Consider the following 137966-nt stretch of genomic DNA (forward strand, 5'->3'; position numbering starts at 1 on the left):
ACGTTTTCTGAACTAGCTCTCATGGGAGAGAAACGAGAGAAATATTTATTTGACAGGAACACATCAATTTATATGCTCAAGTCACGTGCCAATCTTGTAATAGCCTGAGGAGTGAAACGGGCAAAACTAGCCTGGCTAGCTAGTAACGGAGGTCGCTTTCTCAGGCAAATGATTTACATTTATTCATTTAGCAGACGCTTTTATCCAAAGCTGAATGATGAATGAAACAGGCTTGGTTAAATACATCCGAGATTCTGGCTATCTTCAGCAGGCTCGTATATATACCAAAGGCAGTCCTCCGGAGTGACATACAACATTGTGCACACTGCCAGTGAGCGACCCGAGTCTGACTGAGGCTAACGTCAAAACAGTACTGTAACGGGGACGCAGTCTCACTCAGATTGCCAGTTTTACTCAAATCACAAAAATAATCGGACCAGCTGGCTAAAAGCAGAATTCCCATATCTCTTGAAAGCTGCCCTGCTCGACTTTTTTTGATGTAGGACTGACTGTAAAACTGTAAAATGATGAACTTTGTGACATGACATATGGCTGCCGCCTAAAGCCCTATTTATACTTATGTCGCCGACACTTTTGAAATGGTCGCCGACGAAAAAAAAAAAAGTGTCGCTCAGGCTGCTGCATTTATACTTCGGCAAACAGTCGCCTGTGCTCAAGGTTCGCGTGACGTAAACAGAATCATTTTACCGTTACATTCATAGCTATGGTTACAATGTTTACGCTTTGTAGCCTAGGTGATCGATCGAGAAAATGGCTGTAGCTAATTTTGAGAGGCATTATAAAGGTGTGGATATGTTCTAACTTGCTCCGCCAATCTCTCCTTTATTCCTTCCATCTTAAACAGCTGTTGAGTGTTCACTGAAAATTCAAAACAATGAAATCAACGACGCGTGCCGTCTATCTAGCCAATCATACTTGCGCGACACTATGTGACGACATCAGCGCCAGTAGAAATTTCTCCTGGTAGGCGACACTTTCAAGCGACGGTTAAAAGTGTCGACCGAGACGTCATTTCTGTCGGCGACCTTTTCAAAAGTGTCTGCGACCTAAGTATAAATTGGGCTTAACACTATGCGGTCTACCGGGCGACATCACTCAAGTTTTGAGACTTTCGTGCCCCAAATCAAAATTCTGATGTGACAGATCAATGTGGAATCGCTTTCTCTCAGAAAGGCTGTCCTCGACATTTTTGGTATTTTAAAATCGAACTATTTATATAATCCGTGTAATTCTCTAGCCGTTATAAAGGCTATCTTTTCCCGGTTTTCTGCCACCATGCTGCGAGCGCATCCCGAATGTTTCCAAACAAATAATTGGTTCGGATCCGTCTCAGACCGGCGAGGAGGGCAATAAACGGCTGGCATGACTACCCATTAGCCAATCAGAACGCTCGTACTGTCGTAATAATTCATATTAATTATTACACCATTATACCACCATTACATTTTTCCTCTCGCGCACCCCCTAGAGGCAGCTCACGCACCCCCAGGGATGCGCGCACCACACTTTGGCAATCCCTGCTTTAGAGTATTCCAAGGTATACTTTTAAGTACTTTAGGAAGTATACTTTATGAACTGAAAGTGCACTACACAGGCTACTTTAGAGTATTCCAAAGTATACTTTGAAGTACTTTAGGAAGTATACTTGATGAACTGAAAGTGCACTACACAGGCTACTTTAGAGTATTCAAAAGTAAACCTTGAAATACACTATAAGTGTACTTTAAAGTGACCTAAAAAGTGGGCCAATTCAGTTTACTTAGTACAAAAATAGTATATAAATAAGTACAAAAATAGTATATGAATAAGTACACTGCTAGTATACTTTAAGTAACATGATAATAGTATACTTTTTATACTAAGTATACTTACAAAATAAACTTGAAGTATACTTCTTTTTTGTAAGGGTGGCTATCTTCAGCAGGCTAGCATCTACAAAAGGCAGTCCTCCCTGACGTTTATAGTGTAGAATGGAGTGAAATACAACATTGTGCACACTGCCAGTGAGCGACCCGAGTCTGACTGAGGCTAACGACGTCAAAACAGTGTAGGCTAACTGGGACGCAGTCTCACTCAGATCTCGGACCAGCTGGCTAAAAGCAGAATTCCCATATCTCTTGAAAGCTGCCCTGCTCGACTTTTTAGGTGTAGAATTGACTGTAAAACTGTAAAATTATGAACTTTGTGACATGACGTGAAGACATGGCTGCCGCCTAAGACTATGCGGTCTACCGGGCAACATTCTCATTCAAATTTCAAGACTTTCGTAACCCAAATCAAAATTCTGATGTGACAGATCAATGGGGAATCACTTTCTCTCTTAAAGGCTGTCCTCCTCAACCTTTTTGGTCTTTTTAAATCGAACTATTTGTATAATCTGTGTTCTTCTCTAGCCATTATAAAGGCTATCCTTTCCGGTTTTCTGCAGCCACATTGCGCGCGCATCCCGAATGGCACTCTGATACCGATCAACCAATGGAGTTAAGGTGACACCGTGACATACATTGATTGACAGCTTACCTCAATAGCTTAAAGATCCTGTAAAGTAAATTCCATGTTTTGCTTCTAAGTACATTATATATATATGTGTGAAATGAGAGCCTGAAAGCATGTGCAAAGCGCTAAAACTTTTTCGCACTGAAATGTGGAGTTAGACCGACGAACAGTTTTTCTTCCGTTTTCAGATCAGGTTTTAATGGGTGGAGTCAAAAAATGCCCTATATACGTCATTTCGCCCCATCTACGTCAGATCACAGCGCCACTGACCATTTCACGGCGGACAGTTTTAACATGGACCAGAGACAGACGGGGTTCACCAACACACGGCTTCTCTTGCAGTGCGGAGCCATACCGAGCATCGCCCCCCCCCGGCTGTTCATCCTCCGGTCGCACCTGGACCATCCACCGCCGCCAGCAGTTCATCACTCAGTTCTGTGTGCTTGTTATAATTATACTAGATAACTTTTCCAGAGGTATCTCTGCTATAATTAGTGCAAACCGCTAACTTGATATTAGGCTACTCGGTGTAGAATGATGGTATTTTGGTGAAATGGTAGCTAATGTGTGAGAAGTAGCCTAGTTGGAGAGCTCACTGTCTGCTGTCTCTGGTGTCCATTTTTACTTTTACAGCTCAGGGGAACATTTCATTTATATGCATCTGTATGTTTCACTCATTGAACAAATAAATTCTAATTCTATACGGTTTTGTTCGGCTTGACATAGCGTCCATTATCTGGGTCGGAGGTAGGCACTAGGCAGCGAGGGGCGGAGCTTCAGCTCGTTCAGGCGACACGCCCCCCCAGTCTCAAGAAGAGAAGACTGCTGATTTTTTCACGATTTCAAGCCTAATTTAACATACTTGTCGGTGTTATTTTTTCATTCGAATTTGGATGGGTAGTTAATAACACATTATTCTGTGGTGTGGCGAACTTAAAACTCATTTCCAGGTCCACTTTACAGGATCTTTAAGGACAAGGAAATTCAGAAATTTACATTTAGTCATTTAGCAGACGCTCTTATCCTTAAATAAATGAACACAGTAATAAATAAATACAGAAATACATGAGTAAAGAAATAAATGAATACAAAAAAAATACAGAAATAAATGGCCATGTAAATAAATACGTAATTAATATTTTTTCATACATTTATTTATATATATTTGTATTTTTTAATGTATAAATACATTTATTGATACATTTATTTATTCATTTATTTTTAATTATGTCAGGTTTGGTCCTCCATACAGTGCAAGTGTTTTGGCGAAATTAAATTAAATTGGCCAATTTATTTTTTAGATTTAAACCAATTATTCAATGCTTTCTTACTTTTGAATTAGTTATTTAGGTGACTAAAATATAGTCTACTCATGCGGTTCTAAATTACAGTCACTACAGGCTGATTCACCCTGTTTCAAACTTGAATATAGCCTACCACTGTCACAAAAACAGTCCACACAGCAAATGTCTTAAACTTTCCCTATTTACCCTATTTCATGAAATAAATTTCAATGCCATAAGTTATCAAATTCAGCATATGAAGGCTCGGCCTCTCCAAGCGGCGCACCTAGGTCTAGGGAGGGGAGACGGGTATGCCGAATTATGCTTAGAAGCAGCGGAAGGTAGAAGTTTGTCGAAAGTAAAAGTAAAAGTGTCAAGATGCTTGCTCACAAACTGGCAATAAGTCGAGTCACATCATAACATTGGCTACTGACTTATTTCCAGCGAAGCACAACAAAGGTAGTCAAATAATTAATTTGTTTATATAATTTAATAACGTTTAGCCTGTAAAATAGTGTATGGAGCACGTGCTCCGCTTTGCACAGTCCAAGTTGCGGACCGCACAGGAAGCCTCATGTTTTGGCTACGTTAGTGTGTTTGTTTGGGATAGGCTACTCTTAATTTTACCTCGTATTTACAGAGATGCTGTGTGACTGGAGGAGAGTAACATGGCTTGTACTAACCAATCAGCTGAACAATACATACGTAATGCCAGAAGTCGTCTGGTGGGGAAACTCAAAAATGTGTCTGTTATTGTGGAAAACCTGTACCAGCGCGAAGTTCTCATTGAGGAAGATGTCAGTAAGATCAATGCACAATGTGACGACTTTGGCAAAACCCGAGAAATACTGGACCGGGTCACAATTAGAGGAGAGGCAGCATGCTATGAGCTCCTGAAGATTATTGACATTACGAGCAAGAGGACCTTGGAGCGACCATTTGAGCAGACTGGTCCATCTCAGGACAGTGAAGAGTTTGACCTACATTACTGGATCAGCTGCTTCTCATTCAGAGAAGACACAGACCTTCAAACCAACTATTCACTGGGTAAGTTGTTGAGTTGTAATAGTGTTATGTCTGACATATTCAACACATGCTAATATATCCATAGAATAATCAGAATCAGAATCAGAATTCGGTTTATTCGCCATGTATGTTATACAAACACGGAATTTACTGTGGCAGGGAGGTGCAAAACACTAAACCTATACAGATCTTAAATTATGTAAAAGTACACAATTTTAACTATTTCTAAGAACTAAACTATCTAAGAATACAACAATAGAATGAGCAGCGTGAATGGTCAACATAGTGCAATCGGATACTAAGATAAAGTGGCTAATGCATACTGAATTGCCATTAGATGGACTTATAATAGTTAAATAAGTGAATGAATGTCAATGGGAGTCCTTGGCCTTGTTGAAGAGGCCAGTAGCAGATGGAAAGAAACTGTTATTATGGCGTGAGGTTTTGGTCCTGATGGACCGCAGCCTTCTGCCAGAGGGGAGTAGCTGGAACAGGGAGTGACCAGGGTGGGAGGGGTCGGCCACAATCTTCCTCGCACGCCTCAGGGTCCTCGAGGTGTGCAGGTCCTCGAGGGTAGGCAGATTGCAGCCGATCACCTTCTCAGCAGTGCGGATGATACGCTGCAGTCTGCTCTTGTCCTTGGCAGTGTCAGCTGGTTGATGGTATAATAAATGTTTGTATAAATACAACTACGCAGATTTTTAACCCAGTAGCTACAGTATATGGTTGATACAACACAGTATAATCAGTGTAACATTTCATTAGTTAATGACATTTATTATATATGTTGTGTTCTTTTTTTTAAAATTTAATATAGGCTCAAAACCCTGTCACATATATCAGGCACAACTGAAATCAAAAGCTCTGAATATCCAAGAAGAAGCATTAAAAAAGGTGTGTCGCATGCTACCAAATCGAAATAAAGCAGCTCTGTCTTACTACACTCCTCTTGTATTAGACACGCATGAGAATTCAGCTCACTCAAAAATTAAGATGAAAAGCAAAAAAAGCAAGAAAACTCGTCCCAAAAAGCTGAAAACCTACATTCCTGTGGACAATCAGGAAACATCACCAGAGGATCTGCAGAAGACACGTCAGAACAAAATTCTTGTGGTTGGAAAACCTGGAATTGGAAAGACAACTGTCACCCATCAAATGTTAAACCTCTGGACTGAGACAGATTCAAAAGAACTGGATTACATGTTTTACTTTGACATGAGAGAGATGTCACGCATCACAAATCCCATGACTTTGGAAAGTCTTCTCTTTGACCTGTATTGTAAGCCGGAAAAAAATAAGACAGAAGTGTTAGCGGATATTGAGGCGAACTCTGAAAACGTCATCATCATATTTGATGGTCTCACAGATCTGTCTTCTCCCTCAGTGGTAAAGAGACTTGTTGAGAAGCACCTCCTGTGTGACGCTAAGATAGTGATCACATGTCGACCAGAAGTTGAATCAGAAGATGTCCTGTCAGAGTGGTCTACTCTGAGAGTGGAGGTGAAAGGCTTCAGTGATGAGTCCATCCGAATGTACTTGAAAATGATGCTGAGTGCCGAGCCAGAGTCCCTGAGCAGTGTTTTAAGCAACCTGGAGTTGTTCAGTCTCTGCCATGTCCCAATGTATGCGTTTATGGTTGTTACGTGTATTTTTTTCTGCACACAAGTTTTTAAACCTCTGTGCACAGTAACAGAGATGTACATCAACATCCTACGCCACTGCATCCAAAAACATTGTGACAAATCCTTAAGGCACCTGGATAAATGTGTCACTGTGAATAAAGAAAACATAATGTCTTTGGCAGAAATCGCTTTTACAGCAACACAACAGAAGATGGTGACTTTTACAGAACTGGGTTGTGAAGAAAGCAATGTCCAGTTTGCTTTTTTGAGAGCTATCATTGTTAGGGATGCACCCACAGCTATGGAAATCTTTTCGACATTTCTTCACTACACGGTACAGGAATTTTTTGCTGCTCTTTGGCTGTTACAGAATCCAGACAACATCACTGTGGTCCTTCAGGAGTGCCTGACTGAGGAGAGGAAACATATGAAACACATAGTTCCTTTCTTGTGTGGACTTCTGAATGCAAACCACACTAAAATGTTAAAGTGTCTGGTACCAGCTGAAAAAATCATGATGACGGCAGATTGGTTCATTAAGAAACTGGTGGACACATTTGTTCCTCTCCAATCAAACCAAGACCAGGCAAATCATGAAGAGTCATGGCCTGAAAGGGATCTCCAGTTTCTATGCCAGTGTCTGTATGAATCTCAATCCACTGAGGCCTGTCTGCTTCTATTGGACAAGCTGGACTATCAGCTCGACCTGAGTGGAGAGCATCTGGATCCTCATTATTGTTGTACGGTGGCCTATGTGATCAATCAGTGCAGAGAAAGAAAAGTAAGGCTGGATTTGAAAGAGTGCACTGTGTCAGACCAGGGCCATAAGCTGTTACTTGGCTGTCTGCGGAATGTTGAATCTCTTGGGTGAGTCTTTATATTAAATGGTTGGCCGCAGTGTAAAACAAAAAGCATTATTAAACAATAAGAAAAAAGTGTTCACCAAACTATAACTTTCCCTCCTACCCAAAATGCTTCTTTGCTGTGCATAATTTATTGCAGTATAATAGCATAGCATAGTATAATATTGGTTGCCTGAATCCTGAGTGATAAAGTAAAAGTTGGATACCATCAACATTCCTCCATCCATACAACTTCTAACCTTTTAAAATGTGATTATAGGGCTGACCCCTCAATGCTGTGTCACCTCTGGACAACTTTATTGGGCTGTGAGGCCGAAAGGGACTTCATTGGCTTACTGGGTCACTGTAAAAATGAATTGCATCTTCCAGCCGTTGGTAAACAAAGAGTATTTGAGAGAGCTGGAGCTGTTATGAAGCAGAGTCCAGAGAGGGTAAACCTCTGTCTGCACTGGGACCACAGCACTCCTCTCAGTGAAGATCTCATCTGCACCATTTTACAGTGTTTGACTCATATCAACTCTCTCAGGTATGATCATATTTCCACAGCCACTGTGTTATGTCCCCTGTCCTTTTTAGTCATTTGCGTTGCTTGTTTTCTTTGTTCTTTGTTGTTTGTTCAAGGTTATCGGTTTTCCTACTCAATTGGTCTGCCAGCTGCCCACCTTTGCTAGAAATGTCTGTCATGTTGTGCGTAAAGAGTGTGTTGTTTGGCAAAGTGTTTTGTCGATACTTTTTTGTTTAGAGAGAATTCTTAGTTACTTAAAATATTCCATGTGCGTTTTTGTACTGTGCTCTGCCCTGCATATTCCCTTCCCTCTGGCGGAGGGATAGATAAGAATCCCATGGGTGTACATTTCACATGTAGGTAACCCTTTTCCTAAAGTTAGGATGGTTGATACTTATATATTGTTTTGTAGATAGGTCAACAACAGGTTTGGTTTGGGTCAGGCAGGCTACGCAGAAGGGAAGAAAAGGGCCCTTTTTTAGGAATAATTCTATTTGACACTATTTGCATGGTGGGCCGAGTGTCGAGGAGAAGTGCAACAGTCAATTCACGCCCAAACTGGTGTGTGTGTGAGACAGTGAATAATAACAGGGCGGGACAAAGGAAATCAAGGATACCCCAAGCGTGGGAATTTACTGATATTAACTGATAACAACACTACAAGAATGGGGCCACAAAGGGGATGCAAAGTAAGAAACAGGGATTGGAGATGGACCATGCAAACAGGTTAAAATGGTTGGCCGCAGTGTAAAACAAAAAGCATTATTAAACAATAAGAAAAAAGTGTTCACCAAACTATAACTTTCCCTCCTACCCAAAATGCTTCTTTGCTGTGCATAATTTATTGCAGTATAATAGCATAGTATAATATTGGTTGCCTGAATCCTGAGTGATAAAGTAAAAGTTGGATACCATCAACATTCATCCATCCATACAACTTCTAACCTTTTAAAATGTGATTATAGGGCTGACCCCTCAATGCTGTGTCACCTCTGGACAACTTTATTGGGCTGTGAGGCCGAAAGGGACTTCATTGGCTTACTGGGTCACTGTAAAAATGAATTGCATCTTCCAGCCGTTGGTAAACAAAGAGTATTTGAGAGAGCTGGAGCTGTTATGAAGCAGAGTCCAGAGAGGGTAAACCTCTGTCTGCACTGGGACCACAGCACTCCTCTCAGTGAAGATCTCATCTGCACCATTTTACAGTGTTTGACTCATATCAACTCTCTCAGGTATGATCATATTTCCACAGCCACTGTGTTATGTCCCCTGTCCTTTTTAGTCATTTGCGTTGCTTGTTTTCTTTGTTCTTTGTTGTTTGTTCAAGGTTGTCGGTTTTCCTACTCAATTGGTCTGCCAGCTGCCCACCTTTGCTAGAAATGTCTGTCATGTTGTGCGTAAAGAGTGTGTTGTTTGGCGAAGTGTTTTGTCGATACTTTTTTGTTTAGAGAGAATTCTTAGTTACTTAAAATATTCCATGTGCGTTTTTGTACTGTGCTCTGCCCTGCATATTCCCTTCCCTCTGGCGGAGGGATAGATAAGAATCCCATGGGTGTACATTTCACCCTTTTCCTAAAGTTAGGATGGTTGATACTTATATATTGTTTTGTAGATAGGTCAACAACAGGTTTGGTTTGGGTCAGGCAGGCTACGCAGAAGGGAAGAAAAGGGCCCTTTTTTAGGAATAATTCTATTTGACACTATTTGCATGGTGGGCCGAGTGTCGAGGAGAAGTGCAACAGTCAATTCACGCCCAAACTGGTGTGTGTGTGAGACAGTGAATAATAACAGGGCGGGACAAAGGAAATCAAGGATACCCCAAGCGTGGGAATTTACTGATATTAACTGATAACAACACTACAAGAATGGGGCCACAAAGGGGATGCAAAGTAAGAAACAGGGATTGGAGATGGACCATGCAAACAGTGTCAAATAAAATGACTTATACTCCAAAAGTTGAACTTATACTTTCAGTCCATGACATTTTTCTTGTTGCTTTTAACAGTCTTGTTATTTTCAGTTTTACTTCAGGACAGGAGCAATCACCAACATATTTGTTGAGAAAACAGAAGAAACTTCTACTAGATCTGTGCCTAAAAGTGGCACCATATTCAACAGAGATGTTCCAGAGAGCGGTAAACACACTGCTTGCCCTGTTCTCTATTTATCACACCGAGAGATATGACATCCTTCTAGACCTGTACTTACAGGCAAGAAGCGATATGAGTCGGAAAGGTAGAAATATCCTTCAAGCACTTCAACCACTTTACCAGTCAGCTCCTGCAGTCTGGTCCATAGACCTCTCAGAGAGAAAGGCTTCCCTCCTCCGAGAAGTGCTGCAACTCCAACCAGGAAAGAAAACAGTAGAGCTGATGGGCTGGTCAGATGAAGAGAGTGAAGTGAGGAGTTTCCTCCAGTGTCTGCCCTACATCTCACAGATCAGGTTAGTCAGTAGACCTTGTAATCCAAGTAATTTAACAACTTGTCTCAACAATAATAGTTGGTCAACTTTCTTTTCAAACTTTCCCATCTATGTACCATTCTGTGCAGAATTACATTTAGAACATAACTTTGTCATGGAGTGATAATGAGAGTATTGTTCGCTTGTCATTTTCATTTTTGACTGTTTTTACAGATTCACACCATCACAGGATCAGGAAATGTCTCCTGAAGAGTGGAAGAAGAAGAAGAAGACATATCTATTGAATTTATGTCTGCAAGCAGCTCTCCATGAGAGCGAAATCATAGAAACAACAATTAAGGAAATACTGTCACTGACAACTCTATACCACCACCAGAAATCTGACTTCCTGCTGGACCTGTACTCCCATGTGAAGGACTATGAGACTCAAACAGGCAGGAGTGTCCTTCCAGCATTACAGTCAGTTTACCAGTCAGTTGCTCCTGCAGTCTGGTGCATAAACCTCTCAGAGAGAAAAGCCTCCATCCTCCTAGAAGTGCTGAAACTCCAACCAGAGAAGAAACAAGTAGGTCTGAGGGGCTGGTCAGATGAAGAGAGTGAAGTGAGGAATTTCCTCCAGTGTCTGCCCTACATCTCACAGCTCAGGTTAGTGAGTAAACATTGTAATCCAAGTCAGTTAACAACTTGTTTAAGCAATCATAGTGGTGCAATTGTCTTTACAAACTTTCCTTTCTGTGTACCAGTATGTGCAAAATTACATTTAGAACATAACTTTGTCATGATGTGAGAATGAGAGTATTGTTCAATTGTCATTTTCGTTTTGGACTGTTTTGGCAGATTTACACCATCACAAGATCAGGGAATGTCTCATGAAGAGTGGAAGATGAAAGAGAAGACATTTGTACTGAGTTTATGTCTGCAAGCAGCTCTCTATGAGAGAGAGATCATAGAACCAACAATTGGGAGAATACTGTCACTGTCAACTCTATACCACAACCAGAAATCTGACTTCCTGCTGGACCTGTACTCCCATGTGAAGGACTATGAGACTCAAACAGGCAGGAGTGTCCTTGCAGCATTACAGTCAGTTTACCAGTCAGCTGCTCCTGCAGTCTGGTTCATAAACCTCTCAGAGAGAAAAGCCTCCATCCTCCTAGAAGTGCTGAAACTCCAACCAGAGAAGAAACCAGTAGAGCTGAGGAGCTGGTCAGATGAAGAAAGTGAAGTGAGCAGTTTCCTCCAGTGTCTGCCCTACATCTCACAGCTCAGGTTAGTGAGTAAACATTGTAATCCAAGTCAGTTAACAACTTGTTTAAGCAATCATAGTGGTGCAACTCTCTTTACAAACTTTCATTTCTGTGTACCAGTATGTGCAAAATTACATTTAGAACATAACTTTGTCATGATGTGAGAATGAGAGTATTGTTCAATTGTCATTTTCGTTTTGGACTGTTTTGGCAGATTTACACCATCACAAGATCAGGGAATGTCTCATGAAGAGTGGAAGATGAAAGAGAAGACATTTCTACTGAGTTTATGTCTGCAAGCAGCTCTCTATGAGAGAGAGATCATAGAACCAACAATTGGGAGAATACTGTCACTGTCAACTCTATACCACAACCAGAAATCTGACTTCCTGCTGGACCTGTACTCCCATGTGAATGACTATGAGACTCAAACAGGCAGGAGTGTCCTACCAGCATTACAGTCAGTTTACCAGTCAGCTGCTCCTGCAGTCTGGTTCATAGACCTCTCAGAGAGAAAAGCCTCCATCCTCCTAGAAGTGCTGAAACTCCAACCAGAGAAGAAACCAGTAGAGCTGAGGAGCTGGTCAGATGAAGAAAGTGAAGTGAGCAGTTTCCTCCAGTGTCTGCCCTACATCTCACAGCTCAGGTTAGTGAGTAAACATTGTAATCCAAGTCAGTTAACAACTTGTTTAAGCAATCATAGTGGTGCAACTCTCTTTACAAACTTTCATTTCTGTGTACCAGTATGTGCAAAATTACATTTAGAACATAACTTTGTCATGATGTGAGAATGAGAGTATTGTTCAATTGTCATTTTCGTTTTGGACTGTTTTGGCAGATTTACACCATCACAAGATCAGGGAATGTCTCATGAAGAGTGGAAGATGAAAGAGAAGACATTTCTACTGAGTTTATGTCTGCAAGCAGCTCTCTATGAGAGAGAGATCATAGAACCAACAATTGGGAGAATACTGTCACTGTCAACTCTATACCACAACCAGAAATCTGACTTCCTGCTGGACCTGTACTCCCATGTGAATGACTATGAGACTCAAACAGGCAGGAGTGTCCTACCAGCATTACAGTCAGTTTACCAGTCAGCTGCTCCTGCAGTCTGGTTCATAGACCTCTCAGAGAGAAAAGCCTCCATCCTCCTAGAAGTGCTGAAACTCCAACCAGAGAAGAAACCAGTAGAGCTGAGGAGCTGGTCAGATGAAGAAAGTGAAGTGAGCAGTTTCCTCCAGTGTCTGCCATACATCTCACAGCTCAGGTTAGTCAGTAGACCTTATATAACCCAATTTAACAACATAGCCTGATGTTTTTTGGGTTCAAATCTTTGTTCGTTTTTTCTTTCAATGTACCAATCTGTTCAGAATTACTTGTAGTACATAACTTTGTCATGAAGTGATAGCGAGAGTTCCGTCAGGACATTCACATGATTTGATTTGAGACTGTATTGATAACAATAGACATGGAAATAGGTTTGACTTTGGTGGAGTGGATGTATCTGGGGGAAGCACTCCCTGCCTCTAGCATAGCAGGCAACATACATAGAATATGAGGCAGGGAGCAAATAGAGTAATAATCCCCCCTGATGGATATAGTAACATACAGACAACACATGGGGGAGAAGGGGAGAGTGGAGGGTGTCAGCAGCACAGTAATACAACAGCCGAGAGTAGGTGTATGAGTATCTGTGAGGCAAAATAATGCTGCCATATCTGACAAGGGCCAATGGGCTTGAATCAGGTTAACACAGGTGTAGTTCATGAGCATAATGAGGTGCACTGTCTGAGTGCCATGCCTGAACTAGCTTTGCTCATTATGTGTTCACTTGTCATATTTTTTCTTCAAAAGTGTAACTGTTTTTCCAGATTCACACCATTACAGGATCAGAAAATATCTCCTGAAGGGTGGAAGAAGAGGGAGAAGATATTTCTTCTGAATTTATGTGTACAAGCAACTATCCGTGAGAGAGAGATCATAGAGACAAACATTGGGAGAATACTGTCACTATCAATTACATATCACAACCAGAAATCTGACTTCCTGCTGGACCTGTACTCCCATGTGAAGGACTATGAGACTCAAACAGGCAGGAGTGTCCTTCCAGCATTACAGTCAGTTTACCAGTCAGCTGCTCCTGCAGCCTGGTTCATAGACCTCTCAGAGACAAAAGCCTCCATCCTCCTAGAAGTGCTGAAACTCCAACCAGAGAAGAAACCAGTAAAGCTGAGGGGCTGGTCAGATGAAGAGAGTGAAGTGAGGAGTTTACTTCAGTGTCTGCCCTACATCTCACACCTCTGGTGAGTTGGTTTTTATGTTCATATCTGATCATTTTTCATATTCTTTCTCTCACATTTTTCAGGATTCTGTCATAATTTCCAAATAGTATGCTTAACCCCATTGACTAAATTAGAGTTTGTTAATATAGTGCATTTTCATAATATACTTGAATTTGTTTGTGCTGTCCATGTTGCAGTTTTCCTACATACTGGGCTGGACAGGAAAAAGCCATTGAGATCATGGTGGATCTCCTGTCTCAAGCAGCACAGTGGGAGGAGCAGACAGGAGAGAAGACCCTGAAGCTGCTGTCATCAGTGTGCAGTTATGAGACTTTCCCCTTCAGGGACATGGCGGATTATTATGATGATGATGATGATTATTATTATAAATCTACCTTCCTGCTGGACCTGTACTCCAAAGTGAAGGACTATGAGACTCAAACAGGCAGGAGTGTCCTACCAGCATTACAGTCAGTTTACCAGTCAGCTGCTCCTGCAGTCTGGTACATAAACCTCTCAGAGACAAAAGCCTCCCTCCTCCTAGAAGTGCTGAAACTCCAACCAGAGAAGAAACGAGTAGATCTGTGGAACTGGTCAGATGAAGAGAGTGAAGTGAAGAGTTTCCTACAGTGTCTGCCCTACATCTCACAGCTCGGGTGAGTTGGTTTTCATGTCCGATCATTTTTCATATTCTTTCTCTCACCTTTTTCAGGATTCTGTCATAATTTCCTAATAGTATGCTTAACCCCATTGACTAAATTAGAGTTTGTTAATATAGTGCATTTTCATAATATACTTGAATTTGTTTGTGCTGTCCATGTTGCAGTTTTCCTACATACTGGGATGAAAAGGAAAAATCCATTGAGTTCCTGGTGGATCTCCTGTCTCAAGCAGCACAGTGGGAGGAGCAGACAGGAGAGAAGACCCTGAAGCTGCTGTCATCAGTGTGCAGTTATGAGACTTTCCCCTTCAGGGACATGGCGGATTATTATGATGATGATGATGATGATTATGGTAAATCTACCTTCCTGCTGGACCTGTACTCCAAAGTGAAGGACTATGAGACTCAAACAGGCAGGAGTGTCCTACCAGCATTACAGTCAGTTTACCAGTCAGCTGCTCCTGCAGACTGGTTCATAAACCTCTCAGAGAGAAAAGCCTCCATCCTCCTAGAAGTGCTGAAACTCCAACCAGATAAAAAACCAGTCGAGCTGAGGGGCTGGTCAAATGAAGAAAGTGAAGTGAGGAGTTTCCTCCAGTGTTTGCCCTACATCTCACAGCTCAGGTTTGTGTGTTTTCATTATAATGTGTCTGTTTTATCAACATTTGTAATTTCCTGAGAGAATAAAGAAGTGATGATAAGTTTCTAAGCCTGATTCGTGTTTTGAAATGTAAAATTTAAAACACTGAATACAAGTTTCACATATTGTGCTTTAATTCCACTGAAAATGTTGTCCTGTTTCAGCTGTGAAGCTGAATTCTTCCAGCATGTGTGTGAAACCATCCCTGTGAGGTCCAGAGAGGAGGCCCAGAAGCTGGTCCCTCTCGCCCAGGCCTTGAACTTCTCCCTGCTGCTGAGAGGAAAGTTACCCAGACAAACCTGCAGGTCTCTAGGGAGGGTCCTGGGCCTCTGTGCCTCCACAGTGGATCTCACCCTAACCCCGAGCGAGATATCTCTCAAAGGAGCTGGACTTCTCCTCACACACGTAGCACGGTTACACAAGCTCAGGTATGTATGACACAGGATGTAACACTTATTCTCTATACAGGAAGTTGGAGACATTGTTTGTTCTGTGCTTGCAAGCCAAAAATAAGTGTCCAGCATGATCACTCATGGTAAATTATTGTAAATCTTCCAGACTGAATGGGTCCATGGCAGTCCACCTGTCCAGACTGGTGAGGACAGGTATACTTGCTTCTCAAGTGACCATTAAGGAGCTCTCCCTGGTGTTAGACAAAGTATGGCTGTCAGAAGCAGCTCTGTCCATGGCTGTGAACAGTGTGTCGTCCCTGTTGAGACTCTGGTCAGTTCAGTGTTTGGACCTGACTCAGTTCTCCATCCATCCTCACTCTCTCCTCACACTGCTGGACCACCACGGCCCTCTGACTCTCAGGTAACAACACGCAGAGCCATTATTATATAATAATCCCTTATATGGGCGACATCCATCCATTCATTCAAAACAATATTGTAGTTCAACATGTTTCCTGTATGTTGTATGCCCATACAGTATGTCATATATTGTAAACTGAGCCATTTATTCACATTGTATGTTTGATAAGGTACTTTTGCTTTGCTTAGTGTAATGAAAGTCTCCCTTTCCTTCACGTTAGTTTGTTGATGTTCTTGTATTTTTCAGACTGTGTTCCGAAGCTGTGCAGCATCTGGCTGTAGTTGTGTATGAAGCTCAGGACAAGCAGCTGACTCGGTCGTTCCTGGAGAAGCTTGGTAGAGACCTGACCTGCTCTCTGGACTGGGAAGTTCTTCTCTATTTGATGCAAAATTCAACCCAGAACATCAAACTTCAGGTGGACCTTAGGAAGCTCAAGCTCTCAGAGAAGAACACCTCAGATCTTCTATGCATTCTAGACAGGATTGTTATTAAGAGGTAGGGGATATTTGTTGATATTTGAATCAACATCAATATTTTTATGCTTTTTAATGTATAGAAAGAATCCAATGATACCTGTTTTTTCTGTCCCCAGGCCCAGTACCAGCTTTATGTTGTCAACCATCAGACAGATGTATGCAAGTCGTGCCAGTGACCGTGTGTCCAGTTTGTTGTGGTCAGTAAACCATGTTATCAACCTGAACACCAGAGAGCTGAACACTGTGGACTGTGCTGCTCTCTGCTTCACCCTCCAACACAGCCGTGCCAGAGTCAAACTCAAGCTGCTCTGGACCTCCGTACCAACGGGGGCGATAGAAGGAATCCTGCCTCTTCTGGACAGAGTCTCGCATCTCAAGTCAGTAATATGGCACTGCTGGACCAAAATACTCACTACACGTTTATGTTTCAAATCAAATCAGATTTCATGTTTGCAAAAAATAATTTTAATCTCTTTCAATTTATATATATTTTTTCATAACACATTCATTAGAAAATGGTGTTACAGTAAGCTGTTCTAACATGTCTCCTTGTGTGTCTTACAACCTACCAGTGTTGACAGGAGGCTACTGCTGACTTTCCTCTGCTGTAGCGCTGCCTCTCCTGTCCAGCAGGGGGCAGCAGCATCAGCATCTCTGTCAGCAGAACTGCTCAGGACTCTGCAGTTCAGGCTGGATCTGTCCTGCTCCTCTGTGGATCTGTCTGAACAGGAGGGAGGAGACCCTCTGTGTGTGAGTGTTGGGGACTGCAGGAACCTCTCCGCCGTCCTGAGAGACAGCTACCCCTCCCTCCCAACACACACCCAGCCTCAGCTCATCCTGAAAGACTGTGAGGTGGAGGACGCAGCCCTGAGGGAGCTGCTTCCCATTCTGAGAATGACCAAGCTCAGGTGAGAGAAACAGACTGAGGTGTTATTACCCGTCAAGGTGTTGAAACGCTACACAGAACTTCACCTCCATGATATGTCCAATTCATTTAAAAACATGTTTAATCTACATCTCTGTATGGGCCAAGCTACCTCATTAACATTTTGGACTGTATTTCAGTGATGTTTAACCAAATGTTTCACAGTAGTATTTTTAATTCCTTTGACTACACAGACAGGTTCTACGTTGATGTATCTCTGTGTTCCCTCTCCTCAGTACCAGTAAAGCCTTGTTGCTCCGGCTAATGGAGGAGTGTGTCACAGGGGCGTCATCCCCACGCTATGCTGATTCCCTCTGTGGTGCCCTGGGTAGGGAGCTGGACCTCAGTGAGACCAGGCTGGACCAGAGGGCCTGTGGGTCTCTGGCCCTGGTTCTGGAACATTCTGAGGGCTTGTCTGAACTGGACTTGAGTCACTGCCAACTTACAGACCAGCACCTGGAGCTCCTGCTTCCACACCTGCACAAAGCACAAGTCCTGGAGTGAGTGTTCTGGAGTGGGTGTGTGTATGTGTTTGGTCATGTCTTTCATGCTTCATATCAAGACTGTTCCGTCTCTCTCTCTCTTCCTCTCCACCCCCCCCCCCCCCCCCCCCACCCCTCTGTATTTTAGCCTGAGTCACAATGACATTACTGATGCTCTATCAGACAGAATAATCCAACTGGTCTCCATCAACAGCTCCATTAGTGCTGTGCGGTGAGCATTTTTACATTTGTGTGTTTTTGTGTTCTCATTTTAACATAGCTGCATTGGGGATATCATAACTTATTATTTTCTTCATTCGAAAGGAAAAAGGCATCTGTTCTCAAATTCTGAATACTGCACCTTGCTCCACAGGCTCTTCAATAACAGGATTCTGGACAAAGAGCCCTTCCTGACAGACAAGAGGTTTGAGATCTGATGATCCAACTAGAATCAGGTTGTTTATACTGAAGAACCGCCGGGAAAATATCTCTTTGCGTACTCCCTTACCCCAAACCCTTATTAAAGGGATAGTAGGGGAACTAGGGGGCACTGTGGAACTCTTAAGACGATAGTTGCACCTTTGTGACTATTTGGGAAATATATTTAATTCCCTTTCATAAAAATTGTAGTTGCGTCCTCTTTCAAAAGGTGTCAAATGTGAGGTGCTACAAAAAAGACAAGAAACTACTTGAAACAATAATTATTTTGTGCAATGTATAATACCTATATTAGGTGAATACTGAAAAAGTATAACCACCAGCATAACATATTTATATGGTTTATTAGTCACAATGTAACTTTAATCACTGTAAAAACATTGTTAATTCCCTTAGTTGCTTATAATGATATGAATATGTGTCACAACAGTAAGTTTCAGGGAGTTTTCCTTTAGGGTTTTAAGATTTACATTTACATTTACATTTAGCAGACGCTCTTATCCAGAGCGACTTACAGTAAGTACAGGGACATTCCCCCGAGGCAAGTAGGGTGAAGTGCCTTGCCCAAGGACACAACGTCAGTTGGCATGACCGGGAATCGAACTGGCAACCTTCGGATTACTAACCCGATTCCCTCACCGCTCAGCCACCTGATGGTTAAAAACCCTTACAAAAAGGTTTGCGAGAATCTATGGGCATCTGTAAAGCCTTCTGTGACATTGCTTGTAAAAATGGTTAAAATAAAAATAATTTTACTTGATGACGTTTCATGGTTTTATGTGTTTGGGGGAAGGAAACAAAATATTGTTAAAGCATTTAAAAGAATGCACACTAGGGGGAAGGACTGTTAAGTGAAAGTAAGGCATAGTAAAGAAAATAAAAAAAGTAGCCTTGCTACCAGCTAGTTTTTCTTTTGTTCTTCATGGAGGCTTCAGTTTGGTCTTCAGACATTCATGGAAAGCAAGAGGAACTGGGGGAACCAAATGAAAAACATAATGTTAACTACACATCATAGTAGTAGTAATTATAAAAAATGTAATTGCATAGATATGCATTTTAACTACACTTGCTTAGCATATCATATTATAATCATAGTAAGACAATATTATTCAAATATATGTATACTGTATATATTCCATATATATTATATTTATATATTCTATAATCCAATCTATATTATGTGTAATTACAAATGATTGTGTGTATGTTTCTACCTGTAGCATGTTCATGTTCACTACGCCCTCCTTATTTTTGTCCAGTGCCTGGAACACTCCTGATAGAGGACAAATACAGACAGGTCAAGTGGGTCCAACAGGAATTTCGTTTTTTTTAAATGGAAAAGGTCTGCACATTCAACAAAGCTACATACTTCTGATAGTGTAAAAAAGATGATCATTGAAAAGAATGACTATTATTCAAGATTGTAATGGATGAATCCAGGGTAGGATATCATAACTCCTAAATGCCACACAGGTCAACGTACTGAACATGTTCTCCAGACGGACGATGCTGGTCAGGTAGTCGTCAAAGTCGATGTCGTACTTGTCGTCTGCGAACCTCAGACCCAGCTGCTGCAATAGTTTGGAGTTCAGCTGCATGCCTGCTATTGTAGTAAATTGCTAAGTTTTCTATCCATGCGATTGTGTAAATCAGTACGGTAAGTCACTGAGTGCGCTCGGATGACAAAGCTTTGTTCTGTCTTGAGGTTGGACATAAACATTCCAGTTGTCTGACATAGTAGCTTAGACCGTAACCTTAAACGACATGAGGAGAGTTCTCACCTGCAGCTTTGAGGGCGATGCGGAGCTCATATGAAGACATCTTTCCTGAACGATCTGTGTCGTAGGACAGGAAGAGCATCTGAAATAACACAACATCACCTCTGTGCCACATTCAATTGTTGTTAAAACTATTGGCAGAACAATGCATATGAGTACAAGACATTGGCCGGGCCCAGATTCGTTAAGAAGCTCTTAACGCTAAGAGCTTCTTAACGAATCTGGGAAACCCGGCCACTGTCTTGTTCATACAATCCATTTCTTCATCTTTTCCCAGAAGATTTTAAACTCTTGGAACTCCAGCTGTCCTGTATTATCTGCCTGGATGTCTCCATCAAGGCAAATGCATTAGAAAGGTACATACAGGTTCACACATTGCACACATTTTCAAATTGGGTCTTAACAGCGTCTTGTTCTTTTTCAGTTTTACTTCAGGACAGGAGCTATCACCAACATATTTGTTGAGAAAACAGAAGAAACTTCTACTAGATCTGTGCCTAAAAGTGGCACCATATTCAACAGAGATGTTCCAGAGAGCGGTAAACACACTGCTTGCCCTGTTCTCTATTTATCACACCGAGAGATATGACATCCTTCTAGACCTGTACTTACAGGCTAGAAGCGATATGAGTCGGAAAGGTAGAAATATCCTTCAAGCACTTAAACCACTTTATCAGTCAGCTCCTGCAGTCTGGTCCATAGACCTCTCAGAGAGAAAGACCTCCCTCCTCCGAGAAGTGCTGCAACTCCAACCAGGAAATAAAATATTAGAGCTGAGGGGCTGGTCAGATGAAGAGAGTGAGTTGAGGAGTTTCCTCCAGTGTCTGCCCTACATCTCAAAGATCAGGTTAGTCAGTAGACCTCGTAATCCAAGTAATTGATCAACTTGTCTTAACAATAATAGTTGGTCAAATCTCTTTATAAACTTTCCCATCTATGTACCAGTCTTTGCAGAATTACATTTAGAACATAACTTTGTCATAAAGTAATAATGAGAGATGTGTTTGCGTGTCATTTTCACTGTTGACTGTTTTTGCAGATTCACACCATTACAGGATCAGGAAATGTCTCATGAAGAGTTGAAGAATAAGGAGAAGACATTTCTACTGAGTTTAAGCCTGCAAGCAGCTCTCTATGAGAGGGAAATCATAGAAACAACAATTTTGAGAATACTGTCATTGTCAACTCTATACCAACACCATCAATCTGACTTCCTGCTGGACCTGTACTCCCATGTGAAGGACTATGAGACTCAAACAGGCAGGAGTGTCCTTCCAGCATTACAGTCAGTTTACCAGTCAGCTGCTCCTGCAGTCTGGTTCATAGACCTCTCAGAGAGAAAAGCCTCCATCCTCCTAGAAGTTCTGAAACTCCAACCAGAGAAGAAACCAGTAAAGCTGAGGGGCTGGTCAGATGAAGAGAGTGAAGTGAGGAGTTTCCTCCAGTGTCTGCCCTACATCTCACAGCTCAGGTGAGTTGGTTTTCATGTTTATGTCTGATCATTTTTCATATTCTTTCTATTACATTATTTCAGGATTCTGTCATCATTTCCAAATAGTGTGCATAACCCCATTGACTAATTTAGAGTTTGCTAATATGGTGCATTTTCATACGATAACTGAGTTTGTTTGTGCTGTTCATCTAGCAGTTTTTCTACATACTGGTATGAAAAGAAAAAAAACACCAGGTTCCTGGTGGATCTCTTGTCTCAAGCAGCACAGTGGGAGGAGCAGACAGGAGAGAAGACCCTGAAGCTGCTGTCATCAGTGTGCAGCTACAAGACTTTCCCCTTCAGTGACAGGGATGATGATGAATATCATGAATATAAACAATGTGACTTCCTGCTGGACCTCTACTCCCATGTGAAAGACTATGAGACTAACAGGCAGGAGTGTCTTTCCAGCATTACAGTCATTTTACCAGTCAGCTGCTCCTGCAGTCTGGTCCATAGACCTCTCAGAGAGAAAGACCTCCCTCCTCCTAAAAGTGCTGAAACTCCAACCAAAGAAGAAACCAGTAGAGCTGAGGGGCTGGTCAGATGAAGAGAGTGAATTGAGGAGTTTCCTCCAGTGTCTGCCCTACATCTCACAGCTCAGGTTAGCTAATATACTTTATAATCCAATTAATTTAACAACATCTTAACAATATTATTTGTTTAAATCTTTGTACATTATTGATTTCTACATACCAATCTGTGCATAATTGTATGTAGTACATAACTTTGTCATGAAGTGATAACGAGAGTTCAGTCAAGACACTCACGTGATTTGATTTGAGCATTTATTGATAACCATAGACATGGAAATAGGTTTGACTTTGGCAGAGTGGATGTATCTAGGGGAAGCACTACCTGCCTCTAGTATAGCAGGCAACATAGATAGAACATGAGGCAGGGAGCAAATAGAGTAATAATCCCCCCTGATGGATAGTAATATACAGTCAACATGGGAGATATGTGGAGAGTGGAGGGTGGCAGCAGCCCATTAATACAACAACCGGTAATGAGTGTATGATAATCCGTGAGGCAAAATAATGCTGCCTTATCAGACGAGGCCCAATGGGCTTGAATTAGGCTAACACAGGTGTAGTTCATGAGCAGAATGAGGTGCACTGTCCGAGTGCCATCCCTTAAACATCTTCGCTCATTATGTGTTCACTTGTCATTTTAATTTTTAACTGTTTAACTGTTTTTGCAGATTCAAACCATCACAGGATATGGGAAGGTCTCCTGAAGAATGGAAGAAGAGGGAGAAGACATTTCTATTTAGTTTATGTCTTCAAGCATCTCTCCGTAAGAGGGAAATCATAGAAACAACCATTCGGAGAATACTGTCACTGTCAACTCTATACCACAACCAGGAATCTGAATTTCTGCTGGACCTGTACTCCCATGTGAAGGATTATGAGACTCGAACAGGCAGGAGTGTCCTTCCAGGATTACAGTCACTTTACCAGTCAGCTGCTCCTGCAGTCTGGTCTATAGACCTCTCAGAGAGAAAGACCTCCCTCCTCCTAAAAGTGCTGAAACTCCAACCAAAGAAAAAACCAGTAGAGCTGAGGGGCTGGTCAGATGAAGAGAGTGAAGTGAGGAGTTTCCTCCAGTGTCTGCCCTACATCTCACAGCTCAGGTTAGTGTGTTGTCCTTATAATGTCTGCCTGTTTATCAACATTTGTAATTTCCTGAGAGATTAAAGAAGTGAGGATAGGTTTCTAAGCCTGATTCGTGTTTGGAAATTGTTTAAAACACTGAAAACAAGTTTCACATATTGTGTTATAATTCCACTGAAAATGTTGTCCTGTTTCAGTTGTGAAGCTGGGTTCTTCCAGCATGTGTGTGAAACCATCCCTGTGAGGTCCAGAGATGAGGCCCAGCAGCTGGTCCTTCTCGTCCAGGCCTTGAACTTCTCCCTGGTGCTGAGAGGAAGGTTACCCAGTCAAACCTGCAGGTCTCTAGGGAGGGTCCTGGGCCTCTGTGCCTCCACAGTGGATCTAACCCTAACCCCGAGCGAGATATCTCTCAAAGGAGCTGGACTTCTCCTCACACACGTAGCACGGTTACACAAGCTCAAGTATGTATGACACAGGATGTAACACTTATTCTCTATACAGGAAGTTGGAGACATTGTTTGTTCTGTGCTTGCAAGCCAAAAATAAGTGTCCAGCATGATCACTCATGGTAAATTATTGTAAATCTTCCAGACTGAATGGGTCCATGGCAGTCCACCTGTCCAGACTGGTGAGGACAGGTATACTTGCTTCTCAAGTGACCATTAAGGAGCTCTCCCTGGTGTTAGACAAAGTATGGCTGTCAGAAGCAGCTCTGTCCATGGCTGTGAACAGTGTGTCGTCCCTGTTGAGACTCTGGTCAGTTCAGTGTTTGGACCTGACTCAGTTCTCCATCCATCCTCACTCTCTCCTCACACTGCTGGACCACCACGGCCCTCTGACTCTCAGGTAACAACACGCAGAGCCATTATTATATAATAATCCCTTATATGGGCGACATCCATCCATTCATTCAAAACAATATTGTAGTTCAACATGTTTCCTGTATGTTGTATGCCCATACAGTATGTCATATATTGTAAACTGAGCCATTTATTCACATTGTATGTTTGATAAGGTACTTTTGCTTTGCTTAGTGTAATGAAAGTCTCCCTTTCCTTCACGTTAGTTTGTTGATGTTCTTGTATTTTTCAGACTGTGTTCCGAAGCTGTGCAGCAGCTGGCTGTAGTTGTGTATGAAGCTCAGGACAAGCAGCTGACTCGGTCGTTCCTGGAGAAGCTTGGTAGAGACCTGACCTGCTCTCTGGACTGGGAAGTTCTTCTCTATTTGATGCAAAATTCAATCCAGAACATCAAACTTCAGGTGGACCTTAGGAAGCTCAAGCTCTCAGAGAAGAACACCTCAGATCTTCTATGCTTTCTAGACAGGATTGTTATTAAGAGGTAGGGATGATTTGTTGACATTTGAATCAACATCAATATGTTTATGCTTTTTGATGTATAAAACTGTAGGTAGGAGGATCGTAAGAACAGAGACGCTTGGTGTTTGTCCCCAGCTTGGGAAACCCAATTCAATTCTGGTTAGATGTTCAGGGAGATAATCGTTAATATCTGACTCCAATTTTAGAAATGTGCACAAGTGCGTTACCTGTAACCTTGAGCACTAAACAGTTAATGACATGAAACTCTGGCGTAGGTAAAAATCGTCTGCTTGATCAGAGCATCGACCCTAAAGTATGCGTGTTCACTAATCAGTCGTTTATCATTACTATAATATGGATTTAACCATAGTAGACCTAGTATGTAAACCAATCACTCAGAGGCTCTGGTAAATTCCTTTGGAGCGTGGAGATCCACCGTAAGTGACTCAGAGGCCTTAAGTTAAAACCTACTTCAAAAGTCTATGTTTATAATCAGTATTAGCCGCATCAACCAGACTAGATCAAAGTTTTCACCGCCGTAGCGTGATAGATACGTTTCAAGGAGAACAAGTAACTTAAAATGCACAATAATAGTTTATTATCTAAATAGTAAGATAATCAATATAATGAAATATCATCAAATACAAAACATACCTTCAGAGCAATGGTTAACAAAAGTATTCACAATGAAGACTAGGCACCTAACGCACTGGAGCTGTATCGTAAACAGAACTCAAAGTGATTGGTAAAAACTTCTTCCTATATACACCCAAACCTGACTAAAATGGGGACACCGGTCATATGACTGAAAAGTTGTCTAACGCATACAAATTCAAATTGGATCATTAATCAAGGCTGTAGTAGACCAAGTGGTGCCCTTGCAAGACAAGGGAACATGTTAAACACATGTTGGTCTGCTGCAAGCACAAAACTCTGTAAACCCTGTACATGTTCCAGCATTAAAATTATGACTAGAATGTAATACGTAAAATAAGAAACAAAATCATATCAAACATGACATTAAAAGCTGTTTAGAACTATATTTAAAAGAACACAACTTTTAATGATAATTTCAGAGTCTTCCTCGGTCCACCTTCCTCTTCAACTGTTGAGACCACCTTTCCAGAGGTGTGTCATTAAGGTGTGATTGTCATTTTAGCATTCATGCAAATCAACGACTGTCCCAGACGAGTGTCTGGGTGACCAGTGACAAAGGGGCTGCCAAAACAGCCCTACAAAACGAATCCAATGATACCTGCTTTTTCTGTCCCCAGGCCCAGTACCAGCTTTATGTTGTCAACCATCAGAGAGATGTATGCAAGTCGTGCCAGTGACCATGTGTCCAGTTTGTTGTGGTCAGTAAACCATGTTATCAACCTGAACACCAGTAAGCTGAACACTGTGGACTGTGCTGCTCTCTGCTTCACCCTCCAACACAGCCGTGCCAGTCAAACTCTGGCTGCTGTGGACTTCCACACCACCGGGGGCGATAGAAGGAATCCTGCCTCTTCTGGACAGAGTCTCGCATCTCAAGTCAGTAACATGGCACTGCTGGACCAAAAGACTCACTACACGTTTATGTTTAAAATCAAATCAGATTTCATGTTTGCAAACAAGTATTTGTATCTCTATTTCAATTGATAAACCATTCTTTTCATATCACATGCATAAGAAAATGTTGCTACAGTAAGCTGTTCTAACATGTCTCCTTGTGTGTCTTCCAACCTACCAGTGTCGACAGGAGGCTACTGCTGACTTTCCTCCGCTGTAGCGCTGCCTCTCCTGTCCAACGGGGGTCATCAGCATCTCTCTCAGCAGAACTGCTCAGGACTCTGCAGTTCAGGCTGGATCTGTCTGAACAGGAGGGAGGAGACCCTCTGTGTGTGAGTGTTGGGCACTGCAGGAACCTCTCCGCCGTCCTGAGAGACAGCTACCCCTCCCTCCCAACACACACCCAGCCTCAGCTCATCCTGAAAGACTGTGAGGTGGAGGACGCAGCCCTGAGGCATCTGCTTCCCATTCTGAGAATGATCAAGTTCAGGTGAGAGACTGTGGTGTTGTTGCCCATTAGGGTTTTGAAACACAAACCGGAACTTCACTCCCATAATGTCCCATTTATTTAAATACATATTTTATCAAATATATTCATGGACCACTTTACCTCAGTGAAATGTTTTACTGTATTTCGGTAAAGTTTAACCGAATGTTTCACAGTAGTGTTTTTAATTCCTTTGACTTTACAGACAGGTTTTACGTTGATGTATCTCTGTCTTCTCTCCCCTCAGTACCAGTAAAGCCTTGTTGCTCCGGCTAATGGAGGAGTGTGTCACAGGCGCGTCGGCCCCACGCTATGCTGATTCCCTCTGTGGTGCCCTGGGTATGGAGCTGGACCTCAGTGAGACCAGGCTGGACCAGAGGGCCTGTGGGTCTCTGGCCCTGGTTCTGGAACATTCTGAGGGCTTGTCTGAACTGGACTTGAGTCACTGCCAACTTACAGACCAGCACCTGGAGCTCCTGCTTACACACTTGCACAAAGCACAAGTCCTGGAGTGAGTGTTCTGGAGTGGGTGTGTGTATGTGTGTATTTGGTCATGTGTTTCATGTAGTGCAGTCAGTTAAACGCGTTATTAACGGCGTTAACGCAAACACGAATTAACTGCGACAATTTTTTTATCGCACGATTAGCGTTCTTTTAGGCCTAGCAAACTTTGTCGTTTTTTTCACATGCTGTTGCAACAACTACTGACGTTAGAAAAACTACAACACCACACCGGATCTAGCTAGACCGGAAACAAAACAACAGGCACGCCACACACACTTCTTTGGGCTTGCGAGGCTAAAGAGTAGTAGGCTAACGTTACGTTTTGAGTGGATGGCGAGCGCGAGACGCCGAAATGGATGCCAATAAGATTCTGAATGGAAAGTTTACTTTTAAAAAGTTGCCAAATGGTTCCATTGACAAGACCAAAGTGATCTGTGTGTTTTGTCGTTGTGAACTGAGCTATCATCGCAGCACGTCCAGTCTGAAATACCACTTGATGGCCAAGCACACAGCTGATGCAAAATCTCCGCACTCTCTTCAAAGCCAGGCGATTGCAATGTTGTTTTCAATAACAAAAACATTTGCACTAAGCAATCCGATCCACTTTTCCATGTTGATAAGAGCATTAAAATGAGAAAAAAACGGGACAAAAATAAATCAAGGGACATTTAGAATAGCTAAAAATGTGTGATTAATTGCGATTAATCGGGAGTTAACTATGACATTAATGCGATTAATCGCGATGAAATATTTTAATCGTTTGACAGCACTAGTTTCATGCTTTATATCAAGACTGTTCCGTATCTCTCTCTCTTCTTCTCTCTCTCCCCCCCCCGTGGATTTTAGCCTGAGTCACAATGACATCACGGATGCTCTATCAGACAGAATAATCCAACTGGTCTCCATCAACAGCTCCATTAGTGCTGTCCGGTGAGCGTGTTTACATTTGTGTGTTTTTGTGTTCTCATTTTAACATAGCTGCATTGAGGATATCATAACTTATTATTTTCTTCATTCAAAAAAAAAGAAAGGCATCTGTTCTCATATTCTGTACCTTGCTCCACAGGCTCTTCAATAACATGATTCTGGACAAAGAGCCCTTCCAGACAGACAAGAGGTTTGAGATTTGGTGATCCAACTAGCATCAGGCAGTTTATACTGAAGAACTGCCGGGAAAACATCTCTTCGCGTATTTTCATAACTCCCTTACCCCAAACCCTCATTAAAGGGATAGTAGGGGAACTAGGGGCCACTGTGGAACTCTTAAGACAATAGTTGCACCATTGTGAATATTTGCGGAACAATGTGGAAATATATTGAATTCCCTTTCATAACAATTGAAGTTGCGTCCTCTTTCAAAAGGTTTCAAATGTGAGGTGCTACAAAAAAGTCAAGAAACTACTTGAAACAATAATTATTTTGTGCAATGTATAATACATTTATTGGATGAATACTGAAAAAGTACAACCACCAGCATAACATTTTTTATAGTTTATTAGTCATAATGTAACTTTAATCACTGTAAAAACATTGTTAATTCCCTTATTTGCTTATAATGATATGAATATGTGTCACAACAGTAAGTTTCAGGGAGTTTTCCTTTAGGGTTTTAAGATGGTTAAAAACCCTTACAAAAAGGTTCGCGAGAATCTATGGGCATCTGTAAAGCCTTCTGTGACATTGCTTGTAAAAATAAAAATAATTTTACTTGATGACGTTTTATGGTTTTATGTGTTTGGGGGAAGGAAACAAAATAGTGTTAAAGAATTGAAAAGAATGCACACTAGGGGGAATGACTGTTAAGTGAAAGTAAGGCCTAGTAAAGTCAAAAAAGTAGCCTTGCTACCAGCTAGTTTTTCTTTTGTTCTTCATGGAGGCTTCAGTTTCGTCTTCAGACATTCATGGAAAGCAAGAGGAACTGGGGGAACCAAATGAAAACCATCATGTTAACTACACATCATAGTCGTAGTAATTATATTAATATATTAATTGTAATAATTGCATAGATATGCATTCTAACTACACTTGCTTAGCATATCATCATATTATAATCATAGTAACACAATATTATTCAAATATATGTATACTGTATATATTCCATATATATTATATTTATATATTCTATAATACAATCTATATTATGTGTAATTACAAATGATTGTGTGTATGTTTCTACCTGTAGCATGTTCATGTTCACTACGCCCTCCTTATTTTTGTCCAGTGCCTGGAACACTCCTGATAGAGGACAAATACAAACAGGTCAGGTGGGTCCAACAGGAATTTAGTTTTTTTTTCAATGGAAAAACTCTGCACATGCAACAAAGCTACATACTTCTGAGAGTGTAAAAATATGCTCATTAGGCCTAGATGATCATTATCCATTCACTACAAAAATAATTGCTTAATTATTCAATATTGTAATGGATGAATCCAGGGTAGGATATCATAACTCCTAAATGCCACGCAGGTCAACGTACTGAACATGTTCTCCAGACGGACGATGCAGGTCAGGTAGTCGTCAAAGTCGATGTCGTAATTGTCGTCTGCGAACCTCAGACCCAGCAGCTGCAATAGTTTGGAGTTCAACTGCATGCCTGAAATTGTAGTAAATTGTTAAGCTTTATATCCATGGGATTCCATGCGATTATGTAAATTGGTATCTAAAATAAATCACTGAATGCGCTCGGAGGTCAAAGCTTTGTTCTGTCTTGCGGTTGGACGTAAACATTCCAGTTGTCTGACATAGTAGCTTGGACCGTAACCCTTAACGACATGAGGAGAGTTCTCACCTGCAGCTTTGAGGGCGATGCGGAGCTCATACGAAGACATCTTTCCTGAACGATCTGTGTCATAGGACAGGAAAAGCATCTGAAATAACACAACATCACCTCTGCGTTACATTCAATTGTTTTTGTTAAAACAATTAGAGGCAGAACAATGCATATGAGTACAAGACATCGTCTTGTGCTTACAATCCATTTCTTCATCTTTTCCCAGAAGATTTTAAACTCTTGGAACTCCAGCTGTCCTGTATTATCTACCTGGATGTCTCCATCAAGGCAAATGCATTAGAAAGGTACATAGGTTCACACATTGCACACACTTAAGATAAGATAAGACAAGTTTAGGAATTGGGTCGTAATACACCCCAACACGTTATTAAGACTGTATATGATTTAGCCAGGAAGGCTGGATTTTTCGGACTGAGCAGAACATTTAGGTTAACAGTTGACTAAAGGATACATCCATCAGGTTGATGATGCTGTGGCAGGTGCTGAGACTCAAGCCGTCAAACTTGATTTCTTTTCCTGGGGGAGATCATTAAAAAAGAAACACAATGAATCCTCTCATCATGACATCTATCTAGATAACCATTTATCTGAGATCTGTTATTAATGTCTTAGAGAGGGAATCGTACTCCTGCTCAGCACCCCATTCAACACCTGCTGGAGCTCCATGGCAGAGATGGCCTGGTCCTGAAGACAAAACACATTGGAATAAGGTTCATATCGTCACCACCAGGTGGCGCACAACACCTCTGATGTACAGGATTTGTATATCTGGAATTTGTCATGCTGAAAAGTCCTCCTTGATGCTTGATGATCTGGATAAGTGACTGCAAGTTTTCAAACCTACTGCTTTCACCCATCCAACCTTCTGAAGATCTGAGGTCTCTTCAGAAACAAGGATGGACAGGACACATGATTTGATTGATTGTGTTCTTACTGAGCCGGCAATCATCTCAAACAGCTTCCTTAGTCCCTTCTCCTCATCTGACTCGTCCTCTGGTAGGCTGGGCATGGGCGGCTGAAACACAAACACGCCATGAGCACTTAGAAATAGCATCTCAGCAGTGTTCAGGGTCTATCATTCTGCAGGTCTACTCACGTCTGGTAGGTCAGCCTTGATGGTGCTCCCCATCTCCCTGTTGATAGAACAGGTGGGAGTTTTCAGTTGGCATTATAGTTACAGAGCAGCAACAAGGAGTGTAGGTCTATGTGATTAAATTAATAGCTGTCTGTCTCCTTGGATCACAAAAACATGGTATGATGAAAAGGAGGACCTTGAAGGAAGTTCCTACTTCATTCAGGCCCCAAGAACCTCCACAGACAGTGTAAGCTTCATCTCTTTTATTATCGAGGATCATTGGCGAATCTCAGATGAGAAGATTCATGGATGTTCACTTACAGGGCTTGGGCTTTTTTCTCTGAGTAGATCCGGATGAGGAAGTCGGCTTCGTGGTGGGGCTGGAAGGTGGTGGGCACCAGTAGGTAGTTCCCTGGGGGAAGAGTGAAGCGCTCGGACACCTCCCTCATGTTGATGTAGGTCCTGCTGCGGGCCTTGGAGCCGTTGTAACGGAAAAAGTCCTTGCCCAGATGGTCGACGTCATCTGGAGCCTGAGGGAGGATAAGTAGGGTTAACTGTTGTAGAAATCTCAGTGATACTTTTCATAGTTCTGTTCTAAGGTACTGTATGTCTTGTGTGTATTCATACACCCGAACTGTGAAATATTGGGCACCCCTAAATGTATACATTTGTTTTCTAGTAGTCCCTAACTTGTTACAGATTTCTAATCACGCTAGACATTTTTAAAAGACAGCTTAAAACCTACCTTTTTACCGAAGCATTTAAGTAATTTAATCTCAGAAGGGTTTAACTACTTTTATTAGTTATATTATTGTTTTTATAGATTTGCTATTTTATCATTACTTTTATCACTTGTATTATTGTTTTTATTGATTTTATGTAAAGCACCTTGAACTACAATTCTTGTATGAAATGTGCTATATAAATAAAGTCTTACTTACTTACTTACTTACTAAAGTCTATCTAATTCTGTGGCATCTCCCTTTCCCATGTGAAGCTGGGTCAGGGCCAAGCGTGTAACGATCTGGCGACCAAAGCAGCTGCCAGGCGGGTCTAACCTGATACAAGGCAAAGCCGATCGTCTCCATGTCCAGGCCCTCTTTTCTCAGCTTGCGCCGGTTCTTCTGCATCAGGGCGATGACCACGCTGCACAGGTCGTCATCGTCATCATCGGTGTCCTCCAGGGTCAGCTTGAACTGGGGGTTGGTCCAAAATGTATCTAGGGGAAAAATTGATTATAAGAGATAGATTTGTTTTTCATCCTTAGCAATTAGAAGACTACGTCACAAAATGATTCCTTAGACAAAGAAAATCCTTAAAAGTACACAATTGTGGCTGTAAATGGTCAAACCATTTACACTGATAATAATGTTGCCGGTCTATTATAAACATGGCTTGCCGTTAGGGAAAATAGTTAGCTTGATTACATATGTAGACTAGGGACTTGGCACAAACATCTGTTAGATGTCTTCAAAGGAGCCCCAAATGGATCACCAGGGTCTTCTACTGACCTATGAAGTTCCTGCATCCACCAGCAGTGGAGCCTCGGATCCAGTTGCCCTCGAATATGTTGACGGCCCACTTGTGCTTGGTGTCTTCGGTCAGCGAGTCCGGGCTCAGGTTGCAGATCTCCACCTTGTCGTAGTTGGCCTTAAAGTCATTGAACTCCATCCTGGATTAACCAAGAACTTCACGTCATGTCTCAATACGGGGCTTGTGTCTACATCTTTTGTAAATTTTAATCTTAAAAAGGACCAACAAGTCTATAGTGTTTCTGTTTTGTCCAATCTCCATCAGAATCCCTACTGATACCTACCAGAATTCTCCGTCCTCTAGGGAATTCTGTAGGATACGATTTTTCTCAGCTTTATCAACCAGATTCCACTCTCTTGAACTATAAAACAGAAAGTAGATTAAAATGTGCATCCAAACTTGTTGAAAATTAAAGTTCTTCTACAAACATCTGCAGAGCACTGTACTGCACACATCTGACTTTCTTCATCTCATACCACAGTGTTATACTGAAATCAATTGAGCATAACAAATACTGACAACATTCCTAAATTAGATTATGTAATTCTAAAGGCACTGAATAGTAGAAACCAGTCGAAATGAAGGGGGTGGTATTTTGAGAGCTGTTGGCCCTCTATTGCCTACTTGTCACTCCAGGGGCCGTTCCATTCCACCTGCCCCCACGGGTTCCTCACTCGGATCAACTGGACCTTCCCTCCTCTGTAATTCACCTACGAGAGAAGAAAAATGTCCATATCATGACCAGTCCAGCTCAATAATACGGGTTCAGATCTAGGGACAAGGGGAGGAAGCCCCGATATACATTTGCTGAGCCACCCGGGAAGCGTTCTCCTACCTCCTCAAGTTCCGTAACGGAGTAGGCGTGCCCCTTCACCAGTCCACTGTCTGTCTGGGCCTCGGACTCGGCAGAGCTGGTGATCTGGAAGAGAGGAGAAAACCAAACTGTTACGACTCACCAAGACGATGGCAGACTTGGTCTTCACTGACTCCCATGTATGCTGGCTTTTGCTACCATCAGCTCTTTCAAAATTCCAATGTATCCTGGGTATCTGTGCAATAACATTGTTGTTGAACAAAAACTCCCATGTGTACTGGTGAAGTCTCAAATTTGTTCTGTATATCCCCAGTTTAGGCGAGTGTCCGGGGTCCTTACGTCGATGGAGCAGCCCAGCATGGAGCCTCTTTCGTGGGCCTTTTTGAGGATGTTGAAGAGGTCTGCTGGAGCTGTCTTGGTCTCGAACATCTCCCCCACGCCTCCTGTGAAGTCCTCCATGGCCTCCAGGGTCGTGCCTCCCTTCAGGGACTCATAGCTCCCATTCATCCTGAAGGAACAAGGGAAAGGACACAAAAGGGTGAAGTTAGTCTCAGACAATGCACAATTTGTGTCAGAAAAATACCCTTTTTGTGAATACAGGTAAATTAAATTTAAACCTAGATTGTTGTGTCCTCAACAGAAAAGTTAAAAAAAACTGTGGACTGAGTATATCTTACAGAAAGCAAATCTTTCAAAAGTATTGCAAAAATAACACTTCATGCATAGTAAATCCAATGTAAACCTCTTGATTGACAACATTACTGCCAATTCTACACAGAGAACCTAGAGAGAACCGGTCACTCACTTGGCATAGGCCTTCTCCAGTAGAGCACTCCAGAACTCGTCATTGGAGACAGAATGGACCATCACCAGGCGGTTCCTCACGGCCGGCAGCCTGTCATCCACCACCACATCCAGCCACTGGTTGTGCTGCCAGAACTAAAGACGAGACAAACCTTTCTCACATATTCAAATCGCCTAAGACTGAACTTTATGGATACATTTTTCAGATTGTCTTTATCCATGTTGGCTAAAATCTTTCATGAAGTCCCTGAATGTGATGGTCTACAAATACATTTCTAAATTCCACAAAACTCTTTTGTAGTGCTCTTTTAACAAGCAATGTCACAAAGAAATGTATATACATCAGTTATTAGTCCATCTATGAGCTGGTAACAGCTGGGAACCTATAGTCAATGGTATTTGGGGCCTGTGGCTGGAGAAGGCTTTCTGATAGGTTGAGCCAGACTGAAACGTAATAGCTGTCTTCTCTGTGATTGAGAGTTTACCCAATTCTGTATAACACTGGTTGATCTGGTCTACTCATAATTATTGAATCATATTCCTTTTCTGACTCTTTCCACTCAGATAACATAAATGCGTATAAACTCCAGAACCTTGACAGAAGCCACATTTTGGTGAAGACGGATCTTCTTCCACAACGTGCTAGCTAGAGAATATGTGTGCGGTTGTATACCTGGAAGTGAAAGATGCCAGCGTATGTGGGCCCAAAGTCCTGGTCGTGGGGCACTACCCTGGCCAACGTCTGCTCATGGAGGGTCAGTGAGGCGATGGCCGCTAGTAGCCAGCAGTCCCCTATGGTGGAACAAGGAGAGGGACAATGAGATGTGTTTTTTCCTGGTCATGGGACTTAAACAGGAAAAACTCTGGTATTAGGGTTCATGTTTTTACCTTGTTTGGTTTAGTGGTTTACCTTGTTAGGATCATGGTTCAGGTGTTTATTGAAATTGTTCTCTTTAATAGTTACATTTAATAAATCAAAACTAAATGTAATCGATATAATTAAAATATTTCCTGAGTTGTATACTTGTGAAGAGATCACAAACCTAGTTGTCCTTGGCAAATGTCTGTCCTTGATGCCCCATCAACGATGAACTTAGGGTCACTGCAGAGTTCCTATGGATGGAATTAGGATAGTTGAAAAGGTGTGAGACAGTTGGTGACAGAACTGGTTTAGATGGGGAGGGTGGAGTGAAACGAATGCCAATGATAGGTGTGTGCACATTCCGGTTGTCTCAATGAGACAGAGTCCCAAGTTCCATGTACAGGAGTTGTAGTACAGTGGAGTGCACAAAAATGCACACTGAGACATTCACCGTAAAGGAACGCCCAAGACAGATATGTGCATTGGTCATAAATACTTTGAATGGAGTTTTTACAACTGGGCCTTTTATTATGTGTAGGTTACTACAACCATAGTCAGAGGTACAAGCCATGTGGAGCCATATGTTTCAGAAGGCAGAACATCCCAATTCTCAATATAGAATTTGTTGTTGTTGTCATTTAGCAGACGCTCTTATCCAGAGCGACTTACAGTAAGTACAGGGACATTCCCCCCGAGCTATTACGTAGGGTGAAATGCCTTGCCCATGGACACGCCATTTGGCCCTCCGGGAATCAAACCCACAACCTTCTGGTTAATAGCCTGACTCCCTAACCGCTCAGCCATCTGACCCCCTGATTTATAATCATTGAATAAAGACCAGGTCTAAGATCTAAGAACAGTTTGTCAGGTACCACTCCTACCTGAGTCAACACAGAAAATAATCATTCACTGTGTGCCTTGCTACAATCCTCTCCTGTCATTGGAAGAAAATGCAAAAATGCAACCACATCGTAAGTCTATCTTGTATGGCATGGCATGCAAGTAAAAAAACAACTGAAAGAGTTACTTGTCATCTGTTTACACTCTTGACAAAAACGTTTCGACTGTCATTCATGAGTCTTGCAGAGCCATTTTTAAAGTGACCCAAGTCGTCCAGGAAGGTTTTTCAAATACATACCCCTGGTCTTTTCCATTCAAAGTTGATGGGAACGCGTTCGCTGTAAAACAGAGATGCCTCGCAGGCAGGAAAATCGGGGTCCTCAAACAACTTCTTCTTCTGCAGACATTCTTGCCTCAGCTGCTGAAAGGTCTTTCCGTCCGACTGCGTTGAGACGGCCTGGACGGCGTTCGCACCTCCACTGGACACTGAATACGGCATATCTACAGCTCGAGACTAGGAAGACTCAAAGCTCAGACTGATATATGAAGTGTGTGTAATCGTGCTCCTCGGATGAGCTTTGACAGGGAGTGAGGTGCCTGTGTGTTGAATGTGTGACTTCAGGAAAGTCCTGACAGCTAGGTAGGAGTGGTAGGAGTACACACCCTCCAGACAGAAACAGGTTTGTCTTCCCCTATAATGCACCTATTCCCTGACCTCGCCCCTATTCCCTACCCAACAAGTTTCCTCTCACTTGAGCGGGCGTGTGGGCGAGGAGGAATTCACTTCACCTGATGGAATGTAAGGTCTATGGACCTGTAAACTCGCTTTGTATGTTACACACCTACATACTACACATTCATTAAAATGGGAAACCTACTCTCAAATTTGATAGAAACATGAATTGTTCTTTGTAGGAAGTTCTTTTGGCATCGAAAATGTTAACAAGGATGACAAGTGTTTAAATAACAACTTTTAATACTAATCTATAAACAGACAAATGTTTTTTGCAAAGAAAGGGATCAGAATTTCTTTCGAACCTTTATCAATCAGGAAATGTCGAGAGAACAGGAAACGTGCATCATCCTGTGCACCAGGATGTAAAACAAACAAAACCAGTAATCAGCTATTACAAAAGTAGTCCGATATTCCAAAATATATATTTACAATTAATATATACAAAAATGCCACTAGTTGAATAGTATGAAATAATGATGTTGTATGCTTTGACAAGCCATGCAAATTAGTGCCAACCACCTAACTTTGTCCCACCGTTAGAACAAACGTTAATATTGGACAGTATTTGCATACCACGGTTCACTTACAGAAGTTTATTTACAACTACAAATTCTCTTTGAAAATTCCAAGGATTATGGGTGGTTTAGTAACCCCTTACATTCTAAGCATTTTCTTTTAATCAAGCTTGTGTCTGTGGTGTAAACTGTTGTTGACCATCAAGGCACTAAATGCATTAAGTTATCATTCATTGCTCTGATCGTCGCAAATTATACAATGAACGCTTCCATGACAAACTTAAATGAAAAATAACACCTGGGGAAATTAGAAAGTTATGAATTTTCAAAACAACTGAACAGAACATAGTTTTGATCATGAGAGGAAATAGCATATTGTTTTGTACTGCATGAACTTAAGTCTAACAAACAATGTTGGAGTTACATAAGATGATCGTTAGGCTACATTAAGAAAAAGATGATCTGAAAGCCATTTCATGTCAAAAGCATTAGAACAATACATTTCTAACAGACTGGTGACCGGCACATTATTTGGCAAGACCTTTTAACCTTGAACTGATCTCTTATCAGGTTGGCTCTGGGAAGACCACAAAAGGAGATGTACGTATGGTTATCTTTTTAAATGGAATTTCACAAAATGTAATTGTTGTTTTACACAAAATAATAAGCTTATTATTTCAATGACATTGTTACACCTGTGCCATAGCTCATTGTTTGGTGGCACTAGACACAACATCTCCATGATGACCATGTGTGAAGCAAACTCAGCCAAAACAATCCCCCTTCGTAAACATCAAACAAACCCAGCAGAACGACTCATAAGAAAAACAAAACCCCACAGACGGCGCTACGGTTCCTGTTTCTCCTGCGCGGTCCCAGTCACCATGAGGAGATTGCAGGCCATGAACTGGACGTTGAGCACGTTGCTGGTGTGGCCCGTGTAGAGCCCCACCATCTCGCCGGACGAGCCGTCGGACGGCGCCCCCCCGCCGTGCGAGCTGCGGATGTCCCACACCCTGACCGAGTTGTCCGTGGAGGAGGACGCCACCAGGCTGCTGTCGGGGCTGAAGGACAGGCTGGTCACGCTGTCCGAGTGCCCTCGCAGGTCCTTGTACAGGGCCCCCGAGGCCAAATCCCACAGCTTCACCCTCTGGTCCTCGCCGGCCGACGCCAGGTACTTCCCGTTGGGAGAGAAGGCCAGTGCCAACACCGGGCCGCGGTGGCCGGTGAAGAGGCGCACCGACGCCCCCTGCTGGGTGCTCCACAGGCGGACGGTCTTGTCGGTGGAGCCTGTGGCCAGGTAGTTGGAGTTGGGGTGGAACTTGACGCAGTCCACGTCGGCCAAGTGGCCGGCGTACAGCCGCAGGGGGTAGGTGCGCGAGAAGGTCCAGAGGCGCGCAGTCCGGTCGTGGGAGCCGCTGGCAAAGTACAGGCTGCAGGGGCTGACGTCCAGGTCCCACACGGGGTAGGCGTGGCCCTGGTAGAGTACCGTGTTGGTGAAGCTGCCGAGGTCCCAGTAGCGGATGGACGTGTCCTCGGAGCAGGTCAGCAGGCCCGAGCTGTCCGTGAGGAAGGCTGTGCGGAACACGGGGCCGCTGTGGCCTCGCAGGGTCTTGATCTCGCTTCCCGAGCCGTCCTCCTCATCCGCCTGTTGAGAAAAATGTTTTGCATTTAAACGACTTTTCAGTCTGTGTGTCTGAAAAACAACAAAATGTCCACGGAAAAATGCTAACAATACGGTCACTTCAAACAATATAACTGCGCCTTAGAAAGCCATAAAATAACAAAAACAAGTTCGACCCTCTCAAATCCTCTCACCTCCTCCTCCAGCATGTCGCAGGCCAGACGGACGTGCGACACGTCGACCCGGTGCGGCTTGGCCTTCAGCTTCCGGGCCCTCAGGCTCCACAGCTTGACGGCCGAGGTGTCGAAGCCGCCGGCAAGCAGCCTGCTGTCGGCCGACACCTCCGCCGCGTTCAGCAGCTGCTCCGTGTGGTGGAAGGCGTAGAAGCACACAGTGGTGAGCGACGGCGGCCCCTCGCGCACCTTCTTAATGCAGTCCTGCAGCGCCTCCAGAGCCGCTTCGCTCTGCGGGATCCCTGCAGGCACCTCCACGCCCTCCCCTCCCTCCGCCCCGTCCACGCCCGCCCAGGACGAGGTGGAGTTGGGGGCCGTGGCTGCCCCGCCGCCCGTCCCGTAGAGCTGGTAGTCTGTGCGCGGCGAGGTAGTGACCTCCACCTGCAGGTGAGTGCTCAGGGCCCTGCAGAGGGCGCTGTTGTCCTCGCTCTGCAGGTAGCGCAGCAGGTAGCTGTAGGCCGGCTCCGTCAGGTGCACCACGTACTTGTGGTCGAGGAAGGCGCAGAGCTTGGGGTTGGCCGACACGTCCTGCGAGGTGAGCACGTGGCGGAGCTGCTCGACGGTGGCGCGCTGCTCGGCGTCCTGGAGGAACATGCCGTGGAAGCGGCTGTAAAAGCTGTCTACCGTCCCCTTCAGGCCGCAGCGCACCATGTCCAGGTGGAGGTAGACGAAGAGCGGGTAGAGGACGCAGCTCACCTCCTTACCCCAAGATACCTCTGCTTCTGGAGGAATGACAGAACAAAGAGTGAATATTCTTGTTCATGTCACGAGCATGTACAGTTATATTCACGACGGGCCTTTAAAAATTATACATTGATGTTATTATATTTCCAATTCTTATGTAAGTCATTACTGATACCTGAGAGAAAGTTCCGTAGTCTAGAGAACTGAACCTCGTACTGTTGGGGGTCCGACTGACAAGGGGCGGCAGACACAATGTTGGCACATCCTGACTCTGTCTGTACTGCTCAAAGAAAAAGTTACGATGTCAAGATTACAGTTCTCGGAGTAGAAATTCACAGTTCAAGAACATTGATTTTTGTTTTATTCATAATAAGTCTCAAAACCTTCCATTGAGTCTGGGGACTAGCTTCGTTAACCTAGACGTCCCCATCTGCCCTGCCCAACCTCTGTTGATTTTACTGTAACCTCCCTCCAGTGATAACGACCCTCACCTGTCAGGTTGGCAGCCATCTCTTCAGCAGATTGGGACAGTTTCGCCCCCTTCAGGGCACCCTCAGTGTCCACATACTGCCTCCGCTTCAGGTACTGAGCCACGGTGTACTGGATCTGCTCAGTTCGAACCCGCTTCATTGCCTGAATGAAAACGCAACCAATACGTTTGTTAAACAAATGGTCATCCTTACAGTCAACTTGGGTATTTGTGTCCACATAAAATTACACTACCAGTAACGTTCATCTTCCAAGCCTCCAATGGTTACAATTTAGCTTGTTTTTTCTTATTTGTGACAATTTAACTGATGATGCTGATGCTGCCGGGTCAGTAACAACCTAGCAAGCTAGCTAGAGCTACTCCAATACCGTCAAATATCAGTAGTCAAGAGCAGCACTTATACACATGGCATTCATTAGTGCTTATAGAGTTAAGGTATTTCTTTAACATCAATTAGCTACCATTCATAGCTGCAAGTTAACGTTCGCCAAGTTGCATGGAAGCAAATGGTTAACCTTGCTGGAAGCTAGCATCGAGCTAAGGAGGGCCCTGTCGGAAGTTTTAGCGGGATTAGCGCACGCATTCTGTCACATTTTAAAATAACATGAGAACACTCACTGCATATCGCGCTGATCTCCTTCGTCGTCAAGTACTATAAGTATAACGATAATTGTGTCCAGTTTCAGTTGATTTCATGGAACACAACCGCTGCCTTTCGTAGTAACTCCATCGTGCATTAGCTACCCACTGTCTAGCTAGCTAACGGGGCTTGGTGTTTTCATCGTTCGATCGGCTAGTTATGTCTGACTGTCAAGCAAAGGCCTAACACACCCCACTCAGGACTATCTCTACATTGCTCTAATAAAAAACAATTGATATGTCATGCCAAGCTCAAGATACAGAAGCTGTTAAATACAAATGCAGTAAAATGTCAAATAATCGGAGAACGCGATTGCGGGGATCCTAAAGCAAGACAAATGAAGTGCTGCTAGGAAGTGTTTTTTATAAGAGCTAGACACAGTTGCATGCCTCACCCCCTAGCGGTAACAATGTTGCAGTCGCATGGCTGTGTACCTGTGTGGTGCCTGTTGCTATATCAACCGGTGACTGCGTCCCGGAAGACCAATCCCAGAGACTTCATGGTGTAAAATTCACGGTATAGTAAGTATTCTATTAGTAGTTGTACCTGTTTGTACCTTATACGCAGTGTTTGTTTATTGTAATAATGTAGTAAGCTCTATATTCCTATTTTCTAACACAAAACAAACATAGGATCATTCTTCCGTGTGGTCTCCGTATTGATAACCTAACGTGTGTCTCTTGCATTGTAGATGGAGACATCTACCCGGAGGCAAGCCGGTGGAGGACTGTGGAACTGTCCTAAACAGACACAATACAGCAGGGAGACTCAAGACATGATCAAATGTCGGTTTATTATTTATGCATTGTATGGTACCAGCTCATTTGTCCAGAAAGTATAAAAAATAAGGATTTAATTTAGCAGAGCTTTTCTTCTTTGATCACACAGTGATGATGCAAGAGTCAAGGCTCACTAACTTCCAGCAGAGACAGATTAACGAACGTCTCAAAAGTGAGTATCTGATTCACACTGGCACTCGGAGTGGCCTACAAATGTGCTGTCTCATGGAATGAAACAGGTTAATTGGCTCAAGCAGTTGGGCCTTAGCCTGTATGGCCTTAAAATGGTTTGTTCATTGTAAAATAATGTGTGTTACTGGTATGAACATTTTTCATGTGACATCTCCGACAGAGGGAGCAGCATTGCCGTTGACCTGTAACCCCACGTCCTCGGCCCCACCCCCTCCACCCCCTCCCAAAATCATCAAACCTGGGCCAGAACGTCTATCAGCCAAGCCTCAGAGGCGCAGCGCTGATAAGTGTAGTTCAGGGGACAACTACACCAGAGATAGGTTCCGCCCCAGTGCCCCACGTACGTATGTTACCCCTCTACCTTAAATCTGAGATTATGGACATTACAGAAACAGCCTGTCTTCTGATAACTGATCTATTTCCAATTAGCAGGTCAGACACCAAGTGTATCATCTATATTTCTTTCTTTCTATTTCTCTGAATATCTTCAGATATCTCTATTTCAGTCTTTTAAGGTTGTAGGTTGGTTTATGTGCAGTTCTATGGTTGTGAAGCCCTCTGTGACATTGGATTTAAAAAGCTTATACAAATTAAATTTGTTGATTGATCTGGACTCAACCTGTACTTGTGTTACTGCTGTGTTCATGCTCCAACAATTACTGAAAGACTTCTTCTCTCCCTCTTCTCTTTCTCCTCTTCCTACTTCTTCTTTACCTCCTATTCCTTTTCTTTCTCCTCCTTCTCTTTCGTAGGGGATCTGGAGAAGGAGAAGCGAAGGCTTCAGAACATCCTGGCCACGGGGCAGGAGGAGCCCAGCCGGCCCAGGAAGGTACCACAGCTCCAGGGCCCGGAGGTGGGGGAGGAGCGGGACCGGTTCCAGGAGGGTGAGACCCTCCCTCCACTCTTTTCCCCCCCATTATCCAATGGTCTGCTCCAGAGAGATCTACTGCTCTGACCATGAGGAAACTCAAGTGTTCTTCTAGACCCTGCCAGTACTCGTACATATCCGCTCATCAATCTGCCACCAGCTTGAATACACAATCAAAATCTCAAGACTATTCAACTTAGTTGAACTTGAGTTTAAAGTCCATTCAATGAAGTTTGATGTGTTTGTGTCCAAGTTCTGGATGAGATTGAGGAAAGGAAGCAGTTTCTGGAGGAGATGACCACTCTGGGGAAGGGCAAGAACTACTATAACATTATCAACACTGAGATATCCCAGGTACACTCTATTCACCTCTACAGTGGTGCTACTGTCTATATTTGACAACAATGTTAGGGTTGAATGCAGGCATAATTGATAATATTATATGGGGCCATATTATATTATTAGGATTCTACAATAATAATAATATCTTATAGTTATCGAGTTTATTTTATGGTTGTTATTATGAACCTTGATTGTTAGAATTTTGTCAGAAATTGTCAGAAAAGTCAGAATTGAATTGTTGGGTAAACATAATATTTAGATAAACTGTCTAATGGTAAACTAACATTTACTCTTTGGTCATGTTTACACTGACTATACTGTCCTTTGCGTCTACAATTTGCTTACAGAAAATCAGAGAGCTGGAGATGATTGACAAGGCGCGCAGTACAGAGCTGAGGACCCTGACAATGTCAGAAAAGAAGGCGGAGTCTACTGGAGAGGAGCCAGGAAGCCAAGTCTGACAGACAGGAGGATGCTGCCATCTACTTAATACCTTGGATTGTAGTCTTTCCTTCTGTTTAACGCATTCTCGAATGCTGTGATGTACCTAATGTTATGATACTGTATGCATCTGAAAGGGAAAACTTTTGTGTAAACTGGATTGTAGTGGAATATGTGGTCTTACCTATGAAGACACATTGTGTCTATATGTGATTGTGTGGGAACCAAAACACTGCCAATGAAGAAAGGTAGATGTTATAAAACTGTGAAACATCCCTGACAATAAATGACCGAAACACTTCATTAGTTGCATTAATGTTTTATTTCTCTCGTCTCCCATATTTCTAAGCAATCATGTTTGAATATTTAACATTATTGCTGTAGCTCTTCAGAAGCCCTTGGTTTGAACAGGAAGTCAGGCACAAACCCACAGGAAGTAACATGACACTAACACAGAAATGGTGACACGGACAAACAAACAAAACTGAGAGCAAGTTAGTACAGAGACAGAGGAAGACGACCAGATCATACCCAACGACAGTCACGAACATACACAACTTAGGACAGACGGCTCCTCAAATACAATTAAATAACGACATGGCACTCAGGAACAAGGAATCTCAGCGTATCAACTTTTAAAGTTTGATTCCAACTTTTAAGGCAAACACAATGAAAGTCCGACAGACAAAACACGGAAAGGCATTGTCAAATATAAATTAAAAGATTGCATATTTTGCAGCATCTCCCCCTAACAGTTTTAACTGTTTCTATGGTGTTTTGGATAATGGCTAGCTACAGTGTAGTTCAATTCTAGGTTTTCAACGTTTCCTTATTGCATTTTATAGCCTCTAACGCTCTAAAATTAACATTTAGAATGGAAGCGAAATAAATTTAATACATCTAGTACTGTATTTAAGTACGCTCTTTTCTAATCTTTAATACATAAATCTGTCTTCCTATCCAGACCAACTATATAACCATGATTCTCCAACCCATGAAATTGTCAGACATGATATATACATTTCAGTTACGTTACTACAGCACAGTTACAACGTTACTGTAACTCGTCTGTAACATATTGCAGATCGTAGTATCACTGTAATGAACATGGGCTTTAAAATATCCCTCATCCACCATAAACATTCAGGTCAGCTTTTGCCCTGACTAATCAGGACCCTTAAAACATACAACCAAAATATCCTTGAAGAAGAAAAAAAGAGAAAGAAACATCTGCATTATAAGATTAAACCCGATGCAGCGCTCATCAATATAACTTAAAATCCATCTACTTTCCATCCATACCGTTTAGACATTCAGGGAGTGTTCATAAGCATATTATGAAACGATAAGACACAAAAAAAAACATCTAGCCAGAGTTGAAATCTTCTGTTAAAAAGACAAGGCCTAAGGGAGGAAAGGTGCAATGTAAAAATGATTTACAGGGGCGTTAAGACGTTTCATGCTCGGCTCACTGCTTTTTCCGAGGGAGCTCTCAACCACTTGTCCTGCTCACCCTATTTGTTTTCGTGTCCAAAGCCAGAAGGCAACTTAAAAAATTGATATGAACAGAAACACACTGGAGAGGCTACTGCGGGTTGGTTGTGGGAAGAGCGTCGGATTTGATGGGAGCGACTTGCCCAGGTTGAAGGTTGCGCGAGTCTTTGATAAAGCCTTGTACGAGTAAAGCTGGAGTTAGTTCTGGAGTTCAGTGTTTCAATATCTTTTTTTTTTTTTCCTATCTTCATCTGTCTCTCTTTTTTTTGTGACAAAGATACATGTCCTTGCTCGGGGGGTGGGAAGGTTGGTTTGGTGGGGGCAAGGCACCCTCTTCCTTTCCTATACCTATCCGTACTCCTTTCTTCGTTAAGTCATCTCTCTTTCAGTTCTCCTTGCGGGGGCTGGGGCCCTTGCCGGGCTCCCCCTTGTGACTCAGCCTCTTGAGGACCTTCATGGGTTTAAACTTCCCCCCTTTCTTCTTCTGCTCTACTTCCGGATCCTTCTGGAAGTCTGGGAAGGAGGAGGGGAGTTAGAACAAGCTAACATGAGGCTAAACGGAACTGAGTAAATCATTGGATTCATTAGTGAGAGTGTACAAAGAGAGAGACACACAAAGATCTCACAGAAAGAGAGAAAAGAGTGCTTAGGTCCTCCCCTACCTTTTTTCTTCAACATGGCCGCCAGAAGTTTATCCTCTTCCTCTTCCCTGTTTAAAACGCGTGATTACAATTACCGTTAGCTTAAGGGCCTGATTGTCGGCTATCCATTATTACAGCCTGGGCCACACTGTCCAGCACTGTCCATGCATACAACGTCAACGGACGGTAGTTGATTACCTCTGCCTGTCCTGATCCATGTTGTTGATGATTTGGTTCCGTTGTTCGATGATGGTGACTAGCTCGCCCATCAGCTCCTGCTCCCGCCCCTTGTCCTCCTCGCTCCAGTCCTTCTCTGTGGGATGGATGGATGAACAAGAAGATAAGGATGGAGGGTGTGAATGAATGAGAAAGTGCAGAGCGATATCCGTTTTCCGGCTGGTTCCATTTTCCCTTGGTAGCCTATTCCCCTGGCCCGAACCAACCCCTAGTATACTTTGCAGCTTTAGTATGTCTTTTTGGTTTGGAACGAGGGCTCCTGGGGCGAGAGGAAGTGAGGTCCTGCGTGTACACACACCTGGCTTGTTCAGGAGACACCTGAGCTCATACTCCACATCTGCTTGTCTCTCCTCCAGGTTCTGCTGCTTGTCCCTGTAGAGAGAGAGACACACATTATTACACCCACCTTTACCACAGAATGTATTATATTTTGACACGCACATTCACAGGGTACAAACACATAAAGCAGCACACACACACACAAACTGCTTTACTATACTACGCTCCAGACATGGTTATACTGTCACACACATGCACACGCACAAACACACATGTTCACACACCCACACGTGTACACACAAACACGTACGTGTAGACCAGCTCGGCCTCCCTCCTCACAAGCAGGTGTTTGTCGTGGATGAGGGTGAACCAGTCGACCAGCAGGTGTTCCTCCTCCTCGTCTGCAGACAGACAGGGAGAGTGCCGTGAGGAACCGGACTCACAGGACATTCATTAAGAGGGTGTCTGCAGCCAGGGCCAGTATCTTGTAGAACAGTGGTCTTCCAACCCTGGTCCTCAGGGACCCCCTGTCCTGCATGGTTAAGATGTTTCCCTGCTCCAGCACAGCTGATTCTAATTAATGGGTCATTCTGAAGCTCAGCAGAAGCCTGTTAACGACCCATTCATTTGAATCAGGTGTGCTGGAGCAGGGAAACATCTTAAACATGCAGGACAGTGGACCCCGGGGACCAGGGTTGAACACTCCTGATCTGGAACATGCAGGACAGTGGGTCCTGAGGACCAGGGTTGAAGACCACTGTTCTAGACAAAACAATAGAACCACAGCCCTGGAGCACCACTATGTTTCATGATATAGAATGCGGTGTGTGTAGAGAGCTTGGGTGGGGGTCTGAATGTATTTATGTGTGTGTGTTAGGGAGCGAGCAGGCGTGTGTGTGTATTATGGAGCAAGCGGGTGTGTGTGAGAGTGAGGGAGTGTGTGTGTGTGTGTTAGAAAAGTTAGACGTAACTCTTTATCCTGTATAAGAATGATACCGTGTTCAGCATTCCTTGTGTGCAAAGAGAGGCCTACCCCCAAATCTGAACTCAGGGTAAACATACAAGACCCTTATCTTGGGGCTGAGGACTAAGAAGAGTCAGGGGTTGTTTGTTTGTTTAAAGGAGATACTGTTTGACAGAGCTAGAAGGAAGACTGAGGTCTGGTGACCATTAGCTTGTCACCTAGTGGTGGTAGGGTTGATGTTGTAAATGTCCATTGCAAGGGACGCACGCACGCAAACACGCACGCAAATATGCGCGCCAGGTCTATGCAAGGGAGCCAATGAAAGAAGAGCCATGGGACATTTGCATGCCTTTGTTTTAGCTAATGACTGAAGACTGGTTTCTGTTTAAATAGGTTGCTAGCACAACATGCTAGCGGACAAACTTTGTATCACGATGGCGTGTGATGTTTTTTGTCTTCTTGTGGGCCGGCCGCAAGCAATAGAGCTTTCTTTTCTCACCGACTGACTGTGCAATGCTTGGTAAAGATGAATATTTCTGACAGTGTGTGTCAGGGAGTGTGTGTGTGTGTCAGGGAGTGTGTGTCCCCTCACCGTTGGGGTTGTCTCGGAGCTTGCTCTCCAGCTCGACTCCTCTCTGCTCCAGCTCATCCAGCTGCTTCTCCAGCTCCCCCATCTCTCCATGGATGTCCTCCACTTTGATGTACTGGTCTGACTGCACCTGGGGTGGGAAGACACACACACACACACACACGGTTGGACAGCACAGTTATTTAGATGCAGTTCCCTCCCGAAGAAATCCCCTTATAGGGTATAGCTCAGTGGCACTTGGCTGCAAATCAAGAGGTCGAAGGTTCAAACCCCCCTCCCCATGTTGTAAGTCGCTTTGGATAAAAGCGTCTCCTAAATGGAATTCATGAATACACCTGGAGAGTGTTTTCGCTGTAAATTCCAGGACATTTGAGATGAATGTCCTCAATAGGACTCCAACATTTGTTATGGTTCACCGTAGCTCTGCTAAGGCCACAGACGACGCCACCAGTAGGAGGGGGGTTTAGCTGTGGGGCCCCACCTTGCGTTTGATGAGGGGGAAGCCGTGTCCGGGGGCGGGGGGTCTGGCCGGCCGTGGCCCTCGGGGGGGCCTGCTTTTCGGGGTGGATGCTGAGGGGGAGGCCTTCCTGTTGAAGGGGTTCTCCTTGCAGGGTCGCTGTGGGGGAAGGGGTGTGTGGGGGGGGGGGCAGAATGAGTCAAGCAAAATGTCCTAAATCGATACCATGTGGATGACAGTCATATGGAAATGTTCGTAATGATGGCTCAAGATGATCATCTATGGTGAGGTATCAAGGTATCAAGCTACTATGGCGGTGTTTTAGGAATATTCCCGTGTAGGGAAACTATAGCTGTTCCGTACCTTGCTACGAGGGGGCGGGACCGCGGGACTCCCTGATGCAGCCAGGGGACTGGCCGTGCCGGGGGGCCTCGGGGGCGGCGGCCTGGCTGCTCTGGCCCCTGCGCTCCGATTGGTTTGCGGGGTGGCGGGGGCCGAGCTGGTGTTGGCTGGAAGGGAGGGAGGGGTGGAGAGGTGCGGGGCCAGGCGTTCGGAAGAGGAGGCGGAGGCGGGAGGGGCGGAGTCACAGGGCCCGGAGATGGAGGGCTCAGAGACACTCTTGGTGAAGGGGTGGTCCTCGCCGGCCCTGACCCCACCCTTCAGGGGAGGGTGGGAGGAGCTGTGGTCGGAGGCAGAGGATAAGCTCTCGACGCTAATAGCTGGGGAGGGGGAGGAAGAGGAGGGCTGAGAGTGAGAAAGAGCTGGGGGAGAGGACAGGGCGAAGTGCGGGCAAAACAGAAATTGATAAGAGTAGAATTTTGAAAAGGAAATTGAGAAGGAGTTGGATATGGGTAGAAAATGGAGAAAAAGACAACAAAAAAATAACACAATGAACATCCAACACAAAACACTGTTTCACACATTACATATTAACAATCGCACACATCATGCCTGAAGTGGTTTTCCACAGTTGATGGACTGAATATGAAATATTAACAGCTGCTTTTTCAGATCCAATCCAAACAATCTAACGTTCTCTGTACGGTGTTTAGTCAAACGTTTCAATCAGTTCAGTACTAGTGAGTTTCCATGAGATATGCTCAACCGGTTTCACTTTCAAGGGCCTTTATATTGATGATAATATTTATTTATAATAATAATAATAATAATTGGTAACACCGGCACTAGGAGTTCAAGTTCCGTCCACTGACCTGTGTTTGAGTTAGGGGGCTGAGGGGGTCGTGGCGCTGGGCCCTTCCTAACCCTGGACCCCCCGGGACTGGCTGAGCGGGAGGAGCTACCTCCGCTAGGGGGCGTGTCCTCCCCCGTTGTCTCCGCCCCCTGCGTGATGCTGTACCACGGGTGGATCGCCGCAATGGTGGGTGGCACCACCCCTCCCCCCGCCTCTTCCTCCCCTTCCAGACCCTCCTCCTCGTCATCCTCGAAGGGGTTGGCGGGCACCGGGGGCGTGGCCGGCCTGGAGCCCGCCCCTTTGAGAGAGGAGAGAGAGCCTTGGTGTGGGGGCGTGGCTGTACCCGGGGGAGGGGGCGGGGCCGGCTTCTTCTTGGGTTCAGATTGGACGAGGGCTAACCAGGGTGGGTCTTTAGGTTTGGGGGTGTCGTTGGAAAGACTAGAGCTGGGGTAGAGTGAGGGGGGGGGGGGGACAGAGAGACGGAGGAGAGACGACAACAACGCAGACAGATGAGTTTACAGAAACAAACACACACACACACACACACACACACACTGACAACCCACATGAAGAACACACACAAACAATCCTGCTGCTTCACAGATGGATGGAATGACCCAAGCAGCTAACCAACGAGGCCGGGGGGGGGGGGGGGGCAATGCGTTCTCCACAATCCAGAGAATTCTACTATCCAGAAACCTATATACAGTTAGGTCCATAAGTATTTGGACATTGACACAATTTTCATCATTTTGGCTCTGTATACCACCACAATGGATTTGAAATGAAACAATCAAGATGTGCTTTAAGTGCAGACTTTCAGCTTTAATTTCAGGGTATTTACATCCAAATCAGGTGAACGGTGTAGAAATTACAACACATTTTATATGTGGCCCCCCCCTTTTTAAGGGACCAAAAATTGGACAAACTAACATAATCATAAATCTAATTGTCACTTTTAATACTTGGTTGCAAATCCTTTGCAGTCAATGACAGCCTGAAGTCTGGAACCCATAGACATCACCAGACGCTGGGTTTCGTCCCTGGTGATGCTCTGCCAGGCCTCTACTGCAACTGTCTTCAGTTCCTGCTTGTTCTTGGGGCATTTTCCCTTCAGTTTTGTCTTTAGCAAGTGAAATGCATGCTCAATTGGATTTAGGTCAGGTGATTGACTTGGCCATTGCAGAACATTCCACTTCTTTGCCTTAAAAAACTCTTTGGTTGCTTTCGCAGTATGCTTCGGGTCATTGTCCATCTGCACTGTGAAGCGCCGTCCTATGAGTTCTGAAGCATTTGGCTTAATCTGAGCAGATAATATTGCCCGAAACACTTCAGAATTCATCCTACTGCTTTTGTCAGCAGTCACATCATCGATAAATACAAGGGAACCAGTTCCATTGGCAGCCATACATGCCCACGCCATAACACTACCTCCACCATGCTTCACTGATGAGGTGGTATGCTTTGGATCATGAGCAGTTCCTTCCCTTCTCCATACTCTTCTCTTCCCATCATTCTGGTACAAGTTGATCTTGGTCTCATCTGTCCATAGGATGTTGTTCCAGAACTGTACAGGCTCTTTTAGATGTTTTTTGGCAAACTCTAATCTGGTCTTCCTGTTTTTGAGACTCACCAATGGTTTACATCTTGTGGTGAACCCTCTGTATTTACTCTGGTGAAGTCTTCCGGGTCTTTTGGTGTTGCTGAGCTCACCAGTGCGATCTTTCTTTTTAAGAATGTACCAAACAGTTGATTTGGCCACACCTAATGTTTTTGCTATCTCTCTGATAGGTTTGTTTGATTTTTCAGCCTAACGATGGCTTGCTTCACTGATGGTGAGAGCTCTTTGGACTTCATATTGAGAGTTGACAGCAACAGATTCCAAACACAAATACCATACTTGAAATGAACTCTAGACCTTTTATCTGCTCCTTGTCAATGAAATAACGAACTCCCTTTATGAGGGAATAACATACACCTGGCCATGGAACGGCTGAGCAGCCAATTGTCCAATTACTTTTGGTCCCTTAAAAAGGGGGGGGCCACATATAAAATGTATTGTAATTCCTACACCGTTCACCTGATTTGGATGTAAATACCCTGAAATTAAAGCTGAAAGTCTGCACTTAAAGCACATCTTGATTGTTTCATTTCAAATCCATTGTGGTGGTATACAGAGCCAAAATGATGAAAATTGTGTCAATGTCCAAATACTTATGGACCTAACTGTAATTCTACTATCCAGAGACTTTCAGCTCCCCACCGTAGGCCCTGACAGCTGTGGCCCTGCTAGACTCTGAATACAGATGACTTACCGTCCAGGGGAGTGGGATCTGTCGCGAGGTCTGGGAGCCGGGACAGATCTCCTGTGTTCACCTGTCAATCAAAAACAAGAAAAGAAAATACACAAAAGGTGAGGATAAGGAAAAGTTGGAAGTAGGCTCCATTCAACAGGCATTGGTCATCTCGGCTGTCAATCATTTGCTCGGCTGTTTACCGTTGACTGCCAGGCTGTCCATCACCCGCGGTGGGAGGACCCTGGGGGCTGGCCGAGGAGGGGGGGCCACCTCCGAAACACGTCGAGGGGCGGGCACTGGCCGACCGGCCCCTCCCACATGACTAACGGGCGATGCCGGGAGGCTGCCATTGGCTGTTTCGTTGGCCGGTGTTTGAGACTCCTCCTTCCCCGTTCCTTCTTCTTCGTCGCTCTCGTCGAAAGGATTGGGAGGAGAGGAGGGCGGAGAGGAGGGCGGAGAGGAGGGCAGAGAGGAGGGCGGAGGGGCGGCCTCGCTTTCTCCGCTCCCCTCGCTCTCCTTTGAGTTTGTGAGGACAGTTGGAGGAGGAGGAGACAGTGTGGTGGAGTCATCGGCTGGTGTGGAGTGGTCTTTGGAGACATCTTCATGCGGAGGAACCTTTATCTGGTCTCTCTCGGAGGGTGGAGTTTGAGGTGGAGTGCGTGGACCAACCCGGGCCGACTCGACCACCACCGGCTTCTTGCTGAGGTCCGGTCGGCCGTTCTGATTGGTCAAGACCGCCCTGCCAAAGTGATGCGTGCAGACCAGAGATCCTGACTCATTTCCTGATTTGTAGGAGCCAGGAAGTAGGGTGCTGCTACATTCCCTACACCTGAGGGAGAGAACAGAGAGAGAGAGAAAAAGGGAGAGGGGGCAGACAGAAATAAAAGTCAAACGGATTATAGTAACTGCAGTAACTACAGTGCATCGAGCAATAGACTCCCCTCTACTTGATACAACACAAATTCAAGTCAAAGCTGACAGTGGTTTTCTTTTTGGAAATTAAGGACATGCAGTGACCAGTTCCTTTGCCATGACGCACGGCTCGCTGGCCGGATGACGGGGCACGGCGGTGGGGGGTCACCTGAAACAGTTGCGGTGGTAGAGCCTGCCGTCGACCAGGAATCTCTGCACCAGGTGGACGTGCTTGCGGCACGCGGCGCAGGTGCTGCTGAGCGTGACGCGCTGGGCCTCCGCCGCCCCGGCCTCCTCTCCCGCCACCTTCTGCCCGGGTTCTGGGTTTGGCTAGCGGGCGTGGGTTTGCGTGGTGGTGTGGGTGGGTGGTGGTGGCGAGGGGAGATGGAGAGGATAAGGGCGGGGGGAGGATGGGGATGGAGAGGAGGGGGGAAGGGTTTGGGGAGATCAAACACGGAAGTCAGGAAAGAAAGGATCGTCGAGGATTCATTGGGCTCAGGCTGCCTAGTCTAACCCAGTCTGCGCTTCATCATCATCATCATCACCAGATCATCTCTCTCTGATCCAGTCTTTGTTATTGCATTTCGTTTCATAGTTTTATTGGTGTAGAAAAAAAAAAGAACAATTAAGAGTGTAGAGAGGAAAATTAAGATTGTGTTCATTTCAAATCGAGTAGGCCGTGGTAGTAAAGATAAGCAGTAAGTAAAATCTCTCAATGATTTTTTTTGGGGGGGGTTAGGGGGCGAACTGTAGAAATGGTTAGCAACAAGGGATTCCCCAAACTTGGCACACACACGGTAAAGAAGTAGAAAAAGGTGTGTTTGGTCATATAAATAGTTGCGTTTTGGACCCCTGCCCCTTAACACCACCCACTCAAACCGACCCCCCCCCCCTCCCTGTCCTATTGCCTAGGCCCTGGACAGGAGAGAGGAGGGGAGATCAGAGGCGAGGAAGAAGAGGAGGATGAGGGAGAGGAGTGAACTTCCGGCTAACGTGATGGGAGGAAGAGGAAGACGATACGTGGGGGACGGGAGGAGAGAGTTGTAGAGAGCATGCGAGCGAAAAGGGGAGAGAGAGAGAGACACAGGATACAGAGGCTATCTTTATAGACTTGTCCCCTGTGTACCGACAGATCTCCCATAGAGTTTGGAAATGCTTATTTACTTGAGCTGTGCACCTTAAGAATGTAAAGTGCTGTCATGTGTACACAACACAGGAGAGCCTCAATTATCTAGAGCTAAATGTGTCATGTTGGAGGGGGCCCATTTTTCATTTAAACATTTGATTTAGAATGTAAGTGTGCAGAAGCACATTTTCTTTTAATGTTCTGCTTTGGAAAGACTGTTTTAACATTGTGAAACATGGAATTTCATGAAGAATTGCGGAGGAGAGATGAGTATTAACAATTCACATTTAAACTGCAAAAATGTTTTCGATATCAACTTTGACAGGGTCTTCCAATTCTCAGCAATTGCTATAATTTAGTTTTGCTCCAATCTGACCAATTGCAGCAAAGTTGTGGGCCGAAGATTGTCAGGTACACAGGTCAAGTAAACTGGTTCCCCCACTCTAAGACCCGTCACCACATGCAGTAACAGAAACATGCCTTAAAATCAAATTCAACATGATTGTAGATATTAGGAGTTCTATAGAAAGAGCTTGCTCATGCAGTCATGTGCTTCCAAATACACTGGCAATAAGACAATACAACAGCACTTGTTTCAAACAAATAAAATAATTAAATATACAAGTCACGTTTTTATCTCAAATAAAAAACGTTTTGTAGTTTTCCGCCCTACTCACGACTATTCCTGCACCCATACCAATTCCGCTCATTTTCTAATTCAAAGTCACTTTTCTTGAGTGTCTGTCTAGATCCAATCCCAGTTATTTACCAACTCTTAACTTAAAGGGGTCATTGATTGCAAAACCGAGTTTACCTTTTCATAGTTGAATAACGACAGTTCGGTGGGTAAAATTGACATACAGTGAACTTCAAGTCCCATTGACACCTCTTTCCTATGCAAATCTCACAATTTGAAACTGCCGCTGTAAAACGGTTGGTTTCCAAAAAGCCACCGAATTGTTGTCAGTTCGGTGGCTCCACCTTTTTTGGCTCTGGTCTGTACCTTTGTCACGCCCTAAAATCTTCATACACATCCGACCGTATGCTTATCACAACTGCAAGCTGTAAGTATGATTTTGTCGCTAACAGTTATTAGCAATGCTAACGTATCCTGTATCTAGCATAGGTACAATGTGTGATTTAGTTTATTGGCAATGGGGCTAACATCATTTCATTTTCCTTACTGTGTTTCATTCTAATAAATAACCTGTTTTGTCATGTAAATATACAATTCACGATGCATGTTTGGCTATGTTGCGTCTTTGCTCCGCAGCTTTTAGAAGTACGCATGAACTGCATGTTGCGATTCCTGAATGCTCCTTATGTGTTTCTGCTACCGGTTTCTTACCTCAGACTCTACCATTTTGTCCTCCAGGGGGGCCGTGGGCTTCTTTTGGGCTGGCTCAATGTGGCCTGTACCACTTGGCCTCTTCATGCTGGGGGGGTTGGCTACACAAATGAAATAGGGATAGAAATAGAAAACAAAATAAATAGTTCAGTCAATTTCTGTTATATTTGTGACATGATAGAAAGCAAGCTTTTACATGCGGCTATAAATGGCACATGGGTCTTATATAAAGCCTGTTTATAGTTATATAAAGTCAGTTTATAGTTCACACACTCAAAGCTCAGACTGCCTTGAGTTAGTCTGGCCCCAAATACGTACTGTGGAAGAAATTGAGATTTCCTGTATGCTTACATTAATCACTAATCAATAGAACTAGTCATTGGATACTAGTTAGTACGTTTATCATGTAAGCTTGCTATTAATAACAGTATATTGTGTCTATGTGTCAGGTTAATAGATGTTTGGGGTCAGGAGAAAGTACTGGCTAAACGGTCCTTGTCATGACTACAAGGAGAGCTCCAACTATGAACTCTCTAGTGTGAGAGTTGTCATGTGTTGGGAGCAGTGAATCTCTTTCTCTGAGACTGTTGTAACGTCATTCCTGCCTGACTGTCACAATCTATGTTTACATTCTTGTGCCCTATTAAAGATGGTCCTTCGGCTTTCGGAGCTGAGAGAGACCTGGTTGAGACCTAAGCTTGGTGTTGTGTTGTCATTTATGGTCAGAAGACTGGTTTTCTCTCCCAATCTGCAGATTGATAAATACTTATTAAAATCCAGAACTCAACTGAACTTAGTCACTCCGTTTATGAAGAGACGGACAAAACACTTTCCTCATCAGTACACAATGCTTCACCAAACAGAGGAAGTGATACAGATATGAGACCGTGCAGGTATTCTGTATATTTAAACTAACCCCTGAGGCATTACCACAATGTCCTTCAGAACATTTAAGGGACATTTGACAGGCCATATTAGCAATGAGGCGACATATGCAACGATCTCTCTGACTGTCGGATTGTGATCCGTATGGATCCAGTATGGTTTTACCTGTCAGGGGAGTGGGGCAGATCACTTAGGGAGTAGGACAGATCACTTGAGTAGGGCAGATCACTTGGGGAGTAGGACAGATCACTTGGGGAGTATGGCAGATCACTTGGGGAGTAGGACAGATCACTTGGGGAGTAGGACAGATCACTTGGGGAGTAGGACAGATCACTTAGGGAGTAGGACAGATCACTTGGGGAGTAGGACAGATCACTTAGGGAGTAGGGAGTGAATATGACACAGGTCATCACCTGGTTCAAATGATTGCGTATTTTTACTGCTCTGTCTTCAGAGAGAGGGATGCTCCCAATTATTAAGCTACATACGGATAGGCTACTGTGAAGAAGTTGTGCAACATCCGTTTCCAATATACACATCTGGACGGACACAAAAGTCTCGTCTTTACAGACCTGTAAAACTCGCCCACGCCCAATTTAGAAAATGGACAAGCACAGTTGTACATAGGGATTACGTTGCATCGAAAAAGTGACAGTCCTTAGAAAAACGAAACCATGTAATCCAAGTTCGACCCTGACCCAGATCTAGAGCCAGACCGAGACCCTAGGTGAGTTGGCACCCACCGTGGGACTTGTTGGTGAAGAAGTTGTAGTACTGGGAGACATAGGTGATGATGCTCAGCCTGTCGGGCACTTTCATGGACACCATGTCCTCCGGGTCCAACAGGGCTGGGATTCCCAGCTCCGTCTCAGCCACCTCGAACGCCTGAAGGAAGGACGGAGGATGAGAGAGCAAGATGAGTAGACCAAGTGAGTGGGAAAAAAAGTGGACCTACTTGAAAATAGGCAGGGCATTGATGTACTCTGTGTGAGTGCACTTGTGTGTCAGTCCAAATGTGAGTAGTGTGTCGTGTCGGCACGTCAGCGGAAACTCAATGTCCCCGCTTCCGAAACATGAGCGAGCGTAGAGCTATATTTGTCAAAACGGCTTCCAATGTTGAAACTTGACGACATAGCTCGGAGGATATCCATCTGTCTAATTACAATTTCCTCGAAGGAAATGGATGCATTAGTTGTGTTTTGCCTCAAGCAGGTTCTGTTACAAAAGACTGAGGATACAATCAGATGGAAGTAAATCAACACACTGTAATCCACAGTCCACATGGTTGCTACCAGTGACAGAGATTTGTTATTGTGTTGCTGACAGGAAAAAGGCTTTCTATTTATCAGGAAACAGCTTGGGGAGAGGATTATGGGAAGTGTACATGTTTATTAATTGTTGACTAAAGTCTTGTTATCAGATTAAAATATATCCTCAATGAAGCCTTCATTCTATCTAGACGTGAAATGTTGGCTTACTTCTTCAATTAAGGGTTGTAAACAGATATTTATCATTGAATCAAAACAGCAGTTCTCACAGTAATTCAACTACCAGCCAGTCCAAAAACTTGAACAAGTAAGACCCTTGAACTCACAGAAAAGGTTTTAGAGAGAAACAATTAACAGAACTGAAATCTGCTGGTCATGATGTGAAGTTAATAACCCAGCCAGCCCCGGTGCTAGCTTAGCATGCTACGTGGTCCGCCTCAGGATTTGCATGAGCTCATGCGCAGTGAAACGCTCCCACTGTTTAGAGAGAAAGTTGAAAAGCGGCCAGATGAGGTGGTTTGGACCACCAGCTGCTTTGGCCTCTCTCCGAAAGCTCCTACGCTCGTCGAAATGTAAATAGTCGAGCCGAGCTGCCAAAAAAAACTGGGTGCCTTTGAGAGTTGCTCTGAGATATGTCAATTTTGTGAACATCCCATCTTGTGATATTGCACAGAATGGGTCAAATACCAGCAACCAATGGAGTTGAAAACTTTTTGTTGTCCATGCCATGACTGTTTTAGTGTAGTTTGTTCACACAACATGAAACCATTCAATTTCATGTTGCGCTCATTCCTTTTTGTTTAGTTTCAACTGCTTCTTTCCCTCCGTGTCAAAGTCAGGTTTTCTGCAGTGCAGGCACCTACGAGAGTCTTATCGTCTCTCTCAAACACACACATACACCCAACGCATAACGCTTCGCTGACTAACTTCAGACAACACTGTCACACCCATGTGAGGAAAAGGTCAATTAAGCTGTGCATTTTAAAATAACACCCTGCGACTCTCACAAGATACAAGCCCCCAGGACCAGAGTTCCGTTTGAACCTCATGTAACCAAGTTCACACACCATTAACTAAGAATGGAAGGGGAACCACCGAGACTTCACCTAATTACAGTATTTGACAACATGGAGTCAGCGTTAGTCTGACGCCTAAGTGTTAGTGCTCTCCAACCCGAGTTGCTCTGACTCACCAGGCGGTTGTTTTCGTAGACATTCTCTTTGGAGAGGGAGTTAAAGTCTCTGAAACAACAGAAAAGACAGCAGATACACACATTAAAAAACAATACAGATAGCACAAAAAAATTTGAATAACTGCATTCAAAACGACAAAGGCAAACATGGGCAGTCCAAGACATTCTCAGCAATGTGGTGGAGGTTTGCCAAAGCGTTTTGCCGTGGTAAGACAATTTGTAATGGTCAGTGCTTTGATGATGAAAACCATGATGAGCTCCACAGAATGACAGACTATTGGTGTCTGGCCAGACTCAACCACTTCAACATGATCCCACTCAACTGGCCCCGAAGACACGTAAACAGCGTTTCACAAGATAGCCCACTGGGATGAAAGGACCGAAGCTGGGCTGAACGGCAGCATGGGGCTGATAATAACTACGCAGGGTGTTAACAAGGGCCCCAGAGCAAGGAACCAAACCTGCAGTCCCACCAGTAAACATCCTGCAGTAAAGATGGAAAATGTCAAAGCCATTTTTGGGATGAATGTGCATGCATGCATGCGTGCCGCATGTGCTGGAAATGCTGAGGGAGGCAAAATAACCCCAGCCTAGGAGAGCTTTATCCCTGTTGAGTTCCCTGAAACCAATCCACCCTAAAAACCACTGCCCAGAAACACAAAGCCAGTTCTGTACTTTTTAATCTGGCTCCCATGGCCACACATGCACTTAGCTTACCCGAGGACTACGTCACAAACACCCTGCTCCCTCTAAGTGAGGGCTCCCACCTTCACGGAATGCTCCGGGTTGCTCGAGCGCCGACGCTAAAGCTGGTGAGGCTAAAACTTGCCGTGACTGAAAAGTAGTTGCGCAATCTCCCGCTTCGCCGCGGCTTCTACCCTCACAGGCTAGACCCCCTGGTGTGTCTTTGACAGCGCCGCACGACACTGTGACTAAGGCGTCAGCATGAACTTCATCTGCTGTGACTCTGCGACTTTCGCACACGTGTTTATTCTGGGCCGGGGCGGGCGGGCAGGGTCTGCCAACGGTCAGTGTGTCTGGTGTCTAACTACCAACCAAATGACCTGACAGGGGATTTTTTGGACTTGACTGGCGGTGTTGCTGCTGCAGCCACAAGACCGGCTGCTTATGGAAACATGAAGTTGGCACGGTGTGCTCAGGGGTTTCTTAGTGCTACCTTCCATCTCATGGACCGTGCAGAACCATGCAGTGACCAGAATAGAGTTGGAGCATACAGGAATGGATAAAAGATGGCGCCGACGATGGCTGCCTCGGTCGTTAGGTGCGCCCTTTTTTGTCTTGTTTTGTCTGTTAATTCAGTGTTCTGCCAAGATTTCCGGGGTTCTCTAACTAGAGAAGTACTTCTAAACATCAGGACTACAACTCCTGTGGATTTATTTCCCACTTTTCTGCTTCCAGCGGCGGAATTAGTGGGAATTATAGTCAAAGCCACCCTCGGCTTTGTCCTAGCAGCGAAGCGCCGTAGGAGAGGCAAACGAGCCGGTGCTCTGGTGCGACTCCGTCGGCGTGGGGCACGCACAGCGTTACCGGGGATATTTCTCTCCAACGTGCGTTCACTGAGCAACAAACTGGATGAACTTCAGCTACTGGTGTGGAAAAACAGAGACTTTCATTCATCTTCCGTTTTGTGCTTTACGGAGACATGGCTGAGTGAACTGATCCCAGACTCTGCGCTACAGCTAGCAGGTTTCAAACTGCTGAGAGCGGATCGTAACCCTGTGCTCTCTGGCAAAACGAAAGGCGGTGGTATTTGTTTTTACATTAACAGTGGCTGGTGTGAAGATGTGACAGTGATTCTGCAGCACTGTTCTCCTGATCTGGAATCATTTTTTATTAACTGTAGATCTTTTTACTCGCCACGAGAGTTTGCATCATTCATTCTGGTTGGCGTCTACATGCCTCCGCAGGCTAGCGTTAACGAGGCTCAACGTGTGCTCGCCAGCCAGATACTGAGTGTGGAGCATGAAAATCCGGATTCCTTGGTTATTGTGCTAGGCGACTTTAACAAAGGCAATCTCACTCAAGAACTCCCAAAATATAGACAATTCATCAAATGCCCTACCAGAGAAGGAAACACCCTGGATCACTGCTACTCTACAATCAGCAAAGCATACCATGCGGTCCCCCGAGCAGCACTGGGTCACTCTGACCACGCCATGGTCCACCTGATTCCTGCATACAGGCAGAAGCTAAAGCGCTGTAAGCCTGCTGTGAGGACATCAAAACAGTGGACCAGTGAAGCTATGGAGGATCTGCGGGCGTGCTTGGACTGCACTGACTGGGACATGTTCACGACTGCTACCAATAGTCTGGATGAGCTCACAGAGGCTGTGACATCATACATCAGCTTCTGTGAGGACTGCTGTATACCAACACGCACCAGGGTAAGCTACAACAACGACAAACCCTGGTTTACAGCTAAACTCAGAAGGTTGAGGTCAGAGAAAGAGGCCGCGTTTAGGAGTGGGGACAAAGACAGTTTCAAGGAGTCAAAGAACAGGTTTAGCAAGGCGGTGAGGGAGGCTAAACGACTGTACTCAGAGAGGCTAAAACACCAATTCTCTGCAAACGACTCTGCTTCTGTCTGGAGAGGGCTCAGGCAAATTACCAACTACAAGCCCAGAGCCCCCCACTCCACTAACGACTCCCGCCTGGCCAACGACCTGAATGAGTTCTACTGCAGATTTGAAAGACAATTGGACAGTCTTGAACTACCCCTTCCCACCCAGGAGGCCTCCCACCTCCCCCCCTCTACAGTGACGACTCTCTCCATTCAGGAGGGTGAAGTTAACAGACTTTTCAAGAGGCAGAACCCCCGCAAAGCAGCTGGGCCGGACTCTGTCTCTCCAGCCACCCTCAAGCACTGCGCTGACCAGCTGTCTCCGGTGTTTACCCACATCTTTAACACCTCCCTTGAGACATGCCATGTGCCAGCCTGTCTCAAGTCCTCCACCATCATCCCTGTGCCCAAAAAGCCAAGGCCAACAGGACATAATGACTACAGACCCGTCGCCCTGACCTCTGTGGTAATGAAGTCTTTCGAGCGCCTGGTGCTGGCACACCTTAAATCCATCACTGACCCTCTACTGGACCCCCTGCAGTTTGCCTACAGAGCCAACAGGTCTGTGGACGATGCAGTTAACATGGCCCTCCACTTCACCCTACAGCACCTGGACTCCCCAGCATCCTATGCCAGGATCCTGTTTGTGGACTTCAGCTCTGCCTTCAACACCATCATCCCCGCCCTGCTTCAGGACAAGCTCTCCCAGCTGAACGTGCCTGATTCCACCTGCAGGTGGATCACAGACTTCCTGTCTGACAGGAAGCAGTGCGTTAAGCTGGGAACACAAGTCTCTGACTCCCGGTCCATCAGCACCGGATCACCTCAGGGCTGCGTCCTTTCTCCTCTACTCTTCTCCCTGTACACCAACAGTTGCACCTCCAGTCATCCGTCCGTCAAACTCCTGAAGTTTGCGGACGACACCACCCTTATTGGGCTCATCTCTGGTGGAGACGAGTCTGATTATAGGTGGGAAGCGGCCAACCTGGTGACCTGGTGCAGCCAGAACAACTTAGAGCTCAATGCTCTTAAGACAGTGGAGATGGTTGTGGACTTCAGGAGGAACACAGCCCCACTCACCCCCATCACCCTGTGTGACTCCCCAGTCAACACTGTGGAGTCCTTCCGCTTCCTGGGCACTATCCTCTCCCAGGACCTCAAGTGGGAACAGAACATCAGCTCCCTCATCAAGAAAGCACAACAGAGGATGTACTTCCTTCGGCAGCTGAAGAAGTTCAACCTGCCAAAGACAATGATGGTGCACTTCTACTCAGCCATCATTGAGTCCATCCTCACCTCCTCCATCACCGTCTGGTACGCTGCTGCCACTGCCAAGGACAAGAGCAGACTGCAGCGTATCATCCGTATTGCTGAGAAGGTGATTGGCTGCAATCTGCCTACCCTCGAGGACCTGCACACCTCGAGGACCCTGAGGCGAGCGAGGAAGATTGTGGCCGACTCCTCCCACCCTGGACACTCCCTGTTTCAGTCACTCCCCTCCGGCAGAAGGCTGCGGTCTATCAGGACCAATACCTCACGCCACAAAAACAGTTTCTTCCCTTCCGCTGTTGGCCTCTTCAACAAGGCCAAGGGACCACACTGACTCAAATGACTTATTGCTTAAAACACACTGCTTTTGCACTGCACCACAACATGGTATCTTGTACATTTGTATTTTTTGTAATATTTGTATTTTTGTATTTTTATATTGTAATTTACGGCAACTTATATTTATCCCACTTAGTACTGCTAGTTTATGTACCCTTAGTATAGTTAGTCCACATATTTAAATTTTAGGTATATGTTTATTGTATGCACCTTCCTGCCAAAGCAAATTCCTTGTCTGTGCAAACTTTCATGGCGAATAAATCCCTTTCTGATTCTGATTCTGATTCTGAAAGAATCGGACATGAGGAGGTGAATGAGCACGCGTGGAAAAGGGAACTGAGAGCGAGGCAGGGAAGGAAGGCAACACAGGTCCCCAATGTCACGTGTACAAGGAGAGAACGACAGACGAAACGGGAAGGACTCGATGACACGTCCCATGGCCTCGGCATATGGCATCCGAAACAGGATGACACGGCAGTGATTAACGGTCCCATCGGTTTGACATTCAGGCCTTTCTGTGTGGGCAGCCATGACTGCACAATAAACCTCCACATAAACCCGAGAACCGCGCGACTCAAGCATGTGGCCTGTATCTCCCATCCTTCAGAGAACCCTCTAGACAAAGGCCCACTTCAGTAATAAGTGGAACTGTTGCAGCCTCGATCCTCCTGAATGACATTAGTAAGCTCCAGCGTTGTCAAGCGAGGCCTGCGCTGCGGTAATGTCATGGTGAGTTGCAGAGCGGTGGCGCTGCCTTCCGAGGACTAGTGCGGCATTAGAGCTAAATCCGGGATGACAGGCGGAGGCCCTGGCCGCAGATTAGCCTGACGGACTGTCTGTCTGGATCAGACTGAGGACAGGACAGGGGGGCCCGGCCCGGATTGGCCAGGCTCCAAGTACTGGCTGCTGAGCTTCCCGGAGAGCCAGCACATACACACAAACACAATTAAAGTTTCTTTCCACTCACTTTCAATTTGGCCCTCATACCCACTGTACATCAGCGCAGTGCAAGAAGCCGCCGTTTGTACGGCTCCACTTCCTTTTCTCACATTTGTCGACGTGTGCTAACACGGTGAAGGTGCACTCACTCTTGGTGTTCGTCCCTGCACTTTGTCCCCTACAACTGAGCAGCTTCCCCTTGAACCTGGTGCAGAATGCAGAAGACATGGCAAAGCCGCGCCTACGATGACTGCTTCCCTCATGCACTGTCTGCACGAGAGGGGTTTTGCCTCATGCACAAGACTGGGCTCGCATGCCCGTCCCACACCCACTAAGGGCAACATTTCCCGCATGGCATGCAACTCTGCTTACAGTGGCATGTATACGAACACCGTGTGAGAGATCAGGCCATCTTTCATGACCGAACGTAGGCTGCTGTATGCAGCGAAAACCATTGGACCACGGACGATGCACCTTTCACCCTGCGATGTCAGGGTCGAGTTATCCATCCTCTTCTGCCTCAGTGAAACCCATCACTGTGATCACATTGATGCAGTGAGTTGCTCTGAACATGTCCGAACTGTGGTGTGTGTGCGTGTTAGAGAGTGCAATGTACTGTACACAGGGGTGTGTTGTTACAGACAGGGCCAGGCCTGTCACCCCACATTAGTGGCAGAACATTTGTTTCTCCACTCTCTAGTCTAGTTTTACAACTTCAATAAGGACCTAGAGATCATTGGCCAAGCACCAAAATTGATTGTGGATTTAGATGATCACTGTGACAATGCACTCAGCTGTGTTCACGTCACTTATCTATATTGGCACATCAGTGGTTTGATTATAGAGAATAAAAATAAACATACAATAGCACAAACTCCAATGCACACCTCTATATTTAGGTCGTACTGCATGTTATTCCCCCTTGTTTAGCCTTAGTGGAATTCAAAGAAAAGGGACCAAGTTTGGATCACAAACGACGTAATCTTTGATAGCTGTTCTGTTTAGGTTAAATCGTAGTTTGCGATTTCGCGGAATTATCTTGAGGCGAGATCAGTTCACTTTGCGAGACCAACAAAGTGTGTTCTCGTACGTCCTGGCATAAATGAAGTAATCGTTCCCTTTCATGTTACTTTGTAACGGCAATAATGCTTTCCCAAAATGTGGTATTGGGGTTAGTTTACTGCTGGCTGTGATGAGTGCGATGCGTTGTCAAGTAAAGCCTGGTCGTAGAATAAGAATCCATTGTAAATGCATGGAATCAAATGATTAAGTGAGTTTTATTTGAGCATAATCATTCACTCCATTTCGTTTACTGACGTCTACGCTTATTATATTAATAGAAATTCTAATAAACGAAAACAATTTCATACTTACATAAGATCCGGTCTATATCGATGGATAATGGCACAAAATGCCAAGCCATCTCGAAAAGACGTCGACATGTTCTTTATTTCCACATCGTTGTAATTTTCGCATTGTATCCGACACCATTCTTGAAGAGCTTTCAATGAACCCATATTTGGAAATCGCCTAATTTGAAACCTTCCTATCTTTCCCAGTGACTGACTTCCCTAACCCCCACGTGTGTAGTCTAATGATGACAGTGTCTGAATGAAGAAAAGTACTTAAATTCTTAATGCTACTTAAATTAGACCAATATTTTTTTGTGGTAAGGACAACACCCAAAATGACATAACTGGTTGACTAGCTTGTCAGGGTTGAGGTCGGTGGCTTGCTAACAAACAGCCCAACTTTGCCATCTCTCTCACGAACATCTTTACCTTGACTGCTTAACCCTTACAAGAAATGTGCTCCAAATTACTCAGTTAATCGTCACGAACCCAATACAACAAATGAAACAAAAAATTGGAGAATCCAATGTACCTCAGCAATATCGCAACCTGGATTAGCTTGGAAACCACAGTCCAAATTTAGCACACTCTCAACTCAATAGCCTAACCCCCAATCGTAGCTAGCTAATTTAGCTAGCTAGCTACTTCTAGCCAGCTGGCCAAGTCTAGCTAGCCATGTTTTGCCTCAACATTCGGTTCAATCTTGGATGGTTATATCGACCGTATACGTTCAACGGTTCAGTTCATGTCACAGTATCCTCCTTGAAACAGAGAGTTGAACTTCTTCTGTTGCGATGTTCATCCAAACTTGAATCGTCAACGCCTTGGCTTTTTCTTGGCTGCAATATTGTCCCATCAACCGGCCAGAGCAGCCACCCAAAACAAAGTGCGTTCCCCCTCCTCGTATGCTCACTTGATTCCGCCAAACTGCAGTAGCTACAAATGTAGCCAACTATAACGCAGTTGTCTATTTACAGGATGCATGATGATAAATCTACCATGGTAAATTAATGGTGATATGAGCAGTCGCCTATCCTTCCAAGCCTTTATTGGCCGTTTGCCTGCCTTTGAATGTCAAGTTGTTGCTCCTTCTGCCCGACAGAGGGACTAAAAGCTATTTTGGCAGCTCCTTACAATACACTTATTGAACGAACCCACATTTCCAGATTGTTATAATAATATTACTTACAATCTTACTTAGGGAACTGAATTGTATTTTCCCGTTTCATTAACACATTGCATGACTACAATCAGTTTCAAAAGACGTGATAGCAGGTTGTCTTTTAGTATCCTTTAAGGAGAAAACAACTGAAAAACATGCAACAAGAAGGGAACATATTCTATGTGTAATGTATGATGCAAGTCATTTTTTTGGTTGAGAGCCTCCCACACCCACGTAAACTTAGCGAGCGTGGGACACGTACTAGAATAACGCGATAGTTTCTTTTTTTTGTCAATTGCGCCGAAAGATGGCGGCGCCTCCAGATGAAGAGAGCTTGGAGTCTCGCATCAGTGAGTCATACGGTGCTTTTATTGTCATTATGATACATTTTTAGATCGACATGAGCTGAAATAGGGTAATGGGATAGAGAGGGTTGCTACGAGAGAGCGAATCCTCCGAACATCACTGAACCGTGGTCCCACTTTGATGAGAATGTTGGTTAGCCTTGTTAGCAAACCAAGTCAGTGCAGTGCAACCCATGATCGACTCCGACGAGCTTGTGCGGAACAAAAACAGACATTAACCTGATAATAATAATGCGTTGACAACCACGAACAACCGTTCTTTGTTGTGTTAGTAGAGTGATCTTTGGTGTATTTGTTGCAACGTGTTTGAAAAGCTGCTCAAGACAGACAGGTTAGCTGGCGAGCTAGTCTCAAATTCATGACAGCTTGTCAGAATGGGGAGGAGTCAATGTCTTCAATGTTGTGTTGGCAATTTGGGCAAAATATTCATATTTGTAGCATATTGTGGGCGTTAAAATATACGTTTTATGATGTCGACCAGTCATTTTACGAAAATGTGCATCCATTTCCGCAGATAAAGCTACCAACCCACTAAACAGGGATACGGACTGGGAGAGTATCCAGGGCTTCTGCCAACAGCTGAGCAATGAACCTGAGGGGTGAGGAGAGCTTTCTGTCTTAACTGACTGCCAGATGATATGCCTATACCGCAGTATATAATGTCTTTGGACAGTGACATCTTTTTTTGGGTTCTATTGTCAATCATGTTGTCAATCACATGATAAGGATGTTTAGTGAATAGTAGGTTGTTGTAATCCATATCATAGGAACCATTGAAAAAGGATAGCACCTTTTCTAGTACATAGCTCCCCATTTTATGGTTCAAATATTAGTCCAATGGGTCCACAACTGTGCCTCATTAGGTGTGAGCCTCCTTGTGTCATTGGCGTATGCTGAACAGAGCTGCCGGTGTCTAGTCTTTGTTCTACGCTTTGCATCTGGAGGATGTTATCACAGTGCGACAAACATGAGAAACACAGCAAGCACTGATACAAATTCAGCTGGCAGTAATAAGACACAAAATGTGAAATTGATAAGGAATCTTGCAAGAAACCTTGCTCTAAACAACAGTCCGGCTCTTTGTTAACCAAAAAGATAAACAGTAAGCTAAGCTTGTATAGTGGATGACAGAAGTACACATTCTATTGTGTTTCACTGTGTTTTGTAGAGATTAGTATCATTGAGTTACTGCTTAGCATTGAGTTATCAGTGGCATTTTCAGTGACATTTTCTTTTTCTACAAGACCCCAGCTGGCTGCCAGGTTACTGGCTCACAAGATCCAGTCGCCTCAGGAATGGGAGGCCATGCAAGCCCTCGCGGTGAGAGTCCAGTCCATACACCATGAGAAGTCCAGTCAACCTTTACTCATACCCCACTTCTAAAAACAACAGAAGTTGAGCCAAAGTGCTTTTACAGATCGAACACACAAAATCTATAAGAACAGACTGGTTAAAAACATATATATAAAACATAAAATAAATGAAAACATTTTAATATGACATACGTATTTATCCACTTCAACCTATTCAATGATATATTCAAAAACCACAGAATAAAAATGGCAAAGGGTCAATCATAAGGTCTATTTAGTCCTGAGCTAGAATCAGCTAGAATGCAGAATCTGAGACTGTAGAGTACAGTAAACATTGGGTGAACGTGCACAATGTGATTTGAGAACTTAGGATAAGAAAACACTTATTTGATCCTCTCGCAAAGATAGGCGTTTCAGCAGCAGAGACATTACATCTACATTTAGTCATTTAGCAGACGCTCTTATCCAGAGCGACTTACAGTAAGTACAGGGACATTCTCCCCGAGGCAAGTAGGGTGAAGTGCCTTGCCCAAGCACACAACGTAATTTTTGGCACAGCCAGGAATCGAACCTACAACCTTCTGATTAATAGCCCGACTCCCTAACCGCTCAGCCATCTGACCCCCGGGCGAAAGATAGTGGCAATACTGTAACGAATACAAATTAAAAGATTGAAATACAATGGACAAATAAGATGTACAATTATTAACGCTAACTTGAACTGAACTTGAATTCTCCCTCAGGTCCTGGAGACGTGCATGAAGAACAGTGGGAAGCGTTTCCACAACGAAGTGGGCAAGTTCCGCTTCCTCAACGAGCTCATCAAGGTGGTGTCACCCAAGGTATATCACCAACGGAGGAAGGGCCATACGACTACTGCTTTTTAGTGGAAGAACAATTTAACATCCGTTAAGTTAACACAACGCTTTTGTAGAACACGATACCGCCGATGCTAGCTGATGTCTTTACCTGTTTCGTATGTCTTACTCTTCCTGCAATCTCCTCTGCAGTACCTGGGTACCAGGGCACCAGAAGCGGTGAAGAAGAAGGTTCTGGAGATGATGTACAGCTGGACGGTGGGGCTACCTGACGAGTCAAAGATAGCAGACGCCTACCAGATGCTCAAGAAACAGGGTGAGACAAGCACACTCGTAGAGGAAACTAGGTCAAATCCAAATTTGGAGGCTGTAGTTAAACAGCTGTGCAATGTCAGGATCACAATGAGTATAGTGTGAAAGACGGCGCAATTACATTATAGGGCATACCATATCATATCGTGTTCAAAATAAGCCGTTTAGTAACCATTCACAACATAATTTGTGTTGAATAACAACAGTTCCAAAGTTCGTTGTGTGTATGTTAGTCTTCTCTTTTTCAGTGGCATTATGCATTAACCCGTGACAAAAATCCAGTTGAAAGTCGATGAGTCATTACTAGGTAATTCATGAATGACTTTACGGCCTGACCCTACTTAGACGAGTAGCTATGTAGCCCTTTAGCAAGTCCCATCATATGGTTAACTCTTCATGGCTCCAGCAATGTTATTGTAGATATGTGACCTAGATGGAGGGTGGTACATGGGACGTGTTGTTGACGGACTGTTTACTCATGTGAAGTGGACGGGGTCTCTTCCAGGTATTGTGAAGCAGGACCCAGTCCTTCCTGACGACAATCCCCTCCCACCGCCTCCAGCCCGACCCAAGAACGCCATCTTTGAGGATGAGGAGAAGTCTAAGGTAAAGATGCTGAAAATTCCAGAAGGTTTCTTTTTTTTCTTCTCTTTTTATTTTTACGAAATGCTAAGTTGATCTTTTTTTATAACCCTTATCATTCGTATTTCAACTCACTGTACCTTTTAATCAATGGCCAATACGCCTCCCTCCTTTCCATTACACACTCCATCTCTTTCTCCACCTCCCTTCCTTCCCCCTTTCCTGTCTGTGCAGACGCTGTCTCGCCTCCTAAACAGCACCCACCCAGAAGATCTAAGAGCAGCAAACAAACTCATTAAGGAAATGGTTCAGGAGGTGAGTCATGTTCTGTGTATGTGTTTTAGTTGTGTTTGTTTAAATGTGTTCCTTTGTGACTGGTGCCATACTCTACTGCTGTCATATCTCCACAATATCCTCACGGTCCCAATTAATCCGCCATCTTCAAAATCTGACCCTCAAATCGTCATCATCCGTTTGCAATCCCACTATCTTGACAGTAAAGTCATCTTCCCTTTATTTCTGTTCTAACCCTAACCCCCCCCCCAGTTGAGTTATATCCACAGTCCCCCTTCAAGGATATCAACCATTCGCAATCCTGTTCCGTTAACAGTTATCTGTCTCCCTTCAACCCCCACACACCTCCCTCCTCCACAGGACCAGAAGCGCATGGAGAAGGTATCAAAGCGCGTCAACGCCATCCAGGAGGTGAAGGAGAGCGTGGGCCTCCTCAACCAGCTGCTGGGGGACTACAGCAGGGAGAGCAGCTCCCAGAGCAACGATGAGCTCCTCAAGGTCAGCCGGCGCCGCCACCGCCGCTAGGGGCCTTACGCGGCACGCCGTATAGCGTTTAGGGATACGAGCGGTTGCATCGCGCGCGTGCAGCAGGGCACGGCTATCTGTGTGGCGTCGCACGGGGCGAACATGCGCACCCACCGCCGCCAGCTGCGGGTCCATGTTCAGTCGAAGCTGTTTGGGGGGTGGGTTTGATTTACATTACATTTATTCATTTAGCAGACGCTTTTATCCAAAGCGACTTCCAAGAGAGAGCTTTACAAAGTGCATAGGTCACAGATCATAACAACAAGATAGTCAAAAAACATCGCGAGTAGCCAAAACATGAAGCACACATTGTGAACAACCAAAGTAAGTGCCAAAGGGAAGAACCAAGTCCTGCGACGTTTGATACGTCGCAGGACTTGACCCAGTGAAGGTCCCGCGAACACGGGGAACTTGTTTTGAGTTGGGTTGGTGTGATGGCTGATTGGTTGCTGACGAATGATCGCCTGACCCCCCCCCCCCCCCTGCAGGACCTGTACCAGCGCTGTGAAAAGATGCGGCCCACGTTGTTCCGACTGGCCAGCGACACGGAGGACAACGACGAGGCCTTGGGTGAGGCGCGCTCTCAGAAACGCCTCCCCACCGCAGGGGGGGGCCTCCAGAGAAACACACACACAATACTCAAAGCACTGAACACTGAGCTGTCGTGTTTCATGGTGGAGTAATATATCTTGGCGTACCGAGCTCCATGGGTGAACTAGGGTCTGTGACAGTACAACGACAGCGTAACACAGTGGAGTTGTGTTAAGTAGTAACATAACATTTCTAAATGTTATTCAATTGGCAAACACTTTTATCCAAAGCAGCAAACAGTATAAACAGCACATGCATATAGTAAGTACAGCAGATTGATCAATTCCCCAGAAGTGCATTGTTGTATTTGGTAGCAGTGTTACATCAGCACGCCTAGAGTTCCTAAGTGCTTTTGTCTCGCGGTCAACACAGCGGATATACTGCAGGCCAACGACAGCCTCACGCAGGTCATAAACCTGTACCGGCAGCTGGTGAAGGGGGAGGAGGTGAACGGAGACGGAACAGCCACGCCCACCCTACCAGGTGAGAAAGGGGGCGGGGAAAGACATGTGGCTATTTCATCGTTTCGGATCAAACCCCTAAAAACGTATCGACATGGCGTCCAGTTGATGTTTGACGTTTAGTGGCTAGTTTCAGTATTTGTCGATCACTCGTGATTTGAGGTTGACCGATAGAATTTAGATAAAAATTTTATTTTTTATCCCCTTTCAGGAAGCAGTAGCACGGCCCTCCTAGACCTGACGGGATTGGACACCTCACCCGCCGGGTTTCCCTCCTACCCCGGCACTCCGTCTCTGCAGACGCCATCGCAGGAGGCGGGCCATAACCTGCTCGACGATGAGCTCATGTCGCTAGGTAAACACGCTTTTATCTCCTGAAATAAATGATGACATAATGGCTCAGTTTCCCAGACATGGATTAAGCCTACTCCTAGACTAAACACGTTTTCAGTGGAGATATTCATTTAAATGTTCTGTTATTTTAAGACGAGGCTAAATCCATGTCTGGAAAACTGGGCCATAATGTCTAAATTTGTTTCTCATCAGATGTTTACTACATTTACTTTTAAAATAAATAATCTTATGATGGTGTCTTAGGTCTGAACGATGTCACGCCCAACTTCAACCCGACCCCTCAAGCAGGAGATTGGAACTCTTTTCAGGTGAGATTTCATCATTTCGCCTTCCGGAAGCTTAGCCTTTGTGTGGTGTTCTGTCTCATCTTGGACCCCTACACACACACACACACGCACAATCTCTTACTCCTATACCCCCTTTGCCCAACCAGTCGTCCGACAGCATCGAGCCCACAGTGCCAGCGGTGCCCAAGGCCATGCTACTACCCTCGGTGACCCTGACCCCCCACACTCCAGCGTTGGGGGCCCAGGCCACTCCCGCCAAGCCCATGGATGAGCTCGATCTGCTGGGCAAGACCCTGCTGCAGCAGTCCCTACCTCCAGGGAGCCAGCAGGTCAAATGGTAGGATGGGAAACACATTTACCACTAGGATGAAATCTGGGTTATTTCTAACATTCTTGTAGGAGAGGATTGCTGACCGATGGTAAGCGGTTGTAATGAAATGCTGACTATGCCAGAAAATATGTTCACTGAAGTCAAAAGCCATGAATTTTATTTGGAAGATTAACAATGTACAACTGTATTATAAAATACGAACAAAATAGTACTGAAAGTTAATAAAGAGCGCTCTCTCCTTCTTGCCCAACTAGGGACAAGCACCAACCTCAGTCCAGACCCACCTTGCGAGACCTCCAGACCCAGTCAAGCTCCAGCCCCAGCTCTGTCCCAAGCACCACCATGCCAAGCCCCATCCTGGCCTTCTCCTCAGAGCAGCCTGGGGCTCTCCTAAACTCCCAGCCCGGCCATGGGGTTCCCGCTCCAGGCACGGCTGCACCAGCTCCGCCCCCCGAGGACGACATCTCCCTGGCTAACGTGACAGTGCCTCTGGAATCCATAAAACCTAGTAAGCTCATGGTCTGATAGTTTGGCCCTACAATACGACATACAACAACATGACATCGAATTTAAGAATCCTACAAGCATAATATATATCAACCAGCAATAACTATAGCCTTTAGGGATCATTAATTACACGTATATTAACGTATAACATGCTCTTAAAACAACGTGAATGTCATGTTCTCTCCCTCCTCTAGGCAGCCTGTTGCCCGTGACCGTGTTCGACAAGCACAGCCTGAGGGTGCTCTTCCATTTTGCGCGGGACTGCCCTCCGTCGCGGCCCGACGTCCTCGTGGTCATCATCTCCATGCTGTCCTCGGCCCCCGCACCCGCCACCAGCATCCGCTTCCAGTCCGCTGTCCCCAAGGTAAGATTGCCGTCCCCTGCCGCCACCGCCGCCGACGACCTCTTTACCTCTCTTTCTTTTCTTTGTGTTTCTTTCTCTACCCTTCCTGGCTTGCGCTCTACCTCCCAGATATCAAATCTGAATCAGGTTTTATTGCCAAGGAGGTTTACACATAATAAGGAATTTGCTATGGTAGGTTGGTGCCTCACAATAAACATAGTACATCGAAAGATAAAGTAAGTACTGTAGTAAAAGGCATACGTATACAATAAGGTTGCGCATTTATAATAAAGAATATTATCAAATGTGTACAGTATGACTGTTACTTTAATAAATGAAGAGCCGTGCAGGGATGTGCAAAACTTCACAGGATTACTCTCACGTTCCCGTTCTCCGGGTCCTCTTCTCTAGAACTTTCTATTCTACTCGCTTTCCCTCACCCATTGCCCATTCTCACTTCATCCATCAATGTGTGACCGCGTGACCCTGAGAAACATGCGTGGTGTGACTCTGTAACGCCGTCCGCCTGACGTCTCCAGGTGATGAAGGTGAAGCTGCAGCCCCCGTCGGGCACCGAGCTGCCGGCCTTCAACCCCCTCCTGCCCCCCGCCGCCCTCACACAGGTGCTGCTGCTGGCCAACCCCCACAAGGTTAGGACCGCCACCACGCCCTCGTCTCACTCTCTCTCTCTCACTTTGTCTCTCTCTCACTTTGTCTCTCTCATGTCATTCTCTCTCTCACTTTGTCTCTCTCATGTCATTCTCTCTTTCTCTCACTTTGTCTCTCTCTCCTCATGTCCTTCTCCCTCTCTTTCTCCATCTCTCTTTCTCTCCTCGTATATCTCACTAGGGCACAAAGCTCCCCTACCTCGTTAAGTCCATCTCGTTGGCAGTCCTGCATGTAATTGCTGACGTTTCAGTCAAATAAAAATGGGGACGCTTTGTGTTTGCTTCCAGGAGAAGGTGCGGTTGAGATACAAGCTGACGTTCGACCTGGGGGAGGAATCGCACGACGAATCGGGGGACGTCGAGCAGTTCCCCCCTCCCGACACCTGGGGGAACCTTTAGTGGGGGCCCCCCGAGAACTTCCTGTCACATGATCCGCTGCTTCCTTCGTGGGTGTAGACGGATGGACGTTTCTCTCCCCCCCCCCCCCCCTCTCAATCGTTGTTCCCGAGGAGTGAGACGTTGTTAACGGTGACGGATCAGGCTTTGGGGAAAGGAGCTGGGATCCTGAGCGGTCTGGGAGGTGTAGGGTTCCACCTCGTGCCTCTTCCCCGTGTCCTGTCCAGTCCTCCTTTCGTCATCCCCCTTTTCTGTGGCCTCATCTCAGCGTCATCTTACTCCTCCTCCTTCGGGTTTGGGTTTCCTTCATTCCAACAACCCTACTCCAATCGAAAAGCCGCAAAAGCACTACCGCGTTGGAAGATGACGGTCAGTAGGGTCACGTCATCGCAGTGACTTTTGAGACGACGGGTCGAGCCTTTTAACCGGAATGTTTGTGTGTCTGGATAAGTGGGAGTGGGTGCACAAAACGACAAATGGACTAAGTACCGTCTTGCGTGTTTTGTTTTATATGGTGTTGAGGTAAAGTTCGGTATGCGAGTTTATGACGATTATGACAGGTGGGTATATCCAATGCTGTGACAAGATGACACTTTTCAATATTCTCTGAAGGAAATGAAATCTCTCTTGCGTTGTGACTGTAGAAAATGAGCATATCATTTTGATGTTTCGATTTGACTCATAAAACACTCATTTTGTCAACATTCCAAAACATGGTACACTAGCCCCCCCACCAATCCCAAACACTTTAACTGTATTTATTTGATTCATGCAGAAGAGATTTCTACAACTCATGCATTCTTTAGAAATTTTGCACAAATGTATTTCTCCCCTTTTGTTTTTTTTCTGCCTTTTACCTGTCCCACCTTTCCAAAGCGAGTTGCGTTGAGATCGTACTGACACCCAGTCTGAATCTGCCGTTCGTGCCTAAGCCGAAAGTTTATTCTTCATGTTTGTTTTCGTTTGCTGTCATGTACATAAGAATGAGTATTTTTCGTTCCATGGAAATTTGTCTTTCGAAGAAATCCATCGATGCTTCCTCAAGTGTGAAACGAAAGGGAACATCAAACCAATCATCGGCGATATGCGTTCGGTTAGCTTTGCTCTTTTCCTTGTGCTGATCAGAACTGCGAGGGGGGCAAAGCTGACCCCAGATCTGTTCTGAATGGGGGACTCCATCCCGTGTAGCAGCATCCTCTCTTCTGTCACTTCGTAGCTTCCTTTCCACATTCCAACATCCCTCTCCTATCCCAGGTCTGCTCTGACTCTGTAAATAAGGATACCGGTTCAGCATTTATGTAAATTTGCCAAAAACTAAAAAAAAGAGGCAAAGAGCAATTCTATATGAGGGTGAATGTAGTGCAAATATGTATTTAAGGGAAATAAAGTTATTCTTTTTCTTGGGGGTTTAAATCGGAGTGTCTGTTGTTGATTATCTTGACTGCTGCTCCTCAGCAAAGGAGAGGAAAAATGATGTATTGGAAATGAAAGATGGCAGAAACATTTTCAATGGTTACAAAAACTTTAATGCTGTGGAATGAATCAGCTTAAGAAACAACCACTTTCTATGTACAGACAGACTGTACTGGTCTCTAGGCAAGAGACTTCCGATATGCTCATTTGGTTACTAATCTAAGATAGACAGATTTTTGCATCTGTAATGTCCAGATACAGTAAGACTGTTTTTCTATGAAGTGGGTGTAGCCATACAGATATTTCAAACTCAGAATCACAGTTAAAGGCAACTGCAACTACAGATTTGCATTCATATTTCAAGATGGTTGCAGATTTGTAGGAAAGTAGAAAACCGGAGAGCACAGAACACCCGAGTTACGGACAAAAAAATAACAAGTAGTTCTACAGAGTGATAAACACAATTGAAAACAAAAGAGTAGAGACAATACATTTCACATATACAGGGCAATCTAATCTACAAAAAAAAGTAAGCAATCTAAACTACAAAACAACAACATTATAATATATTAGCCCTTACCTGCCCACTCCTATACCCCTCAGGGAAGGACACAAGCTACATTAGCTTCACACTTAATGGGATTTCAAGGGTGGCGTTCTACTTCCTGGGTGCTGCGGCGGGGGGAGTAGGTGGGGGAACAAAGGGGAACGGTGGCTTCCCTATGAAGCTCATGAGGGGGGACTGAGGCGGGGCAAACTGCTGGGCCATGAGTGGCTGGGGCCCTCCAGACGGAGGCGGCCCAAACTGACCCTGGGACTGACCCGACTGGTCCTGCCTCCCGCCGTTCACACCCGAGGAACCGCCCGACTGGCCCCCGCTCCGGCTGAAGCTCTGGTATTGGTCGGTTCCCGAGCCGTAGCCGCTCCTCCCCTCCCTGCTCCGGTCCCGATAGGAGGACGAGGAGGACCTGTCTCCGTCGCGGCTCCGCCCGTCGCGGCTGAAGCTGCTGCGGCTCTCCTTATTGGCTCCACTGGCAGTGCGTATGCGGCGCTCACACTCGTCCTGGTACATCATGTTGGGATTGTTGTCATCGGAGCCGCTGGGCCGGTAACGCAGCCGGCCACCTAGAGAAAAGAATGTGGGGAAAATCGACCACGTTGTAGTCAACAACATGACGAATATGACGAGTGCTTGAGAAGAGCGGGTCTCTGTACTGTGGTGTTATCTACATCTTGTGTATTTAGTGACTACACAGGTATGGAGTGCTTCTGGATATCTTTATTTAATAGACACAATATAGGATATGTGACCTGCTCTAAACATCGCTCAGATAAGAGACCCCCTACCACTTCCTGACCTCACCCTTATATACCGGATCATTTGCATATGACCAGAATACCATTAGCCCCATTAGGCTACAGTACATCTACTACAACCGTCGAGGAAAAGGACGGTGCGTGTTTTGAACCCGAGCAAACTCACCCCCTCCCCCGCGTCCAGAGTCGACCAGCTGCAGCAGCTTGGGGTTGATGGCCTGTCGGGCCTCCTCCAGGACTCGGACCAGGTCCCGGGCCTGCCGCAGGTTCCCCGGGGTGAAGAAGGTGTAGGCCGTGCCCTTGTTGGTGCTGCGCGCCGTGCGCCCGATGCGGTGGACGTAGTCCTCCGAGGAGTTGGGGTAGTCGTAGTTGATGACGAACTTGACGTCCTCCACGTCTGAGCGGGGTAAAGGAGGATCAGTTTGTTTCACAGAGTCAGAGAGAGAGGAGAGGGATGAAGTGTTGATTAAGGTTCTCCAGAATGTGGACTGATGACTAACTGTCTTTTGCGTTACTTACCGTCAATTTCAAAAAGTAGTTTCAAAGCATTCTGGTATAAGATATGTCATAAAACTTCAACTTTGGATGTTACAAGACAGAGAAGCCGATTTTTGAATATGGACCCTCGCCACATGGTTTCTGGTGCCATAGAAAGGTGCTATAGGTAATTTTCCATACTGTATTTTTAAGTCTTCTTTTGGCCAAATTGATTCTTACAGGGGGGAATAAACAATGTTTCTCCAAACACTAGACTAATAAAAGGACAGAGAAGTCTGTTTCTCATTACAGAAAACATGGGGCTCTGACAACACTGCTGGAATCCATAAACATGTCTCCTTTTACCTGCCCAAGGTAACCGACGAGCGGCCACTGTGAGACTTCCTTAACTTGCCAAACAACATCCGAATGTCCCCAAAGAGAACAGGTGAAGTACAAAATGGTGGAATTACAATTCATGAACACGTATGCTGTCACAAAACATTTCACAACCACCCCTATGTCTTATGGTTTCGGGAGTCAAAAGGATGGAACGACCTGAATGAGAGGTTGAGAGCTCGTGGATTGAGAAATAGGGGGTGCTGAGGTACTTACCCCTTTCAAGTTGCTTTACAAGGGTAGTCACCCCCTGATCAGTCCTGGCTCGTTGGGAGGAGCTTGGGGGGGGAGGAAGAAGGGAGGGAGGGTTGGTAGGCTATGTCACTCCCCCTCCCTTGCACACTTTCCTCCTCACCCTTTAGCACGCACCGGCAACCTCGGACGGGAGCAGAACCGTAAATGCACCGGACGGTTCTGTTGCTCTCTCGCCGAGTTGCAGGACCTCCGCACAGAACCGGGTCAGGACTGGATCCAGACGAGCTCCTACAACTCTCTCCCTGTCTGTCTGCCTTCGGACGGATGGGCAGACGGACAGACAGGCACCTCAGGCTGGGCCCAAGGCGAGCTCGCTGGAATGACACGCGCTAACACTACGGGGAGCTGTGGTACAAGAGGTGGGTGAAGGGGGCCTGCATCCTTGTTACAAGTAGCCGTTAGCATTTAGCATGTGACCTAGCTTTTAGCATAGCCTGACTGGGGGCAACACCAGTTCTGACTCCAGCACTGACTGCTTGAGCAGCCATGTGCTGGCAAACCCTGAAGGGGGGGAGGGGAGGAGAAAAAGAAGAACAAGGAGACAGTCATAGGTAGGCTTGGCAAAATCCAACATGTAAACGTCCCCTTCACACTTCCAGGTTTGAACTAAGGGAGCTTGACTAAAGAGCTACTGGGTGGACGGACATTATCTTTTAAAAACACATGGTGGGCTACCCTGTACCTAAAATATATGCCATAGCAATAACCAGCCTCAGAAAAATGTTACAGTCAAAATAAAAATAAACTGTACATTCACACCACAGAGGAGACATGATGATGATAAAGGGATAAAGCCCCCCCACCCCCCTTTCACAACCCTCCTGTTCAGGCAGCGTGCCAGAGCACCCTGGGTCGAGGGAGGCTTTGAACTGCAGTAACAAGAAACAGACTGTAAAACCACAGGAGAGCTAGAGGCCAATGGGGAGCCAACTGACACTGTTGTTTGTTGATGTTGCAGCTTCACAGCTACACTACAGTAGCTTTGGGGCTTGCTTTACAACCTCGAATGGGGTTATTTGTGTGGAGGCAGCCACAGAAATGGTACATGGCAGAAATATAGTCGAGTTGGACATTTTCAAGAGCAATGTACCAGCACTTCATTCACAGAAAGTGTACAGGAACATTGCACATACTGTAAGTAGACATACTGCAATGTCCATGTGTTAAACCTGAAAATGGGATGGAAAATTAAGCAACGAATCACATTACATTGTCTTGTGTGTCCTCCACTAAAACACAGATTTAAATATGTACTGTATACACTACAAACAAACAAAACGATTCGTTATTTGTATTGAAAAGTGAAAGTTGTGTAATACTGTGTGTGTGTGTGTAATACTGTGTGTGTGTGTGTGTGTTGAGAGGACATACCCAGACCACGAGAGGCCACGTCAGTAGCAATGAGGATTGGGGCTTTCCCACTGCGGAACTCTGCATTCAGAAAAGGCAGCAAGAAAATGTAAACAAAAGTGGCCGAATCTACATATTTCACTGCATCTCTCGAGTCAAGGAGGAAAGAGATGAGTCATCTTAAGATGCGTAGGCAGATTGAATTGTGACTCACCTATCAGAACCCAGTCTCTTTCAGGCTGGCTCTTGTCTCCATGGATACACATGGCTGGCCACCTGAGGACACCCCACTCACCATTAAAGAATTTGAATTTGTAGATACAATGTTTTAATCCCTCCCTCCGTCCCTCGGTTCCTCTCACCCGTCTCGTCTCATCCTCCTGGTGAGCTCGTCACAACGCTTCTTGGTCTCCACAAAGATAATAGTTTTGTTCTCCTTCTCAGCCATGATCTCCTCCATTAACTGGATCAACCTGAGGAAAAGAGGAAAACGTTAGTACGTATCGCCCCAACTACTTGTAAACAAAAGCATGTTCCTTCTTACACACCACAATAGCCTCCTTCACTTGCTCAAGGTATTTTTGCTGCTAATATTTTTTGCTGCCATTGTTTTAAATGAGTATTTCTTTTTTGTTGGCCTCTACGTAGCTGTTTGCAGGCCATGCCATAAATATGTCATTGTCCAGAATGACCGGTGTTCTGTGCACATGATGAATAAACCACTTTATAAAACTCATTTCAACTTGATTTACATTTACATTTTTGTCATTTAGCAGACGCTCTTATCCAGAGCGACTTACAGTACACGTACAGGGACATTCCCCCGAGGCAAGTAGGGTGAAGTGCCTTGCCCAAGAACACTACGTCATTTCGCACGGCCGAGAATCAAACCGGCAACCTTCTGATTACTAGCCTGATTCCCTAACCGCTCAGCCACCTGACTCCCTAGCCTACCTACCTAGCCAGAAATAGAATTAGGACAGGTGGCTATTGAAGACCATGGATACCACCATCCAATCACAGAAACAATCTCCGGCAGCCTCACTTGTTGTCCTTCTCGTTCTCCATGCAGACGTCGACGATCTGCAGGATGTTGTGGTTGGCGCTGAGCTCCAGGGCGCCCACGTTGATCTGGACGTAGTCCCGCAGGAAGTCCTCTGCCAGCTGGCGCACATCCTTGGGCCAGGTGGCGCTCCACATCAGGGTCTGGCGGTCAGGCTGGGGGTGGAGATAGAGAGAACGAGGGGGCAAACGGGGAGAGAGTGAAAGAGAGAGGAGGGAAGGGAGTCAATCAAAGAGTCAATTCTGTATCGCAAAACCCATCAAGATGTCCGGTAGAGTTTATTCAATAGAATGATGACATCATTTCATAACTATCTATCTAACTTCAATTCCAAGAAGACATTCCAACTATCAGCACCTGTTCATGAACCATGTTCCTATCCCCCCTACCCTGATCTGGTCCACAATCTTTCGGATTTGGGGTTCAAATCCCATGTCCAGCATGCGGTCGGCCTCGTCCAGCACCAGGTATGTGCAGCGTCGCAGGTTGGTTTTCCCCGATTCCAGGAAGTCGATGAGACGACCAGGTGTGGCGATGCAGATCTCCACACCTGGGCGGGGAGGGGGGTAACACAATCAACACAATCAACACTTTCCTACAACTTTTCTTTCTTTTTAATGATTATAGAATATGAGCACAGTCCTCTCAGAGGGAAAATGCATCAGCCCCATCTGGAAGGCAGCACGCTTCAAACACAGCCGCTCTGCAGACACGACAGCTGAGCAGCCAAACTGTGCTTCTCCATCAAGAATGTTATTATTTAAAAAAAAAGAGCCAGATTTACCACTAAGTACATAATAAACATTGCCTTTGCAAAGGAATTCTGAAATACAAAGGGAGGACTTTTCAATATATTTGCAACGTTCAAATATCAAATTCCCCCTTGTACTGTACATCCAAAAATATTTTTCCCTGTTATACTGAAGATGTTAATGTGGTCACCTCTCTCCAGGTCTCTTATCTGAGGCCCCTTGGGGGCGCCGCCGTAGACGCAGGTGCTCTTGAGGCGTGACAACTTGCCGTAGTCGTTGGCGACCTGCTGCACCTGCTGGGCCAGCTCTCTGGTGGGGGCCAAGACCAGGCACTGGTGGGAGGGAAAGGTGGGTGAGTGGGAGGAGGGGGGGAGGGAGGGAGGGAGGGAGAGAAAGTGACCGAAAAGAGTCAGGATGGGTAGAAAGAGTTTGTGAAAATGAGGGAGGTAGAGGGAGATGGTGGGAGGAAGGGGTGGATGTAAAGACGAATAAAGGAGAGAGGGATGAGCGGAGAAAGTGGTAGCTGAGGACGAGGGCCGGGGGAGAGAGCAACACATGATTAACAGATCAAAGTACAGCGCTTAAGTGACTACGGTGCTGATGGGAATTCTTCCAAGGATACTGGCCATAGATATGTAAAACAGCACACAATGTGTTACTGATGTGGGACCAGCCATATCACATGAAGTGCTTCAATACACTAAAAGTAAAAAACGAGTAAAACAAGTAAAAGTTTGTATTTTTCAGCAGCTCAGTCATACGTGATGTGGATATGGCAACTCCTCAAATAGAGCCATCTACTCTGTATTCACACACAGTACGAGGCAGCAGCAGCAGCCCAATGTTGTGTACTCACAATAGGCCCATCTCCTCTCTCCAAGTACGGCTGATGGTTAATGTGGACAATAGCAGGGAGGAGATACTACAAAAGATGAAAGAGATTGGAAAGAAGATCAGTTCAGTCTTGGATCCCTAATGGTGCAGAATAATAGGGGTTGTGCCTGATTATGATGTTGGGAGGTTGCAGCTGCCTGTCTGTCTGTGTTCCTCTGAGTGTGTGTGTGTCTGTGCGCCATCACTTCTTTCTGCAGTTGTTCACCGTCGTAAAACAACGTTTATGTGTGTCTATTACTCCGACGAGACAGATATTGACAGCTGTGTATATGTGTGTGCGTCAGTGTGTGTGTGTAGGAACAGCAAGTATGAAAGTGTCACGAAAGGTTATACACAGTACATACTATTATACTTCTAGACTATACTTTCATATGAATACAGTATCCAAGCCTCACCGCCAGGGTTTTGCCGGAGCCTGTCTGAGCTATTCCCACCATGTCCCTCCCACTCAGGGCCAGTGGGAAGCCTTGAGCCTGGATAGCCGTGGGCTCCTTGAAGTTCTGCTGCAGAAGCACGTCCATCACGTACTCTGACAAAAGAGAGAGATAAACTGTTCAAACAAACTGTTCCTTGGCTCTAACCACTGAAATACTATTAGAGCTGTGCCTTTCTGATTCTTGATATTATCCTATGCCATTTGCTGTACTTACTATATGCACTATTTGTATGGAACTTTAGATACAGTTGAGTTTTAATACTTTCATAAAATGTAAATTCATGTTAACGGTTACACATGGCGTTTCTGACAAGACGAACTCTATAGCCTAAATTCATTTCAAGTTTTTATCAGTTTGTAAAAAAAAGATAAACAAAAGACATTTCAACTTCAAATGAAGGTCCTGGTCCTCTGCAACCGGTATTTAAATGTGGTCCTCCTGAAGGCTCCTACTTACGGGGGAAATTAGCCTGTTGAAAACCGGTGACGGCCTTGGGACAGCCAGTGCCCCTAATAGTGATCTCCTTCTTCCTGCGAAACTCATCAATATCATACTGGAGGACAGAAATCCGAATGCAACAGGTTAGAATTAGAAAATAAGTACTGATGCAGCATACATCGTATCACTGTCATTGGTTGAGTTATGCAGGGGCGGACTTAGTTAGGGCGGGGCCAATCTGCCGGGGGCGGCACAGGAGAGGGGGGTTTGCCCAGAGAGCCACACAAGCTAAGGCCGCGAATGTGCAAGTTTATACCTGACTCATACGCTGGAGCTCCGAATGTTCGTTGTAGAAGTTCTTCTCGAACTTCGGCAACTCGTCCAAGTTCCACTTCTTCTTGCGCAGGCGGTCTCCAGGATTCCCAAACTTCATGGGGGGAGGTCCGCCCCTGCTGCCGCCGTAGCTACTAGAACCAAACCGAGCCCTTATATGCGCATGGAAAGTAGAAATGTAGGGTATTGTGTCTCATGATAAAAAGTATTAAAGCCTACTATACTACTCTGTTGATACATAGTAGGCTACTCTACCTGAGAGTTGTATGATAATTTTATTATGCACATGTAGCCTATAAAAAATACAGCAAGTTAGCAATTCTATGTAGCCTATCAGTCGCCACAAAAGCCCTGTAGAGGTAACGCAACTGCAACGATTTCCACTCTAGATATAACTGAGTAGCCTAACAATTAGGCCTATTGTATTTAGTTAATTTTATTAGTTCACTTATAGTTACTCCTACCCAGAAAATGTATTGCTTGTTTCCAAACACAAGCAAATAATCAAAGTATGCATGTGCATTTACATTTAGTCATTTAGCAGACGCTCTTATCCAGAGCGACTTACACGTAGAACAACGTAGGCTACAGGCTATCTACATAAAAATGTGACACTTAAAATATTATTTCTTACCCACGGCCTCGTCCACGGTCCCGATCTCTGTCCCCATAGGAACTCCCTCTCATGTTTTCGATTTTTTTCCGTCCAAATATTTGCAGCTTACTTGCACGTACTAGAAAACCGCTTCTTTCACGGACAAATTAAAATCCTAATGTCAAAGTCGAAACTTTGTTAGGCAGTTGTCGACGGAATGCGTACCCGAATATTTAGAGGTTCCTGAAACATTCAAACAAAATATTTTTTGTTTTGTTGTTGCTTCAAATGGTCACGTAAACTTCCAGTGCCTCCCTCTTTAAAGACGTAAAACAAGTATTGGCCTATCTACCGTGACTGCTTACAAAATAGCAGCGAAAAATGCGTAGCGTGATTGGGAATAGCCGTAGCCCATCTATTTTTGTGTCTGACTGTGTGTTGTACTTATGTTGTACAGTTGATGGCAGTACTGTACACGTTTTCTGAAGAAGAAGACATACCAGGAAATGCAAGCAGCTAACGTTAGATAGCTAATTTACTTTTAATGTGTCTTTTGTCATACTAGTTGTATGTATTGGGTCTGTTATTATGACATTAGAATAGGTTCAAATTGCAGAAAGAAATGCCACTGTTAATACAAAATAGACGAATCGAACGACCAAGTTCGACAGATGAACTTTTCACGAAATATCCACATTTGCAGGTTAGTATTCTTACTGTACAACTAGCTAGGTTTTCCGCTTTCAGTGTTAAGATGTCCTTGTTAAAATGAATGATTATTTAACCTATATCCCGTGACCTAAGCCGCATACACATGCTAATAGTTAGCTACAATGCAATTGGTTTGTTGTCAACATTTGCAGACAAACGCCAGCGAATTTCGTTCCAAAGCGTTTGTGGATGTAGACTCGAAGTGCCTTCTTTACGTTCAGCAAAGAGAGTTTGCAGCAACAACGCCAGCAGACAGTGAGTGCTTAAACCAGTCCACAAACATGAGTTATTGCTTTACCTGAAATGTATATTATGGTGTCATCTAATTGACAGTTACTGTGGGAACTAAATGTCATTGTACAGGGACATGCATTAACACATTACAATGACTGTCGTAATATTACGTTTAAGTGTTCAGCCTGCGGGTAGCCAAAACATGAAGCACATATTGTTAACAACCAAAATAAGTGCCAAAGGGAAGAACCACAAGAGAATGTAGTTAAACAAGTTACAATTAAACAACATGAATCGCTATAAGTGCAAGTGTACCTGTAGAAAAGCAAGCAACAGTAAAAAATATTTTACAGCGAGTACAACAATTTAAATCAGTTACCACTAACAACAAGACTCTAAGCAAGAGTTATTGTGATCCTTGAGGAAACTAACATTGGGTCCAGAAACCATTCCTAAGTACTGTTGTACTCCCGGAACAAGTGCGTTAGTAGTTACTTTTATTACACTGAAATGGGTGGAAATGTCCAGAACATGCTATTATCCCAAAAAAAAGTAATAAATATGAACCGAATCAAATGAAACCTAGCAGTCTTAACTTTGACCTAATTGTGTTGTGTCCAAATAAAAGTACAAGAGAATAGATCCTAAATAAACTGTCACTTTTCCAAGAATTGCTGCCCACTGAATGTTTTTTCTGTAAATAACTTTCAAACGTGAACATGTCTTCCTCTATTCATCCAGACTCTGTAGCTGTCATCGGCTCTGACGATGCCACCACCTGCCACCTCGTTCTGGTGCGACACACAGGTAACGGGGCCTTCCTAGAATGGACAATTGACAGCTGTCATGGTAACCAGCGACAGGAGTCCCTCATGTTTAAGGGGTGTGCCTCTGCCTCATTTCCCAGGAAGTGGAGCCACCTGCCTTGCCCATTGTGACGGCTCCAGTACGTGGAGCGAAGTTCCTCTTATCGTGAAAGCGGTGACATCACTTGGCGGCCCTGTCAAGGAAGGCAGGTGAGAAAGAAGAAGAATCAGAATCAGAATGGGATTTATTCGCCATGAAAGTTTGCACAGACAAGGAATTTGCTTTGGCAGAAAGACACAAGTACGCGCACACGCACACACCACACACAGAGCGAAGTTCTTCTTTATCGTAGTTGCAGTGACATCACTCAGTCAAGGAAGGCAAATGACAAAGACAGACACATACGATGGAGAGTCATTCTATGCATGGTGGAGACATCCATATCCTTTACTGCTTGTTTGGTGTATGCATCGTGACATAGCAGAGGTGGTTTAAAACAAAGCTTGTGTGACAAATGCCTGGCCTGCCACCTGAAAACCCCCCAAACGTCCTCCTCTGGATGTTTCGGAGATGTTTGGGTTCCTACGCTAATCAAAACACCAGCAGTTTGATACACACTTCCACACACTGTCAGCCTGTCTTTACTCATCTTACAGACTGGAGCTCCATCTTGTCGGGGGATTTGACGACGAGTCAAAGACGTCCGAAAAATTAAGCCTTAACCTCCTGGGTAAATATCCCGTTCTTCTGTCTTCACCTATTGCCGTAGACACTTGCAAATAGCAACAGAGTATTGTCTGCATAATGACAAGACCTCATTGTGTGTGCGCTGGTGTTCCGCAGCGGCCTTTCACAAACAGAAGGAGGATATTCACCTAGAAACGTGCTGCATCACAGGTAATTCATGTTGAATTGTTGTGTTCGTTCATTCAGTACTTTTCCATCTGCAGTGAACCACTGGGTGTTGTATCAGAATCAGAATCAGAAATGGTTTTAATGTATGGTTACATACATGACAATAAGATAACTTGAAAGCGCGTGTTTATAAAAACGCTCAATTTTTTTCCGTAGAGATGAATGATGTCATAGTTGACGGAACACACAGACCGGTGGTTTATGGGATAGGTAAGTAGTCATTGCACCGTGCATTGTAAGAGTGCTCCCACCAACGTTTTTGAGGAGTGTGGAATAGTACACAGTATCTAATGTATTGACTGTGTGTGTGTGTGTGTCGCCCATCTGCAGGCGTGAACGTGAAGACAGGGGAGGTGTTCCCTGCCTCGTTCCCTTATAAAGGCCCTGCAGAGGAGCTCCGCTCAGCGAGGACCTTCACTGGAGGACAGGTAGAGACACCACTGTTGTTTCTACACTCACAGGCATCCTCTCTAGTTCTGCACCTTGGGAGGATCACTGATCTGACATGACTGGATTGGTGGCAGCTGATGTAGGAATGACCCTGCTTTCACCCTTTCCAAACCTCTGAGATCGGTGATTACATGAAACTGAGGAGAAACCAAGTTTGATGTGAAAGCCTGTAGGAAAATGTTAAGACATTGAAGATTTCGATGCAGTGTTACATGACCTGTCTATGTGAACGTGTATTCTATATAGATGGCTGACATCTACGACTCAAGCAAAGGACTAGTGAAAATAGGCCCCTGCAAGTGGTCCCCTAATCTGGATATTGCCTTCTGGCTGTCGCAAAAGGATGACACCATCTTAAAGGTAAGAACTGAGGGACCGTTTTTGTGTGGATTTTTTGGAATTGTTATAGAACGTGTCAATCTTTCTTTTGGATCTCATTGACCTTACACCCTGTTGCCCACTAACACCTGAATAGATATCTGGTTCTTTTTCCACATTAGAAAGGTTTGAGAAAAGAGGGATATTATTCAATGAGGTGATATGTTCTGACATCAGCTTCAGTTTGCATGTATTCAATTAAATCTAAAGCCTGCATTGCATGGACAACAGTTGTGTTTGATTCTGTGTGATTCTGCTGCAAACCCAATTTCTATCATGAAGGATAGTAAAGTTATTACCACGGTTAGTCACGGTAATCATGGTATTGTGTTTGCATACTGTATGTGTGGCTGTCCAGGGTTTCCCGCAGAAAATGAGTTGGGGGGGACAGGGACAGGCCTGCTTCGTTGTACGAAGAAGCCCGCAATTTTCGGTTGTCTTTTTCTGTCCTTTTGGCTGTGTAAAGTGCGAGAGAAAATCACGTGTAGACACCACCAGATGCCGCTGTTCGGACGCATTACACGATTCGGAGGCTTATCACATATTTCAAGGTTGTAAAAACTGATTATCTAGAGAAGGGAGACTGGCGTTCGTCACGGTTTGGAATATTTAAAAAAATATATATATACAAAAAGTTAGTTAAGGCGGCAGGCGTGTGTTGTTAAGGCGGCCGCCATAACTGGAAGGTGCTGCGGGAAACCCTGCTGTATATGTTAAACCTTTGTCCTCCATTCTCTCTCTCCCCCCCTCCCCCTCAGTACCTATCCACCTCCCCCATGGCCGAGCCTCCACACTTCATCCAGCACATCAAGTCCACCATCCAGTTCCTCCTCCAGCACCCCAGCCCAGACAGCCTGTTCCCTGGAGGCCAGCCCCAGCTCTACCGCAGGACAGAGCAGGGGGACTGGGAGAGGGTTCCCCAGCCATAGCCCTCCCTCCCTCCGGTCCCAGCGCTCCACACCTTCACATGACTGGGCTGGAACTGGTCTGTCCTGGCTCCCTGACTCCTGAAAGGGGTGCTGTGACTCCCCTGCACTTCTTCCTGATGCCAAACATGGCTGGTTATCTGTTTGTCTGTGTGTGGAGGGTAGCCAGGATTAATGGCAGTCCTACATGTATTGACTGGGTCACATGCTTCCTGCTCACCTGGTAAACTGGCTGGCACCGGTACAGACAGGAGACGTTTGGCTACAGGCCATTTTTGTGTCTTGGGTTTTTTCTTTTCTTTTGGTGTCTGTGAGGGGACACGTTACTGGATTGCAAATGCATGTCTTCTCCTGAGTCTTAATATGATAATCTGGTGTCCTCCTCTTTCTTGTTGGTGTAGATACGAAGCATTACTGTACAAAAGAGATTTTACATAAAATGTATGACTCGTTCTGAAAACTATTTCTCACAGAAGCCACAAACAGGATGGCCAAGCATAAGGCAGGGAAGGTAATGTTGTTGAGAAGCACTTTTTGTCATGTTTGCTGAAATAAACTTCACGTCTGATAGCATCTGAATAAAAACGACCGGACGTATGGCTGCAGCCTGGAGCCTCTTGTGTCATGCCCTCCCGTCTCATGCCCTCCCCAAGCTTCTACTTTTCAAAGTAAAAGTGTCTCTGAATCTGAATCAGAATTGGTTTTATCGCTATGTAGGTTTACACAAACACGGAATTTACAAATGAATAAAATACTAAATATCTGTCTATAATATAAATGCAGACTATCATGCTAATGAATAAAATACATAAATAAATATAAATTCAAATTTATTTGTATAGCACTTTTTACACGCAAGCATGTCACAGAGGGCTTCACATACGCCCATAGAACTGCCCCTCAACCAACCTAAACCCTCAAGGAAAAACTCCCAGAAAAACTCAACAGGAGAAAAAATGGAAGAAACCTTGGGAGGAGCAATTCAGAGAGGGATCCCCTCCTCCAGAGACGGTTGGTGAGAGAGAAGAGCAGAACACTAAACATAGTCATACAGTGTCAATGGGTTTTGAAACACCAAAATCCATTGTTCAACTTTATAGATGTAGGACAGGACCGGGAGACTCGCGACCAGGTCCAGCGTTGGCGGACCGATGACCAGGCAGGTGCTGACAGCTCAAACCCCCCACACCACAAGGGATGTGTGTGTGGGGGGGGGGGGGGCAGAGAGAGGAGAGCAGGGAATATATGTAATATGTCAAAAATATATGTCCCCCTATACAATAAATGCAGACTATAGACAAACTAAAAATCCATTCTATGGCTGCAGCCTTGAGCCTCCCTCTCATGCCCTCACCTTGCTGATAAGCAATTGTATTTGCAGCAATTTCCCAGTGAAGTGTGAAAACAATATAGATAGACTATAAAAATAAAATGGAAAGAGTGTAACGTATTTATTTTTGTATTCTTGTGTGTGCAGATCCTCGTTAGCTCCTCAAGATTTTTTTTGTAAATACACTGATGTGTACCTTAAGGAAAATCACAGAAAGAAACCATCAAAGTATGCAACCATAAATTGCTCTAGGTAACGTTGGCAATTTTTGACCCTCTGAACTTACCGTTGGTTACGCCTGGGCAGAGAATAGGTGCGTTCGACATGGACTGACTTCATGCAGCGCTGCAGCCGGCTGCAGGCGGCTGACTTGAAACGGTGAATTCTGGTTAGACTTTTTGTCCGACTTGAGACGGCGCCGAGGCACGGTCACTGTGACGTAGCCATCAAAGTACCGTGAGATCGATTCGAGAACTGCCGGCTGTGTAGCCGAGCGCATTTTCTCAAGAGCAACTGCAAGGGTTCTAATGACGACACAGCTATTTCATGATTAACCAGACACGTGTTTTGTAATTATTCTGACACCTTCAGTTTCGCCAACGCTCAAATCCGGACCAAACAGTTTAATTGAATTAAAAATGTGTTGAACAAAGGGTTTTAGTCCGCCTATTCACTAACGGAAAGACTAAGTTTAATTATAAATAAAGTAAAGTAAGCAAACAGCGCTTGATCGGCCATGACTGACGTCAACGCAGCAAACCACGAGAAGCTGGAATGTCCGACTTTACAGAGCCGTTTTCAACTCCTCCCCGACTGCAAGCGGCTACTCTCGCCGGTCGTTTCATGCAGCCGCAGTCCATGTCGAACGCACCTAATGTCTGGGCATGAGACGGGAGGGCATGAGACAGGAGGCTGCAGACTATGCCGTAGTTGCGGTAAATGTTGACACAAACACAACTATTAGCATGTGTAGCATATGCAGCTTAGGTCACGGGATATAGGTTAAACAACATTTTAACAAGGACATCTTTTTAACACTGAATGCGGAAAAGCTAGCTAGTTGTACAGTAAGAATAGCCTGGGAGGAGCCAATATGAAGCCAGGTGTGTCAGGTAGGACACGGAAATAAGGTGCACTAGTAGGCTACCTGCGCAAGTGATTTGGCCACTTGATGGGAGGCGCGGGTAATTGCAGACCATATACGCTGAGCCTGAATGCGTGACAAAGTTGCTTGCCGATTGATGTCGAGGGTGAGTGCTTTTTAAACTTCGTGTTTAGGGTAGCCCCATGAAATATAACCAGAGCCCGTCTACGGAGAGCCTGTCGATAGGGATGGGAAAGCGATGCCTTATGAAGCTTTGGTGGTTTCTTCCGGATTGTGCCGAACCAAAGAGCCGAACTATTGGCGCATTGAAATTGGAGAGCACAGTGACATCTAGTGGTCAGCTAAAATCATAGCAGCCATCTCAACTGAATGAGATGTACCAGTAGTTTCTGACGGTACTTCGCCTGTTAATTATTCAATGTCTTCATTTTTGTAAGGCTACGTGGTGGTCTAATATTCGTGTTCATTCATTAAAACCATACATGTGTATTTGAGAACTGTGTAATTTTCATACAATAAATATGTTTTACTGTGATGTTCAACTAGTCTACACCACACTTTGTAATGTTCAGCAAACAGTATAAGGGCGGTAGAATGCTTAAGTGTATGGAAGTATTAAATGACCGCTGATACAGAGTAGTAGCCTACACGACCACTCTGCTTATATAGCTGTCTCTTTCCTTACATTTGTGATATGTATTGTGAATCAGGGGAATACTTGTGGGGACAGTGGGGATGTGCTTGTGCAATATGAAAAGGCAGTGTACCATAACGGGGTTCGGGGGAATGTGTTTGTGCAACAGTCTGATTTGAGAACATTTATAAGTTCTTATTCAGGAACAGGATTTGTTCGACTGTACTGGGTTTCAGGCGGCTTCTCCTCTGGCTCACAATTTCTCCAGCCTTGGAGAAGATCCTCTCACAAGGCACTGAGGATGCTGGTGTGCACAGAAACTGCATGGCCACTTTAAATAACTGAGGGTAAAGGGCCTTGCGTGTGACCCAGTAGTCCAGAGGGTCCTCCGTCCTGGCCACATTTGGGGGATAACATATCAAAATGTTCCCATACTCTTGATCGTTTTCTTCCTCCGGTAGCATCCATATCGTCTTCTACTTTCTGCTCTTCTGCTAATATAACCTACTTCTCTTCTGCTGATGAACTATACTATTCTGCTAATGTAACCTACTTCTCGTCTGCTAATGATAATTCTCTAATCGTCTTCTAATAATAACTATGTACTCTACTAATGACTGTTTGCGCTTCTGCCAATGTAGTGTTCGCCTCCTATTAAGACGACAAGCACTGGTTTCTTTCCCTCTTTTAAGGTTTAGAAGTGCGCCACAACTTTGAACCAGTTCGTGACGTCTGAAGCATTGAACGTCATCAATCACGTGGCATCGTCATTTGACACAAGCTCCAAACCACTTTTTCGAAACTGTGCGTATTGTTTTTGCGACACAAGCATCGATGCGCCATATGTCCCATCCCTACCTGTCGACTCCCTATTAACCCCCATTGTACCGAATTTGGTTGCATTTAAACCAGAGTTCAACTGGGGGTGATCGCGGGCGAGTGCACAATGAATGGGACTAGGCCGTAAGGTGAACCCTATTATCGTTTCATCCCGCTCCACAGTCTGGCATCTACACAATCTTTAGCTCATAAAAAAGAACGAGTCGTGCTTAGCTACCTAAAAAGGTTCGTGCTAACATTCCAGTCGATTGTCGATGCGTGTATGTTTTATGCAAAACTAGTTTCTTCAGAGCGCATTAGGATTTTGGTGGCACGGTTCGACACGTGATCGTTCTACACCAAGGTAGCTGCTTTTTGTCCACATGGATGGATATGGTTGAGGATGGGACCTTGCACGTCACCTGGATGACCAGAAATTCGGCCCCTGACAGTGTTTTGCATGTGATACTACGGCTGCAAAAGTGCCTGTGAGACAGGCAGATGTTCCTGTTTTTCGCTAGGACTGTGTTGCACAGACGTATGTCGTTGTTGTAACATTCAATTCACTTGGGAACCCCAAGTTGCTCCCCATGGGCAGGCCGGCGCCTTGCATGGTAGCTCGCTGCCGTCGGTATGTATGATTGAGAGTATGAATGGGTGAATGAGAGGCAAAACATTGTAAAGCGCTTTGAGTGCCGCTAAGGTAGAAAAGCGATATATAAATGCAGTCCATTTACCATTCACTGGTGTGTATTTTTTTTGCCTCCCCTTTCGAATTCAGAATTCAAATTACTAGGCCGTTAGCGCCCTCATATGGAACTAGAATGGAACTGCAACCAGTTCAGAAGCCGGAAGTTTCACGAGAGTGGCAGTTCTCCCCTTATTAGACATTCTCTGATATAACTTTGTTTTGGATGGTTTAGTTATGTTTTATTTTTTCTGTGTTTGCAGGCTGCTATTGCAAGCCACAGCTTTTGTCTCGCCCTTTAGATATTTGATATGAACTGAAAGCACTGGTGCACTTTGTCGCGCGACATTTATGGACTATGTAAATAGATAAATGCTTTTTTCTATCTACATCATAGATGATGACAGGTATACCTCCTGTCTGAACTGTGCCTTAACAAAGGTCCATCACCTACGTAACTGTGTTACAATATTAGACAAGATAAAATGGCGTCACTTTTTAAGAAAAGTTATGTTGAGGTGTAGGCAAGAGAAGAGCTTGCAAAAGAACAAAAACTATTTAGTAGGTCCTATAGGCTATTATCCTATCGTTTCAGAAGTGATTAGGAACATGAGTGAGCCAACTGCAATCGACCCGTCTCCTGTACCTGGGACAAGACCTTGGGTCAGGAAGAGAAAGGGCAGCTACGAGCTCCTTCCCCCCAACAGTGAGTACGCTTCAGGAACACAATTAATTTAAATAATTTGATTGAAAGTGTAAATAGTACCCGTATTCAACAAGTTCTGCTATGAATACTAACTAAATGTCTTACCTGCTTCTACTGAAAACAACTAAATGAATGTCTGTGTGCAGCCATGTGAAATCAAACAGTCCTGTACAGTGCAACATTTCTAACTTTTTGATGTTGTGGATTGAAGTGAGTGAAGATCCAGGGAATAAACTGTCACGGCTAAAAGCTGAGCTGTTCCAAAAGATTGACCTGGAGGACTTCAGCAAGAAGTTAGGCCTCTTCAGAGCAGATATGGACAGAAACATCGACAAACATATGGTTAGGCACAGACTTGAGGACCTGAGATCTGAGCTGAATCGTATGATCCAAAACCAACATGCGCTGAAAGCACAACTTGATAGTGTGATGGCAGTCATTGAGACATTCAAACAGGAAACAAATGAGTTTTTCGATGAACAGAAGAGAGCACAAGACAACATGAAGGTAGAACTACACAAAAAACAGGCACAGCTTGATTTAGCTATTCACAAGATCAGCAGAACTAGCATAATTTCCTTGTTTTGTATAATAGCAACTGGTGTACTCATTATGTTTATATTGGAAGGAGGCTCCGTTATTCCGTTACATGTAAGTGAGGGAATTACAGTTGTCATTATATGTGCTGCTCTTGTGCTTGTTGGATACATCCTGGGCAGGTTTACCAGAAAAACTATTGGCCAGATATTGAGTTGAATAGGGAGGGAGTCAGGTGGCTGAGCGGTTAGGGACTCGGTCTAGTAATCTGAAGGTTGCCAGTTCGATTCCCGGCTGTGCCAAATGACGTTGTGTCCTTGGGCAAGGCACTTCACCCTACTTGCCTCAGGGGAATGTCCCTGTACTTACTGTAAGTCGCTCTGGATAAGAGCGTCTGCTAAATGTAAAATGTAAATAGAATACAACTTAATCTGTAGATATGGATCCAGTACTCCCCTTGATTTCTTAGTATGTTTCTAAGTGTTGTGTCTGTTGTTTGTTGTATTTGTTTGGTTATTTATGTCACATACTCTATGTAAGTTCATTTAACTCTTGAATGTTCATTCTAATTGTTACTATTATTGTACATTTTGTGACAAAGTGCATGCTCACGTTACATTTCTTGGGCATCTTTTTAAGTATCTCAAATGTGAATTAAGAGCGAATCATTTTAAATCAGAATTTGGTTTCACCACGAAAGTTTACACAAACAAGGAATTTACTGTGGCAGGTAAAATGTTCAACATGTACAGTATTACATCCACCAGGGAGCACTGTGAACATGCATATATACTGTACATTTTAAAACATTGTACTTTTTTTTTTCAATATAAAGGTGTGAAACCAATTATGTGTTATTTGCATCCTTACGTTTCCCAGACTTTTGTTTTTGAAAAGGCATTAGCTGATGAGTGGGTGATTTTCATCCCCATTGACAGTGGAAATCACTTGCAAAGTCATACTAGATCCAAGGCCATTTAACTATGACTATCTCCCTGCAACATTCAACAATACTAGTAGCTTTGCTGTTCTGCCAATAAAGCATGTCAAATATGATACATGTATTATTTATGATTGTAGAAACTTAACATAAATGTAATACAACACTGAATAGCCTATTTTCCAGTTGTGTTAATATCTGAAATATGAACCTCTCAGGAGTTCTGTGTAGATCATTTTTATAATTTCTCCAGATAAAGATGTAAGGCCAGGGACTCTTGGGATTGCTCATGCATGACTGGAAGACTTATATGACGGCAGTGAATCAACTCATATGACTTTGAAATGTCTATTTACTGTTACCTGTAATCTCGAGTGCAAAACAGTTAATTACATTTCTCCGACATAGGTGAGAATCATTTTAATGCTCGATGAAGTCACCAAGCTCAATGCAAGAGTCATCACTAAACAGTTTCTTAACCGATACTAAGGCTATGGAATTAACCACAAACAAAGTACACAAAACAGATGTGAAGAGTCTTTTGGAACAATTGCTTCCGCATGGAAGGAGGGAATCCTTCCACTTTTGTTTGCAAATGCAAGATGTGTTTGCCCAATTTTACCCAATACAAAAACAAATAAAAATAATTATATTTTAACCGTTGCAATGTGGGGGGTCTGAGACAGCCCAACGGTTAAAAGAAAATGCTTCACTTTGTTTTTGTATGCGGTAAATATGTCGTAATACGACGGTCACAATGACTGATGGGTCAGAATGACCCGAAGATAACACAAGGGTTAAGTCCCCAAATTGAACCCTACAAAGGTGTAGCTAATTTTCCTTGAAGCATGGCACGTCTGATCAGGTGACCTCTGGGTTCATTGTAATTGGATTTTCTTTGATGTGATGGTAGTAGATCTGCAAAACCCCTGTTTAAGACTGGATGATTGTCCGCTGCCGATACTGTAACCTGCAAATATCAGCAAACAGTCAGATGTGCAAGGTGTAGATATATCTCATATATGAGTATGAGAAGGCGTTGATTATAACATTTTAGGTGCGGATAAATCACTATGTACATTCTACCAATGTCTTCATAGAGCATGTTACCTCCTAAACAAAGATGTATCTGCTCAAGCAAATTGTGGAAACACTACCTGAATACAGTACAATAATACAATTACTCAAGAAAATGTATGTTTATTTATTCAAGGTAACTCAGGAATGTGTGCATATGAAGGAGTGTCTTAAGGAACGTCAAAGCAAGACTGGCTGATCCAGATCAGGAGATTTACTTTGACACCTCTATAGTCCTGAAAAAAGACATGACACAACCAAACTCTTTCCCTGCATTTTACAATACTAATTGTTCCACTGTTCTGCAATTATAAAGATCCTTGTTTCATAGAGAAAAGATGTACTGTGCATGTTAAAACAAAATGTCTGGACTGTCGTTAGAGAAGAAATACTCTAAAGTAATTTTCAGTTGTCATACTTCCTTATCAATTGTGAACTTGAACCCTGTCCCAGGTAAGTCATGTGAATACTTCAAGTCAGTTCCATGTTCCAGGAAACTGCTTCCATGGACACACCTCTTTAAACATGATTGCGGTATACAGAAGTCGCCTGCAGTAGCTTGAAAAATAAGGTAAATTATGTCGTTTGTAAGTTTTAAAATTGATGACTACTTTGAAATAGATTTAATTGCAATATATGATTCATTTCAGTGTTTTATGCCTTGTACTAATCTGGTAGAGATGTGCAATAGTCCATGGTGTGTAACTTGTAATTTTAGTCCGCCTGGCTAATGAACACATGGTAACTGGTTTAAAGTGTTTTTTTAGTCTTTGTGGGGTTGTAGAGTACACTTTTTATTGTACTATTGTGTACAATTTAGTATGCTATAGCATTCATATTTGCTTCTCAAATTACAATTATTCTTGATATGAAAAACCAGGAATCTTTGAGCTGAGCGGACTATAAAATATAATGAACTATTATCAGGTGATATTGGACACCTCGTCGGGCATTATCCCTTACGTAACGTCCACAGTATGATGAAATCCAATGACGCTTTGACTCACTTATGTGAAATATGATAAATTAGGCCTATTTGTAATTGTTTATAACAGTGATTGACTTGTACGAGGATAGCATTGCTAATTTGAAGATTACTTTGTTTTTTATTTTAAGATGAGACTTTGGACTTCTCCCAGGTTGTAAACAAAACTCCCCACCTGAACAATGGCGGCTGACATCTCAAGAAAGTTTTCTGGTATGCTAACCCACCTGCTTCTACAAATTTGTATCCCCTTTTATCCACTTTTAGTCAATTAATTCTTTAAACATTGTTGTACAATTGTTTATTTATTTGTGTTTGTGAAGTAGTTAAATCCTTTTCTGTTTTTTCTCCCCCCTCAGGTGATCTTTCTCCTCAGTCAGATCTTCGAATCGTTTTGCTGGGGAAAGTTGGGGCAGGGAAGAGTGTGGTTGCCGGACACATCCTGGGCCAAGGGAACTGGAAAGACAAAGACATGTGTGTGAAGACGGAAGGAGAAGTAGCTGGAAGAACAGTGACTGTAGTGGAAACACCCGGCTGGGACAAAATGTCTGTGAAATGCACGTCCAGCCGAATCAAAAAGGAAATAGTGAACAGTGTGACTCTGTCACCCCCAGGACCCCACGCTCTCCTGCTTGTGGTGCCCTTAGGGGAAAAGATTTCAGACGATGAGAAAAAGTCTGTTCAGGACCACATGGAGCTTTTGTCAGAGAGGGTTTGGAAACACACTATGCTCGTGTTTGTTAGTGAGACTGATGAAGAGGATAAAGTCACTCCTTTTGAGCAGGTTAAAGAGAGTACAAGAGACCTTTTGGAGAAATGTGGAGGCAGATATCATGTTCTTTGTGGACCTACAAGTAATCGTATGCAGGTGACTGAGCTCCTGCAGAAGATTGAGGGGATGGTGAAGGTTGATGATTTCTTCTTACCCAAAGGGTACTATGAACTGTTTGAGCGAACGAGAACAACATATGAAGACCGGGAGAAGAAACTAAAACAGAGTTACGAACTCCAGCTAACACAGACTAAAGCAAACACAGAGTTGAGGAAGAGGAGGAATAGCATGGATGTTTCATCTGAGTGTAAGCATAATCCATTTGTAAAATCGTAACAAAACTGTGTGGAATGTATGAAACATTCAGATTCAACTGCAGGACACGTCTGACATGTAAATACCCAATGATTATATTCTGATTTGAACCTTTTGTTTTTATGTGTGTTCTTTGTAGTCAGCACAGAGGAGCAGAAGACTAAGGATGATCATGGCTGTCAGAAAGTGGACCAAGAGACAGTCAAAGATGGTTACAAGGAGGTTGGGATGCCTGTACCGATATACAATTTCAATATAATATCACTGATCTTCCTTGCAATTATTGTAGGATTCTTTGGGGCAATTGCAGGGGCACAGTATGGACCACTGGGCTCATGTGTTGGAATTGTATTCGGCATTGCTGCTGGTGTTCTTGTGAGCTTTGGTATTCGTGCGGCAGTCAGTAAAACAACAGACATCTCGCCCAAAAGCCAAATTCCTGGTATGAGGTGACGACTCAAATAAATCTGCAGCTTTATATGTTGCGTGAAAGGCTGTCCATTATGCCTGTGTATATTGTTAAATAGAATACTTTTTTCTGCATTTTTCACCTCCCTTTTTATATACGTGTTTTGATGCTGGATTAGACGGCCTTGTGTGTATTATTTTTTACAAGTTGAGCTGTCGGTCATGTTACACTCAGCACTGTATACAGACAGAACAACACATTGTTATTTTATTTTGTACTTTATCAATGTGTTGATATCAATGCATGACTCACTGATTAATAGGGTTTCCAATACATCTGATATCGATGGCATCCAGACAATGGGATATTATTTTGGAAACTGAAACTGATATCCATATTAAGGATAATATATGTTTTCTATATGTTGTTTTATAGCATGCCCCTTCTCAGTGACTGTGTTTTAAGTAACTATATGGTCTGTGTTAGCTTCTAATTCATGTACCATATGACTGGGCTCAAAAACTGAAGGAGCAACCTGTGGTATTACAGCCAGGGGACTGTAACATTTTCTACGCAAGTTTTTACATCTCTAAGAGAGAGAAGAGAGTACAAAGACAAGTATTGCTAAACTGAAATGCAAAGAATGTCACAGCTGGTTTTGTGTGTGAATCTTCTCATCTAAGATTATACAACTGGGATTTCTGTAATATTTCCATCTTTTACTTGACTATTTGTGATCTGTAATGGTGTAATGGCTGATAATTCCATATACTAAAGCAACATTACGCATGTAACACTAAGCCTTTACACTAAGCAGGAGTTATTCAAATAATGTAATATAATGAAACTGAATAAATATATGGATTCTGTGTTGCTGAAAATATAAAGATAGGAATGGTTAGAAAGGTGGGGTGCACGTACAGGGGTTCCATGTTCAAGATCATGTTATATTGTGCATTGTGAATGCTATATTGGATTTGCAAAAATTGTATAGTCGTCAAAATAGTTTAGCTTATCATTTATTAAAATGTTTCCATCCACTAAATCTGTTTTATTCAGCTAAAAGATAATATATATGATATGTAATTGAGTTAGTTGTCTCACTGTGTAATGCTGTAATGCACCTCTTCAGGCACTACTACAGTATACCACTGGGTGCATCCCAGTACCCATACTACTGTTTATTATCCCAGACAAAGATTTAGTACGTCACGGTTTGTCAACAGCAGTTGGTTTCCCTCCGACAGTCTATGCACCTCTCCAGTCAACTGCAAGCCTAAACGCCGAAATATACTTCATGCTAAGTATGTGTAGGCCTATGCATACACACAATGGCTGCCAAATATATCCTGATTTGTATGGTGCGTAGTCTCCCTAGGCCTTCAAAGTATTTACATTTAGTCATTTAGCAGACGCTCTTATCCAGAGCGACTTACAGTACAGTAAGTACAGAGACATTCCCCCGAAGCAAGTAGGGTGAAGTGCCTTGCCCAAGGACACAACGTCATTTGGTTTGCACAGCCGGGAATCGAACCAGCAACCTTCTGATTACTAGCCCGATTCCCTAACCGCTCAGCCATCTGACTCCCAGGAGTAGTATGCATACAAACAGAAATTGTGGGTCAGTAGTATACCAAAGATCCTCTGACATAATGCAAGATAAAAATAGGAAACGGCAAAGAAGTACTACATTTTGAAGAGCAAATATCTGAGCTTGTTCGCAAGTACGGTTCAAAAAAGACCAAAAGTGAGTTGAAAATGACAATCACACTAATATATTTAAGAAACTTGGGTTCATCAAATATCAATATTTATTAACCAAGTAGTAACTAGCTTGCTGTGTGTCTTCTACTTAATAATCTGCTGTGTAGTTCCAGATATACTGTAAGTAGACCTATAGATTACAAGTAAAAAAGCTAGTCGTTGCTGGTTCAGGTGGATTTTAAGCATTGAGTTGAGAATGAAAAGCAGCAGGTAGTGTTTTATTATAGCCAATAGAACAAATTCTATAAATATTATATTGGATGCTTTTTCAACAATGGATGGACATAGTTTGAAACCGTATGCTTCTAAAGGTTGCTTTCAAAGGAGTTTCAACAATCTACATGAATAAGTCACCTGATAGCAAGCAGCCATAAAACAAATTGTACCTTGGATAAAAAAGAATAGTGTTAGGGTAAGCTTTGACTTAATTGCTGAAATAGGGAGTCAGCCATCATAAATACAAAAACAAAAAAAACAATTGAACTCTGTAGTCATACATGTTGCTACTGGAACACTTACAAGTGAATGTGCACTGTATGTGAGTGTGTGTGTTTAAGGAATTAGATAGAGCCTAACTGAGGTTTGGGATGAGAAGACCATACCTCCTCCACTTCTTCACTAATTTTCACTGCATAGATAAACCTCAAGTTGACCTGTTATTGTATTCTCATGTTCTTGCCAAACCCTCCCACAATTTTTTTTTGTTAATAGGGCCAATATTCTTTTTGTATTTTTCATGCTTTATTGGACAGATAGTTAAGTGTGACAGGAAACCCAGGAAGTCAGCGAGGGAAAGACATGCAGCAAAGGCCTCTGCGATAAGGCCTCATGGTATGAGTGAGATGCTGGAGTGCCCCCCCCACACACACACACACACCTTCCCCAGCTCTCAAGTGCTATCTCCTATCCAGGCACCCCGGGGGATCTGCCCGTGCTTCCTGTTAAGACGTGACCCTGAGGAGTCGAGGACTCATCCGCCACAATCGGAGTCTCATGCCTGGTAACTGTTAAACCACCTATCCTACAGTATTCTTATGTTCATTCGTTGATACTGTGATGCTCCAGTGTGTCTACACAGTGCTAAAGGTTTGGCTTTGCTACCAGCCTCACCCTACAGCAGGCTTGGCTCTGCTACCGACATTTGCATTTGTGGTGCAGACTTTGAACTTGTGAAGTGTGTGTCCGTCATTTTGTCTTTGAAGTGAATAAATATTCAGGAGACAAATTCCACTGGCTGAAATCAGAGCAGTATAATGACATGAAGCTGGAAGATCTTATCCAGAAGTTTGACCTTGCAACAGTTTATGTATACGGAATGATCGACCAACCAAAACAGCAAAACAGCCATGATCACTTTGTTAATTTTAACTGCTGCTATCACTGGTTGCATACACTTCCCACTTATATAAAGGATGAAACCCAATGTGTTGGAGTAATTATCAATGCTTGTGTTTCTCTCATTTGAATGTAATGAAAGATCATTTCAAAAAAGACTCAGCAATTCATTCCTCCATCAGGCTATCCGTCTGTACAATGAGTCAAATGGCTGAGGACACATCAGTATTATCTACAGTATGTGATGTTCTTGTGACTTAATGGTTGGTACTTGTACGTGTATATTATCTTTATATTATCTTCATATTGAGTCTGCCCATATCTATGTATCTATGTACTTGTGAATTTAGTTTATCCCTGTTCGATTTGAATATGTACTGTAGTAATCTGTGTAAAATCAACACAATTCAGTGGTACATGCTCGACACATTGTGCACTGCGAGTTGATTCTCAATAAAAATTGAATTGAAAAAACTGAAATTATATATGTATTTTACTAAGGGTCAAATTAAACACAGTGCTACTTAATCTAAAGATGTGAGTCCAATATGCTTCCCTATCATGCAATGGAACAATTGTCACATTGTAGCCTACTGAAAAAAATTCCAAAAGATAAAATTATATGTTGACAATAAACTGTGAATGAATTCTGTAAGAATTCCCCCCTCGATTGTTCTGTAATGTCTCTCATTACAGTAATGGTGTGTTCCATTTCCTTGAACCTATGGTAATCTTGTACTACTAGTTTACTTCAGGTCACGTATAGAGGGTAGGTTGTGGCAAATGATTCCCAGTTGGATTTGCTGGTCGATGTGAGCGAGGCAACGTCGACTGCACTCATTAGTTATTCGCAAAAAAAGCTTCTAGAAATCGAACAGGTTTCAGATCATTTTTACTCCCATGTAAATAACGGTACAATCACGTAAGTAAATACGTTGGTGCAGTATAATTTATAAATAATTGATTGTTTAGATGTTCGGTCATATATTTATAGTATACAGTAAATATTATACAAACATACATTTATCGACTAATAGTGTAGACTAACATTCATCTCTTGCTGAATGTTGCTATTTTCCAATTAATTACCAAATTATATAGACTGTTTAACTACTTCTGTTAAATGTTTCCTGTGGTGCTGTTCATATAAGGCTTACATAAACAAACTTGAAAGCGAAAGTGTAACTTGAGCACTTCGTCTGTCAGGAATACACATAAGACTCCATGATAGTTTTTAGGCTGAACACTGCTACATTTTGATTTTCTCTGTCAGGCGATACTTTTCTTCGAGAGTCATGACATTTTTGTTGAACTGAAAGAAACTATTACAGGTTCAATTTAACACGAGTGTTCTCGTTCTGTGTGACTATTAACCATGAAATAGCAAGTTATCTGTTCACAGTCCTTTACTGTACGTCATGTATGATGAATTTCTGTTGGGTTTTTTCTTCAGTTGATTTATAGAGAACAGCATTGTATGATATGTGCCTCTATAGAGGGCAGTGGGCCATATTTAACAAGTGATTTACTGTAGGCTATCTGTGTTGCAGACAACCATGTCCACCAGGTGACAGGACTACCAGGTGACAGGGCTAGGCTTGCGTTGACTCACCTGTAAAATGGCAGCTGAGCACTCAACAAAAGGTTCTGGTACGTTAACCATATTTTCTGAAATCTTTTCATTTTGTCTGTAAAGTGGATTAGGTGGATGGGTATACAGCTCAGTGGTAGAGCAATCTGACTGCAGGTGAAGTGGTTGCAGGTTCAAGTGCCCCCTGTATGTCTTTTTGGGATAAAAGTGTCTGCTTCTGTTTTTGTTTTCCTCAGGGGGTCTTATTCCCCAGTCAGATCTTCGACTCGTGCTGCTGGGTAAAGTTGGAGCTGGGAAGAGTGTATTTGCTAGAAATATTCTTGGACAAGAGAACTGGAAAGACCGAGGCATGTGTGTGAAGAAGCAAGGAGAAGTGTCTGGAAGAACAGTGACTGTGGTGGACACACCGGGATGGGACCCCATGTCCTTGAAGAGCACGTCCCACCAAATCAAAAAAGAAATTGAAAAAAGTGTGACTCTGTTACCCCCAGGACCCCACGCTCTCCTGCTAGTGGTACCGTTAAGAGAAGAACTCTCAGGTAATGAGAGAAAGTCAATCCAGCACCACATGGAGCTTTTGTCAGAGAGGGTTTGGAAGCACACCATGGTCCTGTTTGTTAGTGAGACTGAGAAGAACAAATATGCCCACTCAAATGTTATCGAGAGTGCAAGAGGCCTTTTGGAGAAATGTGAAGGCAGATATCATGTAGTTTGTGGACCTACAAGTAAACCTATGCAGGTGTCTGAGTTCCTGCAGAAGATTGACAAAATGGTGGAGAGAAACTCTGACGAGGTCTTCTTACCTCGAGTGTACTATGAACTGTTTGAGAAGAAGAGAAGAACTTATGAAGACCGGGTTGAGAAACTGAAACATGAGAACATGAGATATGAAAACCGTCTAAAAGAGTTGGAGCAGGAGATTGATTGGTATAAAACGGAAAGAATGCATAAAGAGGGGATGAGGAGGAGGAAAAGTATGGAAAGGCTTCCTAGCTGTAAGTAAACTAAATCTGTGTTGACCCAATGCACTGCGCTCAGTTTTAGCCTAACACAAGTATTACACTAGCCTGTGATGGTAGGAAGCTATTTGGTTTTAACCTTCTGTGTATTTGTTCGTTATTTTTAGTGAACGCAGATCCCACACTACAAGGAGATGAAGAACAAGCAATGTCGTCTGAATAGGAACTTCAAGACACTCAAAGAGGGTTGAAAGGAGATGGACAAGGTTTCAATGAACGATTACTATAGAAGCCATTTCACTTTTTCACAGTTTTGTTTGATTGTTTTGTGCACTAGGGGCGCACCTCTGTCAGAAAATGAAAGGTTGGTAATTGGGGTAAAGACATACAGCTGGCTTGAAATATATTGTTTTTATCAGAACAAGATAAAGTCAGAGCCAGTAGAGAGTTACATGGATTGAACTCTACTCTGCTTTTTTGTTCTATAGTTTGTTCTATCAATGGATTAAGTCTACCCAAAAGATGAATCCATTAAGACAATTCACTTTTTCCCCCTGCGCACAGCCAATCTTTGAAGCTGCATCAGTGGCGTTTATGGAAGTGGAAATTTGATTTCAGTCTACAAAACCAAACAGGAAATTTGTAAACGTGTGACTGTTTGAAGAACCACAACTTTGCATTATACAATGTCTTATAAGACATCTTATCTCTCTGGAGGAGCTTCAAAGGGTTAATACGAGACCATCTGTCTCCCTCCCCCGAGGGTTGGGGGGGAAAGTATATTTCCCTTTTATACTGTGTTGATTTAATTTGATGTTTTAATGTAACTTCCTTTCATGTTACATTATGATGAGTCAGACAACCTTGGTATCCAACTTATTGTAATCTACTAACAAAACCATTTATCAATGTTGTGTATCAATATAAAGTATATGCAAGGTGGGAACATTTGAAGGCCACAATCCTTACATTCCATTCACACCTCTCTGTGAATCAGCTTGGATAACACCCAAGCCGAGGAATTGACCAATGAACTATCTCACTTACACAAACTGACTGAGAAAACCAAACTCAGTCACCGGATTGAAAGGAATACTTCGACAAAAGGACATTTGATCGAACTCTTAAACAGAGCCTGCTTTGACCCACTAATCAACATACCGACAAAAGTAAATGCGACTATATTTCTTGTGACATTGGCATGAAGTGATTTATATTGTGTTTGATTGGACTACAAGTAAAGCTAACTATTGTTAGTGTTACTGCTAGACTTACCAGACAACAGTTACCAGACAAGGCCTGATCCTTTCACCCCTCTTCCCACTCTTTTCACCATTTCATTGTTCCAATTGTTCATTTTGTTATCCAACATGTTTCTATCCAACTCTTCTCAAACAATAACATATGCAGTACTGTTCATTGTATTTCCATTTACTTCAATAAATCATTGTATAGCATTTTAACTTGTGTAGCCTAATTAGTGCCCTCATGTTATATGATCTGCTCTACTCATAGAACAAATTAATTCCTTCAGAATACTGATTATTACATATTAACTATAGGTTTCCTTGGTCTCTCTAAAACAGATATCAAGGTGGTGCCCCAATAACTCAATACTTATGGCGCTACATCAAGCCATTATTTATGATAATTACTACAATCGTGGCAGCATTCTTTGGTGCGATTGCAGGAGCCCAACATGGACCACTGGGCTCATGTGTTGGGATTGTAGTTGGCATTATTGTCAGTGTTGTGTTGTGCTATGCTGTCCGGGAAGCAGCTAGAGCAGCAAGAGAATTTCTTCAACCTCAGTCCAAACAAAACACCTCCTTTTATAGTATTTTGGACTTGTGTATATTGTATATTGGTTATGTTTGGTGTTTGGTGATTTTAGCATTTTAGGATAACTTGTAACATGATCTAATGACATTATCTAATGACAGGATAATTAGATTAGCTAAGATTAAACTTTATTGTAATTGCGTGGGTATAAAGCCAATGAAATACTGTTAGCATCTAACCAGAAGTGCAAAATAATAGCATTCATGTACAGCAGTGTGAATATACTGTAAGTACCATAATATGGATGCACTGTATTTTAATGTTTGTTCATACAAAATTGATTTTAGTGAAAAGAGACATGAATATAGGTCAATGCAAAGATGAAAACATGTTACCCTTTTCAAGAAAGTTGCAATTGTGTTATTAATAAAATATATATTTATTTTACTAAAACCATTTTGTCCAAGAAAATCCTAAAGATACAGGAGTAGTCCAGTCGGAGCCCAACATAAATCAATGTAGATACACATATTTAATATGTACAAATCGAGGTGTATAAATTGTATTTCATGCTTTATGATGTCTAAGCTCCTTTTTTTAAATGTAGACTTTCTGATGTGCTGCAGGATGCATTTGTGTTGTATTTGTGGGACACACATAATTAATTAAATGGTTAATATTTCAGACTGGTTTTGGCAAAAATGTAAATTAATTTATGTCTACAATCACACCTGAGTCATACAGGGTTATGTAGACGCGTTTGTTTTAAGCAACGCGTAAGCACGTTTACATTTATTAATTACTGCACAATGCCAAAGACAGTGGAATGAATACATGATGTTGAAATCCATTTCCGAGAAAACAGCCAGTTACAGCATCTGAAAATAGTACTGGCTTTTTTCCCCTTTTGTGGGCAGTATTGCACAGAGTATTGCATCTTTTATTAAACGCTGTAAATCAGTGTGACGTAAACAAGCAGCAGTGCTAAACGTGAAGACAGGGGAGGTGTTCCCTGCCTCGTTCCCCTATAAAGGTCCTGCAGAGGAGCTCCGCTCAGCGAGGAACTTCACTGGAGGACAGGTAGAGACACCACTGTTGTTTCTATACTCACAATGGGATTCTATACTCACTGAAATTATATAAAAGTGTGGTTGGAGTTGTAGAGAATACCGACCAACCAATTTGTTAACCAACCTTGTAAAGTTCATTCAATTTTCATGTAATTGCTACTAATAAACAGTCCCTGATCAGAAGCCTTACAAGCCTTTTTGCAAAGGCTTGTAACACAGACTGGAAACTCTCAGGACTTCTCCCTCTCCAGAATTCCTCACAGCTGGTCACAGCACAGAGGACTTGATTGAGACCAAGGTGAGCACATTTAAAAAGGTTATCAAGGGTGCCATGATCAGTGATCATCCCTGCATTTGTGACAGGCAGCAGTCTTTAGGTCAACTGCAGGAGCAGAATACGGATGACTGGGCTTCTGTAGTGGGATTCTCTTTGGCATAGTTGCCAACGTCGTTGTGAGGTAAACTGTTAAAAATGTCAGATTAAATTAACTTTTGTAAAGGAATGTAGAGAGGTAACTGACAGATAACCACTGACAACTTCATAACACCCGAATATAACATGAGTCAGACACATTTTAAAGGATACCATAAAAGCTGAGTCATGAATTCCCAGACTCATATTAACCCCTGCCCATCATGGTCTCACATACAACAAATGTCAAACCAAGCAAATAAAAAGCAGTCTCATGTAGTAGGAATCGCCAAAGGGATTGCGGGGCACAAATTGAACACTTTTTTCCACATAAGAGAATCCTCTTAATAACTTCCATCTAGAGGCTTTACTAAGAACTGCAAATGGAGTTGAATAAAGATATCTTTGGTTGATGTTAATAGATGAAAATTGCAACTGTCAAATAGCCAAATGAAATACAATTAATTATTAATTAATGTTTCCTTTGTGTTACGCACAGTAGTTACAGACAGTCCGACCCTTTTTGAGTTTCTCTTAATCGTACCACAGATGCGCCCTCAGCTGATTAGCACCTCTTCTACCGCTCTCCCAAGTTGAGGACTCATCCCAGCACAGACAAAAACATTTGTACACACATGCACACACCTTCAAACACATTTTGAAAACTGAGTAGAACTTATGTTTCTCTTAATCGTACTAAAGATGCGCCCTCAGCTGATTAGCACCTCTTCCCTCTGCATAGAAACTCAGTGTCTGTACAGCACAGGAGCTATTGAAAGAAACAAACCTTGTGCAATCCTCATGGCCAGACTTATGACTAGTTTCGGTCAAATGGACCCATTTGTCCCCACTCAGCATGACTGGAATGTGAAAACCGATTCTCATCAGTCAAATTTACAGTAGTACATATGCCCTTCAACCACTTACAATGCCCTGTGCCCATATGCTATTGTATGTGTGCACTGCTACACTGTTTAGTGCTTGAAAAATGAATTGGATAGTGCTCCTATGTGTTTTACAAAATGCAAGGTGCAGTCTGGGAATCCATGGTCCAGTGACTTAAGTCCCCCAATTAAACCCTACAAAGGTGTAGCTAATTTTCCTTGAAGTATGGCACGCCTGTTCAGGTGACCTCTGGGTTCATGTGATTGGGTTTTCTTTGATGCGACGGTAGTAGATCTGCAGAATCCCTGTTTAAAACTGGAGGATTGTCCACTGCCGATACTGTAACCTGCGAACATCAGCAAACAGTCAGTTGTGCAAGGTGTAAATATATCTCATGTACTGTATGAGTATGAGAACGGGTTGATAATAAAATTTTAAGTGCGGTTAAATCACTATATGCATCATACCAATGTCTTCATAGAGCATGTTACATCTTAAACAAAGATGTATCTGCTCAAGCAAATTGTGGAAACACTACCTGAATACAGTACAATAATACAATTAAAGAAAATATATGTTTACTTTATTCAAGGTAACTCAGGAATGTGTTCCTCATATGATTTTACTTCAGGTCAAAGAAGCTGGAAGGAGTGTCTTAAGGAACATCAAAGCAAGACTGGCTGATCAGATCAGCCAGTCAGGACATCAGGAGATTTACTTTGACACACCTCTATAGTCCTGAAAAAAGACATGACAATTACACAACCAGACTCTTTCCCTGCATTTTACAATACTAATAGTTCCACTGTTCTGCAATAATAAAGATCCATGTTTCATAGAGCAAAGATGTACTGTGCATGTTAAAACAAAATATATGTGAATGTCTGAACTCCCTTTTGTTAGAGAAAAAATACTTTAAAGTCATGTTCAGTTGTCATACTTCCTTATCAATTGTGAACTTGAACCCTGTCCCAGGTAAATCATGTGAATACTTCAAGTCAGTTCCAGGAAACTGCTTCCATGGACACACCTCTTTAAACATGATTGCGGCATACAGAAGTCGCCTGCAGTAGCTTGATAAATAAGGTAAGTTATGTTGTTTGTAAGTTTTAAAATTGATGACTACTTTGACTCAATCTGCCTTGAAATAGATTTAATTGCAATATATGATTCATTTCAGTGTTATATGCCTTGTACCTTCTCTGGTAGAGATGTGCAATAGTCCATAGTGTGTAACTTGTAATTTTAGTCCGCCTGGCTAATGAACACATGGTAACTGGTTTAAAGTGTTTTTTAGTCTTTGTGGGGTTGTAGAGTACACTTTTTATTGTACTAGTGCGTACAATTTAGTATGCTATAGCATTCATATTTGCTTCTCAAATTACAATTATTCTTGATATGAAAACCAGGAAAGGAACAAAATGATGTAACGTCCACAGTATGATGAAATCCAATGATGCTTTTACTCAGTTATGTGAAATATTATAAATGAGGCCTATTTGTAATTGTTTATATACAAACAGCGATTGACTTATACGAGGATAGCGTTGCTAATTTGAAGATTACTTTGTTTTTCATTTTAAGATGAGACTTTAGACTTCTCCCAGGTTGTAAACAAAACTCCCCACCTGGACAATGGCGGCTGACATCTCAAGAAAGTTTTCTGGTATGCTAACCCACCTGCTTCTACAAATGTGTATCCCCTTTTATCCACTTTTAGTCAATTAACTCTTCAAACATTGTTGTACAATTGTTTATTTATTTGTGTTTGTGAAGTAGTTAAATCCTTTTCTGTTTTTTCTCCCCCATCAGGCGATCTTTCTCCTCAGTCAGATCTTCGAATCGTTTTGCTGGGGAAAGTTGGGGCCGGGAAGAGTGTGGTTGCCGGACACATCCTGGGAGAAGGGAACTGGAAAGACAGAGGCATGTGTGTGAAGAAGCAAGGAGAAGTGTCTGGAAGAACAGTGACTGTGGTGGAAACACCGGGCTGGGACAGAGTGTCTGTGAAACGCACGTCCAGCCGAATCAAAAAGGAAATAGTAAACAGTGTGACTCTGTTACCCCCAGGACCCCATGCTCTCCTGCTTGTGGTGCCCTTAGGGGAAGAGATTTCAGGCAATGAGAAAAAGTCCAACCAGCACCACATGGAGCTTTTGTCAGAGAGGGTTTGGAAACACACTATGCTCCTGTTTGTTAGTGAAGAAGAGGATACATTGACTCTCTCCAAACAGGTTATGGAGAGTACAAAAACACTTTTGGAGAAATGTGGAGGCAGATATCATGTTCTTTGTGGACCTTCAAGTAATCGTACGCAGGTGACTGAGCTCCTGCAGAAGATTGAGGTGATGGTGGAGGACAACGCTGATGAGTTCTTCTTACCCCAAGTGTACTATGATCTGTTTGAGAGGAAGATGCCAAGAGAGGTGTCAGAGACGAGAAGGATGTATGAGGAAAGAATGAAACAAAGTCTGGCAAAACAGAAACAAAGATACGAATGGCAGCTGAAAAATATGGAGGATTTGTATAAAACAGAAATGAAGGCAAAAGAGGGGTTGAGGAAGCGGAGGAGTAGTCTTGACATTCCACTTACCTGTAAGCATACATTTTTGAAGAGTAGAACAAAATATTTTCCAAGAATAGAATAGAAACCAAATCTGTTGATTCAAAATCTTGAAATGTGCACTATAAAATGTGAACAGCACAAGTTTTGTAACCAATATATCACAAAACTAACTACAGATTGTAACAAGCTGTTTTGTTTGTTTGTTCTTTCTAGTCAGTGGCGAAGAGCAGGAGACAAAGGATGATCTTGGCCATCAGAAAGTTGACCTGGAGGTAGTTAGAGATGGTTACAAGGAGGCGGGTATGGCTGTAATGAAGCACTACATCAAGCCATTATTTATGATAATTACTACAATCGTGGCAGCATTCTTTGGGGCGATTGCAGGAGCCCAATATGGACCACTGGGCTCATGTCTTGGGATTGTAGTTGGTATTGGTGTCAGTGTTGTGGTGTGCTATGCTGTCCGGGAAGCAGCTACAGCAGCAAGAGACATTCCATGCTCAACCCCAGTCCAAACAAAACACCTCCTTTTATAGTATTTTGGACTTGTATATATTGTATATTATGTACAGCCAGTGTTTCCCCTAGGTTTACAGTTTTGGGGGGGTAGGGCGGCAGCGGGGGCGACGACCATGTAGAGACAGAAATGAAATGCCGTTGTGTAAATAAGATAAATAACATAGGCCATTTAGTTTGTTTAATAAAAAAGCAAGCTATAAGCTATAATAAAATAATAAAATAAAAGTTTGAATATACTGTAAGTACCACAATATGGAGGCACTGTCATGCAGTGTATTCTAATGTTTGTTCATACAAAATTGATTTTAGTGGAAACATGCAAAGCACAAAAGGGTCAAAAATATCAATGCTGAGACCAAACGAAATACTAATATGAGGCTTTATTATTTCCTGGCGTATTTAGTAGTTTACCGTGTCAGACTACTGACACAGCTCTCTTTCTGCAAGTCAAGATTCACGAAGTGTTTCTGACTGCCACTTCAGCCAATTAAATTACATTATCTTGTCTCGCAGGCTCGAGGGCGCATTGGATAACTTGAAAATGTATTTTCCACTTTTCTGGACGACGAACAATAATACTAATGAGTTTTGCAAATATATTGTGCAAAATATTTTTTCTGAATCGATCCAAATTACAGCACAAAGGAGTTCGCTAAAATATTGGTGGGGACAATTTTGTCATCTTAAAATATTGGTGGGGACTAGTACCTAGCGTCCCCCCCTAAATCTACGCCCATGGGAGTAGTCCAGTCAGAGCCCAACATAAATCAATGTAGATATATATTTAATATGTACAAATCAAGGTGTAAAAAATAGATTTTATGCTTTATGATGTCTAAGTTCCTTTTTTTAATGTAGACTTTCTGATGTGCTGCAGGATGCATTTGTGTTGTATTTGTGGGACACACATAATTCATTAAATGGTTAATATTTCAGACTGGTAAATTCATTTTGGCAATAATGTAAATTAATTCATGTCTACAATCACACCTGAGTCATACAGGGTTATGTAGACACGTTTGGTTTAAGCAACACGTAAGCATGTTTACATTTATTAATTACTGCATAATGCCAAATACAGTGGAATGAATACATGATGTTGAAATCCATTTCCAAGAAAACAGCCAGTTACAGCTGCTGAAAATAGTGCTGGCTTTTTCCCCCATTTGTGGGCAGTATTGCACACAGTATTGTATTTTTTATTAAGCTGTGCTAAACATGAAGACAGGGGAGGTGTTCCCTGACTCGTTCCCCTATAAAGGTCCTGCAGAGGAGCTCCGCTCAGCGAGGACCTTCACTGGAGGACAGGTAGGGACACCACTGTTGTTTCTACACTCACAATGGGATATAAGTGTGGTTGGAGTTGTAGAAAATACAGACAAAGGCCAAGGGAAATGTTAAAACAAGAGACTCCAGTTTTTGTTAACCAACCTTGTAAAGTTTATTCAATTTACATCTAATTGCTACTAATAAACAGTCCCTGATCAGAAGCCTTACAAGCCTTTTTGCAAAGGCTTTTAACACAGACTGGAAACTCTCAGGACTTCTCCCTCTCCAGAATTCCTCGCAGCCGGTCACAGCACAGAGGACTTGATTGAGACCAAGGTGAGCACATTTTAAAAAGTTATCAAGAGTGCCATGATCAGTGATCATCCCTGCACTGCAAGAGCAGAATATGGATGACTGGGCTTATGTAGTGGGATTCTCTTTGGCATCGTAACACCCAAATATAACATGAGTCAGACACATTTTTAACGATACCATACAAGCTGAGTCATGAATTCCCATACTCCCCTGCCCATGGGCCCACATACAACTAATGTTAAACGAAGCAAATAAAAAGCAGTCTCATCATGCAGTAGGAATCGCCAAAGGGATTGTGGGGCACTTCGACAAATCAAACACTTTTTTTCCCATAAGAGAATCCTCTGAATCACTGTAATAACTATGCCATCTAGAGGCTTTACTAAGAACTGCAGTTCACTGCGCAAATTGAGTTTAATTAAGATGATTTTGAATCAGATTAGATTTAGTCATTTAGCAGACGCTCTTATGCAGAGCGACTTACAGTAAGTACAGGGACATTCTCCCCGAGGCAAGTAGGGTGAAGTGCCTTGCCCAAGGACACAACGTCATTTTGCACTGCCGGGAATCGAACTGGCAACCTTCAGATTACTAGCCCGCAGCCCTAACCGCTCAGCCACCTGACTCCTCATTTAGACATTTAGCAGACGCTCTTATCCAGAGCGATTTACAGTAAGTACAGGGACATTCTCCCGAGGCAAGTAGGGTGAAGTGCCTTGCCCAAAGACACAACGTCAGTTTGCATGACCGGGAATCAAACTGGCAACCTTCGGATTACTAGCCCAATTCCCTCACCGCTCAGCCACCCGACTCCCCGAATCAGTATCAGAATGGGATTTATTCGCCATGAAAGTTTGCACAGACAAGGAATTTGCTTTGGCAGGAAGGTGCATACAATAAACATATAGGGACCTAAAATTTAAATATGTGGACTATCTATACTAAGGGTACATAAACTAGCAGTACTAAGTGGGATTAGAATTGAATTAAATATACAACAAAATAAAATAAAATATAAGTTGCCGTAAATTACAATATAAAAATACAAAAATACAAATATTACAAAAAATACAAATGTACAAGATACAATTTTGTAATGCAGTGCAAAAAGCAGTGCGTTTTAAGCAGGAAGTCATTAGAGTCAGTGTGGTCCCTTGGCCTTGTTGAAGAGGCCAATGTTATGTTTGTTCCTTATTATAAACCGGGCGCAGCAGCATGTTTAGTTCTGGTACTCTTTACTCAATAACAGTGTTATAACTCTTTATTCAATAACCATCTTAACACATGTGGTCACTCATCTCCGGTCTACAGGTCTACCCCTTAGACTCTCCTATGTCACTTGTCACGTGACCTATCAGATCCAATCAACACATCTCCCTTCCTTTAGAAGTTAAGCATTTTCTATCTAAACAAATGCATTCAAAACAAGTAACTGCATTACCACATAACAAATAAACCACATTTGTTTATGTTATACTTTAGCTTAAACACAAGCATCAAACTTTGTTTTCTCAGTATAAAATATTCAAAACCAAACTATAAATTATACTGCCATAACCACAGCTATAAACATTCACTTATTGACTTTTCCCCCTCTTATTATTTTTTAAACATCTTTTTCTCCCCCCATAGTCCATAACTCCTTCAGCAGGATTCTATCAGTCTCTCAGGTGGTTTAACCATCCTGCTGGGTCTGTTTTTCACAGCTGGTGAACTGGGTACGGTTTGACCAGAGTCAGTAGTGTTCAGGGAACTCGGACAGTCTTTGTTGCCCGTAGTGGTGTTTATCACCTCCGGTGGCTCTGTGACAGTCTCTGAGCTGTTGGTTTGTAGACGGATGTCCACTCGATTTCTCCTCAGGGCTGATCCACGATCTGTCTGGATGAGGTAAGAACGAGGTGCAACCTCCTGTTGTACAAGTCCCTGCGGTGTCCACATTCCTGTCGAGTAGTCCAGAAGGCGGACTCTGTCCCCTGGCTTCAGGTAAGGCAGCTGTTTTGCACTTTTGTCATGCCTTTTCTTCTGCTTCACCTTCTCCTCTTCTTTGGCTTGCCTGACCTTTACTGCTCCCTTTGGTTTTAGCAGGTTGTCGTGCATAGGCAGATTAGTGCGAAGGCGACGTCCCATCAACATCTGGGCTGGTGACAGGCCATTTTGCAGTGGCGCGCTCCTGTAGATCAACAAACTTTTGTGAAAATCCTCATTTCCATCGTGTGCTTTCTTCATTATTCCTTTGATGATCTTAACTGAGCTTTCTGCAAGTCCATTTGATCTTGGGTAGTTTGGGCTTGATGTGTGGTGGTTAAAACCCCGCTCTTTAGCGAATGCTTCAAATTCGCAGCTTGAAAACTGTGGTCCATTATCTGAAAACAGTTCCTTTGGGACTCCGTGTCTCGCAAAAACAGTCTTCAGAAAAGCAATGACGGCTCTGCTGGTTGTGGACTGTAATGTTGCAACTTCTGGATAGTTAGAGTAGTAGTCTGTAACCACGATACGATTTTTTCCGTTGCAATCAAACAAGTCAGCTCCAACCTTGCAGTATGGGTATTTGGGCACTGGGTGTGGCATCAGCGGCTCTGCCTGCTGTTTGGGTCTGTATGTGAGACATACTTCACAAGAAGCCGTAGTATGGCTGATATCTGTGTTCAATCTTGGCCAATACATAACTTCTCTTGCCCTCCGCTTGCATTTTTCTTCTCCCAAATGTCCTTCATGTATCTTTTGTAACATTTCCTTTCGCATTCTTGGTGGAATGACAAACTTGTTTCCTTTGTATATGATGCCATCCACAACAGTGAGTTATTTTCGACACATCCAGTAGTCCTGTATTGCAGCTGGACATGTTTGTCTTTGTTCAGGCCATCCTTTCAGTATTGTCTCTTTTAGTGTTTAGTGTGTTCTTTCTCTGTCTCTTTTCTGATCTGCTCTCTTCTCTCTTCAGAAACCGGTAGAGATGACACTATCATGTCCACATAAGCCTTTATTTGTGCTGTTCCCATTTCATCTGTCCTTTCATTTTTGTCAACTGCGCGTGAAAGAGTGTCAGCGGCGAACATGTACTTGCCTGGTGTGTAGTTCATAGTCACGTCGTATTTTTGCAGCCGTATCATCATGCGCTGTATCCTCATAGGACAGTCATTGAGTGGCTTTGACATGATTGACACCAGTGGCTTATGGTCAGTTTCCACTTCAAAAGCTTGTCCATATACATACTGATGGAATCGCTCACATCCATAGGTGCTGCCCAGTAGCTCCTTCTCGATCTGTGCATATCTAGTTTCAGCTGATGTCAACGCTCTGGACGCATAGGCAACAGGTTGCCAGTCTTTGTCATGCAGCTGTAGCAGTACTGCCCCTAGTCCGTACTGTGACGCGTCAGCTGTAATCCGTGTGCTTTTCTCCGGGTCATAGAACTTGAGCACAGGCTCGTTGGTGAGTATTCTCTTCAAGTTTTTAAAGCAGTCTTCCTGTTCATGTGACCATGTCCATTAATTTTATTCCTCCAGGAGACACCTGAGTGGCGCTGACTTTGTTGACAGCTGAGGTATGAACTTTGCAAGGTAAGTTACCATACCTAGAAACCTTCTGACGTCATCCTTGTTTTCAGGACGTTCCATGTTCTCGATGGCTGACGTTTTCCTTGGGTCTGGACTAATCCCTGCCTCAGAGACTACATCCCGCACAAATGTCAATGACTTAACTCCAAACAGGCACTTTTCTTTGTTAAGTTTTAAGTTTACTTGCCATGTCAGGTCGAGCACCTGTCTCAGTCGCTCATCGTGTTCTTCTCGGCTGGACACCCACACGATGATGTCATCCATCATGGTATCGACTCCTGGGATGTGTTCAAAGATCATGTGTATTTTCTTGTGGTATACTTCTGGTGCTGACAGGATCCCATATGGCAGACGTAAGAACCTGTACCTTCCCTCTGGCGTGTTGAAAGTACAAAGCTTGGAGCTTTCCTCGTCTAGCTTCATTTGCCAGAACCCTGACGACGCGTCCAGTTTACTGAACCACTTGGCCCCTGCAAACTGTGCCATGATCTCTTCCCTTGTCGGCAACTTAAAGTGTTCACGTTTGATTGCTTTGTTAAGATCCCTTGGATCCAAACACGTTCTCAGCTTTCCATTGGGCTTTTCCACAGCGACCAGGGAGCTGACCCATGATGTAGGTTCATCTATTTTCTTTATCACTCCTAGTTTCTCCATTCTAGTTAACTCCTCTGTGAGTTTTCCTCTCAGCTTGAATGGTATCTTTCTGCATGGATGAACTACTGGAGGCACCAGTAGTTTTCATCAACTTGTATTTTGTATTCCCCCGGTAAACATCCAAGTCCCTCAAAACAGTCACTGCATTCCTCCATGAGTGAGTCATGGTCATTAGAAGGTTTAGATGAGACTACGAAGACTCTCTTCACAAGGTTTAGTCGTTGGCATGCTTGTAATCCCAATATTGGCTTGACACTCATATCAACAATCAACAGCAGTGCTTTTATTTGCTTACCGCGGTGTTCGAATGTTGCGATGCAGCCTCCTTTGACCGGCACTTTTTCTCCCGTGTATCCACTCACTTTTGTTTTCACAGGGAATATTTTGCTTTTCACAGTGAGTTTCTCATACTCATTCACAGATATGAGGTTGACTACACAGGTTACTCTAAAGTCACCTGTGTAGTGCACTTTCAGTTCATGAAGTATACTTCCTAAAGTACCTCAACGTATACTATGCAATACTTTCAAGTGCGCTTTCAATTAATGTAAATACTACAAGAAGTATACTTTAAAATGTCTATTTACTATGATTTACTCATTTATTTAAATGTTTAGGGGCCCCTCAATCGCCGCTGATCTTGCGTTACTTTCTGAGAACGGGGCCCTACCCAAGGGACACTGTAGATTCTTAACTGGAAGTAGCTATTTACTGCGTAAACAGTAAAGACATTATAATCCAGCTCTTCTTATGATACGTAACAGTCATTTAACTCATGGTTACAATGGTAAACCAGCACAACAATGACAATTACCATGCAACAAATCACTACATTCTAAGCAGACACATTTAAAAAACTAAATTCATGAAGCTACATTTGTATTTCGAACAAACGGCAAAGTTATCAGCAACATTTACCGCCTTGCATCATGGGAATTGACCAGCCAATGAGCCACGACATCTTCATTTTTTCGTTCTTCAGTCAGTTTGACAGTATAACCTTCAAATGCACAATGCAACCCTTCTGTCTGCTTCTTTCTCAAGTAGCTTTTTCGTTTTTTCCATTAATACTCCAATTGATAATTATTAGTATAAGAGTACTATAGGGCTTCAAAATGTTTTGGCAGTATTTGGGTGTGCTTTGCCTTCGGCAAGGGCACAACCTTTGTTCTCTCACATATATATTATTATTATTATTTTATTTTATTTTTTTGCCCCCCTAAAACTCAGTCAATATTTGGCCTACATAGACAACGTAGGTGTCAAAAGTTTCGTCTTGGTAGCGATTGAGTTGCTTCTATTGGAATTTACGTTCCGTTGCATGGTTTAGGCTTAAGTTAAGTTTTTGTGGCGAAAAGTGAAGCTAACGGTGGCTAATTTGCTAGCCACAGTCACTGACGTTACTAACGTCACTGCGTCACCAACGTCACGAAAACACGCGTGACTACCTTTGGCAGAACATTCGTTTCGCATCTGTTAACTTGGGGGATAGCTAGGCTAACTATAGCTTTACTGCAAGGCAGCTGCAGAAACGCCACAAGAAAAGAGGCCAGGGTGATAACTATTTACTAATTTTACTTTGTGATATGACACACAATTGTGATGTGTAATGTACAATATAAGCTGATATTATTAAGGAAGTACATCTACTTTCGGAAACAGTAGTCTACTATTTCACTGAAGTATTAGCATCATGACATTAGCCTGTGTTGCCCGGGCAACACATACTACAGTGGTCTATGATGTATCTGTTTTCAATCGTTAAAATAAACATTCCTCACATATACATTTTCGTTGTATGATTTATTCTGACATTAGTAAACGATTTGTTGGTGAAATTACCATTACCTGTGGTTTCAAACCAGTGTAGCTCACTGCAACGCTGTAGCTTACACGAGACACACTACAAAAACATCTACACTACACAGCTGTTTAGGAAGTCAAACGGCGACAGAACATGTTCGGCACTCCCCTTACTTAAATCAAAAGTCTATCTAACTACTAACCTGAACTTCATTGCCACAGCCTAAACGTTGTCAATCTGTTCATGAAAATAATTAATTTCAGCTTAAACCGTACAACGGAACGTTAAATCCAATTCAACCAACGCAATCGCTACCAAGACGAACACAGCAGTAGTCTAGTACTGTACCGTAGTAGTACAATTTACCGGGGCAGATTCTCCACACAGGGCTATATCGCATTTTGCGTTCTTACTGACAATGATCGCTACCAGTGAGCTTTTTATAAATGAGCGATTTTCCACTAAATAAATGTCAAGCTTATTTACGTTTTGGGGGGCATATTTTCAGTTAACAGATGGTACTGTTTGAATCGCGATTCCATCTTCTACTGCCGGGTAACATCGTAGAATAATCTTCAAAGGGGGTTCTTTATTAATAAATGAATGCAATGAGTAGGCTAAATGCCTGAAAATATCATGAGAAGGGAAAAACTTAAAATGACGTTTAAGTCATAGAGATTAGGTCAATTTTTACACCGGTCTGCCAAATTTATTCGTTTTGATTCAACGATGAGGCTGCCTCTTGGAGGGGAAATGAGAAGACATCTATTTCATTCTACACTTCACTCGTATTTTCAGTTGTAAATGAGTAGCAAAAAAAAAATGTCATTCAAAAACGGACCCCTGTGCAACCGACACAAGCAAGCACACCCTACAATTTCCCCAGAAATTGTACCCTCTCTAGTTAAGGTTAGCTTCAGTACCAAAAAAGATTCAATGTGCAATGCATAATAGATTTTCCTAGACATGAATAATTAGAACGAGATGGATCTAAAAAGTGTAACCTGTAATTATTTTGACTGTTTTTGATGTATAATAATAGAAAACGTACATACTACTCCAGAAGAAATGTATACAATTTTCTGTTTCTAAGCATACGTCTTAAACGTATATCAAAAGTGAACTATTTTCAAAGCATACTTCTTCAAAGTTAATCAAAAGTTAACTAAAAGTGTATTATCCATATTTTAGTATACTTATAGTATACTTTAATATACTTCTTTTTTGTAAGGGTTTTCTATAACAAAAAAACTAAATGTCGTCTTGAAGGACTCAAATAAAGAATAAATAATTCAGTAAGAACAGCGAAACGTATGTGGTCAGCATGTAGTGGGAGTCAGGTGGCTGAGCGGTTAGGGAATCGGGCTAGTAATCTGATTTATGTGTGACGTGCCTGGAGTATCTAACCGACAACTGAGCATGACTGCTCCTTGCCCAGCTCATGACCCTGGCTCACAACCAGTCAAAGGCCCAGACCCTGATGGAGATTCAGGCCCAGACCCAGACCAGGGCTCAAGTCCAGGTTCAGCCCATGATTGGAATGAAGCAAGTAATTACCGTAGCTGGGAGAGTGTCTCATCACCCTCATCCACAAGATTCAACCATGCCTAGCTGACAAGCTCACCGGTATGTTCCTGGAGATGGAAAATTATGAGGTGATCAACCTGCTGGGGTCTCCACTGGCTCTGCATGCCAAGGTGGTTGAGGCGGTGGCTGTGTACAAGGCCTACCTGGCCAAGGAGGCCAATAAGAAGACTCGGACCAGTATCTAAACAAGAACTTTTGCTGAAGAAAAACCTGAAAAAATAGGAATTTCATAGGCCAAAAAATGAAAGCACTTATGGATAGTCTTTCCAAGAGAAGATAACTTTTGTTTTCTTAATGAATGCAATTATGAACCTTCCCATCTGGTATTTTATTCCTTCTAAAGTCATGAAATGCACATTGAAAAGTTTATGCTTGCAGTAAATTAAATGGATTGCCATGATTTGTGTTATAGTTATCATAACTTCAGTGTTTCCTGCCTCTCGTCCTCCTCCACTTCCCGGTCCTGCTACTCTTCCTCTTCTTCCACCTCTGTTTTCTCCTCTCCTTCGTCCTCCAAATCCTCAACCAGCTCCTTCACCTCCAGGGGCTCCATGGCTCGGGCCCCCAGCCCAGAGGGACATCATTTGGGGCCGCTCGGAAAGACCGACACCCCCATCCTCCGGAGATGGTTCACACTGGTAAGCTGAAAACAACACCACACACTGGCACTAGGTAGAACTGACCTGAGCTGAGTCAGCGATAAGAAAGGATAACATTTGACAATCTCAATGAATCTGTAAAATCTCATAAGAAATCTCAGATTTACCATTTAATTTGTTGTAGTTTAAGTGTTGTATTAAGGAGACCGTAGGCTGTTAGAAATGCATATTGGTCAAGCTCCAGCACTTTTTTATAAATTAACTGCAATACGAGCAAAGCATAAAATATGTCCACCCTGTCATGATGGACAATGACAGGGTGGAGGTTTTAAATTTTTAATGAACACATGGTGTACCTGCAGTTAGCAAAGTGATTCACTGTTGAAGCTGACTGTGCACTGTTTAAAATATATATTTTGAATTCATGAAAAGTTTTAATTAATTAATATTTCACAATGACAGGGTGGGCGGTCCTGTCTCGCCCGCGATACAGAAATGCTGCCCCCCCTCCCTCAGTTACGATGCACTTAATTCTAACAAATATATTTTTTAGACTGCTACACATGTTATACATCATTGGAAAGCTACGATTCTTGTGCTTCCATTGAAATAAACCAATTCAAGATCAAGTCGCAACAGCAAGTACAGTCAACGTCTTTGTCCGGTGACCGTTCCTTCAACAATGCCAGAGAAAAAGGTTTTACTTACTTACCATTACTTCGGAATGTTCCAGGTATGCACACAACCCATCAAAACCTCATCTGATTACATTCCCAAAAGTCCAAAGTATCTAACCATGTCGAGTAGTTGTCCAAACAATGAAATATATCCACACATAGCCACGATCTTGTTGCTTCATTCTTCCTTCGCCAATTATTTTTATTTCAGTCTCTCACGCACTATCGCTCATAGGAGGAGATGTGGGTCGAGTACAAACGCAAAATGGCTACACTCTGCCCTTTCGATTGACATCTTGTTTGACCCAATAGGAGCTTCCATGCCCCGTTGACAGCCCTCTAAAGCCAACTAGGTCTGTGCGTCCTGCCCCCCCCTGCCCCCCCCCCCGTCCCCCCCTGTTTAGGCGTTTTTAGGCACATTTAACAGGATTCTTTTAAGCTTGACAACACGCAACTACAAACACAATATGATGAAAATTAGGAAATGTAAGTGTAGATACTTATTGGGTGTGCAGCAGATGTTTTAACCTCCACTGACTGAAGAAAGACCAAATGGGGGAGGGGATGTCACTGAGTACATCAGTTGGTTTCTTAAAGGGGCGTTTACCCCATAATGACAGGATGGACAGCAATTTCAGGGACACATGGGAAGGAAGTTGGGTCTGGGGAAGCTCGGTTGGGGAAAAACAGGTTTGGTCCGAACAGCTCCTGTTCCCTGCGGCCGCGCCCTGTTGGCCAGAGCTGGGAGCTGAACTGAAGCTTCCTGCCCTGCTGTTCTCAGAAGTTCAGAACCCCTCCAGGTAGGAACACATACCTGGACAGACTCAACACATTTGACACTTTGTTCATGTTGTCCACATTGATCAAAAGTGACATGCAAACATACAGTAGATAATAAAGGTTCAGAAGTGCATAAGTCTAAGAGTGTTTCAGTGGGTAGAGCAAAGGGAGTCTGTATTTTACCAGCTACTATCAACATAATCTCAAATACAGTATGCTAATGTCGAAGAGCAATAATAACCATGTCAGAACTTGGTGCCAAAGCCTCCTACCGAGTGTTGAGTCCACCCGTCTGGCGGACCTCTTGAAGTCCGCCCCCAGGAAGGCATACAGCAGCGGGTTTAGACAGCAGTGGGCAAATGCCTTTGGTTCAGCCACCGCCAGCCACACACCCAGCACCACCTCCAGACTGCAGCCCCTGGGAAGGACCTGTAGGTGCATGAGAGCATCCACAGTGATGCCAGCACCATACAGGAGCCAACACAGGAAGAAGCAGAGGACCAATGCCTGACAGCTCTGCGCTTCTGTCTCTGCCCCTGCGGTTCAGCCTGGACACGATGACACAGTAACACCAGTAAAACTAGGCCCGGTACCACCAAGCCTACAAACACCAGCTGCAGGTGGAACACTGACACCCAGAGAGGAGCGTTGTCAGCTGGGTATAAGCACTGGCACATAATCACCCCATCTCCTGCTTCCCAAGTCCCAAGTCCCAAGTCCTGGCAAACACTATGTCTGACACTGCCAAGAGAGCCGCAGGCAACCAGGCTCCTGGAAAAGGAGAGCGGGTGAGGGAGACAAAGAGGAGATTTGGTGGTTAGATCAGGATATGGAGAATACAAGTGAAGATGTACCTCTGTACATCTGAGGCATGGGCACGTTGTGAGAGAGATAAGGGATGAGGCTAGAGACCTAGCTCACCTACAAACACCAGTCTCCGTGCCAGTAGCTGTCTCATGCATGAAGTGTACGCGACCACGGCTAGGTAGTGGTCCAGACTGATGAAGGCCAGGATGAGCGCACTCCCATACAGGTTCACTGTGTAGATGACGTGCACGGCCACACAGGTGCCTAATCCGAAACGCCAGTCCGTCAGTGCGGCATCCGCTGCCCAGAACGGGAGTGTCAGCACGAAGAAAAGATTTGCAGCAGAGAGGTGCAGCCGGTAGCGGTCTGTCAGACTCAATTTTGACCTGGGGACAATCAGATAAAACCCTCTGTGTGTCATCTTCTACATCAGAATCAGATGCATTTGTTTTATCTGCCATGTAATGTGTTCACACAAACAAGACATTTACTGTGACAGGAAGGTGCATACAATAAACGAATGTACGGATCTTAAGTTTTTTTTTAAGATTAAAATGTACAAAGTAACTAACTAAACTTACTAATGAACTAAACTAACAACATCTTTGTCATCGTCTTCATCATCCATCTTTATTCTCACCTGCGCTGGCAGCCAAGCACCATCATCACTGGGCATCTTTGTCCCAGTGATGCCCAGGACAAAGATGAAGCCGTAGACGACAGGGAGGAACACTCTATGGAGGTCAAGCGTTATAACTTGATCCAGGTCACACGGATCCTCCAGGGCCACCCCCAAGTCGCCAGAACCAGTGTAGTTTATGTCATAGTCAAACACAATATGCTGTAGGGAGGGAGAGAGAGAGACAGAGAGAGAGAGACAGATAGGAGGGGGGGAGAGATGGCAACAGTCATGAGATACATAGAAAGACACTAGTAGATGAAGTGAGAGAGAATAAGCAGTTTCACAAGCCACCATAACTTGCCTTGGTAAACCCCCAAAGAACTAGACAGACCTGCCACATTGTGACTGTGGGACCTTCCATTGGGGAGCAGTTGTAAAATGATCTTCAATGTACACCTACAAATCATAGATACGTAAATACAACAACAAAGCTGAATAAGACCTTGCCGCATACCTCACAGTAGGACATGATCGAGCGGAGCTGTCTCCTCTGCTGAGCGGAGCTGAGTACACTTCTCCCTTCAGTGGAGTTTAATATCTCTCCCATTCACCCCCAGAGCCCATACAAGTCTTGGTAGGAGGACTACACTTCCTCGTCTCGGTTAGAGAAATACACTTCTTCATCTCGGTCGGACAAATGAGCGCCCTTCCCCCCCATCGTCTCTGTTGGAGAAATGCACTTCCTCATCCCGGTTGGAAGAATAGACTTCCTCATCTCGGTCGGACAAATGAGTTCCCTTCCCCCCCATCGTCTCTGTTGGAGAAATGCACTTCCTCATCCCGGTTGGAAGAATAGACTTCCTCATCTTGGTCGGATAAATGAGCGCCCTTCCCCCCATCGTCTCTGTTGGAGAAATGCACTTCCTCATCCCGGTTGGAAGAATAAACTTCCTCATCTCGGTCGGACAAATGAGCGCCCTTCCCCCCATCGTCTCTGTTGGAGAAATGCACTTCTTCATTCCGGTTGGAAGAATAGACTTCCTCATCTTGGTCGGACAAATGAGTTCCCTTCCCCCCATCGTCTCTGTTGGAGAAATACACTTCCTCATCCCGATTGGAAGAATAGACTTCCTCATCTCGGTCGGACAAATGAGTTCCCTTCCCCCCCATCGTCTCTGTTGGAGAAATGCACTTCCTCATCCCGGTTGGAAGAATAGACTTCCTCATCTCGGTCGGATAAATGAGCGCCCTTCCCCCCATCGTCTCTGTTGGAGAAATGCACTTCCTCATCCCGGTTGGAAGAATAGACTTCCTCATCTCGGTCGGACAAATTAGTTCCCTTCCCCCCATCGTCTCTGTTGGAGAAATACACTTCCTCATCCCGGTTGGAAGAATAGACTTCCTCATATCGGTCGGACAAATGAGTTCACTTCCCCCCCATCGTCTCTGTTGGAGAAATGCACTTCCTCATCCCGGTTGGAAGAATAGACTTCCTCATCTCGGTCGGATAAATGAGCGCCCTTCCCCCCATCGTCTCTGTTGGAGAAATGCACTTCCTCATCCCGGTTGGAAGAATAGACTTCCTCATCTCGGTCGGACAAATTAGTTCCCTTCCCCCCATCGTCTCTGTTGGAGAAATACACTTCCTCATCCCGGTTGGAAGAATAGACTTCCTCATCTCGGTCGGACAAATGAGTTCACTTCCCCCCCATCGTCTCTGTTGGAAAAATGCACTTCCTCATCCCGGTTGGAAGAATAGACTTCCTCATCTCGGTCGGATAAATGAGCGCCCTTCCCCCCATCGTCTCTGTTGGAGAAATGCACTTCCTCATTCCGGTTGGAAGAATAGACTTCCTCATCTTGGTCGGACAAATGAGTTCCCTTCCCCCCATCGTCTCTGTTGGAGAAATGCACTTCCTCATCCCGGTTGGAAGAATAGACTTCCTCATCTCGGTCGGACAAATGAGTTCCCTTCCCCCCATCGTCTCTGTTGGAGAAATACACTTCCTCATCTCGGTTGGAAGAATAGACTTCCTCATCTCGGTCGGACAAATGAGTTCCCTTCCCCCCCATCGTCTCTGTTGGAGAAATGCACTTCCTCATCCCGGTTGGAAGAATAGACTTCCTCATCTCGGTCGGATAAATGAGCGCCCTTCCCCCCATCGTCTCTGTTGGAGAAATGCACTTCCTCATCCCGGTTGGAAGAATAGACTTCCTCATCTCGGTCGGACAAATTAGTTCCCTTCCCCCCATCGTCTCTGTTGGAGAAATACACTTCCTCATCCCGGTTGGAAGAATAGACTTCCTCATATCGGTCGGACAAATGAGTTCACTTCCCCCCCATCGTCTCTGTTGGAAAAATGCACTTCCTCATCCAGGTTGGAAGAATAGACTTCCTCATCTCGGTCGGATAAATGAGCGCCCTTCCCCCCATCGTCTCTGTTGGAGAAATGCACTTCCTCATTCCGGTTGGAAGAATAGACTTCCTCATCTTGGTCGGACAAATGAGTTCCCTTCCCCCCATCGTCTCTGTTGGAGAAATGCACTTCCTCATCCCGGTTGGAAGAATAGACTTCCTCATCTCGGTCGGACAAATGAGTTCCCTTCCCCCCATCGTCTCTGTTGGAGAAATGCACTTCCTCATCCCGGTTGGAAGAATAAACTTCCTCATCTCGGTCGGACAAATGAGCGCCCTTCCCCCCATCGTCTCTGTTGGAGAAATGCACTTCTTCATTCCGGTTGGAAGAATAGACTTCCTCATCTTGGTCGGACAAATGAGTTCCCTTCCCCCCATCGTCTCTGTTGGAGAAATACACTTCCTCATCCCGATTGGAAGAATAGACTTCCTCATCTCGGTCGGACAAATGAGTTCCCTTCCCCCCCATCGTCTCTGTTGGAGAAATGCACTTCCTCATCCCGGTTGGAAGAATAGACTTCCTCATCTCGGTCGGATAAATGAGCGCCCTTCCCCCCATCGTCTCTGTTGGAGAAATGCACTTCCTCATCCCGGTTGGAAGAATAGACTTCCTCATCTCGGTCGGACAAATTAGTTCCCTTCCCCCCATCGTCTCTGTTGGAGAAATACACTTCCTCATCCCGGTTGGAAGAATAGACTTCCTCATCTCGGTCGGACAAATGAGTTCACTTCCCCCCCATCGTCTCTGTTGGAAAAATGCACTTCCTCATCCCGGTTGGAAGAATAGACTTCCTCATCTCGGTCGGATAAATGAGCGCCCTTCCCCCCATCGTCTCTGTTGGAGAAATGCACTTCCTCATTCCGGTTGGAAGAATAGACTTCCTCATCTTGGTCGGACAAATGAGTTCCCTTCCCCCCATCGTCTCTGTTGGAGAAATGCACTTCCTCATCCCGGTTGGAAGAATAGACTTCCTCATCTCGGTCGGACAAATGAGTTCCCTTCCCCCCATCGTCTCTGTTGGAGAAATACACTTCCTCATCTCGGTTGGAAGAATAGACTTCCTCATCTCGGTCGGACAAATGAGTTCCCTTCCCCCCATCGTCTCTGTTGGAGAAATGCACTTCCTCATCCCGGTTGGAAGAATAGACTTCCTCATCTCGGTCGGACAAATGAGCATCCTTCCCCCCATCGTCTCTGTTGGAGGAAATGAGCGCCCTTCCCCCTCCCTGCAACTAAGTTGGACGAAATGAGGAAAGAGTAATTTTGTTTGCGTTGTCTATTACGGCAATCTCTCCCTGTATCCGCGTTGTCTGCTTGGACACCGAGTGCTTGGATGTCTCAGAGGAGGTGGGATACTGAGCGCTTGGACAGTGAGGGCTTGGACGTTTCAGAGGAGGTGGGATACTGAGCGCTTGGTCACTCAGCGCTTGGATGTTTCAGAGGAGGTTGTCTGGGGAAGTGCTACTACTTACATACATTCAGTGGGTTAGGGTCAGGCCAGCAGCCATTGTCTAGTCACACAGCTATGGCTGAGGATTTCACTGCGCTGCAAGTTCTACAGCAGATGTTTGCAAATGTCGAGCAGAGGGACTCTGAAGAGGAGGCCGAGGATGTGTCAGAAGAAGAAGACGGGGAAGAGCGCAATTCAGAGAATGTGTCAGAAGAAGACGAAGGCCATGGTCATGACATGGTCTCCACGTTTTTACTCTTTGTCACGCCACAAATCAAAAGAGTGATCTTGGATGAGACAAATCGGGAAGGCTATCTGCAACGCAGAGAAGAGTGGAAGGCCATGGATGCCACTGACCTACGTGCCTACATATGGCTGCTAATCCTGGCAGGGGTGTACAAGTCCCGAGGCGAAGCAGCCGCTAGTCTATGGGATGCACAAAGCGGCAGATTGATTTTCCGCGCTATGATGCCGCTCAAACTCTTTTACACTTACTCGTCAGTGATACGATTTGATGACCGTGGGACACGAGCGGCGAGACGCGCGACAGACAAGTTGGCGGCGATAAGAGAGGTCTGGGATATGTGGGTAGAGGGATTACCTCGCCTCTACGACCGAGGGCGTGAAGTCACCCTGGATGAACAACTGAGAGTACTACACATTTATGTAAAGTACATCACCATCTGGTGTCACAAGTATGCTGTACCCAAGTGTTTCATTATTTGCTTTTTGAACATACATTTACGTGTCACATTTATAATTTCTGTTGGTAGAATGTATAAATACAATTTAAAAACAATACTAAACAGCTGAACAATATACTAAAGAGCTAAACAATGTGAGATATAAAATATATATAAATATAAAATATAGGCTAAAATGATACAAAAAGATATGAAATCGGGCAGCATAGTGAAAGTTGTTCTGCTAATAGGTGATGGATGGACTTTTAGCCTGTGTTCTGCACCTCTCTTTCACCAACCGTCTCTGGAGGAGGGGATCCCTGACTGAATTGCTCCTTATTAAAATGCCGCAAGGATACTACTTCACTCAATCCCTGTTGTAGGCTATAATTGAACTTCTGCCATCCCCATCTCCCCCGTGTTGCCTGAACAATTTCGGAACGCTTGAGCTGACTCATTCAGTCTCCAACCACCGAGGAGAGAGGACCTCTGAGCTTTCGCTTAGGAAAGCCTTTCGTGTTGATATGTGTGAGGAATTCACCTGCCACGATAAACGACAGGCTTACACCTGACCTGGGTGAGATCGTCTTTTCCAAAATGATGAAGCCCCATCGGCAGTGCATAACACTGTCCAGGACGCGTTCACGACCATGCTGTCCTCTTTGGATCCTGGATCAACCCTGAGCAACGAAGTAAATACTCACAGTGTGAAGTGCGTTTGGCACTTTCTGGGCGGCGACTCGAAATGGCTGTGAGCTGGAAGGCGCATCCTTGACAGTAGCCCTTTGGATTGTCAGTTCAGAACATCCAACAAGCTGTTTTATCCAACCATGCTTTATGTTTATTCATGTTTTATGCAACAATGTTTATCCAACCTCGGCTGAATTGTCCAACCAAAGTTTGTATATATGGTGTCCTCCTCAACTCCGAACTCAGAAGACGCACCTCAAGGCTGTTGTAAACCTCGCACAAGTCTCCAATTAAAAAACGACCAATTTTCCTGTCATGGAATCCGTGTTGTCTGACGAACTACAGGACGAGCAGTCCACATCAGTCAACTGGACTTTGACATTTGGATGCATTCGTCTGACTTTCCAATCAGACGCCAGCGGAACCGCTTTCGTGTTGAGATGTGTGAGGAATTCACCTGCCACGATAAACGACAGGCGGACACCTGGGAGAGATCGTCTTTTCCAAAATCATGAAACCCCATCGGCAGTGCATAACACTGTCCAGGACGCGTTCACGACCATGGCGCTGTCCTCTTTAGGTCCTGGATCAACCATGAGCAACGAAGTAAATACTCACAGTGTGAACACAGTGCGTCTGGCACTTTCCGGGCAGCGACTCGAAATGGCTGTGAGCTGGAAGGCGTATGGACTGACAGTAGCCCTTTGTATTGGCTATAGCTGGCTGTGATGTCACTCGTCTACTGCCTATCTCATGTTCCTGTGTTTTGCTTCCTGCCTCATATTGTTTAGAGACAGGGAGTGCCTCCCCTCTACTCCGCCAAAGTCCAAGCTATTTCCATGTCTCTGGTCATCAATAAATTGTCAAATCAATAAGCAAGTGTCTTGACTAAATTGTGTCTGTGATGTCAGAAACGGTTTTCGTTAGAGAGAAACATATCAGGGAGGTCCACAGCAAGTCTGCACTCTCACAACGCGCCTCATTCCGCTCATTAGAATCATAATTTGTTTTTATTGCCATTTAAGATTACACAAACATAATTTACTGTGGCAGGAAGATAAACATATAGGTACGGATTTTAATAAAGTTGAATGTATAAATACAATTTTAAAAGTCTAATACTAAAGAGCTTTACACCGAGGAGAGAGGACCTCTGAACTTTTGCTTAGGAACACTGCGTAACACACACTGCCTACTGCCTATTGAAATTAACAATAGAAAATCTTCTAAAAGAGAAATTGTGCTTCCGTGGAGATCTCTCCAGTACCAGTACCTCATACACGCCAATACGCACAAGTTATTCCTCAAAAAAATTAGGCCTCCTGGAATTGGTAGGACCCAAACCTGTTTATGTGGCGAGAATTGTCAAAAAAGCTTACCATTTACGCATATAGGCACAATCTATACGCTATCTCCTTGTCTGCACGGTTTAACATTCTTGGAGGCGCGATCAAAAATAAAAACTTTAAAACTCAAATTGTAAAATGAAAGTTGTATTGTGCCATGAAAAATCGATTGTCACCCGCACAACTTGAGCGAAAATATTATGTGCGCAAAATGCTGAAGAAAATGAACGAAGCCTACTTCAGTCATGGCACCCGGGCAGCGCACCTCATTCCGGTCTTTAACTACACCTATGTTAGCCTGCGAAAGATACCACGTCCGATAAACCTAACCCTAACTTATAGTCGCTCTGGATAAGAGCGTCTGCTAAAAGCTAAATGACTAAATGTAATGTTAATGTCCGATAAGGCGGCATATTTTATACGACTTCACTCACTCCGTTCTTCTAAAAAAAATAATTGTGCTTCCGTGGACATCTCCTGTACCAATAACTCGTACATACACATATTATTCCGTTTATTGTTTGAAGTGACTATGCGATGTATGAGATCGAACTGTTTCAGCTCTCTCCTTTCAGCTCGCGAACTATCTCAGCTCCCTCCCTCAGATCGCAAACTCTCTCGGCTCACTCCTCTCAGCTCGCGAGCTCTCTCTCTCCCAGCTCCCTCCTCTCAGCTCGCAAACTCTCTCTCTCAGCTCACAAACTCTCTCAGCTCCCTCTTCTCAGCTCGTGAACTGCCATCCCCCCATCTACCCCTTGTTGTCTGAACAATTTCGGAGCGCTTGAACACCTCCCATTTTTTGGTACTAAATGACATCTGACTCATTCAGTCTCCAACCACCGAGGAGAGAGGACCTCTGAATCTCCATTGAAACGAATGGGACAGCGGGCAGCGTTGTAAAGAGTTGATAGGCGTACACTGTGTGCACTGTTTCCCAGCCACCTAGGTTTCTTGCTCCATTGACACGAATGATGTCCTCTTTTTTCCAGCCACACAGCTCAATTGAAACGAATGAGGCAGCGGGCAGCGTCGTAGCGATAGGCGTACACTGTGTTCACTTTTTCCCAGCCACTACCTGTAGGTTTCTTGCTCAATTGACACGAATGATGTCCACTTTTTCCCAGCCACACAGCTCAATTGAAACGAAGGGGACAGCGGGCAGCAGAGCCGTCGCAGGGGCCCTGTGCGAACTTAACATGCGAGGCCCTGCTTATTGACATACACCGTGATGCACGCGCAAGAATCACTTTCAACCCGCACGGGGACTGTCCATAATTCCAATCCTGCGCGCGCGTGTGTGTGTGCGTGTTCTTGAGTGCCTTGCTGTTTGTACACCCTCTGTCCGTGGAGTTGAAATATACATGTCAAAATAGATAGGATGAAAAGCATTGTCACAGAGATGTTTTTCTCCCGGCCGTCTCCTTCCTCCTTGCACTCTCACAGGGCGTGCACTAACGCGCTGTGGCGTAACGTAAATCATGAATGAAAAAATATACGTTTTTTGGACAAACGGTAATTTCATTTTAGAGCACATCGAGTCAAGAACAGGAATGAAAAAAATATTGAAAGTAGAAGAAAAAAAAAAACTTTTTGCAAACCAGGCAGGCGCGAGGCCCCAGTGGCGCGAGGCCTTGCGCGGTCGCACAGTTGGCACAACCCATGCCACGGTTCTGGCGGGCAGCATCGTAGCGAGTTGATAGGCGTACACTGTGTGCACTGTTTCCCAGCCACCTATGTTTCTTGCTTCATTGACAGGAATTATGTCCACTTTTTCCCAGCCTCACAGCTCAATTGAAACGAATGAGGCAGCGGGCAGCGTTGTAGCGAGTTAGAAGGCGTACACTGTGTGCACTTTTTCAGAGCCACATAAGTTTCTTGCTTGTTGTCCACTTCCTGTTACGCACCCACATCTTGAGTTAAACCGATCATTTTGGAAAACTATTTTTTGCAGACACGGTCACAGACGCAGCAACTCGCTCCGCCCAAATCAAACCTATTTTTATGGCAATGAATTAATGGTCAAATAAATACATGGCGCAAACCTCTTCGGATATTGGATCAAACCTGAACAACAAAGTAAATACTTAGTGTGAAATGGTTCGGGTTAGAAATGGCATGTGAGCTGGAAGGCGTATGTCACCTCCTGTCTATAATGAGAAAAATGAAACATGTTAACTTCAAAATTCAAGTAATAAGTGTATACTAAATATTACAAGTCTAGACAACCTAGTCTAACGTGTTTGAATTATTGTTTGGGTTTCATGGATATTTTATAATTTGGCTATTGCATCCAGAGAGATATTTTGGAGGTACAACCCCCAACTGAAAACGGGTTTGATGAATACCCCTAAACAAGCAGAACTTCGGAGTGATGTGTCAGGGCTCTTCTGAAACTATTTTCCTAACTCTTTTCTAGCTCCATTGAAACGAATGGGACAGCGGGCAGCGTTGTGAAGAGTTGATAGGCGTACACTGTGTGCAGTGTTTCCCAGCCACCTATGTTTCTTGCTCCATTCACACAAATGATGTCCTATTTTTCCCTGCCACACAGCTCAATTGAAACGAATGAGGCAGTGGGCAGCGTTGTAGCGAGTTAATAGGCGTTTAGTGTGTGCACTTTTTCAGAGCCACATAGGTTTCTTGCTTGTTGTCCACTTCCTGTTACGCACGGTGTGGTGAAACTGCTTGGTTAGCTGGCAGTTCTAATTGCCCAATAAAGGTTTCTTTAAGTTAAAAAAAGTCCCCCTCCCCCTCCTCAGATTCCCTCCCCCTCTCCGTCCGTCAGATTCCCTCTCTCTTTACTTTCAACTGTTGAAGTAAATGTGACTTGTTAAACACGTTTTTTATTCATCGTCCCACTCAGAATGTACCCCCCCCCCCCCCCCCCCCCCCCACCTGGGAAAACGATAGTGAGAACGATGGTGTTTCCTGTCCAGGTCCAGACCTTGGCGAGTCCTCCATTGCCAGAGGACAGGAGTTTTATGACCTCCCGACTTGGAGAGAATTGCCGCACGAGAGTTCTTATCACCTGGGGGAAGGAGCTTTTTTCCCAGCCACACAGCTCAATTGAAACGAGTGGGACATCGGGGAGCGTCGTCGTAGCGAGTTGATAGTTGTGCACTGTGTGCACTTTTTCAGAGCCACATAGTTTTCTTGTTTGTTGTCCACTTCCTTTTACGCACCCACATCTTGAGTTCAACCGATCATTTTGGAAAACTATTTCTCGCAGACACTGTCACAGACGCAGCAACTCGCTCCGCAAAATCAAACCTATTTTTATGGCAATGAATTAATGGTCAAATAAATACATGGCGCAAACCTCTTCTGATCTTGGATCAAAGGTTTCCTAGCCTCTTCGGATCCTCTTCAGTTTCTTCTTCGAACTATCCCTACGGCGACTCGAAGTGGCTGTGAGTTGGAAGCATAGACTTATATAGCCTACAAGGCTGGAAGGCGTAACGGACTGACAGTTGCCCTTCGGATTGGTTATAGCTGACTGTGATGCGCTTTAGCACCTCCCATTTGTTTGTACTACATGACATCTGACTCATTCAGTCTCCAAACACCGATGAGAGAGGTCCTCTGAACTATCGCTTAGGAACACTTCTTAACACACACAGCCTAGCCTACTGCCTACAGAATATCTTCTAAAAGAGAAATTGTGCTTCCGTGGAAATCTCTCCAGTACCAGTAACTCATACATGCCCATAGGCACAAGTTATTCGTCAAATTAGGCCTCCTGGAATTGGTATGATGCAAACCTTGTTATCTGACGAGAATTGTCAAAAAGCTTGCCATTTACTCATAGGCACAATCTAGGGCTGTGTGGCTATTTACTTGTATGAACTGTAGGCTACAACATTCTTGGAGTCGCGATCAAAAATATAAACTTTAAAACTAAAAATTGTAAAATGAAAGTTGTATTGTGCCATGAACAAATCGGTTGTCATCCGCACAAAATGAGCGAAAACATTATGTGCGCAAAATACTGAAGAAAATGAACGAAGCCTAGTTCAGCCATGGCACCCTGGCAGCGCACCTCATTCATTTAGTCATTTAGCAGACGCTGTTATTCAGAGCTCTGTGTTACCCTGCGAAAGTTACAACGTCCGATGAGGCGGCATCAAAATGCCGCAACGATACGACTTCACTCCCTGATGTAGGCATTGAGCTCTTGCCATCCCCATCTCCCCGTGTTGCCTGAACAATTTCGGAGCGTTTTAGCGCCTCCCATTTTTTTGTAGGCTTCTACATGACATCTCTGACTCATTCAGTCTCCAACCACCGAGGAGAGAGGACATCTGAACTTTCGCTAAGGAACACTTCATAACACACACTGCATATTTAAATTAACAATAGGAAATCTTCTAAAAGAGAAAGTGTGCTTCAGTGGAAATCTCTCCAGTAGGCCTACCAGTACCTCATACATGCCAATACGCACACGTTATTCCTCAAATTAGGTCTCCTGGAATTGGTAGGATTTACATTTATAAATGTAAATCCTACCAATTTAAGAGCGACTTACGTAAGTACAGGGACATTCCCCCCGAGGCAAGTAGGGTGAAGTAGGATGCAAACATTGTTGTGTGAACAGAATATTAAAAAAGTTATAAGCCTACCATTTACACATCGGTACAATCGGACCTACCTTATAACATTCTTGGAGTCGAAATCAGAAACAAAAGCTTTTAAAACTTTTATTGTAAAATGAAAGTTGTATAGTGGTATGAAGACACCCGCACAGAATGAGCAAAAACATTATGTGCGCAAAATGTTGAAGAAAATGAAGGAAGTAGGCCTATATGAACCCCTAGCTGCGTGTATCATGGCACCCTGGCAATGGCGGACTACTCCTCAAAATTGCAACATTTACATGTTACAGGGTTAGACTTCGGCTGACAAAATCTTAAAATCACATTTCAACCACGGCTGAATTGTCCGAACAGTGTTATATCTATGTATGACAGTTCAGAACATCCAACAAGCTGTTTTATCCAGCCATGCTTTATGTTTATTCATGTTTTATGCAACAATGTTTATCCAACCTCGGCTGAATTGTCCAACCAAAGTTTGTATATATGGTGTCCTCCTCAACTCCGAACTCAGAAGACGCACCTCAAGGCTGTTGTAAACCTCGCACAAGTCTCCAATTAAAAAACGACAAATTTTCCTGTCATGGAATCCGTGTTGTCTGACGAACTACAGGACGAGCAGTCCACATCAGTCAACTGGACTTTGACATTTGGATGCATTCGTCTGACTTTCCAATCAGACGCCAGCGGAACCGCTTTCGTGTTGAGATGTGTGAGGAATTCACCTGCCACGATTAACTAGGCGGACACCTGGGAGAGATCGTCTTTTCCAAAATCATGAAACCCCATCGGCAGTGCATAACACTGTCCAGGACGCGTTCACGACCATGGCGCTGTCCTCTTCGGGTCCTGGATCAACCCTGAGCAACGAAGTAAATACTCAGTGTGAACACAGTGCGTCTGGCACTTTCCGGGCAGCGACTCGAAATGGCTGTGAGCTGGAAGGCATATGAACTGACAGTAGCCCTTTGTATTGGCTATAGCTGGCTGTGATGTTACCTCCTGTCTATCATGAGACTAATGAAACTTGTTAACTTCAAAATTCAACCAATAAAGTATACTATTATAAAAATTACAAGTCTAGCCCTCCTGTTGTGTTCTGGTCAAAAGTGACCAATTTACAAGTTTTCTCTCTGAGAAGTCATTCCATTACTTTGTTCACACAGGGAAGGCCTATCTTAACAGCCAAAACATTTTTTCCAGAAGTTCATAAAAATGTGGGTGTTTTATTCTTTACTTTATTTTATACCTGTGGTGTTCCCGGTCGAAAATGACTGGTCATTGGAATGAATGGGTAAAACTAAAATGTTTGTTTAAAATTTTGTTCCGGCACACACCCATTCAACGGATGGACACACTTACCCTCCCAGAGCCCAACATGCACGTGTGTGTAATTGGACAAGATTACATTTAAAATAACCATTAGATTTAAAGTTACATTGTCAAGGATTACTTTATGACATTTTGATCCCGTCTTTAAAATTGGCTATTTTAACTGTTTTCCTGATATCGTAGGCAAAAGTTAATGGTTGGGACAGAGTAGAAGGATGGGGAACAGTTCTCACCCATTCTTAAGTGTGTAAGGGGGGCCTAGGGGGACGCCTCATTAGCTTCAAAGTTGTTATGTGTTTTCTCGCCGTAGAAGGAGTTGTTATGGAGAAAGGAGCCACAACAATGTATGAGAGAACAGAAATAAAGAGGACAGCCAAGGTCATCAGTTGAGAACATGTAGGATTGAAGGCCAAGCGTCTGGGTGTGCAGGTGTTCCCTGAACCTCTCTGCCCATCGTGGGAGCAACGGGGAACCAAGTGGAACAGGTCAGGTTGACCGTAGACAGATATCGAGTGTGTGCACATGGCAGCCTCATTGAAAGGTGATTAAACTCTGGGCAAGGTCTGGGAAAACATTGAGAAACCGCATGAAGGGAGGGGGATTTTCCTCATTTAGACTACATAAAGTGTTGCATCTTATGAATCAGTAGCTTTTTGTGTCTTCCTGTACCAACTGAGCATTGCTGAATAAACCTCTTAAGCCATCTTGACTTTGAAAGATCTTCCGTCTCCGACTCGATTTTTGATCCAAACCCTTCGGAAAATATCCTACAATGATAGCCAATGCTATTAACCAGTGGTGTCTGGTGAAAAATCATCTATGTGTCACATTCATCCAGTTTCAGTGGTCGATTTCCCAGTTTGATTCTGGTGTAGAGGGCAATATAATCTCCTAGAGTAGCAAATCGGCAATTAACGGCAAGAGGGCAAAGCTGCAGGATGACTTTAAGCACTTTATTTATAACAAATAATTTTGTAGCAAAGTCTACTGGTCAACATGAGCTACCAGAATGATTCAGAGCTTAAAGTCTCAAAATAGGGAGAGAGGGGAAGGGGTAAACTTCGACAGACACCAAACACTATTGATATGCAGCTATCTATTACTGTAATATGAATATTGGCTGATAAACTTAACACACTTTCAAATATTAGACGTGGAGCGATAAGGGCGTATACTTTCTATAAACGAATGTATAGACGAATAGCCTACACATAAAGGTCGCCCTCGCGAACAAACCACAATTCTTCCCTTACAAAAAAGAAGTATACTTTAAGTTTATTTTGTAAGTATACTTAGTATAAAAAGTATACTATTATCATGGTACTTAAAGTATACTTGCAGTGTACTTAGCCTATTTATATACTATTTTTGTACTAAGTAAACTGAATTGGCCCACTTTTCAGGTCATTTAGTACACTTTAAAGTACACAGTGTATTTGAGGTTTACTATTGAATACTGTAAAGTAACCTGTGTAGCGCACTTTCAGTTCATGAAGTATACTTCCTAAAGTACCTCAACGTAGCTATACTTTGCAATACTTTCAAGTGCACTTTCAAC

The 137966-nt window shown here is 43.8% G+C and overlaps 13 protein-coding genes and 1 pseudogene across 19 annotated transcripts; 9 read left to right on the forward strand and 5 right to left on the reverse strand.

The window, feature by feature from the left end:
* The first annotated feature begins 12087 nt into the window (after positions 1-12087).
* On the forward strand, positions 12088-18267 carry LOC136965702 (protein NLRC5-like). The gene is made up of 11 exons (XM_067259895.1): positions 12088-12131; positions 13968-14426; positions 14597-15055; positions 15236-15499; positions 15630-15884; positions 16131-16379; positions 16477-16737; positions 16933-17268; positions 17522-17785; positions 17916-17999; positions 18141-18267. The coding sequence occupies exons 2-11, from the start codon at positions 14011-14013 to the stop codon at positions 18202-18204; spliced, it is 2652 nt and encodes an 883-aa protein (XP_067115996.1). The 5' UTR covers positions 12088-12131; positions 13968-14010; the 3' UTR covers positions 18205-18267.
* Positions 18268-19085: 818 nt separating this feature from the next.
* capn9 (calpain 9) lies at positions 19086-36285 on the reverse strand. 2 transcript variants are annotated; one of them, XM_067259897.1, is made up of 20 exons: positions 35971-36285; positions 35014-35083; positions 34644-34762; positions 33972-34105; positions 33506-33674; positions 33188-33271; positions 32977-33062; positions 32636-32713; positions 32331-32491; positions 31878-32038; positions 31141-31349; positions 30841-30877; positions 30679-30759; positions 30371-30428; positions 30196-30260; positions 29925-29993; positions 19987-20065; positions 19689-19805; positions 19420-19478; positions 19086-19175 (listed from the first exon to the last, which is right to left on the reverse strand). In XM_067259897.1, the coding sequence occupies exons 1-20, from the start codon at positions 36169-36171 to the stop codon at positions 19149-19151; spliced, it is 2064 nt and encodes a 687-aa protein (XP_067115998.1). In that variant the 5' UTR covers positions 36172-36285; the 3' UTR covers positions 19086-19148. The 2 variants fall into 2 exon arrangements, with proteins under 2 accessions (XP_067115998.1, XP_067115997.1); XM_067259896.1 differs by lacking the exons at positions 19086-19175; positions 19420-19478; positions 19689-19805; positions 19987-20065 and adding exons at positions 28352-28870; positions 29129-29187; positions 29430-29546; positions 29742-29820 and having other exon boundaries at positions 35971-36284.
* LOC136965705 (uncharacterized) lies at positions 22985-26265 on the forward strand. Its single transcript, XM_067259898.1, has 6 exons — positions 22985-23111; positions 23289-23552; positions 23683-23937; positions 24184-24432; positions 25685-25943; positions 26143-26265. The coding sequence occupies exons 3-6, from the start codon at positions 23696-23698 to the stop codon at positions 26179-26181; spliced, it is 789 nt and encodes a 262-aa protein (XP_067115999.1). The 5' UTR covers positions 22985-23111; positions 23289-23552; positions 23683-23695; the 3' UTR covers positions 26182-26265.
* On the forward strand, positions 26399-28211 carry LOC136965706 (uncharacterized). Its single transcript, XM_067259899.1, has 4 exons — positions 26399-26451; positions 26696-26959; positions 27799-27882; positions 28019-28211. The coding sequence occupies exons 1-4, from the start codon at positions 26438-26440 to the stop codon at positions 28083-28085; spliced, it is 429 nt and encodes a 142-aa protein (XP_067116000.1). The 5' UTR covers positions 26399-26437; the 3' UTR covers positions 28086-28211.
* A 343-nt stretch (positions 36286-36628) lies between the features above and the next one.
* taf5l (TAF5-like RNA polymerase II, p300/CBP-associated factor (PCAF)-associated factor) lies at positions 36629-40858 on the reverse strand. The gene is made up of 5 exons (XM_067259403.1): positions 40573-40858; positions 39956-40097; positions 39640-39744; positions 38742-39502; positions 36629-38571 (listed from the first exon to the last, which is right to left on the reverse strand). The coding sequence occupies exons 2-5, from the start codon at positions 40092-40094 to the stop codon at positions 37771-37773; spliced, it is 1806 nt and encodes a 601-aa protein (XP_067115504.1). The 5' UTR covers positions 40095-40097; positions 40573-40858; the 3' UTR covers positions 36629-37770.
* A 427-nt stretch (positions 40859-41285) lies between these two features.
* Positions 41286-43349, forward strand: c21h22orf23 (chromosome 21 C22orf23 homolog). The gene is made up of 6 exons (XM_067259715.1): positions 41286-41379; positions 41483-41545; positions 41726-41905; positions 42318-42449; positions 42687-42787; positions 43123-43349. Exons 1-6 carry the CDS (start codon positions 41286-41288, stop codon positions 43234-43236), a joined length of 684 nt encoding a protein of 227 aa, XP_067115816.1. The 3' UTR covers positions 43237-43349.
* A 176-nt stretch (positions 43350-43525) lies between these two features.
* micall1a (MICAL-like 1a) lies at positions 43526-65631 on the reverse strand. 3 transcript variants are annotated; one of them, XM_067259554.1, is made up of 16 exons: positions 64600-65631; positions 58098-58146; positions 56381-56522; positions 54753-54853; positions 52448-52608; positions 51567-52195; positions 51385-51445; positions 49089-49513; positions 48241-48596; positions 47902-48036; positions 47424-47550; positions 46178-46268; positions 45887-45960; positions 45550-45664; positions 45373-45419; positions 43526-45223 (listed from the first exon to the last, which is right to left on the reverse strand). In XM_067259554.1, the coding sequence occupies exons 1-16, from the start codon at positions 64740-64742 to the stop codon at positions 45096-45098; spliced, it is 2784 nt and encodes a 927-aa protein (XP_067115655.1). In that variant the 5' UTR covers positions 64743-65631; the 3' UTR covers positions 43526-45095. The 3 variants fall into 3 exon arrangements, with proteins under 3 accessions (XP_067115655.1, XP_067115654.1, XP_067115656.1); XM_067259553.1 differs by having other exon boundaries at positions 48241-48638; XM_067259555.1 differs by lacking the exon at positions 58098-58146 and having other exon boundaries at positions 48241-48638; positions 64600-64711.
* A 415-nt stretch (positions 65632-66046) lies between these two features.
* gga1 (golgi-associated, gamma adaptin ear containing, ARF binding protein 1) lies at positions 66047-75287 on the forward strand. The gene is made up of 17 exons (XM_067259135.1): positions 66047-66089; positions 66619-66703; positions 67349-67424; positions 68161-68259; positions 68428-68551; positions 69053-69153; positions 69364-69444; positions 69784-69921; positions 70437-70518; positions 70912-71022; positions 71212-71355; positions 71598-71662; positions 71788-71978; positions 72227-72480; positions 72674-72843; positions 73362-73472; positions 73779-75287. The coding sequence occupies exons 1-17, from the start codon at positions 66047-66049 to the stop codon at positions 73887-73889; spliced, it is 1986 nt and encodes a 661-aa protein (XP_067115236.1). The 3' UTR covers positions 73890-75287.
* A 102-nt stretch (positions 75288-75389) lies between these two features.
* On the reverse strand, positions 75390-83952 carry LOC136964860 (probable ATP-dependent RNA helicase DDX17). Of its 3 annotated transcripts, none has more exons than XM_067258802.1 (13): positions 83649-83952; positions 82998-83145; positions 82700-82796; positions 82202-82335; positions 81769-81834; positions 81103-81244; positions 80550-80710; positions 80143-80315; positions 79460-79570; positions 79312-79373; positions 79119-79178; positions 76783-77013; positions 75390-76424 (listed from the first exon to the last, which is right to left on the reverse strand). In XM_067258802.1, exons 1-13 carry the CDS (start codon positions 83699-83701, stop codon positions 75958-75960), a joined length of 1905 nt encoding a protein of 634 aa, XP_067114903.1. In that variant the 5' UTR covers positions 83702-83952; the 3' UTR covers positions 75390-75957. The 3 variants fall into 3 exon arrangements, with proteins under 3 accessions (XP_067114903.1, XP_067114902.1, XP_067114901.1); XM_067258801.1 differs by having other exon boundaries at positions 82998-83148; XM_067258800.1 differs by having other exon boundaries at positions 82998-83166.
* Positions 83953-84094: 142 nt separating this feature from the next.
* On the forward strand, positions 84095-88807 carry ntan1 (N-terminal asparagine amidase). The gene is made up of 10 exons (XM_067258803.1): positions 84095-84312; positions 84473-84575; positions 85296-85361; positions 85462-85570; positions 86018-86091; positions 86205-86258; positions 86433-86486; positions 86607-86704; positions 86973-87086; positions 87863-88807. The coding sequence occupies exons 1-10, from the start codon at positions 84232-84234 to the stop codon at positions 88031-88033; spliced, it is 924 nt and encodes a 307-aa protein (XP_067114904.1). The 5' UTR covers positions 84095-84231; the 3' UTR covers positions 88034-88807.
* A 7559-nt stretch (positions 88808-96366) lies between these two features.
* On the forward strand, positions 96367-99392 carry LOC136965431 (GTPase IMAP family member 7-like). Its single transcript, XM_067259586.1, has 4 exons — positions 96367-96437; positions 96983-97064; positions 97211-97930; positions 98078-99392. Exons 2-4 carry the CDS (start codon positions 97034-97036, stop codon positions 98389-98391), a joined length of 1065 nt encoding a protein of 354 aa, XP_067115687.1. The 5' UTR covers positions 96367-96437; positions 96983-97033; the 3' UTR covers positions 98392-99392.
* A 3222-nt stretch (positions 99393-102614) lies between these two features.
* Positions 102615-105440, forward strand: LOC136965432 (GTPase IMAP family member 7-like). Of its 2 annotated transcripts, XM_067259588.1 has the most exons (5): positions 102615-102777; positions 102997-103096; positions 103274-104032; positions 104164-104262; positions 104485-105440. In XM_067259588.1, exons 2-4 carry the CDS (start codon positions 103066-103068, stop codon positions 104217-104219), a joined length of 846 nt encoding a protein of 281 aa, XP_067115689.1. In that variant the 5' UTR covers positions 102615-102777; positions 102997-103065; the 3' UTR covers positions 104220-104262; positions 104485-105440. The 2 variants fall into 2 exon arrangements, with proteins under 2 accessions (XP_067115689.1, XP_067115688.1); XM_067259587.1 differs by having other exon boundaries at positions 104164-105440.
* A 3720-nt stretch (positions 105441-109160) lies between these two features.
* On the forward strand, positions 109161-112125 carry LOC136965430 (GTPase IMAP family member 7-like). The gene is made up of 4 exons (XM_067259585.1): positions 109161-109231; positions 109730-109811; positions 109958-110737; positions 110922-112125. The coding sequence occupies exons 2-4, from the start codon at positions 109781-109783 to the stop codon at positions 111242-111244; spliced, it is 1134 nt and encodes a 377-aa protein (XP_067115686.1). The 5' UTR covers positions 109161-109231; positions 109730-109780; the 3' UTR covers positions 111245-112125.
* Positions 112126-120879: 8754 nt separating this feature from the next.
* On the reverse strand, positions 120880-124427 carry LOC136965617 (C-X-C chemokine receptor type 4-like; annotated as a pseudogene).
* Between the last annotated feature and the right edge of the window lie 13539 nt (positions 124428-137966).

Source organism: Osmerus mordax, chromosome 21 (assembly GCF_038355195.1).
Source record: "Osmerus mordax isolate fOsmMor3 chromosome 21, fOsmMor3.pri, whole genome shotgun sequence".
Taxonomy (NCBI): Eukaryota; Metazoa; Chordata; class Actinopteri; order Osmeriformes; family Osmeridae; genus Osmerus; species Osmerus mordax.

What these genes read in the sequence shown, in the direction of transcription:
- LOC136965702 (XM_067259895.1), top strand. Translation starts at nt 14,011, where the DNA reads ATGGTGGATCTCCTGTCTCAAGCAGCACAGTGGGAGGAGCAGACAGGA. An exon ending in CACAAAGCACAAGTCCTGGA is followed by an intron (nt 17,786 to 17,915) that starts GTGAGTGTTCTG and finishes TCTGTATTTTAG; the next exon opens with CCTGAGTCACAATGACATTA. An exon ending in AGCTCCATTAGTGCTGTGCG is followed by an intron (nt 18,000 to 18,140) that starts GTGAGCATTTTT and finishes CTTGCTCCACAG; the next exon opens with GCTCTTCAATAACAGGATTC.
- LOC136965705 (XM_067259898.1), top strand. Translation starts at nt 23,696, where the DNA reads ATGGCAGTCCACCTGTCCAGACTGGTGAGGACAGGTATACTTGCTTCT. An exon ending in CACGGCCCTCTGACTCTCAG is followed by an intron (nt 23,938 to 24,183) that starts GTAACAACACGC and finishes TGTATTTTTCAG; the next exon opens with ACTGTGTTCCGAAGCTGTGC. An exon ending in GACAGGATTGTTATTAAGAG is followed by an intron (nt 24,433 to 25,684) that starts GTAGGGATGATT and finishes TTCTGTCCCCAG; the next exon opens with GCCCAGTACCAGCTTTATGT.
- LOC136965706 (XM_067259899.1), top strand. An exon ending in CACAAAGCACAAGTCCTGGA is followed by an intron (nt 26,960 to 27,798) that starts GTGAGTGTTCTG and finishes CGTGGATTTTAG; the next exon opens with CCTGAGTCACAATGACATCA. An exon ending in AGCTCCATTAGTGCTGTCCG is followed by an intron (nt 27,883 to 28,018) that starts GTGAGCGTGTTT and finishes CTTGCTCCACAG; the next exon opens with GCTCTTCAATAACATGATTC.
- capn9 (XM_067259897.1), bottom strand. Translation starts at nt 36,171, where the DNA reads ATGCCGTATTCAGTGTCCAGTGGAGGTGCGAACGCCGTCCAGGCCGTC. An exon ending in CTGGAGAAGGCCTATGCCAA is followed by an intron (nt 33,675 to 33,971) that starts GTGAGTGACCGG and finishes TTGTTCCTTCAG; the next exon opens with GATGAATGGGAGCTATGAGT. An exon ending in CCGTCTGGAGAACATGTTCA is followed by an intron (nt 19,479 to 19,688) that starts GTACGTTGACCT and finishes GTCCTCTATCAG; the next exon opens with GAGTGTTCCAGGCACTGGAC.
- taf5l (XM_067259403.1), bottom strand. Translation starts at nt 40,094, where the DNA reads ATGAAGCGGGTTCGAACTGAGCAGATCCAGTACACCGTGGCTCAGTAC. An exon ending in GATGGCTGCCAACCTGACAG is followed by an intron (nt 39,745 to 39,955) that starts GTGAGGGTCGTT and finishes TTCTTTGAGCAG; the next exon opens with TACAGACAGAGTCAGGATGT. An exon ending in ACTACGGAACTTTCTCTCAG is followed by an intron (nt 39,503 to 39,639) that starts GTATCAGTAATG and finishes TCATTCCTCCAG; the next exon opens with AAGCAGAGGTATCTTGGGGT.
- c21h22orf23 (XM_067259715.1), top strand. Translation starts at nt 41,286, where the DNA reads ATGGAGACATCTACCCGGAGGCAAGCCGGTGGAGGACTGTGGAACTGT. An exon ending in GCGGGACCGGTTCCAGGAGG is followed by an intron (nt 42,450 to 42,686) that starts GTGAGACCCTCC and finishes TTTGTGTCCAAG; the next exon opens with TTCTGGATGAGATTGAGGAA. An exon ending in TCAACACTGAGATATCCCAG is followed by an intron (nt 42,788 to 43,122) that starts GTACACTCTATT and finishes ATTTGCTTACAG; the next exon opens with AAAATCAGAGAGCTGGAGAT.
- micall1a (XM_067259553.1), bottom strand. Translation starts at nt 64,742, where the DNA reads ATGGGTTCATTGAAAGCTCTTCAAGAATGGTGTCGGATACAATGCGAA. An exon ending in ACAAAATGGTAGAGTCTGAG is followed by an intron (nt 52,609 to 54,752) that starts GTAAGAAACCGG and finishes CACGCCCGCTAG; the next exon opens with CCAAACCCAGAACCCGGGCA. An exon ending in ATGGATCAGGACAGGCAGAG is followed by an intron (nt 45,420 to 45,549) that starts GTAATCAACTAC and finishes CGTTTTAAACAG; the next exon opens with GGAAGAGGAAGAGGATAAAC.
- gga1 (XM_067259135.1), top strand. Translation starts at nt 66,047, where the DNA reads ATGGCGGCGCCTCCAGATGAAGAGAGCTTGGAGTCTCGCATCA. An exon ending in GAGATTGGAACTCTTTTCAG is followed by an intron (nt 71,663 to 71,787) that starts GTGAGATTTCAT and finishes TTGCCCAACCAG; the next exon opens with TCGTCCGACAGCATCGAGCC. An exon ending in TCTGGAATCCATAAAACCTA is followed by an intron (nt 72,481 to 72,673) that starts GTAAGCTCATGG and finishes TCCCTCCTCTAG; the next exon opens with GCAGCCTGTTGCCCGTGACC.
- LOC136964860 (XM_067258800.1), bottom strand. Translation starts at nt 83,701, where the DNA reads ATGAGAGGGAGTTCCTATGGGGACAGAGATCGGGACCGTGGACGAGGC. An exon ending in AGATTGTGGACCAGATCAGG is followed by an intron (nt 80,316 to 80,549) that starts GTAGGGGGGATA and finishes CTCCACCCCCAG; the next exon opens with CCTGACCGCCAGACCCTGAT. An exon ending in CGTGGCCTCTCGTGGTCTGG is followed by an intron (nt 77,014 to 79,118) that starts GTATGTCCTCTC and finishes TACCCCGCTCAG; the next exon opens with ACGTGGAGGACGTCAAGTTC.
- ntan1 (XM_067258803.1), top strand. Translation starts at nt 84,232, where the DNA reads ATGCCACTGTTAATACAAAATAGACGAATCGAACGACCAAGTTCGACA. An exon ending in CGAAATATCCACATTTGCAG is followed by an intron (nt 84,313 to 84,472) that starts GTTAGTATTCTT and finishes CAACATTTGCAG; the next exon opens with ACAAACGCCAGCGAATTTCG. An exon ending in GGCCCTGTCAAGGAAGGCAG is followed by an intron (nt 85,571 to 86,017) that starts GTGAGAAAGAAG and finishes CTCATCTTACAG; the next exon opens with ACTGGAGCTCCATCTTGTCG.
- LOC136965431 (XM_067259586.1), top strand. Translation starts at nt 97,034, where the DNA reads ATGGCGGCTGACATCTCAAGAAAGTTTTCTG. An exon ending in CATCTCAAGAAAGTTTTCTG is followed by an intron (nt 97,065 to 97,210) that starts GTATGCTAACCC and finishes CTCCCCCCTCAG; the next exon opens with GTGATCTTTCTCCTCAGTCA. An exon ending in CATGGATGTTTCATCTGAGT is followed by an intron (nt 97,931 to 98,077) that starts GTAAGCATAATC and finishes TGTTCTTTGTAG; the next exon opens with TCAGCACAGAGGAGCAGAAG.
- LOC136965432 (XM_067259587.1), top strand. Translation starts at nt 103,066, where the DNA reads ATGGCAGCTGAGCACTCAACAAAAGGTTCTG. An exon ending in GCACTCAACAAAAGGTTCTG is followed by an intron (nt 103,097 to 103,273) that starts GTACGTTAACCA and finishes TGTTTTCCTCAG; the next exon opens with GGGGTCTTATTCCCCAGTCA. An exon ending in TATGGAAAGGCTTCCTAGCT is followed by an intron (nt 104,033 to 104,163) that starts GTAAGTAAACTA and finishes CGTTATTTTTAG; the next exon opens with TGAACGCAGATCCCACACTA.
- LOC136965430 (XM_067259585.1), top strand. Translation starts at nt 109,781, where the DNA reads ATGGCGGCTGACATCTCAAGAAAGTTTTCTG. An exon ending in CATCTCAAGAAAGTTTTCTG is followed by an intron (nt 109,812 to 109,957) that starts GTATGCTAACCC and finishes CTCCCCCATCAG; the next exon opens with GCGATCTTTCTCCTCAGTCA. An exon ending in TCTTGACATTCCACTTACCT is followed by an intron (nt 110,738 to 110,921) that starts GTAAGCATACAT and finishes TGTTCTTTCTAG; the next exon opens with TCAGTGGCGAAGAGCAGGAG.